The following is a 144,179-nucleotide window of genomic DNA, read 5'->3' on the forward strand; positions in this document are numbered from 1 at the left end:
GTTTCGCAAAGCAAACCGGATGGAGATGAAGCTTCTGACGTAGAGGACGTTTTTACTGATATCAATAATAAGATTGAAATCGATACCGACGGCGACGATAGTAGTGATGAAGATTTTGACGATTTTCAAGAAAGTTCTTCCCAAAGTGATGTTCTGGTTGCAAAAGATAAAACGATTTGGCAACGAAAACCGTTTACTGCAAGTCGAACACTGAAACGTAACCTTTTGCGTGAAAAAACGGGCCCAGTACGTTCTACTAAAACTCTTTCGATTAGAGATACATTCAAATGTGTTTTCAGTGACGTAATGTGTGACATAATTATACGCGAAACCAATCGAAAAGCTAATAGCATTTGTGAAAAGTATAATGTTAAAAACCCCGACAAACCTCGAAATGTTTGGAAGTCACTCACAACAGAAGAATTTGATGCATACTTAGGTATTCTTATTACAACAGGAGTACGGCATTCAAATTTAGAGCACTCGAAAGATTTATGGAAAACAAGTATGGGCATAAATCGCTTTTGGAGCATCAGCAGATTCTTACGGTTTGACAATGACAAAACACGTGCAGAACGTTTGCAAAATGATAAAGCTGGCTGCAGCTTCGTATCCACTTACTGGACAAATTTATACTGGAAAAAATTCGACTGGACGTGAAACTAATCAAGGTGAACGCGTAGTAAAAGATTTGTGTTACCGATACAAAAATTCTAGACGAAACATAACAATGGATAATTTTTTCAAAACTCTTCCACTAGCCCGTCTCCTGTTGTCTTGGAATTTATCATTAGTTGGTACTTTGAAAAGAAACAAACCATATATTCCACAAGAAATGCTGCCTTCGCCAGAGCGTGAGCCTGAATCGTCATTACACGGATTCAGTGCAGATCGTGTTACTATTTGTTCATATGTATCAAAAAAGAAAAAAAGCGTTATCTTGCTGTCAACAATGCATGACAACGATAATGTAAGTGGCCCAAAAAATAATCCTGAAATAATTCAGTTCTATACTACAACTAAAGGAGGCGTAGACAACATGGACAAAATGGTTTCTCATTATTCCACTAAACGCAGAACTTTGCGTTGGCCAGTAGCCTTCTTTTACAATATCCTAGACGTAGCTTGCCTAGCAACCGATATAATTTATACAGAGAATAATCCACAGAGTTCTACTGAAACCAGAAAGCGTAGAATTTTTCTACAAGACTTAGGGAAACAACTAGTGATGCCTGCAATTTCTGCTAGATCTAAAGTACCAAATGTATACTGAAATTTTTCATCAAGGTCAGGAATTGAGTGTATGTTAGGAAAACCTCTACCTACAGATTCAAGTAATACTGCAGAGTCATTACCACTTCGAGATTCCACTGGACGCCTCAAAATTGTTGGAAACTGCTACATTTGTATGTCTTTAGCGAAAAAGCGGCTAAGAAAGACACGAAAATCATGTAATGTTTGTAATCGTCCCCTATGTAACGAACACTCAGTAAATATAAGTAAGTGTGGACAATGTGTTTAAAATGTAACTTTTATTTACGTTTCCATATCACTTTTATTATCAAAAAAACTAGACAGAGCTTCATAATTTACTAAACATTAGTGTTACCCGGGTGCCACGGGTGTGGACGTAATGGTGTAAAAACTTTGACAGGTAATTTTAATATATTTTATGCATTTTTGTCTTTGGTTTTTATTATAAATCTCTTCGTTCTAAATAATTTTAAGAATAACTAGAAGCTCGAATAAAAATATTTATACTATCGTCAATGATTCCGATAAAACAATTACCAAGGATACCCAGGTACCTGGGTATAGACACAAAGGTAAAGAACTGTTTACAACCAAAAAAATTAACAACAAAAAATAACAAGTTAATAATTTAGGAATCTTCTCTGTTAATACAGTCAGCGCAAGTCAAAATTGTTTCTACAATATGCTCTTTACATACGGATTTTAAACATGTATGAAATCGGTGCTGAGTAAATCTGTTTTTTCTCTTCGGGCCAAAGGAAAAACGAAGTTTCGCATTCGCATCATTTAATTCGGCAGCATCAACTGAAATGGCTTTATTTCCTAGAATATTTCTAATCTTTTGCCTTAGTGAAATTGACAGTGATGTAATACTTGATCGACGAACAATATGGGGCTTCGTAAGTTGCTTAGCAAGATGTGTCAGATATATTCATCGTTTGAGCTTTGTGTCTGTGTCTGTATGCCAGCAATATTGAGTAAAAAACAAAACACTCTTGTAATCGAATATTCTACCTTCATCTTGTCCACCACATCAACAGCTCTTTTTGTTAGATTATAGAATGTTATGACTGAGGGTTTCATTGCATCGCCACTTTCTGGATCAATTTCATCATCTTTGTGAAACGTCTCGATTGTTCTTGCGTAATGTGCCAACTAACGTTATGCGGTGGTTGTGTACCAAGTCATTAGCCAAAGATAAAGATGAAAAGTAATTGTCCATAGTTACATTTCGTCCAGTACCACTACAACATCTTAAAAGTCTTATTACAACACTATGGGCATCGATCTTTAGTTCGTATGGATCAGTTGGTTATTTACCTGAATAAATTTCAATGTTATGTGTATAAAACATTCGAGAGTCTACAACAGCGTAGATTTTTATGCCATATTTCGCAGGTTTATTTGCAATATTATGGCGGAACTTGCATCTCCCTCTGAATCCCTCAAGCATCTCATCCACTGTTATTTATCTACCCACCGAGTAATGTTGTAACCTAATAGTTTGTAACAAAGAGTGAAAACGGCGTTCTCACATAGTAGCAGCAAAGTATTCTGGGGCCGTTTCGTCCGTGCTCCAAAATTCTGAAGTATTTAAATATTGGGCTCTTTTTACACCAGCAAGATATAAAAGCCCGACAAATGCACTCATTTCGTCAGAATCTGTAGGACTATAATGTTTTGCGTTTTTGGTGAGTCTAATTTTTTGAAGTTTCTCGTTGGTACAATCTGTAATATATTGAATGATTTCATCCGAGAAAAAAAGTTTCCAACAATCCAATATTGGTTTGGCTTCTTTTTCAACACCTTTTACACCTGGTTTCTGTATAACAATATTTTGAGGGCTGGTTTTTCCAACTTTGCTTTGATTTTGGTGCACTAACCATTTAGTACCATCTTTACCAGTATAATAGCGACCACTTCTTTCAGATCTTTCTAAATTTGATTGTGTAGAGGCAGGGCCTTGTACATTCTCTTTATCTATTTTGTCACTTAAGAAAGTGGCCGCTGAAACATCTGTGTCTGATTGATCGACTTCATCTTGTTTCATATCATCTTCTATAGCCTCCCAAAGGGCTAGTAACCGTTGTTGTTCCCTCTCTTACACCATCACAAACAACAAAAAAGTCCAAATTTAGTCTAGCTCACAAAAATGATCACAATATGATCTTACTTTTTCTTGTTTATCGCTTAAAAATACTATTGAAAATGATAATTTTACTATTGGGACACTCTAAAAGGTGGGCTAAATTTTTTATAAAATAATTTGTAAAAAAAAATTAGAAAATTTCAATTCATTTATTCCTTTTCGTTGCTGTCTTGTTGTTGATATACAACTTGTAAAATTTTGTGATGACTAAAAAAGGTCTGCGATTAAGTTTTTTACCAGAAAAAATCGATTTTAATTTGAATATTACAAAATTGGCAAAAACTATTAAAAAAGTATCAAAAATTAGGGTTTTTTATTAATTTTTGAAGTTATACTTCTATACGAGCGCTCCACGTTGGAAATTTGTATGGGAGTGAATCTGTGAATTCATTACATATGTAAGATAATGAGTAAGAGAGAGACTGAAGATATATTTTCTCTCTCTTCCTCTCTCGAATATAAAAATGTTCCTTTTGTATATATATTTAATATTATATATTATATGTATATATATACATATAATATTATATATATAAAAAAATATTTATTAATATTATTATTTATGTGATATGTTTTGTATTATTTATTAAATGTTCATAATTATTATTAGTCTTTTGTATTTCAAAATAATAATCTCAATAAATCACTATATGACCCAGAACTGTCAATTTTGAAATACGTTTGTGTCATGTCCTCGGTAGTATAGTAGTCAGTATCCCCGCCTGTCACGCGGGAGACCGGGGTTCGATTCCCAGTCAGGGAGGACTGTTTTATTAATATTATTACATGGTAAATTAAACATATGCGTAAGTTCAAAAGGTATGTATATTATTGTCATTTTTAAATACTTATGAATATTGCATTTTAATTTGTATTGTATTATAATATTGAATTATGTTGCAGTGTATTGTATTTTTATATTAATAACAAAATAAACAATGAATTTTACTGCAGAGTATGTGTAAAAAATTTTTTGCATTCAACTCCTTTCATACATATATGAAAATAAAAATATACATTTTCATCAAAATATTGATTCAATCCTTCATTTACTATACTCCTATTACAGGTCAAATGTTGTTTATTAATTGTTAGTAAGTTGTTATTAATTCTGTTTCTCTTTCTGCTATGTCTTACCTATAGCATTACATATGTAATGATTGTGCAGATTGACTCCCAAATAAATTTGTAACGGCGAATGCGTGTATAGAAGTGTAACTTCTACCGGCAGTCCCACTGGACTGCCACACCCATTTTTTTTTCATGCATTTTAAAGCTACGTAGAACCTTCAAAATCGTTTTAATATAAACTTCAACACTAATTAAAATATCAGCACAATCAATCGCGTAGTTTTTGTAAAGTAATTTTGCAATCAATTGCAACAACAAAAAAGTTATAAATTCTTGAACATTTCAAGCATTCAAGCTTTCAAATAAAATTTGAATCATTGAAATTCACTAAATAGGAAAGCTTAGGGAATTTTTTAAACAATTTTTAAGCTAATAAACAAATATAAAGAATAACTTTCTTAATTTTTAAATGACTTTTTTACTAAACTTATATCGAAAGTTCAGCATTAAAATCTACATCAGAAAACACGAAAGCAGGAGTATTCAACACAAATAAAATTATATTAATATTTAATTTTTTTTTGCATTTAAATAGTTTAAAAAATTACTTAATCAGTAATCGATGCGGAATTTATAAAATTAATTTTTTATTGAATGATGATTGAAGTTTATTAGTACAAAATACTAAATACTACTTAATTTTTATTTTTTATTTTTATTATTCACTTTTTTTTTAATTAAAATTAATATTTACATGTGAATATATTTAAATTAATTGATAAAAAATTCAGTCTGTTATCTTTATCATTCAAGTCTATATTCGTTTCATTATATAAACAAATGAGTGATAAAAATTTAAACAATTTTATAACAGTGTTCCATGAAAAAAGATTTCTATTCATTTCCATCTTTTTGTATAAGCCCATAAGAAATTTTCCTTTTTGTAAACAATTTTGATAATTGTAACACATTTTAAATATAAACACGTCATCTAAAATGAATACACTGTAATACCATTTTATGGTTACACTCAATCTTTGGATAGGATCAGGTTTATTCATCCCATAAAAGAGTCAATTTCTCACAATATTTCAACGCGGAAAACTCGCATGGCAGAAAACGACAGACATTTTTGTTATCGAAAATTCGTTTTCTTTGTTAGGTCAACTCTATTTTGTGTATCAACCGTTTGCGGTCTTTACAACGTAGCACTACCGAAATAATTTTATAATCAATAATACATAATTTATAATAATATATAATATATATGTTATAATTTATATACACACAAAAAAATTAGTTGAAAATTATGAACTTCACCAGACAAAGACGACAGATATAAAACTGATAATAATTTTAAGCAGTGAAACCTAAGAAGACTATCAATACCAGAAAACAAGAAGTAGGTAATATGCAGTTGAAGATGGTGAAATTGATTTAATTACTTAAAGGATCTTTCCAAGCCGATGATGTCAACGAATTACAAGACAAATTAGCAAGAAATTCTAAAGAGCTGGATTAAAAAGACAAAATCCTAAGTTTATTGGAAAACGACATTATTTCTCTGAAAATAGAGATAACAAACTTGGCTGAGAAAAATTCCAGTCTGACTGACGTACAAAAGGAGCAAGTGACGTCTCAAATTCAGTCCATTAAAATCGAAGAGCAGTTCGAAGTCTTGCGGATAGAAAATAGTAATTTAAAAGAGAAAATGGTTGCATTTACGATCATCGACGATTTTTCTAAATTTGCATGGTTTTATCCTACAAATTCAACGACGGCGAAAGAAGTCATAGAATCTATGAAGAAGCAACAGAAGGATATCGGAAACCTCCTCCAAATAATATTCGATAGAGGTACCGCATTTACAGCGAACGAGTTCGAAGAGTATTGTCAGAGTGAAAATATTAAGCATATTAAGATTACGATAGGTGTGCCAAGAGGCAATAGACAAGTATAACGTGTCAATAGAACGTTAATCCCAGTATTAACCAAATTGAGTATAGAGAAACCGACAAAGTGGTATAAGCATATTTATGAGTTGCAACAGTTTTTCAATTTAACTTATTAAAGAAGCATCAATGCTACGCCATTCGAAGTGCTTTTTGGGATAAAGATGAAGAATAAAGAAGATCGAAGGCTGAAAAAAATAATAAAGCAGGAAATGATCAGGCAGTATGATAAAGGTAGAAAGATATTATGGAAAGAGAGTAGACGTCAGGTAATCAAAATTCAGGAGTATAACAAGGGCAGGTATGACTTACGAAGAAAAATGCCGAGAATGTATTGAAAGCGAGACTTAGTGGCAGTTAAGAGAACAGAGTTTGGTGGTAAACTCAAGCTGATGAAGAAATATCTAGGACCATATATGTGATAGTAGATGTTGCCAAATAACAGATATGATGTAAAAAAATCAGGATGTCATGAAGGCCCACTGAGCACATCAAAGTGCGCTGAATATATGAAGTTATGGATAGAGAATCAGTCAGAATCCGGGTCGGATTCGTAGCACTTTACAGGAACCTGACATTCTTGTTAACTTTGATGTTGTTTCCTTATTTACAAGAGGTCACCTAAAAGACGTTCTGAATTTAATTAAGGGACTAGTTTCCAAAAATTGGGTGAATACTTAAAAAAGCCAATATAAAGACCATTTTCAAGCAAACAAAAAAAATCAAGGACTGTTTAAGATCGGTGAAGGACAAACGCGACCCGTTAGCAACGGCCGGAGTATACCGAATACCATGCACATGTGGAATGGTATATGTGGGAACGACGAAAAGACACACAAACCCAAGGATAAATGTACATAAAAGCCATTGTCGTTTAGGACATATCCACATATCTGCTTGCCGAACACGCTTTGGGAAGCGGAGAACATCGGATACTGTTTGAAGAAACGCAAATGCTGGATAAAACATCACAGTACTACTCACGTTTATATCGGGAAGCGTTGGAAATATATAAGCATCCAAATAATTTTAATCGGATAGAAGAAGGACTAAAAATTAACAAAACATGGATACCAATTTTAAAATCCACAAACACCCTTCCCGCAAATCACGAAAAAAGAAAAGCTTCAAACGACGACACGCCCCCTCACGCCGAAACCAGTAGAGGGGAGGCAAGTAGAAAATATAAATATCGCTTCCGTATTTGACGTCAGTTTGTCAGACTGACAAAAATGTATCGCATTAGAAATGAGAAGATAAAACGAAGAATGGCAGTAGAATAAGACATACTCAGCTACCTTGAAGAAAAACGTTTAATTTGGTATGGACATGTGAGAAGAACAGATCATACAAGGTGGATAGCAAAGATTTCGGATTGGAGCCCAATAGGAAGGACGAAAAGAGGTAGACCCCGAAGATCATGGAGGGATGAAGTGGACGAGGCCATGGAAAGACGAGACTTTATAGATGGAGAATGGCAGAACAAAAAGGACTGGAGACGTTGGCTGAAAGAAGGAAGGCGGCGACAGCTGTAAAAATCCTTATATAGATAGAGAGAGATAGATAAGTTCACGAGTTGCCAGGTGATGATTTCGATAGAAGTGAAGAGTTTATAGACATATTGATGGAAAAATGTTTGTAAACGATTTTTATGTTATGTTTTGCAATGTGGCCACTTTTTCAGCTTGGAGATTCTTGTCCTAGCAATATCTCCAAAATTATGGCATTTAGGTATAGAGAAGGTTACGTGGAAAATAATCAGTATTTCTTAGGGACTTCAAAAGGTAGAAAGTATGCAGGGTGTTTCATTCGAAATAAGAAAGTTTATTAGATTTCTAGAAAAAGATTCTTATACACTATAAACATAGATAAAAATTGTGCAAGATTTTTCCGAAATAATTGAGTGTTTCCATACATAAAACTTACTCTGTATTGCATTATAGGTTATATATGGTTATGCTCAGTTTGACTCAGCTAAGACTTCGACAGAATTCTTTGCTAAAATTTTTATCAACGTTTTTTATTTGTTTTTATACCTTCCCTAACTATATTATTTTAGGACAAAAATTGTGTAATTAATGTGTTATTTTGTTGTTGTTCTTTTCCTAACGAAAAACTAAGTATATTATAGAAATACAAGTTTTCCGAGCTCAAAGTTTATTTTAAAATTTCTTTGAAAGCAATTTCCAACACTTAAGACCTATCAATTAGTTCTATAAAAAGAAGACATCATACAATCAATAGCTCTAAACGCTATATAATTTCGGTGGCTTGATGGAAATTGTCGAATACTCTAATAATATATAATTGTGTACATTTGGTACGAATGTAGCTGAAGAACAGAAACCTCGATTGTCATGAAACAGCAACTCATTACATAAAGAATCGATCCGGAGATAAGAAAAAGCAACAGTAAAATATTGATTTTAATGAATAATTAAAGTCATTATTCAAGTAATCGATATATTATGCTTTTGGTTCACGAAGTCCGCTGTCACAGTTTCTCGATGAAGAACGAGAAAAATTTGAAAAACTTAAATACGGTCTACCCGAGAGTATTGTTTTGTTAATATACCTACAATATTTTAATATATAATATAAGTAATAAACATATACCATTCAACAACCAACAATTCTTTTTTTCTAATTTTTTCTTGATACAGTTGTCCCTTGATAATCCGACAGGTATTGGACCAAAGGGGTTTCGGATTACCAAAGAAAGCCAGATTACCCTAATTGAATATATATATTTCACATTGATTTGCTAGCAGCAGCCTGCAATATTTTTAAATTTTATGACTCATACTTATGAGTAAAATGCTACCCGGATTAACATGCAAATGAAACACCCATTTCGGCTAACTAAAGTATGTTTATTGAAAGAAATATGAAAGCTAATAAATTTATTGTACATACAGTGTGAAAATAATATCTTACAAATATGATACGTTCTTCTTCTTCTTCAGCCTTAAGTAATCCAACTTTGGACGTAAACTTCCCCCAAATCAATCCAGTGTTTTCTATGTTGCGCCACTTGCTTCCAGTTGTGTCCTCCGATCTTCTTAATATCATCAGCCCATTTCATTTGTGATTTTCCAAACATTCACTTTCACTGCCATGAGAAGCATAACGTGATGCACGGGTAATATGACTTCACAGCCACGAGAATCAAATATCGATTCTCACGCATCACAAATTATAAAAGCTGCGAGAAGCAGCTTTGGTCTCTCATATCAATGTATCGTTAATGTAGTTTAAAAATAGACGGCTGTAAGCAACAGAAACTCTATTTGGCATCTGAAATATGTTAACCAATGTTTAATTCTCACAGCCTGAAAAGTGGGTTACTGATAAAAAGTATATACTCAAGTCAACTATTATTTATTTATTTTTTAACGAAAATTATCATTTTCATACATTGTTATTTTAATAAGAAATTAACAAAATCTTTATTTATTAATAAAAATTGCAAAATTTTAAAAGTTACGTTTATTTTGTACATTTGTGTATTTCAAAAAAACAACTCAAACAATAATGCTTATTACATTGTGTACAAAGATATCTTGACTGAGGCGTTTTCAATTGAGCGTTTTTCGTCCAGTTTTAGCAATATTTTCATAACAAACAACACACCTTCTACGATTACTGGAACCTACGTCTTCCAACAAATGACTGTCGTTAGGATTAGGGTTTTGTTGAATGGACTTTACTAGGCTTACTACAAGGTTCTGTTGTTTGAATTTTGTTATAGTCATTTTCTCATTTGAAATTTCTTGGTGTAATATATACGAATTTACTAACGTAGTACCCACAAGCAGTTCAATTGCTAACTTTCTATACCACTTTACTCCCTTTCTCAATGAGGTGGTGTATGTTTTCATTTGGTCAGACATATAGATGTATATTTTATGTTTATTGTAGTCAGTTACAACTTTTGGCTTTTGGTTGTCTTCTGTGAGTTCGGCAGTGTGATTTGTACTTAGAGTATAAACATCGCGTTTGTCTTTCCATTTTTGAATCACCACTCCTGTATTACTTTCAGCTGCAACTGTTTGTCCTTTTTGCAATTTTGTATCAATTATATGTTTGGGATTTAATTTTCGGTTGATTCTCAGAGTTCCAACTAAATGAGTGTTTCTGTTCTGTAATTTATGGACTAGAGAAATACTGGTGCAATAATTATATGTATAAATTGTACGTCCCTTACCCAGTAGGTTATTAGACAAAGTCAGTACTACATTTTCAGAGGACGATTGATTTGGTAGTTTATCCTTGCCACAATAAATTTGGAAGTTATAGGTGTATCCTTTTTCAATGCATAATTTGTACAGTTTTATACCAAATTTATGTCTTTTATTACTAATATATTGCCGAAAACTCAACCGTCCTCTAAATGGTATTAATGATTCGTCTATACATATATTCTCTTTGGGAACATGTTTTTGAAAATTTTTTATCAACAGGTTTGTCAAAGGAGAAATTTTTTGTAATCTATCATCTGTTACTATTTTGTTGTTATGAAAATGCCATGTCTTGAGTAATAATTGGAAACGGTTGCGAGGCATCAAATTTTTCATTTTATTATCGTACAGACTACTTTTAGACCAATACCTTTCAATTGTAGGAAAACGACATAAGCCCATCCAAATCAAGATCCCAATTAAACATTTTATTTCCTCAACATTTGTATCACGCCATTCAGAAATTCTGGCATGGGGTAATTTTACAGTACTTTTTAGCTGATTTGCATACCTGTTTGTTTTTGTCACCATTAATTCCAATACCTCGTCAGTAAGAAATAACTCATAAAAATTTAAAGGACCTTTATCAAAATATTCACCGTGTAGTTCTGCTTTTACACCAACATCTATTTCAGTGAAATCAAATAATTTCATATACTGTCCACTCACGTCTTTCCACGATAAATTCGCACTATTATCAATGTGTTCACTTTCTTTATCCTCATCTTCACTTTCTTCTAAATTGTTTTCAATAACATTATTTATTGTTTCCATTACACTATCAGATATATTTCTTGATGTGCCAGAAGTACTTGGTTGATTTATTAATTTTACTTTTTTTTTAATTGGTTCATTATCTAAAGAACTATCAGAATTACTAGGGAGAAACTCATCATCAGAATCTTCAAATGGTTGGTTACCTTCATCTGAAAGATATTCCTGCCACAGAGGATTTAATTTTTCTTGTTCTTTTTCGTAATTCATTTTCACAGTATAAAGATTTACACAAAATACTCAGAGAAATCGACTAACACCTACGGGCTAACGCTTGGAAATGAATAATATCCATTTATGCGAAATTTGCGAAATTGCATTTTTGCAAGAAATGACTCATCTTGTGGGAATGGGCATAAAATTGTAATACACGATATCAGATAACGAGACCGCGTGAATTATATGGACTTGTTTTTGTGTGAATCGGCATATGATGCACACGGCTGTAATAAACGATATCAGCCAACAAGGCCGCGTGAATCATATGGTGATTCTCATCTCTAACAAACGCAAAGTAACGTTTTTTTGAAAAGAAACGTGTAAATATATGCTTAGTTTTTAATTGTGTGTGTATATAGAGGGGAAAATATTTACGGCCAGAAGGACCCTCTTTTTCTCACTATGGTGGCAGTGTAAGTGTTTCGCAACTAAGCTATATTAGTTATGGACGTATATAAATACATATGTACTGCGCTCATACTTTGAACAAATCTTTGATTGTCTTTTGCTTTTTCTTGTTTAGACAGTCTGTTATTGCTTGTTCTGGTATCTCCAAACATTGAAATTTTTGGTCGCATCAACACATCGAAGTGTTTGCAGTCAATATAGCATCATCACAGTTGATGGTGAAAGATTTTTCATCCTGTACTTCCTAGGTCACATGTTTATCACATTCTGTTATTTGTTTAATTACTTCTTCTTCTGTTAAGTTAGCATTGAGATTGTCATCTAAAATTCATTCTTGTAAAGCTTCTCTTGATTCTGATGAATTAGTCATATCGCTGCAAATTTCAAGGGCAACATCTAGTACAACTTGCACAGGTTGTGTGTATTCTTTGTTAACTTCTATTGGAATGAGTGGGTTGTTGGGCCAAATATTCTTCCACAATTTAATCAGTATATTAGGCTTGACACAGCATTGGTAATCCCATCTTTGAGATTAAATCGAAAAAAAAAAATAAATTGAAGTAATGTCAGCATTAGGTTAACTTACAATATCCACAAGGAGTTGTTTCTTGTAGTGTGTCTTGAGAGTTTTAACGTTTTGATCCATGGGCTGAATAAATGCAGTAGTATTTTTTGGTAACTACATTACCTCCAAATATCCATCGGCAGTTCCGATTTTTAATTCGTTCTTATCAGGATGTCCTGACGCATTGTCTAACAAGAGGAGGGCTTTCACTATTTCTCAGCGTTTCACTTTTTCATTAACGTTTCTACTTTCTAAAATCATCTTTAACTTGTGGGACAAAGCTGTTCTTGTACCAATCCAGAAAAACTTCTTTTGCCATCCAGGCATGGCTTTGTGACATGTACGTAATTGGTAGCATTTCAATTTTTTACATTTTTGAAGGCATGAGGTTTTCTGGACTTACCCACGATTAGTAATTTTAATTTGTGGGATCCTGATGCATTCGCGCATAGCATAAGAGTGAGACGTTTTTTCTGAAGTTTTCTACCAAAATTTTTTTCGTCTAAAGTGACAAATGTCTTTATTGGAAGTTGCTGCCAGTTTAGAACGGTTTCGTCAGCTTTACAAAGTTTTTCAAGAATCGGGTCTAATTCGGTGATCCTTTTGTTCAAATTCTAAACAAATTCAGAGATCTCAGACTCATTTGAACTCAACTTCTCTCCACCAAACTGCAAAAATCGTATTCCGTACCGTCTTTTTTGAACCAACCTGGACTAGCACGAAAATCAATTAATTCCTGATAAAAAAACTGAGCTTTATTTGTTAAAATGTCACCTGAAATGGAGCTTGTCTGCTTCGTTGTTACTTAAACCAGATGTGCAGAGTTTCTTTAACATCAGGAAATTCACTCATTTAAGGTTATGATTATCGTACTGTTTTCGTTCTTCTCTATCAGCAAGATCGTCATAGTGAAGAGCTCGCAAAAAAAATGAAATCAATTAATTCCCATTGTAAGAAGAAATCACTCTATGCCGGTTCCGTCCTGTGCCCACAGACCTCTCAAATGTAGGTGCGATGACCGTAGGACTTCAGCAAAATATGGAAGCCAATAAGTACTTTAATTTCTTCCATATTTATACTGGTGGCATATCTTTCTCTACTGTAATTTGTCCGAGGCTTTAGAATATATTCGTTTGTGTGTTCAACTATTCCTCTGATGACAGAGTCTGGAAAAAACAATTTCCAAGCATCAAGAATGGTTTTTGCTTCTCTGGCTTTTCCAATTACTCCAGAAGATTGAGTCACTATCTTTCTGCTCCGGGTCTTTTTTTTTAACAGCTACGGGAAATTTATTCCACAACGTCTTCCCACAAAACACAGATGAGTATTTAGATCTTGCTGAGTTTCTTTAAAATCTGTTAGCTTTTCTCCTTCTGATTGCTCTGAAGTTAGAGTCGTGAATACTGTTCTCCAAAACATCAAAAAATACTATCACAAATCACCATACATGTGACTATATTTTCTACTAAAATACTAGACTTAAAAAATATAAAAAGAACCACACACAGGGTTCACTTACCATATTACTAACTTCAAAAAGCACACGAATATCTAAAACTATGAAACTGCAACACAAATATGTACACCCGCACGGTCAAAAGCACATCTCTCAAAGGCCAAATAAAAACGAAAATAATATAACGTCATTCGGTAAAGGAAAAACTGCTTGGAGCATTCCAGGAAGGTCAATACCACCACCACTATACAAGCGGCGTCATTTTAAAAAGGCCACTATACTACTCCCGAAGTTGATCGAAATTCAGCGAGTACGAGAGTGTAGACAAGTACTTCATGTGACTTCACTTCACTTCGTTCTACTTCCGTTCTGTGTTGGTTTTTCGCGTCTGACTCAAAGGGCCCGAAGTTCAAATAGGAAGTGTCACACTACATTACTCGATTTCACGAGTATGTAGAGAGTCACCTTGCCTCGGTTAACTTCACTTCGACACTTCGTCCGAAGAACTTCGTTCGAGAGTGTAGACTGCGTGTTAAATTTACCACGACTCGGTCCTTTCGACCAACACGCGTGTAGTCCCGGTTACGCGACATAAGATTATAGGGAGTTGTACCTCTAGAATTCTGTGATAATGTAATAGAACTCTGTGAGATAGACATAAAAGTGTAACTACAAAAATTGTGTGTATGATACCTCTAAAATGAGAAATAGAGAGTTTCCAAACAGAAACATTTGGTAGTATTTATATAGCAGAAAAGCATCTAACCTTTTATTTTATTTTAAAGCTGCAAAATCCTTGAACTCCAATGAACAATGGATTTACGATTTATCGGATATTGATGTAATTCCGTATTATTATAATGCAGTTTTTCTAAGCTTATAATAATATTATAGTATTAGTTTCTAGTCATTACCATTTTGAAATGACTATTCCACGTAATCTTTAATCTAGGTCAATTTGTTTTTCATTTTGTTCTAATTCACCTATACAATCTAAACCTCAGAGTTTTTTTTCTTTTATTGTATAATGGCTTTGGCATAGCCAATTAGCCAGACTATTTGTGGTAGTTACAATTTTTGATTTTATTACCTATTTATAATATAAATTTACAGGAAGTAATATGTTCGTATACACATTCAATTTTTGACATATTTACAATTTTTAATTTGAATACCTAAAACTACTTATAATTTAAATTTACAGGATGTTATGTATTCGTAGATACATTTTAATATCTGCTTATTATTTGAAAAAATAATTGTATTTAAATTGACAGGCAATGAACAATTTAGCTCAATTAGTTTTTCATACATCATTTTGATACTTTGTTTGTACTGTCCACACTCCAATATAAAGTGCTGCAGATCTCCCACTTTACCACAGGAGCAATATGGGTTATCAATAATACCTATGCTGTGTTTGTATGCAGGAGTGAGTGCGTGGTTTCATCTTATTCTGTTTATTGTTTTTATAAATAACCTATTTATCTCATATTTGAACCATCTCTCATTGGGTATTAGTGGTTGGCAAGAACCTCAGAGTTAATGAATTAATAAAATATTAATATGTCTATTTGCATAACTCACAAAATTATATGATCCTAGAGATATAGAGATATATCACTTTATGCAATTAACGAGCCAAAAATAAAAATAATGCTTAGCAACAGTTTTTTCAAGTTTTGACTATTGAAGAAAAAAAAGACAAGCGGTATAACAAAATTGAAGAATGCGATCAAAAATACGCGGATATTCTATCATTTGGCTACTAGATTTTAAGGTACTGAGGCAATAAAGTGGGAAAATATTATAAAAACATGATTTTTTGGCAATTTCAGAATGTTTAAGTTAAAAATGATTATTTTAACAATGATGATTCATAGATTGTAAGAAAATATATGGAAAAGCAACATCTAACTATTTGATTTTGAGGTAAGGTAAAAAAAAGTGCGAAAGGGATAAAAAACGTGGTATTCTTGAACTTTGTCTTTATGAAAGAGTTAAATGGGGACTTTTACAAAAGAATGTAATAATGTGGAAGAAAAAATGTTGAATTATCAACTGAGTTTTGAAGTTATGTGCAAATAAATAAAAAAAAAACGGTTTTTTTATTTTTCAAAGCTTTCCGCTTAGAAATTGAAAATTCTGCCTTAGCCATTTAAAATCCCAAAAAAATACATAAAAATTACTATTTAAAAGTTAGCCAAAAATTATTAACATAACCTAAAAAATTATTGAATATTTTCAATATAAAAATTTGAAAAAAATGAGGCTATTTTGTATTCAGAAGATACATCTTCATAAATATTTTCAGCTTTTTAAAGCAAAATTGCGTCCAGAAAAAAATAAAGTTAAAAAATATGCTTTATTGAAAGCACAAGTCGCGGTGTTGATCGGTGCGGGGGCACTTTTGACCATCTTATCCCGCTATAGCCTTTATGGAAAGTATTGATAAATTTAACTGGAATGCTACCAGTATAGAATAAGAATTTGCAGAAAAAGTGGCATTTTCCTATCTGTTGTAAATGTTTAAGTGCTATATTGCCTTGCTAAAAACAAAATGGCATTATTAGTCTTTAGGCGCTATATCGTACGAGTATATTTACAGCTATCGTCTCTTTCTAATCCAAAAATTTTGGTGAACCATTTTTTGAAAACAAAAAGCTCTAAAAACGACTTTTCAAAACCGGAAGACAACTAGCAATTATTAATGAGCCAATAAAGCGATAAAACCTTCTACCATGTACTCGTACACAATATATATTATTCTTGTCGAGACTTCGCTGAAAATACACGAAACCATATTTTTCCATCACGCTTGTTATTCCACTGTTCTGCTCTTCTCTTAAATAAATCAAACAGTATTAGGGCCATATTTACAAGGCTTTTAAGCTAGTTAAAAAATTCAAATTTATCGGTGTCTGAAGCCAGATCAAGTGCAGTGATTAAGATGAGTTTTTTTGTGCTTAGTACAGCTTGTTTTTAATAGAAATTCATGTTTGCTTAACGGAGAATGATGTTAGAAATGGATAAAGTATAACTAATGTGTTTACTTTGGCAAATTTTTAAATTTGTCGCCAAATACATTAGAATAAGACGGAATATTATTTGTATAGCTTATTATAGTTAAGTATCAAAATTGTAGGCACAAAATTGTAAAAAATGGAAATGGTAGATGAATGACTTGTTAAAGTATCTTATAAAATATTAAAACACCGATTAATAGAAAAAACTGTGGATAGTCTAAGTTGCAAGTTAAGACCCGTTTACACGGGTAGAGTAATGATGCAAGTACTTGGTAGAGTAGAGTAACTCTATCCGCAAAAACGCTCAGCGCAGTAGAGTAGCAAGTAGAGTGCATAGTACGTGGTAGAGTAGAGTGACTAGCAACATGTGGCAAAGTAACTCTACTCTACTACCACCACCACCGCCAAAATATCCACTCTCCTGCGCACTCTACCCATGGAACGCGGTCAATTCTGGTAGAGTAGAGTAGGTAGGAGAGTGCATAGGGACGCTGTCATTCCGTCTGGAGTTGTGTTTTGTGTAAATAGTGAAAATGAAGTTCACCGAAGATGAACTTCATTTCACTTTCACTTTAAAACTTGTAGAGATGTATGGCGAATACCAGTGTTTATGGAATTTAGGTAGTGTACACTACAGAAATAAAAGTATGAGGCAAGCTGCGGAGGATGAAATCGTCGAAAGAATGGCAAAAGGGGGCTTTGGAGTAAACGAGCTCAAGCAAAAAATTAAGAATATAAGGTGCACTTATAATCAAGAGTGTTTAAAAATACAAAAATCAAAAAAATGGGGTTCAGGTTCAGCCGATGTATACGTTCCGAACGTGAAATGGTTCACTCCTATGGAAGCAATCATGAAAGGTGCAAAAAGAAACAAGAAAACTGAAGGCTCACGGGCAAGTTACAGGTTTTTATTACTTGTTAATAAAAAATACAATAAGAAATAAAAAATGTATTCTTATCAAAGATAAAAAAGCTGAGGCCCCGTGTGTATTCCTTCTTTTAAGCTACTCTCTCATCCACTCTTTTCTTTGTTACAAAGCGACCTCAGTTACAAATGCATTTGCAACAGTAGCTAAACAATTTTGAATCAATTTTCTTTTTCTTGAATTCATTTTGTACTAAACAAACACCTACTTCACAGTATACTAGCATAAGTACTATACTTGTAACTCTCCTCGTGTAAACGGTATCAAGCCATTTTTGGTAAAGTAGCGAGTAGAGTCGACTCTACTCGCTACTCTACTCTCCTCACAACTGTACTCGTGTAAACAAGTCTTTAGGGTGAAATATATCACTGAGTGAACTTTACCTGCACACGCAGTAGCGTATGTATGTACTCGTATTTGAAACATAATTACAGAAATCTTATTTAGCTTCTAAAAATTAGTAACGTACGTAGGAGTTATAGTTGGCTAAGTAATTGAATTTGACTTGAATGTAAACACTAATAACTAACTTAATATATGAGACAATTGTTGCCGAAAAGCGTCGGTTGGAGTTTTTGGTCCCATACCTGGCTCATCGAACTTCTTACGGTCCTGGAAACTGAACCTTAGGCATTTTTAGTGTCCACCGTTTCTCTTCAAACAAATTACGGTACTTGAAGGGGTATTACGACGAGTGTACGAACCTTTCCAGGAAATATCACAAGTCTAGGGATGCTTTAGCTCGGGTGTATGCAAGCAGACATAGCGCAGAAACAGTACAAACAATAAAATGCGCAGGAAAATATCAGCAATAAAATATACAGTCAGAAAATATGGTAAAATAAAAATGCAGAGACTAGGTGGATGACAAGCACCGTACCTAGAGTCTTCAAATACGAGAGAAAGCTTGAAATGGCCGATCAAGCAAGCAAGCAATTTGATTAAACTCAATCTGTGAGAAATGTTCACCCCTGAGAATTACGTTCGGGTGTAACAATTCATTAGAGCGAGGTGTGTTAACTCGAGTAAAAACAGTAGTCACCCCACCGCGCTATAATGCTCCAGACCATAATTTTCCCCCCTATAGCACTCTGATGCGCGATAGGGGCACAACTATCAGCCAAATGCTCTTCATGTGGAGGTCCTGGGTAATAGAACCCCAACATGGTTTCCTAACCGAATGCAAAACTCAGGACAGCGCATTGTGGCTATAATCCTGTAAATGGCCGATCATAGAAAATCCACTTCTTTTATATCCAATATTCCTTTGTTATTGGGCAATGTGACGTAGTAAGATGGATTTTTTTAAAAGTCGAAAAAATAGGAAATTTAAATTGCCGAAATATTTTAAATACCGTAGTTTTCAACCAATGGGCAATTTTTCCTGTGTGTGAAGATGGATCCGGTACGCTGATTGGCTAGTGAATGCCAGCGTCTGGCGTCACAATATTGACAAAGTAGTTCGACATCCAAAAAAGATCAAAACATTAACTATCGTCTGAAGAAAACTTGTCGGATGATAAAAATGTTTGTAAAAACAAAAACTTTCACTTTAGTGTTTATACACTCGCGATCATAAAATCCGGGTCACCTCGAAAATTTCAAGTTTATTGAATATTTTTGCATCTAGTGCACTAATAACCTTTTTTTAGGCTAATGTACTTTTTATTTGTCATAAATGTTTGTTTTGAAAGAAAAAAAACTGGTTTTTTTATTGTTTTTATTGAAAAAGCAGAAAACAAACCAAATTGTTGATAAAACAGACATACGAAAAAAAGAATGAAAAATACAGAACGTGGTAAAACAGTGGAATTTCGATGACTAATATCGTGTATTGCCTCCCCTTGCTCTAATAACCTCTTGCAGATGACGGGGCATACTCTCAATTTTTCTCCGGATTACATGTTGTGGTATGTTATTCCACTCTCTCATTAACAGATCCTTAAGCTCCTGTGCGTTGTTAGGAGGTGGTGTATGGGTTTGAATACATTTTTTCAAATCGTCCCACATATATTTGATGGGATTCAGGTCCGGAGACCTAGCTGGCCAGGGTAACCTCGTAATTCCAAACTCGTCTAAGTATTGCATACTGATCCTGGCAACGTGCGGTCGCGCGTTGTCCTGCATAAAAACGGCGTCTTCTCCAAGCCCTGTCATGGTGGGCATAACATGTTCTTCCAGAATCTCCGTAATGTACCTTCGTGCAGTTAAGGACCCATTTTCGATGCAGGGTAATTCTGTGCGGAAGTCGAAAGATACACCTCCCCACACCATAACCAAATGGCATTCTTGGAGCAATGCAAGCTTGTGAAAATCGTTCACCGGTTCTCCTCCACACTCTTACACGTCCATCGGATCCAGTTAGGCAGAAACGGGATTCACCTTAAAATAACACTTTGCTCCAATCATTAATTCCCCAATGCGCGTATTGTTGAGCAAAAGCTAGTCGTGCAACTCGATGCGCCCGGCGAAGTGGCGGTCCTGTAGCCATTACCCGAGAAGATAGTCCAGAAGAAAGAAGTCTTCTCCTGACTGTTGCAACGCTAACATTGCAATTTCGTACTTCCTGTAGACAATTTCGTTGCATAACCGCAGTTGAGGTCCAGTTTCGTAATGCCTGAAACGTAAGGAAACGGTCATCTCGTGCCGTGGTCGTTCTTCTTCGTCCAGATCCAGGTCGTCTGGTTAGCAAACCCGTCTCCTGAAAGCGTTGAAGCACTCGTTGAACCGTAGAAAGGCTTACGCCAACAGTTCTTGCGATTTGCCGTTGAGTATGACCGTCTTCCACAAGCGCAACAATGCGAGCCGTTTCAACAACATTCAAAGGCATTTTTGGCAAAAAATAAACAATAATAAACACTAATAATGGCACTAATACACACTAATGGTGGCAATAATAAACGTTTGTTTGTTGCGTTTGAACAGAAAGTCGAATCACTAATGAGACATTTAAAACAAGCGGCAGTTACAGGTACCGTTCATTTTGGCAAGTGTATAGTTTTCCGCGAAATCGGCATTATTGGAATTCTTTGTTACAAAGGAAACCAATAAGGCGACAACAATTCTCAGAAACATGCATTAGTTTGTATTTGTGTTATTATCATTTACGATAAAGCTCGTTAAAACTGAAATACCGGTGATTTTCAAGGTGACCCGGATTTTATGATCGCGAGTGTATTCCATAATATCCTGTTTTTTTCTTTTCTAGTATGTATAATGCAATTTTAGCATGGGACTGGGATAACGCTTTCTATATCAATAGCTAGCAGACCTTTAACACCACCTATTTTTTTAAGTTAAGTTTTCCCCTGCTACTTAATTTTCTTTTAGCCCCTATAAGCCGATAGGGTTCATCTCACAATAATAAGGAAGGTGATACAGAACAGGTGGTGTAAGTTTTTTAGCAATTTGTTGTACCATCTCTAGACGTATGTAATACCCTCGTAGGTTCCACCGGATAATTGGAAAAGCCATTATAATATATCTTTTACACTTTCATTATTGGATTCGGAGTTTGATTCTAATTGTATGCTTTTAAGTATTTTGTTTCGAAGTGTAGATTATCTATTTTTTGATTTCCTATTTGACAAATTTTCATGTTGATAACTTAAAAGTTTCAATAATCATATTTAAGTTTTATCTTTGAGACACGACTATTGGAGAAAAGACTAACTTAACTGTTCACACAAATCAACAATTAGTTTCGATAATAAGTTAACAAAACTATATAAAAAGTAACTTCTTACCTTAACTAAATAGTTTATCACTGGAACTGTCACGAGGTCACAAATGAAATGATGGTATTTTGACTCTCACTGTAAAATGACATTTCTGTGATAATGTTAGTTGCAGAATTGAATCTTGGTGGTAAATTTGAAAAATTATTAGATTGTATTATTGTGTACCATGTTTTATTGTGTAGTACTCTCCCCTACAGAAAAGTTCGGTTTCTTGGTTTAAATTTCATAATGTTAAAGAGTCTGGAGTATCTTCACTTCCATTACCATGAAAATAGTACTCCATATCATATTTTCCTTTCTGGTTTGTTAACAAAAAGTAAACTTTAATTAAAAATTTGATTAGATTCATATTGTTTTATAGTAGGAATCTTCCAAAGTGCCATAATCTCAAACGTATTCAACAAAACGTGAGAGAGCGATGAAATCTATGTAATGCTATTGATTTTCTTATACTTGATGTACTGTTTTCTCCCTTTGTCAAAAGATGGCTCTGTATTAGGGAATTTGAGTGAATTGGAGTGATTTAAATTGAAAAAGTATTTACACTCTAAATACCGAGTCTAGTACAGAAATCAACGTGGAAGGAATTTTGTGTGCTGAAGGACACACTGAGCAGTTGAAATAATAGTTTGCTTAACTTTTAAATAAAACAAAAGTCCGGATAGGGACAAACAGCAAAATGATAAAATACGTAAAGCTAATATGCAAAAATTACTACTATAAGACATATTATTATGGCAACCAAGACATAAACAAAAAGTTAAAATTATATAATAACATTGTTTGATAATGAACTTCTAAAACCTGCTATTAGCCAATTACTGGAGGTTTTTTCGTAAGATAAACATTTGGCGAAAGGATTTAACGATTATTACAGTGAAATGCGCTTTATGTTGTTATAACAGATACTCACGTCAGGGATTTTTAAATCAAAACTATATCCATGTAGCATTAGTCAGAAAAAGTTAAAAAAAAATCGGTTGCCTGTAAAGTCGGTTTTACGGGCGAATATTTTACGTGACAACGTCTTTTTCTCGGTAGAATATTTATTGATATGAATATTATTAAATTGCACAATAGGAACAAGGAATTGAATGAAAATAAGAATTGCACAAATTTTAACTATAGAAATATATCTTGTTTACTAAAACATTGTACATGTAAACTGAAACTTAACTAATTTCTATTTGAGTGATTTTGTTGAGGATAGGACGATGATAGGAGAAATATGAAATGAAAGGAAGTGTTTCTGCTGTAATGTGTCTTGAACGCCAAGAACGCTCGAGAAAGACAGAGACACAAGCACGGAAGCACGCACCGATTCAACGCGCCTAATTCTCTAGTGCTGCGCGAGCAGCGGACCGATCATGTTTGAGTGGGAGAGAGACGCAAGGCATTCGCCGGTCAGGCGGGCCTCTCTCTCGTTCGGTGACTCACTGTAACAGACGTGAGCGGGCGTTACACTTTTTCATAAATGTCACGTCAAAATAGTATATGAATTTAAAGACTAATACAAATCAGAAAAGATTATATTAATGGTTGTGCTGACGTACATCCTCAAAAAATCTACCATACTCTTTATAGAGATTTTTTAAAAAAAATTTCCAAATTGTAATCAGGATTTGCAATCGCCTATGTAAACATTTTTATTTTATAACAATACGGCTACTGGCGTTTTGGTTGGAGAGCAAGGTCGTGAATAGGGATTCCTTTTCTTGGGGGTCTAGAAGAACTAACTATGAAAAATACGTACAAAAATGTCCTGGGCAAATACTGTACAAGAAGATCTCTAAACAATTTAAAATAGAACGCCGTTAAAAAAATCCTCTAGAAAAAGTTCGTTACCTTAAGTTTGAACAAAAAAAATTGTCCCACAAACTTCAAACAATCACAATCTGACCCTTGTGAGACACAAAATGAAGGCTGGACAAATCCTGGAAGAAATGAAATGTAATACCAAAATTGGACTTCAAGTTATCCTGGATGATAACTATATGTGATCTTAACAATTCAGCTACTTATTTTCCGCTTAAAGTTGTGTCAGCTTACTTAGTCCTCAGGACGCTGTTATCAAATCCCTTAACACAGGATACAGCTTACAACAAACGGTGATTAACTGACATTACAAAGATTGCCCCACTGCATTTTAAGCTTAAATCACCTTCTTCTCACTATACACATGGAATTAAAGCAAACTTTGCCGGTTTTTTAAAATCCTCATGTAAACGGTCTTTACTCGCCTAGTCCCTCCATTGCTCTGTCTCTTTTCTTTGACAACTAGCTATGCCATTTTCTCGTGTCAAAATCGGACATTGTCGTACCAGATTTAACATCGTGGCCCATACCCCTTTTTGTGCGACGCCTTGGCCAAATTTTAATGGGAACTAAATTAAAACGTAATTAGGCGAGGTCAAATTCTACAATTACGTTGTTAATTTTGGTTGTTAGCAGATTTTTCAAAAATCTCGAGAAGCACATAGCTTTAGGTCACTGTCACACCATCAGCCAGGGGCATGTCAAATAAATTTTTATGTATTTAACATTCGATATTTAAGGGAAAAAAATTTGCTACAACTTGTATTCGTTATGTCTTTTTTCTTTAATGCCAATATTCAAATATGTAGATCATAGCTGGTCTTATGGCAGCTTTGTAGAATTTTACTTTAAGTTTCTTTGGAATCTCTCGTGTATGATTGGAATGACCATAATGCAGCACTTTCTTCTTCCCACTGCTAAACATAGGGCTCTTCCTTGTGTTTCCAATCAAGTCTATTCATCATAATTGTGTAAAGCTATAGTACTTCTTTTATATTTTTTTTTTGTCTATTCCTTATTTTTCCGTTTCTACCCAGAGCATTGAAAGTGGTACACTATTTTATGCCTTTTTCAGATCTATAAAGACTATGTGAGTTAGGGTTATGGTATAATCTTTTCTCGATAATCTGCTTTAAAGAAAATATGCTGTCCATACATGATGTGCCTGCATAAGAAAGTCATTTTTTGTTCTTGTACATCTGTCATCTCCTTTTCACGTCACTAATTTTTGTTGGCCATAGAAAACTCTTTTTTATTTGTGTTTGTCTTGTAGTAGCCCGTCTTTATTTTTCTTATAAATTGTGTGTTTCGTTTCTTATTGCTTATATTCTTCCTACGACTATGCAGTTTTCTATGCTTTGTCACAAAAAATTGTCGAAACAAAACTAAATAATAAACTGTATTTCGTGCTATTGAGTAAATAAAAGACCCGCCTGAAATATTTAAATCTCTCAGTCTATTTTAATTAGGATTTTTCACAATCCCACGATGTATATCCAATTAATTCCAACCATAAGATCTATTACATCAATAAAGCTTTTCCTTTATTTATATTATAATAGTATTACAAACTACTGTAAAAATAAGTAGTTATCTAGTACGTAATATATTTTTAAACAATTTACTTTCTAATTAACTTACTTTTTGTTGTTTTTTTGCTGTTAATTTGCAAACAATAATTGTCGATAGTTTCTTATTATAAACGATAGTATGTAATAACTTTAATGGACTAGGTAGAATCGTATAAATAGAGCCATAATTTATTATCAGAATACTATTGGCATTTTTTCAGGTAAGTTATTCAACAATTTCATATATCGTGGTTTTAGTGCAAAAAATCGTTAAGCCAACAAATTGTTTGAAAAAAATTAACTTGTCAAAAAGGCAAGCTATTTTGTTTTCTGTCATTTAAGTAATAAAAATATTGTATTTAGTGGGCGCCTTCGTGAAAAGACGTTCCGTGAGATCGATTGTCTACCATATTATTTCAGATTTATTCTTCCTCTTTACATCGCTCCGTTGTTATGCGGTGTATATCTCGTCTCTGGGGTCTATTAGTTATAAAACTACTGCGGTCATCTCTTAATGATGGTATTGCCCGCTTTCATTATTTCTGTGGGAAGTATCCGAATTTCCTCCATGTCTTCTGTTCGGTTGTGTGAAATTGTTTCCTAAATTCCTATGAAATTGTCCTTGGGGTCTATCCCAATTGGTTGTTATTTTTGAATCTATTCATGAGTGGTCTTGTCCGATTCCTATCGTGACTACTTCCCTCCTTTCTCTCTTTCCTACGTTTTTTCCGCACTTGCAAGAATTGGCATAGGCTATCTATGTCGTAGTAGTTTTATAGCTTTACATGATCTATTGTTTCATAATGCCGCGCTATTAATTTCACCAACTGTTTTTAGGAGTAATTATCATTATTTTGTTCATTTATTCACTTCCAATTATTTATTCTTTTTGTAAAAACATTTTTTTTTCAAAGTCAAGCCACGAGACTAACGTCCTTTCTTTGCTTTCAAACCAAAGCAATGCTCCATTTGCTAAACATTTTCTTATCGCTTCCTTGAAATCCTCAAAGTTTCCAGTGTGTTTCAATTTGTTTTTAATTGTTTTAAAAAACGGCACTGGATAATGTCTTCTTACATACCAGCCAAAATTGATTTTGATGTCGCTATAATTTTGGATAACCACATCTCGCATTTCTCGTACAACTTTTCCGTTCTCCATTTTTTCCACTCTTTCTTCCACTTACTTTCACTTGTTTTTGTAAATTTTTAATATTCTTTCTTTGACTTTCTAATTTTTTTTTTCATTTTCTCGGCTTGCCATATTTTTATTTTCTTCGCCATTTTATTCTGGCGTTTCTTGTTGTACTTTTAATATTTTTGTTATTTTCTTCTCTGTTTTCTTGCTATTTTTTCATCATTGTTTTGTTTTTTCTTGTTGCACTTGCATATTCATTATTAATTTTTCTAGCATGTCTGTTTATTGTCTCTTTTCAACTACAGTAACATTTTCCTTATTGTCAGAGATTTCTTCCACAAATTGTTCTTCCCTGATGTCATCTTTTGTTTCCTGCATTTTGCTTCGTATTCTTGTTACCGGCATATTTATCAATAACCTCTTAGCAATAATCTCTTTTTATATGCTTCTAAAGTGGTATAAGGTTTAATGCTCGAATAGATGAATTTTAATTAAATAAATGGCAGATATCAAGCACAGTTTTTATTTAATCTTGCCCAAGTACTTTCGCTCCTAGAGCATCTTCAGGATCATTTCGTCAAAATTAGGTATCCAACAATTTGGTAAATATCATAAACATTAACCAATACATTTACACAACATGAGACAAAGGAAAAACAGTTTAAAAATTATTATAAAATTATATAAAAGATACATATTGGGTGGCTGCAGGAGAGAGAATGATTCATTGTTTAAATTTTATCTCAGGGTTTTCTCTAGGTTTTGACATATCTTCACTTTTTAATAATGTTTAAATAGGCAACAGATGTAAAAGGAAAATAAAAGAAATGCTAAATAAATATTATTAAAATATATTGATCAAAAAATGCTTTTCAAAAATTTCTTTACATATACATAAAAAAAAGAATACCGAATATGGAAATCGCTATGCCCCACTCTGGCAAATTAAAAAAAACTGCGCAGTTTCCCAAACATTCCGATAATAATTTTTTGAACTTGTAAATAAGTAAACAAATTTTATACAATTTCATTTACGATAACGTTTCGAAATTTCTCTATGTGAGATTGTTCAACATTACGCCCTATATTCTCATGTAGAACTCGTTCACTAACCGCCTGCCTTAGATCTGCTCTTCTTCTTCTTCAGTGCTACATTATCATGAACCACAGAAGCTCCATCAAAGTGAAAGACATCAGAGTGAAAAGAGGGGCAGAGTGTGGAACAGATCACAAACTTGTGGTGGCATGGGTGGAATTCCCCTATATCTGGACAAAACAAAAACATACATCGATTGTTACAACGGGAACGACAATAAACGAAAAGAGGCTCAAACTACATCTATTGCAGGAAGAATCAATAAAAGATTTATACAAAAGAAGACTAGACCAAAAACTAGAAGAATTCAGATATGACACGTTAGATGAAATGCATGAACACATAAAAACCTGCCTGATTTCAGCGGCCTTAGAGGCTCTTGGAGAAGACGACCAAAGGAACACCCATCAGAATATCAAATTAAGGGAAGACACATTGAAATGCATAAAAGAAAAGAAAAAACTACACATAAAATACCTAAACACCAAAAAACAGGGAGACTTAGACCTATATAGAGCGAAAAACAGAGAGGTAAAGAAAAGAGTAACAAATGAAAAGAACGAACGATGGGAACAAGTATGCACAGAGATAGAACGACATATCGGAGGAACGAGAAATTCAGAATCAGATGGGGAATCAGATCAAATTCAGAATGGGGCATACGACCAGATAGAAATAAGCCTGGCAGAAGTTAAGAGAGCAATCAAGACATTGAAGAACAAAAAAGCCAAAGGACCCGGAGGAATACCAAACGAACTAATTAAAAACGGAACGGAAAAGTTATTCCGCATGCTACATAGAATGTTCGAAAGAGGACTAAATGGAGAAGAAATACCTGCGGAATGGACACAAGCATACATCACATCCATACATAAGAAAGGAAACAGGAAAAAATGTGAAAACTATAGAGGAATTAGTATAATATCGTCGGTAGGTAGACTTTACGGGAAAATTATTAAAGAAAAACTAGAAACTGAAATAATAGGAAAAATTGGAGAAGACCAAGCAGGGTTCACAGTAGGAAAATCATGCCTAGATCATACGTACACATTAGAACAACTGATAGAGAAGAAAATGGCAAAAGGTAGACCGGTCCATCTGGCCTTTGTTGATCTAAAGAAAGCATATGACTCAATACCTAGAGTCAAATTATGGGAAGCAATGAATGATCTCGGAATCCGACAAACACTAATAAAAGCAATTAAAGCACTATACAAAGAAATCAAAGTAGCTATTTAATGTGGAAATAAAGCCTACAATCCATTTAAGACGACAAAAGAACTTCTACAAGGCTGTGCTACGTCCCCTACTCTGTTTAAAATATTCTTGGAAAAGACACTCAAACCATGGAGGAGAAAGTGCGAAGGAATGGCATACCAGTAAGAGACGAATACCTATACATCTTAAGTTTTGCCGACGATCAAGTAGTCATCGCACAAGATGAAAAAGATCTCAGCTTTATGCTCAGAAAACTAGAAGAAGAATATAAAAACAACGGAATGGAAATAAACTTAGAGAAAACCGAATACCTAACAACAGAAAACAAGGATATGAGAAACCTAGAGATAGACGAGGAAAGACAAATAAATGGAACAGATAAATTCAAGTATTTAGGAACCATAATATTGAACCAGGGAACAACAGAAGAAGATATAAACAACAGACTGAGACAAACAAGAAACTGTATAAGACAACTAAACTCAGTGTTGTGGGATAAGAACATTACGATAAAGACAAAAAAGAGAATAAACACAAACTTAACACTTAAAAAAACGGTAAAACCTTTCGATATGTAAACTCTTTCATATATAATGTTATTCGTTTGACGACACAGAGACTGATCCTTTTTCTCTACTTCTAAATAAGCTTCCAACCACAAATTCCCTTTTCTAACATTTCCTGTATTTTCAAAAAACCCAAAATTCGATTTTTGTCTTGTTTCTGAAATATCCCACATATATATTTTTATTTTTTCCTTTAACAATCAAAAAAACCTCTTTGCATAAATTAATTTTTCCTTATTTTTATGTTCAATTCTTTTGAAACGAAGTTCTTCTAATTCTACTTAAATTAACATTCTAACTAATATCTTAAAATATATTTTGATTACAATCTAATATTTTTGTTCTTTGTATATACAAACCATTTTCACCGGAAAGAATATTTTAACATGCACTGATCACTTGCTCACATCTAGAAATACAACCTTTGTCAAAATTTTCTTCTTTCCTGGATTTAAAAAACTTATTATTGCATAATAAATGTTCAAGTACACTTGCATATAAAATGCATATTTATGTTCAAGTACACTTTTAACAGACCTGGAAAGATACAGACCAATCAGTCTCATTTACCATCTTTATAATTTATACACCCGAATAATAACAAACAGATTAGAGACAAAGCTGGATTTTTACCAACCTCGGGAACAAGCCGGTTTCCGCCCTAATTACGGCACAAACGATCGCCTGCAGTGCCTAAAAACCCTGATAGAAAAAACTAACGAATATAACCGTCCCTTGGCATTGATATTTGTAGACTTTAAAAATGCGTTTGATACAGTGGAATTACCGTCCATCTTAAGAGCACTACAAGATTGCAGGGTCGACCACAGATATTGTAATATAGTTAAAAATATATATGAAAATGCCACAACAACCATAAGTCTACATTCAGCAACTAATAAAATAAAGATAAAAAGGGGAGTCAGGCGATACCATGTCACCAAAGCTGTTCATTACCGTTCTTGAGTATGCATTTAAAAGACTAACATGGCAACAGAAAGGAATATCCATCGATGGAGAAAGATTAAACCATCTACGTTTTGCTGACGAAATCGTGCTTCTGTCAGATAATCTGGGAGAGATCAAAGACATGCTCCAAGAACTGAATGAGATACTACAAGAAACTGGGCTGGAGATAAATTTCGAGAAAACCAAAATGATGACCAATATGGTTCCCAGCGAAGAGATACAGATCAATAACAACAAGGTAGAATTAATCGATAAATACACATACTTGGGTCATGAAATCAGAATAACCAGAGACAACCAAACCTGCGAGCTAAATAGACGAATCACGTTGGGATGGGCGGCATATGGAAGGATGAGAGACATTTTTAAAACAAATACCCCAATTCACCTGAAAAGGAAGGCATTTAACCAATGCATCTTACCAGTCTTGACCTACGGAGCAGAGACCCTAACTTTAACGAAAGCTACTGCCGAAAAACTGTGGGTAACACAAAGGCAAATGGAGAGATCAATGCTGGGCCTGACTTTGAAAGATCGCGTGAGAAATGAGGAGATACGCCGACGAACTGGCGTAGACGATATTATACTGCGAATCAATAAACAAAAGTGGAGGTGGGCTGGACATGTTGCTAGACGGAAGATGGACGAAGAGATTATTGGAGTGGAGACCAAGAGCCGACAAGCGAAGTCGAGGCAGACCACCCACCCGATGGACTGACGACCTAAGGAGAATAGAAACAAACTGGATTGCAGCGGCTAGAGATAGAGAGAACTGGAGACGTTTGGAGGAGGCCTATATCCAACAATAGATGTGAAAATGGGGCTGGATGATGTTGATGATGATGACACTTTTAACACTGTTATCTTACCAGGAAATTGGTTTCTTTCCCTTTCAATAATTTCAATCCACATTTCGTTAAAAAGAGAAAGCTCTCTGAGATGTACACTAGTAAGATATTCTATATATACTATATTCTTCTTCGTATATATTCTATAGATACAAAGAAACTTATCTTAAAATAGAAATACTGGTGCGCTCACTTAATGCTCTTATTATCTCACTTAATTATATTATTTACGAAAATAAGGATATTAAAGATGAGAAGATTTTAAATTATCACCATGTACAAAATTTTATTTAAAATTCTAAGTATGTAGATTAATTTTTTTTATTTTTTAGTCGATATTTAAAAATGAAGTATCTATTTTTCATTCTGGCCTCGTTGGTATCAACTGGATTTTGTGCTATACGCAAAGAAGTAAGTTTGTTTATTTTATTTTTTTTTTAATATTTGAAAAGTTCGTTAACAAATTCCATTAACTCCTATTGTCCTCTTTTAAGGACAACTAGAATTTTTATTATATCCAAGAATGTAGCTTTTGCTTACTATCTTGGAATAAAGATGTAGCTACATTAATTGTTTTTGGATTTATTTATTCAGGTTTACGCACTGAATAAAAAACCTTGGTTATTTTGAAATGCAACGACAAAGATTTTAAACACTTTTTACAAATAAAAAATAATATCATTTATACAGTTTTGAGAAAAAATTTATATATTTATTTGATAAAATTTATGTTTGACATTGTCGTCACTAAACAAGGACAACGGAAAAAAAATGTTAACAAAATGTTCTCTTTGGCATAGAAAGTGAAAAACTAATTCCAAATTTTAACACTAACACTATTCTAATTGACTAGTAATATTCGGAACAAACCAAGGCTTGTATACAGAGACTTCCAAACCTTGACAGTTAGTAGCGGCTATATTGTTGAAGCTACATTTGTCAAATTAGAATTCTCTCTTCAGTTTGGTTTTTCAAATAACTGTAAATATATACAGCTATCCGGAAGAAGTGGAATCAACAATTACAAAAATGAAATGCGGTACAGCAGCTGGAATAGATGGTATAACACAGTGAAACTGCTTAAATACGCTAAAAATAAAACCTGGAAAATCTTAGCAGGCATATTTACGAACTGTCTAAGATCGAGATTCATACCAGACCACTGGAATACAACAAACATAATTCTGATTCGTAAGAAAGGCAGCAAAGAGGACATCAAAAACAACAGACCTATAAGTCCACTACCAATAGTATAGAAGATATACACAAAGATTATCAAAAATAAATTAACAAACGCATTAGATGCTGCACAGCCGAGGGAAGAAGTTGGCTTCAGAAGTGGATTCAGTACCATAGATCATATCCATTGATGGAGAATACCTCAGCCATCTAAGATTTGCAGACGGCATCGTTCTGATTGCTAAAAATCTTGCAGAATTACAAAAACTAAATGCAGCTAGCAATGAAGTTGGCCTAAAAATGAACTTGACAAAAACAAAAACCATGTACAACGAGCTAGTGAATATCCAAGATGTAATAATACACAACACTGAACTTGAGACAGTAGACGAGTATATATACCTGAGAAAATTAATACATAAATCTAGCTTCTTACTTCCAGAAATCAACAGAAGAATAAAACTAGCTTGGACATCTTTTGGTAGAAATTCAGTTATATTCAAATCGAAGATGCCAATCCACCTGAAGAAAAAAGCGTTCGATCAGTGTATATTACCAATTATGACATACGGCTGCGAAACTTGGACACTAAAAAACGAGATAATATCGACACTCAATCACTCAAAGGTCAATGGAGTGATGCAAGCTAGGTATGAAAAATTATATGATTAAATCCGTAAAATAGTTTCGAAACACAATTCAGATAACTGCCTTAATCTGAACCTTCTATAAATGCAAGGTATAACAGACGCTGATAAAGATGTTAATAGAGACATGGGGAATCTAAAATTTGCATTCCACGACATGTCTCCTCAGCTAAGCAGAAATCGTTAGCGAATTGGTTTCTTGTACTCATACAGAGTAGATCCGAATAAAAATAAAATTAAAGACAGTCAAGATTTCCTTTCACGCAAAAATAGTCTATGTATCTGTTGATACGTATTTCGCTTTAATAAAGCTCATCAGAACAGTTATTCATAGGCTTTCTCAGCCATTTTATCGTTGCTTCACAAAGACAGGAAAAGATTAATTTTCACGTTGAGAAAGCCTATGAATAACTGTTCTGATGAGCTTTATTAAAGCGAAATACGTATCAACAGATACATAGACTATTTTTGCGTGAAAGGAAATCTTGACTGTCTTTAATTTTATTTTTATTCGGATCTACTCTGTATGAGTACAAGAAACCAATTCGCTAACGATTTCTGCTTAGCTGAGGAGACATGTCGTGGAATGCAAATTTTAGATTCCCCATGTCTCTATTAACATCTTTATCAGCGTCTGTTATACCTTGCATTTATAGAAGGTTCAGATTAAGGCAGTTATCTGAATTGTGTTTCGAAACTATTTTACGGATTTAATATCAGATGTCGCTATTGCGTCCGTTTCGAAGCCATTTTATCGTTGCTTCACAAAGACAGGAAAAGATTAATTTTCACGTTGAGAAAGCCTATGAATAACTGTTCTGATGAGCTTTATTAAAGCGAAATACGTATCAACAGATACATAGACTATTTTTGCGTGAAAGGAAATCTTGACTGTCTTTAATTTTATAATTATATGATTCTTTATAAAGCGTAAAGCTTTTTTCTTTCACACTCCAAACTAAGAAAATTTGATTATTTTGGTGCTACATTTTCAGTGCATAACAGATAAAAGTCACATGGTGTCAAATGGAACGAAGCAGGAGGATTATCTGACATATTTTTGTCAGCACAACTGCTTTCGATTTAAAAGTGAGAATTCTAGCTACCATTTTCTCACACAATTCGTACTGTAAAAAAAAACTAATGACATTGAGTCCTTTTTATTATTTTAAAGAAAGTTTGAAAGCATTTTCTTTAGGGTCCCCTATAAAACTTCTCGCTTTTTTTAATAACGCTAAAATTACAAAAATTTGTATATTTTCTCTTTGTTGTAAAAGTTTTGTAAATGTTTTTGTTAAAATTTTACTTGAAGAACAGATAGATACTCTCACGGTGTCAAATCGTGCGAACCAGGTGGATTATCTAATATATTTTTGTCAGCACAACCGTTTTTGTTTAAAAGTGAAAATTCTAGCTATCATATTCTCATTTAATTCATACTTTGCATTAAAACACCTCTGTGCATATTTATCACCGTTTCCCCTCTATAAACCGAGACGGTTTTTCCTCCGCAGCTCCAAACTAAGAAAATTTGATTATTTTGGTGCTACATTCTCCGTGCATAACAGATAAAAGTCACATAGTGTCAACATGGACGAACCAGGTGGATTATCTGACACCGCAGGTGGCGGTAGGAGAAAACATAATAATTTATTGAATTATTTTAATATAATAAAATCTGTTAAGTTTAGCTATAGTTATCACTTTTGAATAAAAACGTTTTTACTGACAAAACTGTGTCAGATAATCCACCTGGTTCGTCCATGTTGACACTATGTGACTTTCATCTGTTATGCACGGAGAATGAACAACACCAGTATGTTAAACAAACGCAAGACCTTTCGAAACATCTCTACTCTGTCCTTAAGAGTGTGCAGGAGAATTCAGAAGAATGCACGTGAAGTGTGCACCAACGACAAGTGATAAGTAATAGTTTAATTAGAACGGCTCTACGTGCCACAGAGATTATGTCACATTGGACATTGTGCACGAGAGATTTGAGGGCATTACCGTCCCACGTGGTGGTGATGTAAACTGTCCACGGAAATCGTATGATGTAGACTCTTTTTTGTCGCGTTGATATCATTTAATTTTACATTTTTTTTTAATCATAAGGATCTGGGACCTGTTCTCACGTCCAAAATTTCCGAATGGCGGAAAAAATGTCAACTTTTTACCGGAATTTCAGACGAAAAAATCGATCAGATGATTGCAGGAAACTTTCCAGATTGTGATGAGGCAAAGGTAAGATACATAATTTATTTTTTTTGTTGATCGAATATTTACAATAATATGTTACGATTAACTCGAAAATTTTAGTTAATATATATATATATATATATATATATATATATATATATATATATATATATATATATATATATATATATATATATGTATATAAAACTTACAATAACCATATTCTATAAAAAAAAACACCATAAATCAGAAAAACAAAATTGTTTAAGAGCTGTCTATTACCAAAAGAAATTAAGAGATTAAAAATATTTCCGTGAGGTCATAAACCAATTTTGTTACTTACCGGTTCTTGGATCTCGACAAAAAAAAAAAGATTTTATATCCGTGGTTTAATTTCCTTCACTTCCGAGATCAGACAGTATACTTTTCTCCATTCTTTCTTTCCTTTTCTACCATGTTTCCTTCATCCAGCCTAAAACTCATTCGCCTCTCGAAGCCTCCCTTTTCATTTGCTTATCTCTAGCAGTTAAAAATGTGGGCGGGGGCGTCCGTACACAGTCCACAAACGTAGTCTAGTTTCCTGAACTTACAATCCTACCACGTTCTCAGATTGGAGAAATCAGCTCCTTTGTCCACCATGGATCTACGCTATCACTCGCCCATTCTCTCTGCCACTTCTCTATCGTTCTCTCTCTCTTCCTTATCTATCTCTCCATCCATTCTCTTCGCATATACCTACGCTTGGTCTTTACACAACAAGACAATCGGCATCGTCGCTCTAATAATATACAGAGCCTCATTTGAGGCCGTCTTGTAGACGCTAGATACTCTTAAAAGCATTTGCCTTTGCGAAGTCTTTATCAGCTTGGTGTATTTCACAGGGTTCAGTATGCTACACCACACGGAGGTAGCGTAGGTCACCACCGACTTAAAAACTTCATTTAGCACCCTTCTCTGGTTCTACCTGGGCCTCAAATATTCGGCATCAGTCGTACCAACGCCTCCAGACTTCGATTCGCCTTCTCCATCGTCTTTTGGATGTTTACTCCGAACCTCAGTCCTTCCAGACTTAAACATACTTAACCGATTTAACCGGTGCAACCTCCACTCCTTCCACTATAAAGCGAAGAGAGGATTTGTCCGGGTTCCCTTTGAGAACTAAATATTATTTATTATAACAACCTTTCTATGGAATCTCTTTTTGATAAAAATGCTTTAGTTTCAAAATGATGTATCATTAGTAAAAATATACGAATATTTACTTTTTTTATGTATGTTGTTCATTATATATTAATAATGCGTTTATTATTCTAGAGGTACAACTATTGTATCTGGATGATCGAAAATTTTACAGTAAGTATTCATGTCGTTATATACTTATTTTATATATTACAAACTTTTGAATTCATACAATAAAATAAAAATTAAAAAAAAATTTTATTAATATAAATAATATTCGATATTGGGTGAATATTATTGTTTACTATTAAAATACATACAGAAACGCTGTTTAAAAAGATCTGCCTTATATCTTTTTGGGATGATATATTTTTTAGCTTGGTATATTTTCACATTAGCTTATAGTCTGCCTACTTCTCAATATTCCTCCAGTATAAATATTATCATTACTTACTACATATTGTTCGCAAGTCGTCTACTGATCACCGTATAAGAGAATGATCTTTATTTTGTTTAAAAACCATCTGTTATAAAACAGTTATACTGCAGCCAATTAGCTTACTGTACATCTTCGATGATCGGATGATCGAGGATCACTACCTAACTTAAGTGCAAATACAGGACCATCAATCTTAAAAGCTGAAGTGGAAAAAGCCATACACCAAGCCAAAAACAACAAAGCCAGTGGACCAGATCAAATATACAGCGAATGGCTAAAATTACTCTCAAATGACAATATAAAAGAACTCACTGTACTTTTCAATCAAATATATGATACCAGTGAAATTCCATCGGACTGGTTAAAATCGATCTTTATTCCTCTACCTAAGAAACCAAACGTTAAGAAATGTAGCGACTGTAGACTCATTAGTTTAATGAGCCATGCCGTTAAAATACTGTTGCATAAATCGAATTAACAACAAGTGCGAAGAAATAATTAGTCAAGAGCAGTTCGGGTTCCGGAGATGCCTTGAAACTAGAGAAGCACTATTTTCTATGCAAACACTCCTTCAACGATGTTGGGAGGTAAGAAAACCCGTATATATGTGCTTCATTGATTTTGAAAAGGCATTTGATCGCGTTCAGCATACCAGACTAATTACCGCCTTGCAGAGCATCCAACTAGATGAGAAAGACATCAAACTTATTGCCAAACTTTACTGGAACCAAACAGCCATTATTAATACCAACAACAGAGAATCAAAGCCAATCAGTATTGAACGAGGCGTAAGACAAGGCTGTATACTATCTCCCACCCTCTTTAACGTGTATTCTGAGAATCTATTTAGGGAAGCTTTAAAAGATCAAAAAGGAATTATCATAGGAGGAGAAATAATTAACAATATACGGTACGCCGACGATACTGTGATTCTAGCTGAAAACATCGACGATCTGCAGGAGCTAATCAATAGAGTTGACATGGAATGCACAAATTAGGGACTGTCGATAAATATCGATAAAATTAAATACATGGTGACCAGTAAAGTGGATATCGGCGCAACCCAACTGATATTAAACCAACAACCGCTGTAGAGAGTTCAGAGATTCAAATACCTTGGATGTTGGATTACCCAAAATCTAGATCCATCCTTCGAAATTTGATGTAGAATTGAACAGGCAAGAAACTCATTTCAAAAATTCAAGCCTCTATTATCCAATAACTCATTAAATTTGGAAATCCGTGAAAAGTTTACAAGATGTTACGTGTGGTCTGTACTTTTGTATGGATGTGAAACTTGGACTTTAAACGCCGAGATCATGAATAAAATCGAGGCGTTTGAGATGTGGTTGTATCGAAGGATACTAAAAATTCCATGGACTAGCAGAACCAGAAACGAAGAAGTTCTTCGAAGAATGGGACATCAACGAACTCTATTAAATATTATTAAGAGGCATAAACTAGAATATCTTGGACATATAATCAGAGGACCAAGATATGAGTTCCTTCGGCTAATTCTCAACGGTAAAATCGAAGGAAAGAAATGGATAGGACGGAAGAAACTCTCTTGGTTGAGGAATTTGCGGCAGTGGACAGGTTTGACAGCGGACCAATTGCTACACGTAGCGCAAGACCGAGATCAGTATAAAAATATTATAAGCATGGTAGTCGCCGACGTTCCGTAGGGATATGGCACTCTAAGAAGAAGAAGACCCTATAGTTGGAATCGCTCCACCCGCTATCAGAAGACAGGTCACGTCAGAGATAGAACTAAAGAAGCAGGAGACGTATCGAAGACACCTTGTATGACCACCAAGTTCAATTAAGTAGATTAAGATCTCGGAAAAACTTCCTGAAAAAATCACGATCCCTTTCCGAATATCCAAAAAGGCGCCGAATACACCTATGGCAAGCGTCAGGCACAACATATTTTGCTTCCTCAGAGAAAATGGTCCCACATGGAAAGCGCTAAACAGACTAAGAACTGGCGTTTCACGTTGTGCTAGTCATCTGAAGAAATGGGGATACTAGGAGGACGATACTTGCGACTGTGACGCGGTTCAAAATAGTCACCATCTACTATCATGCAAAGAGATGAGGGAGACCTGCACAAAGGAAGACCTATTCTTAGCGAATGACGGCCATCTATGTGACCAATCATTGGAATCACAAAATTTAAAGCTGTTGGTGTTCCGTACACGGAAAGTAAGTAAACTTGAAATACAGAAAAAAGAAATAAAAAAGAAAACATACCACACTTCTAGCATCCTTATTTTTATATTTCTTTATCCGTTTATTCCATAATGCTTGATCAGCTTCGTACAACTCCATGAATCTAACACTCTCCCTTTCAGACCAATTTGTTTTTGTGTTTCCTTCTCGTTTTTGATTTTTCGACACCGACGCGATTTGAATTTTACAGTACCATACTACTTGGATCCAAGGAAATTGACCAACGTCCTACTTAACTTGGATAGAACCTGTTGATACAAGTGTACTGGAATTAACAGGTGACACGATCAAACTAGTTTCGAAGTGTTGCTCGCGCAACGTCCAAGCAGACTTTAACCAAGTTTACTTGGATCATGTCGACCGGCCTTTAACCGAACCACGAAACTGACGAACAGTATAATGCAATGAAGCGTCACTTCGCGATTGACAAAGTATGATCATTTTAAGAGGCCTAGATACTGCTTTGTGATAAACTATTAGATAATATTTATTATTTTTAAAAATTAATAGGATTTATATTTTTAGATTAACAAAAAGAACAAAATGTGCCCTAAGAAAATAGAATACGTTTTGCCGCCAAAATACAAGGCTGATTCACAACATTTTCTTAAATGTAATAAGGAGCATGTCGTAGAAGGTTAGTTCAACTACTAAGATTAGCTTAATACAGTTAAATATAGTTGGCATCTATAAAGAAATTTAAAGAGTATTAGTTTTTAATACCGTATGAAAATAATTGTTTTAAGATTGGTAATATTTTTATTTACTTATGAACTTCCAGTGTGGATATCGTTTTGGTAGTAAAAGTTTTTGACAAATTACAAAAATTAATTATTAATAGGTGTTAATAACCTTATATTTCAGATAATTCAACGACAAGTATAGTTGACAAGTTCTATAATATGCAGATGTGTGTCCAGAAATGCGTTCCTGATTCGGTAAGTTGCCATTATTAAACTTATTTAACTTTTGATGCAAATAAGTAAACTATCAATAATTGACAACGTAAAAAGAGTAGCGAGAAACTGGCTGCAAGCGCACCAGGATAGAGAACATTGGAAAAGACCGACGGAGCTTTATGTTCAGCAGTAGATAAGATTGGCTGAATAATAATGAAGTATAGAGTAAGAATACGTATCCATTTCAATGAAATCAATTAAATTTTTTAACATCTTATAACATGGTAAAAATAGGAAATATAACTGAAACTATAATTAATTACATATTTCCTACTTGTTATAGTAGGATGTTATATGAAATGTTTACCAGATGTCCGGGAAGGTATCTAGTAAAAGTGATTGACTAAAAAATGGATAAAGAACTTTACTTGGCAGGAAAGTACATTTCTCCGAAAACAATTTTGTGATAAAATCTGGACCTCCGGACTTTTCATATTTAAATGGAAAAGTTGGGCATAGATTTCCTGCTGCATGATATGAAATGATGTTATTTTAGGTATTGGTATTGGTATTTTTAAATCTAATTAGTTAATTTTTTGCATCAAATTTCTAGTAAAATACTTTTATCAATAATGTATCACTATAGTTGATGAGGATCATGATCAAACTTTTCTTGACAACCTCAATAACCTTCTTTTTAGTTTGAGACAAATTGTGATTAATAATTACTTGTGTGGGCAATTTTTTTGTAAGCAAGATAGTACGTTTTAATTTATTATCAAACCACAGCTGCAGTGAATGTCACACATTTTCAAACTGCAATAGAGAATCGACCTTAGACATAACAATAATCCGAAATATTTAAGCATCACACTTTATCGTACCATCTTGTATCAAAAATATTTAAAAATAGAGCTACCAGTCTATCTTAGTATTCTCTGTTGCTATATACTGCGCTCCAATTTGGACAAATTGCTGTCACACACAGAGGGGGCTGGTTAAATGAATTTAGAAATAATAATGAAAAAAAATGCAATATTTTGACTGCAAATACATTAGCAAAAAATAGTAACTATTAATTGTGAATAAATTAAGAGAATTAAATAGCTTCACTCATTACTGTTATCTGTACAAAGAATCGACTCACCTTTTGAAATATTGATGTATTCGTAGCCAGTGGATTAGCAAGGGTACCACGTCGCGACGCCCGGTTTCGAGGCTCCAAAGACAACTTAACCGATAACCTGGATGTTTTCAGTACGCTGTCTCGTTATGAAGTGTTTGTCTTGAGATGGTCAGAAACCCTCTGGCCACGCTTCGAGAAGGTCCGTAGGGCGAGAGTATACCAATAAATCACTCTATTGTATTGCGATTTTGAATGGCGATAATTTAAGTTAATTGTCACGGTAATATGATACTTTACATCAGTTTCTGTGTTTGCGACACAAAAATAAGAAAAGAGAAAGTCAAATTCTCTGAACAGACTAAATGTGTTGTTTAACAATAAGATTTTATTAAATAACAGGAAACAATATATTTTAAAGCAAAGTCGTTAGAATATACCATTAAATTAGATCAAATTATAGTACAGTAAAAAAAAGTAAAAAAAATATAAAAATATGAAAATAAATACCACATACTTTCCCAAACATACAATGAGGCTAATTTCTGGTACTTTGAAATTAAGATTCACACTCTGACTACTAATGCTATGTAATATATTACCCCCTGATTTTAGCAGAAATGCGTAAATAACTTCACTATATTACGTGAGTACTAGTCTAAAATCAAGAAAGCCATCCATATGAAAATTACTAAATATCTTTACAACAGTGACTATGACTCTATAGAACAGTATATTTGCAATTGGAACCAATAGACAAATGACCAATTACAGGCCTGGTGTCAAGGCTACACCTGCAATATCACCGACAAAAAATTACACGCAAACAACTTTTCGCATTAAATCAACTGCGCGCTGGCCAAAGCAGGTGTGAAGATTCGCGCCACGGATTTGGAAGAAGGATATCAACGGGATGTAACTATATATACCACTAGAAAGAAGATCTAACACATCTATGAAGAATGTCACTTACGAGCATATACAAGGTTTTGGTCGTTTTATGATACTTTATTTGAAATTTTACTTATTGTATTATACTGCAACTTGTAACATTTGTAAATTTTTTGATATATATTGAAATACCCTCGTATATGTATTAAAACACCGAAGAATATTTTTTTCTATTCCTCTTAGCGTCACCGAGGTCGATAATAGACACATTTTAAAAGTTGTTTATGTTTCACAGATGTTTCACATTCCTTTGATCTTTAAGCCGCTAGATATATGCGTTTTAAATAAACATCCACTTAGATCGCTCAGAAGGTTTTGCCGAAAGAAAATTGCGATAAGAGCGGTTGACTTCAGCATGAGTCCAAATTTTTCGTCGAATTTGAAATGTTTTCTCATTTTTTGTCCCTTTTCATGGAAAATAAGTAGTTTTGTGGCAGTTAATAGTAGTAGTTCAATGTGTAGTTGCAGTCTAATTCTACCTGTTCCAGTTTTTTAAGTAGAAAAGTTTCGAAAGTTTGTATTCCAGTGCCCTTCCAACCTCAATAATTCGCAGTGTCATATACAGTTTTTGTTCGTGTGTCAGAGAGTTTAGGCCCAGTTCTACCCCCACAAATTTCAGTGAAGTCTAGTTTTCACCTCCAGCATTTTTGTGTAAGACCCCAGTGCAATCCAGGTAACTTTTGTGTTTAAATTTTAAAGGGAAAGTAAAAATAAACATTTTTATAAATAATTACTTTCATGGGAGTTGGTTAAGATATATTTTTATTTGCAGTAATTTATTTCTGCCACCGTTTATAGTCCAGTAACAATTTTTTGTAAGTTTTGTAGTATCTCCCACTTGTAAACAGAGTTTGTAAACGGATAGGACATAGAAATTGTTTCTTTGTTATTTTGGTATAAATTTTTGTAACTATTAATATAGTATTTTTGTAGTATCTATTTTTGTAACTGTTTGTGGTAAGACAACAATAAATGTTTAATTTCTTTTTTCTAAACTATTTCTATTTCATTTTCGTTACAATTTTTCCCCAAAACAATTTGTTTCTCACATTTGTTACAATTTGTCACCTCGAAGCGGCGTCCTTATTTTAAATAGCTAGAGGTTCTTCTTGTTGTTCTGTTTGTCCATTTGTTTCAGGTGATTCATGTAACCCTTTGTTTTGTTTTTGTAGTTGCCCCAATCCAACACCCTTGCCATTCACTTATCCACGACCCAGCTACTCCAAATAAACCCTGAGTGTCGTTCGCATAAGTTTCGTTTATTTTGTCTATCTCCACCCCAGTAACTTCTGTCCCCAATTTTCAACCCCTTATAGCAATACCCTAAGTGGTAGGCAAAATATTCGTTACAAACTTGATTTCAAGTTGTAGTATAATAATGTTGCAGTATATAAGTATAAAGAAAAAAAAACATCAAATACAATTAATTTCGTTGGTAACGAAAATTGCAATTTTAGATCACTTAGGAAAAATAGAACGATCTACGGCAATTAAAAAACATTTTAATTTAGACGAATTAACTGCAAGAGCGATTAAGAAGAACGAAGTTGCTATAAGAAAATACATAATTTCTGGTACAAAATTAAGCACCAAATTTTCAGCTTACTTAAGGGATGTATTGTATTGTAATTTTCAGCTAGCAAAAAATGACTAACCGGGTTTATAAAAAGTAATGCATTAACAATAATAAAATTACAGGAGAGAGTGCTACAGCAGATGAAGCAACAGCAAAAATATTTCCACGGCAGCTAGCGAAAATTATCGAAGATAGGGACTATTGTGCATATTATCAAGTATTTGACGTTGATAAAACGGGACTGTATTGGAAAAAAAATGCCTAGCCATACTTAATCGTAAAGGATGAAAAACTGATTAAATTGTTAGAAAAGCAATAGCTACACAGAACGAGAATAAAGTTTGTGAAAATCCATCGTCTTTACAGCAAACATCTATTGCACAAACAGTTTCTTCTAACGATTAAGATGATTTTGAGCCACTTGGAAAACGATACAAACCATTACCAGATAGCCATACCTACTACTTTCTCATAAAATAAAATAAATGAAGTTTTGAATAAATTTTTGTTAATCTTTTGTCTGAATTTCTTTCAGATATTCGAAGTAATTTATTATGCAGCTTATTTCCTTTAATTTTTGCAAACGTTTCTGTTTCTGTGTTAGTTTTATGTAATTTTAAAAGGCTAAAGAACCTATCCCTACTTTTTCAAGGCAAATAATGTTTTTTTATGCAGTTTTTTTGTACGCGGTTTTCTGTCGAACGTATCCAGCGCATAAAACGACAGTATTTAGTTTATTATTTCTTATTAGGTATATTAATATTGCGTAGCCATCAACTAAATAAATAAATAAATTAAAAAAAATAAATCATTTGAAGAGAATCTAAACTATTTTTCAAATTTTTAAAGTTGATAATACATTATACAAAACTCAGCTCTACATGCCGTAGGGGTTCAAGGCTTGGTTGTATGCGAATTCGAAGTATCCTAAATCAAGTTTTTCCAGGAATCTTAAATTCTCATTCTAATTTGTGATGTGAAAGAAAGAAGCAGAAATGTAAATTTTATTTTTCTTTTCGTTGTAAGTGCTTATACAGATCACATTGTTTTATTGACCATACAATACAATGGCAATCGCTGTGACATGTTACACATTTCCACCTCTATATTCATTTCACAGTAGTAAGAATTGTCGTAATTGTCACATTGACATTAAAAATTTCAAACAAAGTACTGAAAGAATAAACAAATGATTAATAAAATACCTATTACGTTATATACCGTCTAAGAAAAAGTGCAACTTGTAACGTGGTACTTTCAGGCTCGTTCGATACGCGAAGTAATTGATTTATTTATTGTTGCCTTCTAAAATAGACCCTCACCAAGTGTTACAACAGTTAAAAATATCATTAAACATTTTTAAACTTCGGGATGTGTAAACAGTTGTAAAAAGTGTCATGAAGGTAATGAACCATATGTTAGACCTGTCGATGAAGAGCGTCAAAACAGGGATACTGCAATAGTGTACAAATTGCTAGGGAAGTTAATGTAAATGCTCGAACTGTCCCGCGAGTTCTCAAAAGGAATGGATATCACTGTTTTAAGATACAACCAACACAAGAACTGTTTCCGGAAGAACTTTAGGCGGATGGAGTTTTGTGAATTTATGTTAGATAAACAGAATGAAAATGTACACTTTTTAAAAAATACTTTATTTTCTGACGAATCTTCATTTTCATTACATAAAAAACACAACCCATCCGTTGCAAGGGTATTATTCTCGGAAAAATAAACACCTCAGTGTTGCAGTACGAACGCAGCATTCGCAAAAGTTAAATGTTTGGACTGGGATGTTAGGCGACCATATCGTCGGTCCATTTTTTATCGATGGAAACCTAAACGGGCCCAAATGTTTACAACTTTTACAAAATGAGAACATTCCGGCAGTTCAACGCCTTCCCGTGAATTTTCAGGAGGTTTATTTCCAACAGGATGGGTGTTCAGCTCACAACTCTAGAGCAACTATTGACTTCCTCAATCAAACGTTTACTGATCAACTGATAAGTACACGTGTTACAATTAAATGGCCCGGTAGATCCTGTGACTTAGCACCTAACGATTTCTTTTTTTTTGGGTTTTCTCAAAGAAAACATTTATAGGCATCAGTTTGAAAGGGCCACAAACCTAGTCGAATTAAGGGCAAAAATACTTAATTTCTCTGCGAGCATTACATCAGACCTACTTCAAAATATGAGGAGAAATCTGTATGACAGATTTGGTTACTGTTTAGTACCAGGAGGTGGAATATTTGAGCCCTTAATTCATTAATATGCTTTCCTAATTTTTATTTTTTATTAGGTACATTTTACGATGTTTGTGGGCTCTTAATTAGGTAGTATTTTTTATGTTTCAGTTTAGAAGAATTTTATTGTTATTTTTTTATTTAAAAGTACAAACGATTCTTGTTTTGATTTTTTTCTGTTTTCTTGTCTTATTGTTATAAGCTTTGTCCATAAAATTTGTACAACTTTCAGTGACAATAAAGGATATTAATTATTTACTTACTTATTTATTTCTACTGCTATTAAGGCTAAAAAATAATCAAAAAATTAGTTTTAGAGCATTATAATAAATATACTCTAGAGATGGGATTGCAATAAATCTTAATTCCTACGGTCAACAAAATAATGTCGTTATCTGTATAACTCAAATGTCCTTAGCAACATCTTTAATATTTTTATATCCGCTTTTTTACACATCTTTAATATTATGTACAGATTTTTTATTAATTCATTTGTATATTTTTAGCACTACATTTATTTTTAAAGATCGATGTCAAAGAATGGATAAGTCAAGAAGAGGATATTATTTATATTTTAAAAAATAAAATGTCTTGTGTACAAATCTTGTTTGATTTTTTAGATTGTAGGGTATGTATCTAAATATGAAAGAAGAAAATAAATACCTCAATTTTATTTTAAAACATGAATTATTTTGCACATTTTAAAAATAATTTTTTTAAAACTTTAAAATTTTCATCTCTTAGTTGGAATTTTATAACTTGGATATGAACCATCTCATTATCTATCACTCATTATTTGTTTTGCCTTTCCCATTACTACCTGAATTTAATTAATATGTGTTTTCCGAGAAAAAGATTATTTTGTTAGAGTAGCAGGTCATAGGTACCTACCTGCTGTTAAGGGTTTAATTATTTTATCAGTACTTTGTTCAGCATTTTGTTTGTCCAGTATTTTGTCCAGCACACATTTGTGTAGAGTAGCAAGTCATAGGTACCTACCTGCTGTTAAGGGTTTAATTATTTTATCAGTACTTTGTTCAGCATTTTGTTTGTCCAGTATTTTGTCCAGCACACATTTGTGTAGAGTAGCAAGTCATAGGTACCTACCTGCTGTTAAGGGTCTAATTATTTTGTCAGTACTTTGTTCAGCATTTTGTTTGTTCAGTATTTTTTCGTTTCTTAATCTCTAAAAAACCCCTTTTACATAATTAGATACAGTTATCAAACAATTTTCAGGCATACATCTGCAAGACCTAGCAATTTTATATGTCGCTAAAGATATTACGTGCTTCAACTAGTTATGAAAGGAAAGATTTAGAGAAGGAGAACTGTAGAAAGGTGAAGAGTCTCATGGCAACTTGCCGAAACGGTATGTATGGTATGTATGGAATGCACGTAAAGAAGAAGAAGATCTGTAATAATACTAGCCATATTTCTTTAAATTTTATTATGATTTTGTTTATTTTTTTTTACTATTTTTTTCTGATTAAACCTTCTTTCTCATCTCATCTTGTTCCGTTTCATAACTTACTTCAATTTCCAGCACCAGCGATATATTTTGCTGGCTTACCGTATCTCTGACTATTAACTTGCAGTCCTAATAAATTTCTTTTTTTTTTTCATCACGAAATAATCTATTTGGAAGTGAATTATCTACTTTTGAGTATGGTAAGTTGACTTTCTCGTTTTAAACAGAATGTGTTAACAATTCCCATAGAAAAAGCTATTGATAATTTGAACATCTCATATCTATTATCATTTCTAGTTCTAGAATTTTGTTCTTCCATATATCGCTTAGTATCATCTCTTGAATTGATTAGTTGTTGTAAAAATTTCTCCTCTTATGACTTTCTCTTCTGAAGTAATAATACTGAACATTTTTTACAAGTTCTATATTGGAAACTTGTGCAAACTATATGAATTTTAGCTATTTTAATTACATTCTTGTGATACTGTAAATTAAAATTTGGCGCAGTCATAAAAAATCTTAGATTGGTACATAAAAAACAAAATTGGCAGTGGTGTAAAAAACCTTTATCTATTTGGGGACAACTGCGCAGGGCAAAATAAAAATAATACTATGATTCGCATGATGATGTACTTGTGTGAGATAAAAAAGTTTAATGAAATCAAACTAATCTTTCTTGTTAGGGGTCACTCTTTTATGCCAAATAACAGAGATGTTGGCATCATCGGAAGAAAATTAAAGCAAGAAGAACGATATTATACTATTATTGAGGTTGAAGAGCTTATAATAAAATCATCAAAAATTTAAGGCAAATTTTCTGTTATTAAAACGACTGCTGATGATTGAATTGACTTCAGTTCATGGTGGCCCCAGTTTTATAAAAAAAACCTGCCTAAGGAATGATTCGTATGTAAAAAATGTCCCAATAAACCAAAAAAGGGCTTTTGCCATATTACAATACAGAGAAATGACTTTTTCATCAAAGAATCCTAACACGGTTCAATGTAAAATGAACATCGGCGGCTTCATAATGAATTAATTCAAACTACGGAATGCAGTACAGCCAATTTAGGCTCCTACTAGAAAAGCATATTCAACTGTATTTCCAATTAACAACAAGAAAATGGAAGACATGAAGAAAACATTGGTATACATCCCGGAAGAAAAAATGAATTTTTGGAATCCGATTTTGTCATGGCCAATTACACCGGCATTTACAGAAGAAAACTAAAAACTTGAACTGAAATTTACTTCAAAGTTTTAGTTTATGATTTAATTGCCTTATTTTATGTATAGAACATTGTTTTATTTCATTAAAATTAATTCTCATAAAACATTCTGTTTGTATATTGATTGTTTTCCTTATAACTTCTTAAAGTTTCTTGTTTACGGCAGAAAGGGAACACAAAAAAATTCTCTACCCTCTCCTCTTAAAATATTTAAATATTTTATTAGAATGTAGTAGTCCAGAATGCCCAATCACATCAACCTTAAATGCAAAAAAATTAATACCAGTAGTGTGTTTGAGTTTACCAAATTTTTTGTCTCTCCTGAAAAATTGGAGAAACTGGACTTGTTACCTTTCTGCAGTAAGCGATTCAAATAGGTTCTGTTTACGTATAAAAATTATGAGTAAAATTTACTGTTTTTGTAGAGTACATATTTATATGTATTTATTTGTTATCAGCAAGAATTAAACAGAATTAAAAAAAAACAAACGTATAGGTTTTATCTTCATTTATTTCAGTTTTTATATATATATATATTATTATCAAATAGCAATGGGATTTTAGCGGGGCCATATCGGTAGAGTTTAAGTAGTCTTTAGGCGAACATGTAATGCTAAAACAGAATTAGAAGTATTAATCAATAGGCAGAAGAAGTTACTTTTTTCTAACTTAAATATAAAAACTCATTACAATACAATACAATGTTTCGACATTTTAGTTTAGGAATATTAATTAACTACCTTACACAATATTGTCATTTGATATGTTAAATTATTATTTGAATTCATTACATGAATAAAATTGCTCTTAATCATACTCACAGCGTCATCGATTCTCTTTTGGTTACATTTTTGCATTTGCCAGATTTTCTCGACCCAGTCATCTCCGGCTAAAATTAATTTTTGTAACATAAAAAAATGTACGACGATTGGTTATGATGGCTTGTGTAGTATTACTTAAAAATTAGTAAAATGTGGTGAACATATATTAGATGAAATACGTATTTTAAAAGATGTAAGACGAAATTATTATTACACATAGCCAGAATGACAGATGGGCGATGGACAAAGAGGTTATTGGAATGGAAACATGAGGAAGAGGCCTATGTTCAGCAGTGGACTCTTGAGGCTGGATGATGATGATGAAGACGAAATTATATAGTTTTGATTTTGATGTTTAAGTTAACTGTAGGAAGTTAACCAAGGTTTCTCCTCTTTTATTTCTAACTCCAGAGCCAAATTGTCCTATATAGTTTTCGATTTTTTCAAGTCGTCCGATCTTAGCGTTGAAGTCTCCTATTATCATCGTATACGTGCTGTGATAATTCGTGCTAGTTTCTGCAATTTTTTCATAAAATTCGTCTATCTCTTCATCGGGATGTCCTGCGGTTGGAGCGTATACTTGAATAATATTCAGGGAGATATTCTCGTTTACATTTAGCCTAGTCATTGCAATTCTTTCAAATATTCCTACAAATTGCTCTACTTTATGTGCATATTTCTAGGAAATTAGAAATCTTAGCTTAGCTTCTCGCACTTTGTAATATAGGACGTCACCGGACTCTGTTGTTATGCACTCTTCCCCTTTTCTTTTTACCTGTACTAGACCAAGTATGTCCCATTTTAAGCCCTTAATGACTTCTTTAAGTTCGAGTGAAATTTGCCATTGCTGTACGGTCTACCCACCTGGGGACCCATTCCTTTTGTTTTAGATATCGTCATATTCCTGTTAGGAGGTTTTTCAGCCTTAAAACGCCACGCTCGCTGGACGGGTTAGTGAGTGATTTTATACAATCCCTAAAATCAAAGAATTGCCACTTCCGCCATCCAAACCATACCGAAGGTATTCTTCTCTGCCGTGGCTGCCGTTGTGGACTTCGTCCGTGACCCTGGATAAGGGACCCTAAGCACAAGCAGGTACTAGTTTCCCGGGTCATGAAACACCTGGAATCTGCGGAGGGCAGGGATTGATTCATTTTCCCTGATAGGACTATCCAAAAGGAGTTCCTACCCGCTACCCAATCGATAGGGTTAAACAAGATAAATTATTAGAAATTCTTACAAACAAAAACGTGATCGCACGAGGTATAACATTATTGTGACAATTCTACTATTATCAACAAGCTACAGTAAAAATTGCGCGCGAAATAAGCAAAGAAGACGAAATTATCACGGAATTAGGACAAGAATATATTGCTACGTTTATTATTTAGCGCTTACTCCGAGTGATAATAAAAATATCTGCAGAACAATACTACTCCCAATGAAACTTACTGGATTTTAATGAATCAGAAGTCGCAGGGATAAAACTAAACAGATATTTAATAAAATTAGATATGCCAATTAAAAGTAAAAGTGGAAGACAGGGAGATTCCCTGAATCTTTTTTTGTTCGACCTGATTAAGGATGAAATAATAAAAAAAGTAAGAACTAAAAAAGGATACCAAATGAAAAAAAAACAACTTAAAAGAATCTGCTATATAGACGACGCAATATTACTCTCTTAAAGTGTAATCGCCAGAAAATTTGATATGTTAATTTCTCCAAAAAAGACAAAATGCATGGTTGCAACAGCAAATTTACTAAGACGTAAATTGGAGCTAGAAGGTCAGATAATAGAACAATTGATGGAGTTTAAATATCTAGGCATCACATTATCTAGCTACGGAAAGCTCGAAACTGAAGTGGAAGATCAAGTGAATAGAGCAAACAGAGCCGCAGGCTGCCTGAATGGAACAATATATAGAAATGAAAATATCGGACAAGAAATGCAAGACAAAATTTACAAAACAGACCAATAATGACATGCGCGGCAGAAACATGATCTGACACAGAGAAGAGAAAAAGGATGTTAGAAACAGCAGAAAGAGTATAATAAAACGATCATATAAGCCGAATGACAATAAAGAGAGTAGCAAAGATGGAAATAGACGGTTACGAGAACGTTATGGAACGAGAACATACTGGAGGTAAATTGAAAAACAAATTCATGTCTACATAAAAAAAAGAAGCAGAAGATATGGTAATCATTGATATCAGCCAATAATGTCCCAAAAGTGAAAAGAAGAAAAAAAGTACTGAGCAGACAAATCAAACAGACAATACTATTTAAGAAACTACGATTTAAAGGTCTTAATGAGATTCTCTGTAACTTTTCTTTAAATATCAATATATAAGAACTCTTAGATGTTACTTCTTTGGTGTCCTCCTTTATGCAGAAGTAATCTGGACTCTTATAGAAGATGCCATAAAATGGTTAGAGGCATTTGAAATGTGGTGCTACCAATGAATGTAAATGGTCTTATATATGTATTCACGATACAACTAACATAACTGTTAGCCAGAGACTAAGAAAAAACAAAGAAATTATTAACGTAAAGCACAGAAAATTGGCTTATTTCGGCCACATTATGCGTAGTAATAGATATCGACTTCTACAGTTCATTTTACAAGGCAAGATTGACGACAAGAAAGGTTCTGGACACAGACAAATATCCTGGCTGACCAAGTTAAGAAATGGACTGGTCTACCGTCAACTAATCTATTTCGAGCTACTGTAAATAAAATAAGATGGGTCAATATGATCAGAAGATACACACCTCTAGAAGAAGAATATATGCTGATTATACTGTAGTAACAGCTAACTCTATAAAAATCTAGAAATCATAATGATAAAATATTAAGGTGCAATGGAGAAAATGTACTCTCCTTCATCGTTAAAAAAACCAAATTCTCAAAAAAATGTATATACTTACGAATGTCCTTTGCTTTTTTGTAGCATAGGGCGTAATTTATATAGTCAGCTTTGTGCATATTTGGTAGATAATGCCATGTTTTCTCAATATCTATGTTAAAGCCTTTTTTAATCTAAAAAAGTACGTTATTTTACAACTTTTTTAAAGAAAGCAAGGTTCTGAATCTGTTCAATGTTTAAATTATATAAAAATTCCCAAGAACAGGGTCTGTCGCACTAGGTCATCGACCGTCGCAGGGTTAACAACGTGGCTCACGAGAATAATAAATCTGTGTTCTTCGTAACCCTTGTCATTTGGCTTCTTAAGAATAACAACAAATGTTGACATACGACAATCCCTAATGATGTGACATACATTTTGCTGAAGTAAGTTCACACAAGATTTTCCTATCCATCAGCTTCAGGACTTTTTTTTTAATTGCTGTAGTGCCAGATTCCAGTAAGTGCCTAAGAAGGTATCCATTGAATTCTGACAGGCAACGGTGGAGGAATATACGTTACGGAACAAGACACTCTGGCATCTTTCGGCCGAGTAGGATACTAGGCCAGAAGACCCCAGGGTAGTGCCATATTAACCGTGTTCCAGCTAAAACCTTAACCACCTTTCTAGAGAGAAGGTCTTGCCACTCAATGAACAACTAAAATAAAAAACCAAAAATTTATAAATAACCATACCTGTTACCGTAAATCAGAAAATATTTCAGACGTTAGGCCATAAACTAATAAATAATATTACCCATAAATTTCGCGATACGATAAATTTCAGATACCTGGCTCAATTTCCTCCTCTTCATCACCCCAGAAATCAGACAGTGTACTTCTCTCCTCTCAACATTATGTTTACAATGTTTCTTTCATGCGGCCCAAAATCCACTCTCCTCTCGAAATCTCCCCTCTCATTTTCCCATCTCTGACAGTTAAAAATGTGGGCGGAAGCGTCCGGTACCCTACAAACAGTACAGTCTGCCGAGGCAGATTTGCCTATTCTATTTGTGAAGGTACTTTGTGAAGATACAAAACTACCATGTCTAGTCAGAAACTGCGTCAGGAAGTAGTCTAGTTTCCTGAACTTACATTCCCACCACGGCCTCAGATCGGGAATAAGCTCCTTCGTCCACCTTGCCTTTCCGCTATCATTCGCCCGTTCTCTCTGCCACTCTACTATCGTTTTTTCTCTCTTATTTTCATCTATATTTACATCCCTCCTCCTCGCAAACACCCTCGCTCGCTCTTTGCACAACAAAACGATCGGCATCACCGCTCCAATGACATATAGAGCCTCATTTGAAACTCTTCTATATGCGCTAGATTAGCGTATTTCGCAGTGTTTAGTATGCTACACCACACGGGGGCAGCGTAGGTTACCACCGACTGGAAAACTCCATTTAGCACCTTTCTTTTGGTGGTACCTGGGCCTCCAATGTTTGGCATCAGCCGTATCAATGCCTCCAGATTTCGGTTCGCCTACTCTACCGTCTTTTGGATAAGTACTCCGAACCTTAGTCCTTCCGACAACCAGACTCCCAGATACTTATACCCCGAGGTTGCACCGAATAACCCGGTGCAACCTTCACACCTTACACTATAAAGCAAAGAGAGGATTTTTCCGGCAGTGCGAGATCATCGGCATAAACTACAAGAGTGCATCCCATGGCATCTATAGCCTCAACACCCCGTCGTATAGGAGATTCCAGAGGATGGGACCTAGTACTGAACCCTGCGGAACACCCTGCGATAAACTGATGCTGGTATCTTTTCTCTTATGGACCTATCAGTAAAGTATCTGTCAATTACATTGACCAAGTACTCACTAACGCCCAATTCTATCAGCCTGGACATGATTTTTTCCCATAATGCCATATTAAAGGCATTCTTGACGTCAAGCAGGATAAGAGCCACTCATCTCTTTGTATCCTGCGTAACTAAATAGGTTACTTCTGTGACCGCATCTATGATAGATCTTTTGGCCCTAAAACCATATTGGCGGTCGCTCAGCGCATGCTTTTCTTCTAGCTTCCGCTCAAGGCGGCCTTTTACAAGCTGTTCGTACAATTTAACTATCAAACTAAGAAGGCAAATTGGCCGAAATCATACCTCTTCCTGTTCACCTCTACCGTTCGGGATAAGGACAACCTTAGCTTCTTTCAAAATTGTTGGAAACTGCCATCCTCGGGCAGGTGTCTTTTTCCCCTTCAATTCGGTACAGACAATCTTGATGCTCTGTCCCCAGATATCCCTTTCGAGATCCTGGAGCGGGTTACTTCACCTTTCTTTCTTAGATCTTCTTATCTCATTCCTGTATTTATTCTGCATTCGCTTTAATTTATTTATTCTCTCTTCCAAATATCCTGCTTATACTCTTCTTAACCTTTTACACTCCCTTCTTACTCTCATGCAATTTGTCTTCAGTTTTTTAGTCTGCTCGTTCCACCAGTATGGTTGTTTTCTTTTATACCTCCCACATATTCTCACATCTCGGACCAATCAAGCCAAAAGCATCTGCAATAACCTCCTCATTTAAACATCTCTTTAGATTGATATCCCCATTTTTACGCTTCAGGACAAAAAAGATTGTGTATAGGATTACCAGTATTCTACGAATGATGTTCAAATATCTATTCAATTTTTTTTAATATGACGGGCATTTGATAAAGTTATGCACAAAGGATTAATACATAAACTGCTCCCTTTCAGAACTTTAGATACTTTAGAGTAAAGTAGGAGAAAAAAAACTGGATTAGAGAAAAAGTAGATTAGATCTGGATAGTCTTACAGAACAAATGGCCTAGTGCAAGTACAAGTTTTGTATTCATTTTACAAAAAAAATCTTAATTTAATGCAAAATAAATCTGAAATGAAATCGACTAATACATGATAATTTAAAATACTTACACCAAATACAATATCCCACAAACAGTAAGTATATCGCTAAAATCAAACAGAAGTATTAATTAAAATATAATTATTAGTAAATAATAAAATATCTGTTACCTTAATGGCAATATTTTCTGGAAAACGTCCATTAATCATTGCCGTAATATCTTCCTCTGTAGTTCCAGTCATTCTTTTACATTTGTTATGCCATTCGTTAAGATTTTCCAAAGTTTGTGGAGGAAATTTCTGAAATAAAAAAATATATTACTATGCTTTAAATATTTGTTAACATCTAAAAATTATTTATAATATACAACAGAAATAATAATTATGATCAAACTCCAACAGTTTCATAAAACTTGGCTAAAAGTATATGATAAACCCATGCAGATAGCGGACATTTTGAATATTTTAATTCAAGAAATATATAGTTTTATAAATGTAAATAGTAAATGTTCCCTCTGTAACTAATTTTGTGCTTTATTCATAGCAATTATCTTAACTATATTCTTTGTCAAAAGGCGTCTTCCTCATTAGATGTTTGGCAACAATTTCAGCGAATTGTGAGCGATTTTGTGCTAATCTCAGGAGTGTATATGAATTAAGTACTGTTCAATCCCGGAATTTCAACTCAAAACACTTTGAGGCTCTATATTTTTCCTTCTATGATTAGTTTTGGAAGCTTATATTTTCGGTGTCGAAATATACATGCTAGGTAAGCGGTCTATTTCATCTTAATTATTATAAACAGTTCTCTGTGAAGTTGCCACCTAATAATTAGACATACTCCACCAAAGACATATTAACCATACGCAGGCATATCCATAATTAGAAGGCCACTGTACTGACTTTCATGGAAAAAGCATCTACTTCATATAATAAGACAGAGAAACACTTCCGCCGCTCAGCGGCCAACATACTAAACTTTTAAGCCAAAACATATGAGTTCTATTCTCGGTACCAACAACGATATTTTTATTTCTAAAAATGATAAAGACACTTTCAGTGCTTCGGAGGCCACGTCAATGAAAAGTCGGTCCTCCTGGGCTAGTGTGCATTTACACTGGTTACGTGAAATAGAATAAAAATGCAATTTATAATATTTTTATTTATTATATACTGTTCTATTACTTTTGTGAGAAATACAAACGTTAGAGAGTAGTGCAGGATATTTTAAGATGGGAAAGGCAGCGTAAAAGGATGTGATACAGTCATGTAAGACGAAGGGATGAGAATAGACTCCCAAAAATTGCCCTAGAAAACAACCCGCCTGGTTCAAGACCTCCCGGAAGACCACCTAAAAGATGGAGGGACAGTTGGCAATCTACCTCCCAGGAAATTAACCAGAGGTAGCTTCAGAATTAAATAGATCGAAAGATCTCCAAGAAGTAGAAAAAGAAGAAGAAGACTATTACTTTTACATATATTTCTCCTGTCGATCTCGAACGGGTGCAGTTTTCCTCTAGTAGAAAAGTAGGTTAGTCTGTCTAAGACTCAAGGTGGAGCCCGCGTAATTTTTAATTATCCAGACCCTTAGTGTTCTGACAGACTCACTCGACAGTACAATAGTGGTGCAGGGCCGCTACTTTGGTTAGAATTCGTCCCGTAGCAAGCTCGTTCTCTATTTGACAGCAATCGAACCTGATTCTGTTCCAGAACCACTGGTGGTTATCGTGTTCTCGAACAAACCTCATATGAAACGCCGATGAACGATGCTCTAGATTTCGGTACTTTCAGGACTCGTCTTGAAACACGAACCAAGGAGTCTAGCATGAGCGCGAGTTATTGGGATATAACTAAATCTAAAGGCGTAATGAAAGTAAAGGTTTACCTTGCTGTGACCGTAAAAGGATAAGCGAATTACCCTTAAAAGAGGTTACTTCGCACTCCCTGAGTGTCTCATTCTCATTACAATAAGGGGTGCATCAAGAGCTTACACGCTGGGACCTGAAAGATAGTGAACTATACCTGGTCAGAACAAAGTTAGGAAATGCCCTGATGGAGGTCCGTAGTGATTCTAACGTGCAAATCGATCGTTGGGAATGGGCAAAAGATTAATCGAACCATCTAGTAGCTGTATGCCTGCAAAGTTTTCCTCTGGATAGCTGGAGATCGGTTAGTATGAGTTTCATCTTATATATGCGAGATAGTGAAAAGGTTTTCTTTATTTGAATTTTCGCATACTTAAATTACGAATTAGTAGTATTATCATATATGTTGATAGTTGATCATTTATTGTTATTCAAACTGTTACAGCGCCTTCTACAATTTTCATACTTTGTTCATATTTTCGGTATTGTCTTCAGATACATTCACTATTTTAACACCGTTCAACAGAGTTTATTAATTTTGAATTTCTATATTTGTAGATCTACTTGGTATATCTGTATTTTATAGTAATTTCAAAACAGTTACACCAAAGTATTACAATTTGTGTTTGTATGTTTGTAAATAAATCTGCATGAGAATGAAATAAAATCCGTTTATAAAGACATATTTAAAAATTATCACAATCATGAGCAGATACAGAGACTTTAAAGTAGAAAAAAGCAAAGAAAAAAAAAACTATCTTTCTATCAAAGTATATACTTACACTCCTGTCCAATTTTCCAAATGACGCAGCTACTAAACATCCCAAAATGACTGCTACCAACACAGCTCTCATTTTCTTTATTAATAGTTATATCTGGAATAAGTAAAAATTATAAGCGTCACCAACGACAATTTGCGACTGAATGCTCTTCTATCTATTGTAAGTTGCGGCGGTTTATGTTACGCGACTAATCTCAGTAATCTTACAAATATACCGCAGTTGCATATTATGCATGTTTATTTAACGTTTGAACCTTCGACAGGCTTTGTAATTTCGACAGGTTGCATGTCACGTTTTGTTCTCATGTTGTCACTATAAAATCAGAAAAGAACTTAAGAAAAAAATTTTTTGAAGTTATAAATTTTGTAAGACATAAAAATGCAACATGGTGCATTCACTGTACAAAGCTACTGCGGAATGTTTTCAAAAACGAGATATGAAGTCCCGTAATGCATAATGATTGTTCTCTTTAATCTCTTTTCAATTAAAGCAAAACATAGAGTCAACTTTCCTTAGAAAATTTGCATTTTGATCACTGTCAGCTTCAAGAAAGGAAGTGTTTATTAAACAATAAATAAATTTTATTATAAAAGATCTTCGTCCAAAATCAAGAAAGAATACGGTCTCACATACGTCAATTTTTATATTTACGTATGGATTACATATGTTCATGAGCAAGACTCAATTTAGGAGTATGACTGAGACTAAGTAACAGTGAGAGCATGAACGGAAATGGAAAATCACCTACGCACCCATCCCTAGTATTAAGCAGACGAAAAATGTAACCACGATAAAATAGATAAAAATGTAGGAAACACAATAAAGCTGATGGTAATGATTTAAGTTTATGAAGAACTATTACAAATTATTAAAAATCTTCGACGAAGGAGAAAAATGGCATAAAAAAAAATTTAACAAAATGGAGTCTGTTGTGAATGTGTCTTTTCCTCGATATAAGACGACAACCAAACAAACTAAGTGGTTGATTATAAAGGATATAACGATTAATTAATCTTCGTCGAAGCAAAGTACCATTGGATGTTAAAGAAATATTGTAGACTGTGAATTTAGGTATTCTTATTTTACTTGAGCACAGTTAATTTTGAAAATACTTTCATTTTACAATTTGTTTTGAAAATAACTAACTTTAAATAACCACTTTGCTATATCGCGTATGTACATTTAATACGTAGTGAAATCAAAATATGCATTAAGGCGAGATACTTCAGACTAAAAAATATGTGATTCTGAGATTGCAAGATTCTTTGTTTGTAGAAATGTGTAGAAGAAAACCAGCCTTTCATAGTAATTATAATCGAGGGGAGACTTTTTGTAATATTTTATTGGCGTATAATTTGTTAAGTCAAAAGCATTAAAATATTTTTTATCACTGACTAATAAGAAACCTTTTAGTAAAAACAGAACAATAAAAAATACAGCTGTGTATGAAAAATACAGTTGTTTTCTATAACAACAAAATAAAACTTCATCCAGATTACTGACATGTCATATTAGCACTTTGGATATTGTTTAAATAAAAAAATAAAAAAAGGACTAATCTATGCAGATGTGAAGAAAAAGATCGGTTTTAATTGTTTGTTTTATACGGAAAATGCGGAAAATTCACACATTAGATAATGTGTAAATTATCGTTGTTAGAATATAGAATTACCCTTGTTAAAATGTTGAGAATTCCATGGACTGCCAGGGTCACCAATGAGGAAGTGCTGAGAAGGATAAGTCGTGACAAAAAAATTGTTGAGAACAATAAAAGTACGCAAGACTGCATACCTTGGACACATACTGAGGAATGATAAATAAAGTCTTCTGCAGCTCATCATGCAGGGCAGAGTCGTTGGCAAAAAGGGAATATATACAAAGAGAAAGTCATGGTTGCGAAATATTTGAGACTGGACAAACATGACTATAGACGAATTATTCCACGTTGCAAAAACAAGGAAACTTTTAGAAATGTGGTCGCCAACCTCCGTTAATGGGGACGGCATAGGAAGAAGAAAAAGAATGTACGAAAGCAAGGTAATACAAATTTTATAGATTTATGAGGAAATAAAAGACGTTAAAAAAGACATTTAACAAAAACTCGTTATTTTTGTGGTAAACATATTGCAAAGAAATATAGTACACTAGCGGACCAAACCGACATCGAGTTTTTTAAATGAAATTTTTCATTTAAAAAAGAAATTTAAGAGATCAATACAAACAATATAAGCAAGAATATACATAACATTCATCAATAATAATGCAAGTAAAAAAAAGTGATTATGGAAGTCGACCTCAAAACTGGAATGCAATTTTTAGTTCATCAAATGTCGACATGGATATCATTTAGCAGTTAATTTTGCATGCTGATCACGAATCCGGTGTCAGATTTGCTCTATCTTGACGTTTTATGCGCGTTTCGGGTCACTTCCGGTGTCGGATCGCAACCGGAAGTACATATTTAGATTCGTCTCGACGAGACCTTTCGATCCATATATACATTGTGGGGTCTAAAACTTAAAGTAAATTTTAACTTCCGGTCATGACAAAACCGGAGGTGAATTTTTGTACCAAAAGTATATCTTGACAATCTCATACGTAATACTAATAATATTCCGAAAAAATATTTTAATTATCTAATATGGTTTTTGAGTAAAGTGGTGGACAAGAAAAGGGCTTAGCGTTTTAGTATATAAGATAGGCTTACTCTATATTATTAATAAAGAAATATTATAGGGCCGTATAAAAATATGTTATGGGGCCAAATTATAAACTATTTTAGTTAAGATATAGAAACATTTGCCTGGAAGTAAAAATAGGTATATAAAGTAAAAAAAATAATCATGAAACTAAGAAGCTGACAAGCTAAACCTTTGTAAATGAAAATGAAGTAGATACCACTAAGTTAAATACCAAAATAAGAGAAGGGAAACAGTTTGAATCAGGAAAAAGAACATTAAATAAATGAATGTGGAAAACAAAATATAAATAAACAACAAAAAATAGATAGGATTATTTTGATTACAAAAAGCACTTTCACATTTAAATTTTTTATTTAAAATTTGTTGGGATTCGGTATAAAAATTATTCAACAGAACTGAGAGGATATCCACAAAAAAAAACAAATTCTTAGAACATTACTATGATCCAAAAGGTAATGATTGGAACAAAATTAAAAATTATTAAAGGATTGACGAAGATGTATTGGACTATATTATCTCACCCTTTATAAAATATAAAAATTTTATCAAATAATAATTTAGCGTTATATATTTTACCGCTAAATTTAAAACTAGAACTCAGCCTGCAAAAATATAAAAAGTCATAAAGTCTACAAAATATTTACAACTAGAAAAAACTTTTTCTAGTTTTTTCAAAAAATTTTTCAAAATCAGTAATATATTTATCAAACTCTGTAACTTACTTGGTTTGCTAAATGTGAAGAACGTTGAGCCACTGTAGAAGAATTAAAAATTGTCTTTCTTTTATAGTCAAACAAAACACAATCGTAATTGTTAGTCCTGCATATACATCTTTATATTAGGCAGTAATGTACAATGTTTAATTAATTTGGACATTGATGGACGTATTTCAGTCATTAGTGGAACAAAGTATTTGACATCTTTATCTACGTTTTTAATAGGCGTTTATGGACATAAAATGACATTATTATATCAGTATCTTCATACGTTTTTTGAAACATTAATTTAAAATAATAAATTTTCAGTGGATTATTATTCTTACTATTTTTTATTGCCATTATAATATTTTTTCTGTTACTTTTAGCATCTTAACATCAACGTTTATATTTTTGTTTATGCAAAATCATATTTTTCATTAATTTATTTACCGCATGGCGTACATGGACAATATAAGTAATTCAGGGTGATATGGTGAATCAGGTGAAATGGTGAAATGCTCTATTTTTTTTCCGGTACACAGATGTCTCTGTTAATTTAAATGCCGATAGTTTATTATGCTTATTGCAGCGAGCACTTCGTGAAAGCCAGCCCCGTTTTAAAAACCGTAAATAATGTGTACAAGACTGTTTCCGGTGCTCAATAATTTTTATACAATGCATGAATTTGTAGACGTTGCTTCAGGTAGCTTAGTCTACGAGGTATTTTACGATATATTTTGCCTTCTTAGATTGTTTATATACAACATAACTTAGAAATCATTGCCTCCAATATTGTAAACTTCTTGCCGTGTTATTCACCATTTCATCCACGATAAATTAAAGAAATGATGAACTCGGGCAAGGCCAATATGATGAAGTTCTTTTTCAGCACGCAAATTCGGTCAATTCCAATTTTTCTTTGATTGGTTTGTTCCGATTTGCATTTGTTTGTCAAGTGACATTGTAAAACCATATCGTATAATATTTTAATAATTAGTTCATTTACCTACAACTAAATAAATTGCCGAATAATATATTTTCTAATTGAACTTCCTAAGTGTCGCAATTAAGGCGTAGATTAAATTGTGTTGTAAGCAAAGTGTGTTGGTATGGTATGATAGGAAGCAATAACCTCTGTGCTGAGGTATGAATTATTTGTGAGATTATAAATTGGGGATTTGAGCTCATGTGAGCGCATTCTACTACAGTCAATCATAAGTAGTTACCTAACGAACATCATATTGTGTAATTACCAGTAGCTGTCAATAAATCAACACTTTTACTCCACAACTTCAACATTTTATTATACCTATCATCGTCGATCGACAAGAAGCGGACAAAGGGGCACTTACAAACCGATTCGAACCTCAAATCTACGTTCGAAAATTTCCAATTACTTCTATCATTATTGTTTTAGGCAAAGATGTATATGTAAATGGAATGAGTCATAATAAAGCATTAAAGAAATTTCGCTTTTCATGGTCAACGCTGAAGAGAAGAATGGCAAAGGGATAATTTACAAAAAAAAGCCTGTAGGTGGGCCGCCTATGAAATGAACGTAGTTCAAATGTTTATTTTAGCGGCAGTGTTTTTTAGATATTTTTTGCATTATAATATATAATATTGATATATGATATAATATAGCATTATATCTATTGTAATGCCCAGATATTTCGGCTATGGGTTAAAACGTACCAGGTTGTTATTAAAATATACTTCAGGGTCGTATTTACTTACTTGTTATTAAGATGGAAGCAGACAACTTTTGTTTTATTTGTATTTCGAATAAGCTTCCAGTTACTGAAGTATTAATGAGAACTAAGTGAGTATGTTGCTTGTGTCTTGTTTCGTTTTAGGGCGGGCAGACTAAGGAGGATTAAGGCAAGCACCGATTCTTGAGGAAGTCTATTTTGCAGTTTTCTTATCCTACTATTACTGCCTCCAGGTATTATTTGGAAGACCTATCGCACAGCATAATATTTAGTGGAGTAGCAGAGTAGCAGAATAGTATTAAAAAATTTAAAGATAAGTCCGTTCTCCATAAGATGTCGTAAGCAGCAGCTAGATCAATGTAAGCTACCGTAGTTTTTATATGTCGTTAAAAACCAGACTCTTTATGTGTGGTAGATGAGTACTTGATCTGTGCAGCTGCGATGGGAGCAGAAACTAGCCCGTTCTATTAGTATGCTCTCCAGAATTGCAGTGATTAGTCTATTCACGAGTAGCGTCATAAGTAATTTGTAATATGAGCTTAGCAGCGCAATCAGGTGGTGGCTGTTACCACATTTTTTTATCATCCTATTGTAAGGGTATTAAAAATGTAAAACGAAGTTTTACAATAAATGTTTGTAGAAAAAAGACATAACCGAATCCAACCCAACATCAACTAGTCACCGACTTACTTCATAAGAACTATCAACTGACTTGATTACAACGGTATATGTTAAAGACACTATATTCTTGCAAAATAGTAAAAATAGAATATGTTCTGATAAGAAACCAGTAATTTTTGGGTTAAAAATTTCCTCTTCACGTTGACTGTCATATTAAAATTAGTAATGGATTCAAAAGTTACTTGATGGAAATTAATTTTATCTAACAACAAAATACTGAAAACTTTTGTTTTTAATACTTTCAAAAAATTTATTATAATATATTTTTACTACATCTGTTTCGGCCAGAGTGCCTTTCTCAAGTGATCTATTTTTGGTACGTGTTTACACTTTATAGTCTTTAACTGAATAAGTTGAATAGGATAGAACTGTTTGCCTTAAGTTAGTCATTCAGAATTATGTGTTTATTTTTTAATTTGTTGATTTCCATACATTCTAATAGGGATAGATTTTTAAATGTGAAGAATTTGTAAATTCGTCATTAAAAGAATGATTATTATCTAGAGGTGGGTGTAGTGTAGCGTACGTAGAGTCTGTTTTTCCATTATTGAAAGCCCTTTTGTGCTCTGCTATACGTTTGATAAAAGTTCTACCAGTTTGACCGATGTCAGGTTTTGGACAGTCGCCACATTTAAGTTTGTATACACCGCTGTGTAATTGCTTTTTTTTGGTGTAACGAGTCCGTCACTTCAATAATTCTCTAATCACTTTTAAATAAAATTTTAAATCAATTAATATTTCTTAATTTGTAATTTCTAAGTTGGTATTAAACAGCGACTCTAAGCGGCACTTTTGGCAGACATGCTTATTCGGCTAGGAATTAGCACTTACTCTGGTTTGAATTTTTGGGAAGATAATTTCTCTTAACTAAAAATATAGGCGGCGGGTTAAATTTGTTTTAAAGAACATTAATTTTTGTGGTGAAGAAGAAGATGGAAAGGTTTTAGTTTGTTTTGTAGTGTATACCGTTTGATTTATAGCCACTCATAGCCGGTAAGTGGATCCAATGATCATTAAAAAGTATAAAAACGATTAGCCATTTTGATTTATAAAATATTGTCATTTTTCCTTTGATAGTGGATATATCTATCTATCATTTCTCACATTATTTAATTAAGAAATATTCTGGATTTAGATATAATAATGATATAAAATCATATCAATTTTCTATTTTATTTCTCAGCCTTAAAAACATATAATTATCTATCTTTAAAACTATCTATTATCTATTAAGACTATCTGTAAAAATATTCTGTCTCATACCGGTCTTTTATATTCTAAAATAAATCCAGAGCATACTTTTCGTTAAAATTATGTATTTAATCAGTCCATTTTACATAAAATATTCTCAAACCATGCGAAGGTCACGTTATTTACAAAATCATTAAAGCTTTTTGCTTTCATACAAGCTTCCCAGTAACTTTTTGTAATATCTTTCAAGGTTAATAAACCTTGTGTTTTTCCCTACTTTTTATTAAGAGTAAGGAACTCTAACACAAATGTTCTTTTTAGCCTACTTAAAAAATTAAAATCCAGAGTCAAGGATTCCTTATTTTTATTTTTTTTTTTTGGTTCATTAGAAGCAAAAAAGAATTAAGTTTTGGATTTGCACCTTTTCCCGTCACCCTTAGCTGTTCCTTCAGAGGTCCAGATCTTTGTAAGACTATTTCCGAACAACTTCATGAAACCAGCTGGAAAGACCTCCCTCATTTAGAGGGTGGAACATTGTTCATTTTTATTAAGCTGTATTCATTAATTTTAATACTTTCTTTTTTATAATATTTTTTTTAACTTAAATAATACTATTTTATTTAATAATAAAGACCCGTCATTTTTTTAAATAATACTAAATAATACTTAAGGACTAAGTGTCAACTACAGGTTGAGGTTTTAAATCCTCCCTATCAACTCTGTTATACGGTGTTATGTGTATATACACATTTAATCAGAGAGTTCTTTACTAATATTTTATTATTATATATTTAAACCTTTGGGCATCTATCCCTTCAGGATAGTGTCCTTATTACTTGATTAGAACATTTAATTGAAAGCCGAAGTACAGAGTTACATCTCTAGTAGGCAAGTAAATTACCGCTTTTGGGTATAGTCATTAAATTTTTTCTTAGAATTTATTATTTGTAAATTCAGATCATCAAGGATCAATTTTGTATAACCAGAGAGTGTTTTTAACATATAAGTAACTAGGTTAACTGTACATAAATGGTGGTGGGTAGCATAAAGTATTACACTGTATATTTTAATAATATATCCATATTCAAATATTTCCATTAATATGTTTTCCTTTATTTCAGCAAACAGCTTTACAAGATACCTTGTAAAGTATATGTTAATACTTTCCTGGCACCCAATCACATCTTAGAGCAACTTCCATAGTTTATCACTTTCATTTACTCATCCGTAACTCATCCGTAAAAAACGCCTTAAGACCCTGCAGGAGAATGCGTTCCCCAGAGACCTCACCACCAAGCCCAATTACGTTTCACTTCCATACTATCATGAAAGTCTTTCTGGAGATATCCGAAATCTCATCCAACGGTCGGTTGAAAACATCCATGTGTCATTTAAAGTACCCAACAATTTGGGTCAACACATATCTAATTCCAAAGATCCCATCAATTATATGGATCGGAGTGGAGTGTATAGATTAAAATGTTCAGATTGTAACGCCTCTTACATAGGTAGAACATGCAGATCACTATCCTCACGTTCTCTAGAACACACTAAAAGAGAAAATACTTCCACTTTCTCTCAACATCTTAAAGAACACAAACACACCCTAAATATCCCAGAAGACGTTTCACTTATTCACAACATCCCCCAAAAAAATTTCCTTAAATTAGACTTATACGAAGACCTTGAAATTCTCAAAGAAAAACAAAAAAGCCCAAATTGCGTCAATCGTCATGTATCCTTCAATCGAGACTTCCTCCCTCTCCATCGCCAACTATTTTCATAATCTTCACCCCCTACTCACTTTTACAACAAAAATCTACATTTATCACTATTTGTCCGCCAAATACTCATCTTCTTTAAACCACTCCAAAAAACTTTTCTGTTTACACATCACACTCCCAATCAGTCCTTATCACTCTCTAGTAAATCCAAACTTCTAGTCCGACCCACTATACCTTTGTTGTCCATACTTCTTGTCGGCACCTCCAAACCTTATACTATTCTTCATCTCTTTCAAACTAACCTCTCAGTCTTCATTTCACTCTTCCACACAACCCTCCTAGGGTTTGTTTGCAGCTCTCTGGGGATCTCAGCCTTCTGTATTCTTTCCGTATCCTACATTTTTTCAAAAACACTATAAATTTCTTATTTTTCACTCAATTTCATCAGAGCCACCTTAGAACCATTTCATTTTCATAATTGAGGTTTATATACACCTATAACATCACCAACTTATAACTTATCTCTCTATATTTCTCATGTACCTAGTGTTGCTTTATGACAGATAGGGCCTTTCTTAAGTTATAAGTTGAGTAGTATACTTACAACATACTTCTAAACCATGTTCCAGCCATCAAATTCTGTTTATTTTAGACATTAGTTTAATGAACACCTTAAGACCTTCATATCCATTAAGAATTAAAAACAAATCACAGAACTTAATTACCATTAAAGCTGATCCCATAATTTTTGCTTTACTTAATTCTAACAGAGCCAACCCACAACCATTCCATTTTCACATTTTGGACAATTATACACCTGCAAATCATACAACTTGTAACTTATCCTTTTATAGTTCCCAGGTACCTAGTGTTGCTTATGACAGATAGGACCTTTCTTAAGTTATAAGTTGAGTACTATTCTATTAACTTATTAAAAAAACCATGTCCCAACCATCAATTTCTATTCATTCCACATAATAGTTAAAAAATAAAACTTCCATACCACTTAGTCTGTTAACACCCTATCAGATATTTACTTTCATGTACTTACAACTTAATTATTTTTACATTTACCAGGTACCAAATGTTGTTTTTTGACATACAGGGCCTTTTATAATCAAGTTATAAGTTAAATTTCACATGACCATTATACTACAAAAGTTGTATCTCATTCATATAAGAACACTGTCATATTTTAAATATATTCATTCATTTTCCACCAATATTAAACAAAATTTCTATAACTCAACCTTCTACATGTGTCTATTTTCTATTTTCCAAGTACCAAATGTTGAATAAACATAAAGGGCCTAAATATAAAAATCTCTTTTTCATTATACTACCACACACATGCATAGTTGGTTGCCTAACTATAACCACATTATCTACTCTCCACATTTCACCTCATACACATAAAAATCAATTTTTTAAAAAAACAACAACATTGATGGTTGATACTGTTATATTATTTAATATCAAAAAATCTATTACTTTAACAATTTAATTAACGTTGGCTTTTGTCTTAAGTAGACACATACAGTTATATTGACTACTCTGTTACTTGTTCCGTCCTAACTTGTCAACATTGTCATTTCAATCAGTTGCTTCCATTAAGTCCTCGTAGACACACCGTCTCAGGACTTGCAACTTCAACGTGGAGTCATATGTCGCCATGTTACCTAATCCAACGGTAACTTTAGCATCCTAGCAATTTATATAATATAATGTAAAACAAATGTAACTAAATTTTTGTCAACGGGTTTTTACCCATGTATTTAGTGGCTACACTCATGTGCACCTAGTAAGTATTAACCACACTTTTCATTAACCTTAGTCAAAATTTTAACTTCACGTTCTCTTTAATTAAGTGGTTATATATTTTATAGGACACTGATGATGGAATAATGGATTCCGAAAACGTTTTGTCTATAACAACCCATTTGGGTTTTTAAAAATTATATACCTTTTACAAAGGATTTTTAATAAAATTTTTTAATATATGGTATACAGCCAAATACAGGAACGTAGATTCCTTGTGGATTTCATTTACATTATTTTTATATATTTTTTATTACCTCATTTTACGGGCATGCAAATTGGCCGAATCCTCTTTTTGAGTGTCAAGTAGTCACTCTCCGGCACATTCTGCTAGCCAGCTTTAATTTATTTGTATTTTGTTACATTGGCGCTTTGTTGCAACTTGTAACATTATCCCAAAGACTTTTGTGACATTACACATACCCATTTTTGTTACATTATATATATTACACATACCCATATACACACTTTTGTTACATTGGCTTTTGTTGTTTTTAATATATTTGTCCAAGTTGTTGTTTGTTCTAAAAGCTGGTGTTATTCCTTTTTGTTGATATCTTGTCTGTATATCTAATCGAGCAAAAGGTACTGGGTTTTTTTCTGTTGGTGGAAATACTAATTTTAGGGCTTTCTTATGTAGTTTTTGAATCAAAATTTTATTTATTTTGTGTTCGTTGTACCCATTGTTTACTGCTATTTGCTTAATGATATTCAGTTCTATCTCGAAGTTATTTTATGACATGAGAATTTCTATTATTCTATGTAACATGCTGTGGTAGGCAGCCAATTTATGTTGTGTAGGATGGGATGATAAATTGTGGATAGTCATGTCATTATGGGTAGATTTATGAAATACGTAGAACTCATGTTTGTTTTTAAGTCTGATAGTTTTAAATCTAGAAAATTTATGGATTGATTTTGTTCTGTTTCTATTGTGAATTCAATAGGACTATGGAGTAAATTAATGTATAATAAGAATTGGTCCAGTTAGTTCCTGTAAAACATACCAGTCAATCGTCTACTTATATCCAACAATACAAAAACTGTTTGAATATGGGATGTGTTGAAATCTTTGTTTCTAGAGAGTCCATAAAAATATCTGATAGCACTGAGCTTAGAGTATTACCAATATTATAAGTCCTGCACTGTTATTTGTATATATTTGATTATTAAATTCAAAGTAGTCCTGGTTTATGCAAATTTTAAGAAGATGTAAAATTTCAGACGTCATGATTGGATTTGTAATATTATGGTCTAAAAGGACTTTTACTAGAGCAACAATTTCTAAAATAATTTCTAACAGTTTTTTTGAGTTTATGTGATGGAGCTGTATAAAAAGAAACTACAGGTCTTATTGGGTGATTAGGTTTATGTAGTTTAATAAAAGAGTATAATTTAGGAGGCTGTGGATTCATCATGTTGAGGTACTTCTATATATATATATATATATATATATATATATATATATATATATATAAATATATATTCAGGAATTCTACAGTATTCACTGCCTTTCCTTGCTCAATCGTTTTCATCCCTCCCTGTTGTTCCATTCTTCATCGTTTAGGCCTCTCTTACTCATGGCGTCGTCTATTTTGTTCCACCAGGATTTTCGGGGTCGTCCTCTTTTCCCCTTCCTATGGAGCTCCATTCGGTTATTCTCTTTATCCTTCTGCTGTCGCTAGTTCTTTTTACATGTCCATACCACTTTAGTCTTTTTTGTTCTATATATGTTAATATTGTCTGTTTCTATTGAAGTTCTTTGCTTTATTTCGTCATTACTTCTCCTATCCATTTTTGTTACTATGTAGCATCTTCGCAGACATTCCATCTCTGTTGCTACTATCTTACTGCTGTTTTTCTTGTTTATGATCCAATTTTTAGCCCCATATGTCATAATATTTCGCATTAATATTTTATAAATCTGTGTTTTTGTCTTCATGTTTATGTGTATATCTCACCATACTGAGTTAAGTTGTCGGATTGCTATTCTTTGTTGTCCTAATCTTTGTGTAATTTCTTAATCTGTTGTTGTCTTTGTCATGATTATAAACTCCAAGTATTTGAATTTATCCTTTCCTTTTATTGTTACGTTGTCATCAATCTGTAGATCTTCTATATTTTCTTCACTTGTAGATAGGTACTCTGTGTTCGCGAGGTTAATATCTAGGCGAGCTTTGGTATATTCTTCTTGTAGTTTCTTCATCATGTAGCTGAGGTCGTCTTGGTCTTGTGCAATCACTACTTGATCGTCTACAAAGCTTAACGTAATAGGTATTCGTTCCGCACCGGTACTCCCATGCCTTCGCATTTTCTTTTCCATGTAGTCAAGGCTTTCTCTAAGTATATTTTGAATAGGATTGGAGATGTGGAACAACACTGCAGGAGCCCTTTTGTTGGGATGAAGTCTCCTATGATTCTTGTTCCCATTTTAATGGAAACTTATTTTCTTTATACAGAGCTTTATAGTAGCTTCTATGAGTTCCGTCTGTATTTCTAATTTATACATTGCCTCTCATAGTTCTGACCTTAGTACAGAGTCATACGCCTTTCTCAGGTCCACAAATGCCAAATGTATATCTCTATTTTTTGCTTTTTTTCCAACAGTTGTTCCACTGTGTATATGTGGTCTATGCATGATCTTCCTGCCGTGAAGCCTGCCTGATCCTCCCCGATTTTGCCTTTTATGCTTGCTCTATCTTTTCTTGCAGTATCTTCCCATATAATCTTCCTATTGATGATATTACGCTTATTCCTCTGTAGTTTTCGCATGGTTTTCTATCTCCTTTCTTAAATATAGATGTCATATATGCTTCCGTCCATTTCTTTGGGAGCTGTTCTCTATTTATGGTTTTCTGAAATATCCATTGTATCATTCGGTGTAATTTTTTTGATCCGAATTTTATAAGCTCAGGTGAGATGCCTCCAGGTCCCGGTGCTTTCTTATTTTTGATTACTTTTATGGCCGTTCTCATTTCTCTATCTGTTATTTCTATTTCTTGTTGTGGGATCTGCTTCGTCTTCGCCTGTTTTCTTTTCCAATGAATTGTGGTCTTTGTTCTGTTAATAGTTCCTTGTAATAGTCCTTCCATTCTTTGTCCTGTATATTTCCCAGTTTAATTTTTTCTTTTGAGTTTTTTTTCAATCCTCTCAGTACTTTCCATGACTCCGAAGTTCTTGTACCTCCTATGTATGTTTCAATATTTAAGCAGGTTCTTTCCCATTCTTCATTATTTTGTTGTGTTATTTGTTTTTTCACTTCTCTATCTTTTTCTCTATATTCTTTATAAACTTCATCGTTGTTTGTGGTCAGCCATTTTCTGTATAGTTGCTTTTTTTTTCAATTATTCTTTTTGTTGGTTCATTTATTTTATAATAGTGCTGTTTATTTGTTATATGTTCTTTTTCTCCAAGGGCTTCGAATGCTGCTTGTTTTATACTCGCCTTTATATGCTCGTATATTTATTCGATGTTGCCGTATCTAAATTCTATTAATTTTTGGTCTAGACGTTGTTGATATAGTTCTCTTTTTGATTGTTCTTGAAGTAGTTCTATATTGTATTGTTTTTCTCTTATAGTATTCAACGATTCTTCTGTAGAGGGGGTCTTGTTATGTTTCCAATTAATGCCCATTTTTGCTGTCAGTAGTCAGCTGAGGTATTTCTGTTCTATTGAATTTAATATTGATTTTGTATTTGGTTTTGATAGTTTTTCGTTGGATCTTTGTTTACTGTTTCAATATTTTAATTATTTAAAAATTCTATTGTTTTGTTATTATATTCTATTTGATCTATAACAATAGTAGTGTTACTTTTGTCTGCAGTTGTAAACACTATGTTCTTTTCTATTGATTTATTTTTAATTGAGAGACCTGGTTATTTTTAAAGAAATGGATTTTATTTGTTTGTAGCTTTTCTTCCATTGTTTTTGATATTACGCTAATATTGTTGCTATTCTAATAACAGCAGAAAACCAAATTCACATATAGCACTAATAACTTACTATTAATAATTAAACTCAACACGATATCAAAACTTTTTAATCATTAACAGATTGATACACTTTACATTTATATTTCGGTGTTGAAACTGTGAAAATGGCAAATTAAATTAAAAATAAGAAAATATGCAATTTTTTGTCTAGTACTTGTGTATATGGTATGCACTAAAACATATAAACAATGTTGTTTTATATGGTATAATTATATACAGAATAAGGGGGAAAGGTTGGAAAGAGGGAAAAAGAAAATTATAGACAATAAAACAAGTTGTAATCATTTTGAATTATTTTTTTATTAGTGCTTTTAAATCTCCCATTGCTATGAAATTGTTAACCTTGTTTTCTTAAGAATAATTTTAGAACCATACGTAATGCTAAAAATAATATAAAAAAAATTAAATTGGTCACTTGGTGTTATAATTTTCTACGTAATACAAATTATGTTATACCTAAATTAGTATCCCATATAAGTGATAGTCTATTGGCGGGATAGGACAGCAATACATTGGATTACAGTCCTAGACAGTCGGAATATGGACCTGTATTGCACTTTCATTGCATTTAGTGGGGAAATCATTATGTTTAAGAAATGGTATTCAGGCAGAATATTTATGTATTTATTACATTATTTGACACGAGAAAGCTTCTCAAAACAGATGGAACACGTAGAAGTCGTGGAACAGAAAAAGAAATATGGAGAATCATCAAAAGACAAAAAAAAAAGAGCTGGACGAACGAATAAAATCTAAACACATTTAGAAGGAAACATGAGCAGACTACTTTCGATCCCTATTTGCTAAAGGTGCCGATAATGAACCACCAACACCAGAGGTGACGACAAACGAAGAAATAAATATTGAGTAGGAAGAGGTAAAGGAAGCATTAAAGAAATTATAAAATAGAAAATCACTAGGAGAATACAACATTAGAATACAACAAACCCCCATATCTATGCTTCGTGGACCTCAAGAAGGCATTTGAACGTGTCAAATTAAAGGATGTTATCGACTTATTGTACGCAAGAGAAATACCTATGGGAATAATCAAAACGATTGAAAACATTTACCAAAACAACACAATGAAAGTAAAAGTGGAAGAACTAACCGACCCTATTGAGGCTAGCAAAGACAGGGAGATTTCCTGAGTTTTCTATTTTTCAACCTAATTATGCATACAATAATAAAAGAAGTAAGAACTAAAAAATGGTACCAAATAGGAGAAAAACAACTTAAAATAATCTGCACTTTTACACAAACTCTCAAAAAGTGGAGACGATTTTCAACGTATGCTGCACAAATTTAATATAAATATAACCGCCAGAAAATTTAACATGTTAATTTCCCCAAAAAAGACAAAATGCATGGTTACAACAGCAAATTTACTAAGATGTAAATTGGAGCTGGAAGGTCAGATAATAGAACAAGTGATGGAGGTTAAATATCTAGGCATGACATTATCTAGCTACCGAAAGCTCGAAACTGAAGTGGAAGATCAAGTGCTTAGAGCAAACAGACGTTTAAACTTTCAACTTAATTTTTAAGTCTTTTGAATAACCCATTATACAACGCTAGACCCAGAAACACCAGAAATTGTCACAAATGAAGAATTTAATTATAAATGTGCAGGAAGTTCGTAAAATTCTTGAAAAGCTGAAGAACAGAAAAACAGCAGGTAAAGACGGACTACCAAACGAATCACTGAAATATTGCGGAGCAACAATGGTAGAAAAATTATTAACAATAATTAATAAAATTATAAAATACAATTAAAATATCGTAAGAAGGGAGAACGAGCGAAGTAATTCTATTATTCAAAAACGGTGATAAAAAATAGACGGAAACCTACAGAAGGATAAACTTGTTAAATACTGTTTATTTTTTTAAAATTTGTGACTTTACTTAGAGACAAGGAATGAATTTTATTTAGAACTGTTATACTAACCTTTTCATCAATAGTTCTCTGGACGCATTTTTGCATATTCCAGATTTTCAAAACAAGATCATCACCAGCTGAAATTGAATAAATAATATAAATATTTCCTAAACAGCGCTAGGTATTTACATTACATTAATGAGAATCGAGAAACAATTGTATACAGTCGATATTGGGTTCATAGTAAAGTAAAGAAGAATATTTGAGAGAATAAGTCTAAATCTTAATCCGATCGACAAATCTCTTATACCCAAAACATTTTTCATTTTGGAAAATGCGTATCTGTCACGATCTGTTCTTGATTTAATTTTTTTAGTATAGTTGTTGTTAAACTTTACATGTATTTAGATCCAGAATTTCCTTATCTTCCTGGACCATCTCTTCCAGCTATTTTGCTAATTACAAGCCATTATATGTGCCTTTCTAAAAGTCATCCACAACCGAGTTTATCTAAAGATGGATTCAGATATTAGTGATACACAGATGGGGTTTAGAAAGAGACTAGGTACTCTAGAAGCTCTCTTTGGTTTGAATGTTCTTACACAAAGATGCCTAGATGTTGGTCAGGAAGTACATGCATCTTTTATCGATTTTCAAAAAGCGTTTGACAGATTACGCCATGATAAGCTAAGAGAGATTCTTGAAAGAAAGGACACTGTACGAGTTGGAAGAACAGTAGAAGAATTACAACGATTACTTACAAATATAAATATTGCCTGCAACAATTATGGCATAAGTATCAATATCAAAAAAAACAAGTATATGGTCTTCAGTAAGAACAAGACACAACCAGCACATATTAGTATAAACGGCATTCCAATTTAAACATCAGAGATTGGACCCACACAAAAGGAAATGAATTAATTCATCAATCCCAGAACAGAGAGAAATTTGCCATATTCATCACCGATCTCAACAGAGAAGGCACTTAGGAGGAGGAGGCATTCAAATTGAAAAAGTATCAAGTTACAAATACTTGGGGACTTCAATAAAGGAAACTGGAGACCAAAACAATGAAATAAAAAGACGTATCGAAATTGCAAAGGCCACCTTCATAAAGATGAGGAAATTCTTCTGCAACAGAGATATAAGTATCCCTCTACAATTAAAAATGCTAAGGGGCTACGTATTTAACACGCTATTATATGGTGTAGAGGCCTGGACTCTCAAACAAAACAAAATAAAAAATATTGAGTTTCGAGATGTGGTACTACCGTCGAATGCTGAAGATAAGTTGGGTTGAAAGAGTCACAAACTTTGAAGTAACGCAAACGATAGGAAAAGACCCAAAAATTTTGTCAACGATCAAATGAAGAAAACTTGAATATTTGGGTCACCTGATGAGAGGTGACCCAAATACGCATTACTTCAAAACAAAATGCAAGGAAAAATAGAAGGAAAACGGAATCCAGGCCGTAGAAGAATGTCATGGATGCGTAATTTGAGAGAGTGGTTTGGCTGTACCACTAATGAACTCTTTAGGTCAGCTGTAAACAAGGTAAGGATAGCCTTGATGATTTCCAATCTCCGATAGGAGTGGCAAAATAAGAAGAAGATATGTGCCTTTATCAACAAGGTTTATTCATTTTACTATTAATTAATTCAGCTTCTATTGACAACTAACTATATTATTGATATATATTTTGATTTTTCACCTTTTTCACCTATATTGTTATTTTATATCACACACTAGCAATCGAATTAATAAATTTTGTCGTTATTAATTTGTTTTTAACGTTTATTCATTCACTTAGTTCGGATACCTGTATCCATATAATTTATTTACGGCCTGTGATGGTCAATAGTATTTCCTTTGTAAAATTCTGATCTTTTTGTATTGTTGTCCCTTTGTATAATCATCTTTTAAACCATATTTGATTTAAAGAAATATTTTTTCCCTAAGATCACAACACCCAATAGTCAATAAGGTACACGCTCACTGTCATCAGCTGTTAACTTCGGGCACCTCAGTCTCCATAATCTGGGTTCCTTCGCACGTAGGTGTTATTGGTAACGAGAAAGCGGACCAAGCGGCGAAAGAAGCTAATTGCCCTGATCATCCAGTCGAAAGGATACAGCTCCATCAGGACCTAAAATATCTCTTCAGGCAATCAGTCTTGGAAAATTGGCAAGATCAATGGAGTAGAAGCACATCCAAATAACATCAAATACAACCAATAATTCGACCACTGCAAATTCCCATACAAAAAAGAAGAGACAAAACCATAATCAGACGAATAAGAATAGGACACACTCGTCTCACGCATGGTTACCTCATGAGTTCTGGAAATCCACCAGTCTGCGAACGCTGCAACAACACGCGGCTTTCCATACAGCATATCCTACTTGAATGCAGTACTTTCAGCTCCACCCGACGACGGCATAACATTAGTGGTACCCTTAGTGATATACTTAGTTCACCTGGTTCAATGAACTCTTTGATTATTTTTTTAAGAGACTCTAAATTATATAATTTAATATAAAATATTTACGAATTTTGTAAAAGTACCAAAACTGTAGCTTAATCATATATTGTAAATACCGATTTTGTCTGTTCCCGTGTCAATGACCATAGTTGTCGAGACACGTAAATTTAAATAAAAAAAAAAAAAAAATATTTTTTGTTCATAGAATTACGTTGCATCTTTTACGTTGTAGATCATAATGAATTAGAAATGTCTATATGATATTCTCCACATTTATTTCTTGTTTTATAGATATATTTTACCATAGTTTACTTCCTTTTTTCCTTTATATATCGTAATATACATACTCTATTCGAAGAGGAGAAACCAGTGTGTTCTAGACTGAGCATATATATCCAGACTCCCTTTCTAATGTCCTCATATGCTATATAGAGGCCATGATATGTTCAGAAAGCAACAAACTCAACTGAGTTTTTGTCAATTTCTTATGTACTTTTTCCATCTCTTTTCCACATTTTTTCTTGAAATAGTATTTTATTAATTTAGATTTACAATCAAAATCATTTGATTCTGAGTAAGTCTTATCTGACTGAGTCAGATCCTGATTGAGTCTTATCTGAGTAAGTTATCTTTACTTAAGCTAAAATGGACTCACAAATGCTACATATTCAAGATCAGTATTTTATCATTCTTATCTCGCTTACATCGTTTGTTTTTTCTGCCTATTTTTAGTTCTTTCTATATATCTATGTACTTTCTGCCCTGGTATCCGTTTGTGATTTAGATTTTGCTGCTACTACTTTTATTCCTTTTCGGCACTACATAGTTTCGAGTATCTGTGTCCGACCTACTTTCTTGCTATTGTTTATAAAATGTACTCTCATCTTTTAGTTTTTCTTAATCTGCGTTGGACCAATACCAACGATTTTCCAAGTATCTTATTAGCAGTATATATACTATTGAAAAACTTAGAAAAACATATCTTTAGTATATCTAATAACCATTGTATTTTTAGCTAGAAAATGATCTTTGACCCTGTAATATTTTAGTATGCTTCCAAATAATTTAAGATGTGTCAAATATCATTAATATTAGTAATTCTTCATAACTGATTAAACTAACAAGAATAATATACACATTATAATAATTTTAAACTTACGTAATTTTCTTGCCTCTTCATTACATTTCATATAGTGAACTGCATCTTCCTTATGCATATCAGGTATGTAATAAAACATTTTTCTTGAATCCAAAACAAGATCTTCATGTAACTGAAATATAAATTATTTGCATTATGTAAAATTCAAAGTAATATATGTATATATATATATATATATATATATATATATATATATATATATATATATATATATATATATATATATAATAAAAATTATACTCACTCCCATAATAACCATCCAAAGGCAGTAAGTATATCTCTGAAACATAAACATAAATACTGATTTTAAAATAATATAACTAAAAAAATGTAGTAATTGGTACTTAGATAGGATTGAATACGAAAGAAGGGTATGTTTTTATATTAACGTGGACTACCAAAAAAATATTCTTTTAATAGTTTCTTCTTCTTGTAGTGCCTATCTTAGGATGTTGGCGACCATCATAGTAATCTGTATTTTGCAAACTGCGGCTCTGAAAAGATTTGTGGTTGTTGTGTTGAACCACGTACCATTTTATAGCCAGAAAATCCTTCGCCTTCCTGGTCCTCGTTTTCCTTTTACTTTTCCTTGTAGAATTAATTGCAGCAACCCATATCTTTCGCTGTTCCTCATGATGTGACCGAGGTGTTTTGGCCGTTTATATTGTGGTTAACAGCTCTTTTTCTCTTTGTATTCTTAATAAAACGTCCTGATTAGTAACGTGGTCGGTATAGGATACCTTCAGGATTCGACGATAAAGCCACATTTCGAAAGCATCAATTTTCTTGCAGGTAGAGAGTCCACGACTCAACTCCGTATAACATTATAGGAAAGATATAACATCGTAGTAACCTGGTTTTTATGGGAACTCATAAATCATGGCAGTTCAATAGGTTAGCCATTTTTTTAAATGCAGATCTTGCTTTGTCTATCCTACAATTTATTTCTAAAAATTGGTCCCAATTTTCATTGCATTGATTGCGTTTCTTTCAATTTGCTGTTCCTTCTTAGAGATAATTATACATTTTATTTTCTTAATGTTCAGTGAAAGTCCATATCTCTGACTCACTTCTGTGATTCTATTCGTTAACTCCTGGAGGGCTTAACCAGTGTCAGCGAATACCACCGTGTCATCCGCGTATGTGATGTTATTAATACATTCTTCGTTAATTAAAATTCCGGCTTTAACATCTACTGCTTCTTGAAAGATTTCCTTTAAGTATATGTTAAACAGCAAGGGTGATACTATACATCTCTGTCGGACCCCACGTTTGATTTTAATATCATCGGATTATCCTGCATCTGTACAGATAAACAATGTTTAATTCCAGTGAAAATTTCTAATAATTCTTAGATCACACGTGTTTATTTTAATATTTGTTAATATCTTCATCAGCTTGTCGTGTTTTACTGTATCGATCGCTATATGGTAATCAATGAAGCATGTATAAATATTGCAATTTACATCTCTACATATAGCACTTGAAATAGCACTTGTATGCTAAGGAGAGCCTCTCTCGTACCCACGGTTCCGAAAACCAAACTGTGTACGGCTGATTTTGTCTATATATCCTTTGATGCATGATTTTTAGAAATAACTTTTAAAATGTGGCTCATTAAGCTGATGATCCGAAAATTATTGCAGGATACGGATTTTATGTTCTTTTGTAGAACAGTAAGAGCAATAAACGTTGACAATAAAGTATGGCGTTTAATTAATGGTATAACTATGACAATTCCGAATGTATGTCAATAACTTTTATAATACCAACAGTCTATCGCATAATATTAGATGCAGACAATACTTAGAAAGCCATAGCAATATATGGATTATTACCAGCAAAAAAATATAGTCGCATATTCACAACTGCAAGATGAAGAACTTACTATTTGGAAAATATCTAGGATTACAACTTAATTAATGCTTTTTACAATGAAACGTGAACTCATTTAGACGTACATCTTGACAGACGCTATGAAAACGAAAACACAAAAACTTAGAATGTCAATATAAGCAAAATTCTCAAAATTTAGTGGCTTAATGATTTATATATACGAAAAGAACAAGGAATAAAAAAGATCTCATTGGAGGTTCGTTGATTAAAAGTGTATAAGATAGCAGATCTACACTTGAGTGCAAAATAATCGACTCAACATTATTTTGCAAAAGTATGTCTCCTATTTCAATCTAAGAAGTGTAAATTTAAAAATATTTAGTGTACAATTATTAACCTCATTATTGAGTTTTAAAAAAGTTTTGTTTTTGATAAATCTAATGACTATTACAAATAAATATTGCAACACGTAGAGGGGGATCAGAATTTGGACGCACCGGATGGAGCAAAACCAAAATACTTTGAGAATTTTTGATTGCCTTGTTATGACTTAAAAACTTATTGTCAGCTTTATTTTAGGACTCTAGCAACAAGATAAAGGCAAATTGTTTTATTTGGATCTATACTTTACCAATAAGACAACGAATCTATTCAAAAGTTTTCGATTCATTAAATATGCCCCACACAATAGTGTGCTAATTTGGATTTTAGAGATATCGTCTATTTTTAAACCAAAAAAGATCATTTTTTAGAAATATTTGTTTGGTTCTAAGGTACTCAAAATAGCTTTATAAAAAATTGATTGATTGACCTATATTTCTTAAAATTTTTTAAAGATTTTTCATATTTTCTGTTTATTCGATATACCGACCTTTATAGCGATATCTTCAGGAAAGCGGCCGTTTTTCATTTCTTCGATAAGAGCTTCACTAGCTCCAGTAATTCTTTGGCACCTGTTATGAGATTCATCCATCACTTCTTGCAAATGTGGTCCAAAGTCCTTAAAAAAAGGTATTATTGTTTTTTTCCTATGTCTTATAAAAGTGACACCATTATATTATATAGTAATACGGTACGCTTTATTAAAATATCTGTACAATATGAAAATAGTAAAATATTAGAATGTCAAAAAGCAAGAAAGAATATCTTTACAGTTTATTATTTACAGAATTTCACACAAAGTCAATAGAGCTAACGGATGCAGCAACAAGAATGATTCCCAAAATAACAAACGAGGAATTTACTCAAGTTCTTTAAAAAATTAAGACGGGTAAACTATTTAGGCCAGATGATATTCCTGGAGAAGTATGCATAGTTTTAAACCAACTTTAGAGGAACAGGTTGTCTTACAGATTTGTTTAATAGAACTAAAGAAGATGCCAAACCAAGCGGGATTTGTACCTAGCAGTGACACTAAAGAACATTTTTTAAACATAAGACAAATTGTAGAAAAAGCCAGGGAATTTAACATACTATTTATAATATATTGACTACACCAAAGCGTTCGACTGTGTGCGTTGGCAGCAATTATGGAGCATTCTCGAACCAATGGATGTACCACATCATTTGATCTACTTAATAAAAAAAAATTACTACAATAACAGCATCCAGCTCATGGTGATAAGTGAATTTAACGATTGTTTTGTGTCAACAAGGGTGTAAAACAGGGGTGTGTACAATGCCTCATGTTCTTTAACATATACAGCTACTGGATTATGAGACATTCTTTGGAAAACTGAAAAAGAGGAATCGCCATCAATGGCACCAAAATTAATAACCTTTGGTGCGCTGATTATACCACCCTCATCACTCTATCTAAAGAAGAATAATTATAAAAACTTATACAATGAGTTGAGAAAAAAAGTTAAAAGTCGGTATCCAGATTAACAAATAAAACCAAAATATTGATAATAGATAGCCAAATAATTTAAATATAAGGATCATGGAAATGGTTAACAATTTCACTTATCTCAGCTCCATAATAACAAACCAAGGGGATGCAGTGAAGAATATAGCAAAAGAATTGCACTGGCAAAGTTAGCTATGACAAAACTTACAAAGAATTTGGAAAAGTTATCGTTTAATACTTAGCATCAAAGTAAGAACAGTTGAAAGTCTAGTATTCCTTACATTTTTCTACGCATCTGACTATTGAACAGTAAAACAAATAGACAAAAAGAAAATATATGTCTCTGGTATTGCTGGCGCAGAATGCTAAAGTGTTTGGGACTAAAAAAAAGAGTTAATTTATCCACCCTCCAACAGATCTAAATAAAGAAGAGAGAAACGTTATTAGCAGACATGATTTAGAAATACTTAAAGTGGGGGCTTGATTTATGCGAAAAGAAGTCGAGGGTCAAAACCTCTATCACAATCAATAAAAATAGCGGACGATCAAGACAAATGAAAACTGATAGTACAAAAGATTTCGCAAAATCAAGATGCTTGAAAACAAGCTACCCACTAGAAAGAAGGAGGAATAAAATATCAAGAATGCTCGAAATCAGGACAAGGAACTTTAGGAAGAAGACAAATGTAAATGAATCAAAAAATGGTACTGTAAATTGTATATACGCTTAAATTTTTTTAAGATAACTGTAGTTTTTTATTGCTATACATTTCTATATATCTTCAAGTTTTTTATTGCTATACATTTCATTAATTTGTTATACAATTTACTTACTTTTTTGTCCAGTTTGCAGTTTATCATTACAATGAAATAAACAAACCATATAATTGATGCTACAAACTTCATTATGGTGTTTTATCTGAAAACTAAAAAAAAATTTTAAAATAATCATCAGTAAGCTATAATAGTAATAATAAGAATATGTCGGCAATACAGCGTTGAATTATTGGTTGACTTCAGGAAAGATGTTTTTCAAGTCTAAGGGTTTTCTACTTGCTATTCAAGATCAGGTTATTCCAACTAAAAATTCACTAAAATATATTGTTAAAGATCCTTAAGTCCAAAATGACAAATGCCAATCTGGATCCAGGCCCAAGAAACCATCCAACATTTTATTGGGAGCTGCCAGGCGTTTGTCGGAACTAATTATAAGGAACGCCCTGACTCAGTAGGAAAAATTATCGACCAAAAACTAGCTGACACAGTGGGGGATCCTGGGATCTTGGGAAACCTGGGACTCCAAACCGACCATCTTCCTTTATATCATTGTGTACCCGACAGAATACTTAGAAATGACAACTACAAACTATACTGGGACCGCACTATGTTCACAGACTAACCAGTAGCATATAATAGACCGGAACTCATCATCATCATCATCATCAGTAGCTCCTTAAACCTTTCTGCATCCTGGCTTGTTCCAAGATTTTCCGCCATTTTGTTCTGTTCCTTGCTTTGTTTTTCCAGTTGGTAATCTTAAGTGTTTTCAGATCTTGTTCCACTTATTCCATGTATCTAAGTTTGGGTCTTCCCTTTGACCTTCTCCCTACTGGTGTTTGCCTCATTATATGTTTTGGTGTTTCAGTCTCCAACATCCGTTCAACATGGCCCATCCAGCGCAGATGTCCGATCTTTATGGATGTTACGACCTCAGGTTTATTGTATGCTGTGTATAGTTCAAAATTATATCTTCTACGCCATATGTCCGGATCTCATACTAGTTAATAAACTTACTAGGCAAACAACACTTATTAATGTGGCGATATCAACACCAAGAATTTGCGTGTTAAAAATAATAAAAAGATCGCCAAGTACAGAGATCTAGAATACAAATTGGTAGACAATGGGGAATGGAAAGTACCCAGACAGTACCTTTTATTTTATCTACTACTGGTGCTATTCCCAAAAACCTCCTCGAGAACATGTAGCTAAATGAACATCTATATCTATATCTATATCTATATCTATAAGGCCACAAACAAAGCTGTACTCCTCGCGACGCCCAGATACGTACGAAAATTTTTGGGATATACTCCAGCATACCAAGTCACTTCATCATTCAATCTTCGCTTATCCACTGCTGGACATGGATCTCCCTCATAATTTTCCATCTATTTTGATCTTGTGCCTCTTGCATCCAATTCCTATGACAACGTTTTAGATCGTCAGTCCAACGTGTTGGTGGACGACCTCTACTTCGGTAGGCATCATCTCTTGGTCTCCATTCCAGTATCCGCTTTGTCCATCTATTGTCTGTCATTCGAGCCACGTGACCTGCCCAGTTCCACTTCAGTGTTGCTACTCTCTCTACTGCATCAGCCAAGTCACTTAGGGCTCGATAAAAAGAAAAGAGTCCCACCAAAGCTTAATCCTTTTGATCCTTTAGGTATCTGGTACGAGTGAATTTTCCCCCTAGAGGGAATGTGAGCCATATGGCCAAATCTGCATAAATTAGCACTTTGAGCCAAGCAGGCTCATAGTATGGTTTACAATCTTCCTCCATTCCTGTTTTGTCTTCACTTTTTTTCGATTTGCTCTATCTGATCATGACTCTATCTGATCCTAGGTCTTTTTTATCTTTTTACCAACTATTGTAGTGATTACAAAATCTTTGGCATTCTAACTTAAGTCATTCCTTGCACATGTCCTATCCATCTAAGTATTTGTGGTCTTACTACTGCAGTTACATTAGGCTCCTTAAATAATTTTCCGATCGCCCATAGAAGAAAAACATAAAGAAGGAGATTAAGTTAACTACATAAAAAAATAAAAATAATACAAACCACTTATAAGAGGCATTTTATGAATACTTCATAAATAGAGAAATGAGCGACAAAATCATAAAAAGATGAAACATAGTTTTTCTGTTGTTTAAACCATGGTATATAATATTGGTAAATTATAAGACCTTACAGCACACTAAATACAGTAAAAATCAAAGTAATAATAAAAAGACTTATAAATTTGTTAAAAAAAACACCATATTAAAAAAATAGCACCACAGTTTATTTAAAAAATTTGATATTACTTACAAGAAACTCCAATTCAAAATATTCTTACAGACTGACTGTAAATATACTATCCTGCTCTTTTTATAGTCAATGGTAACAATGTTTTATAGGCTTATAATTAACTAACCTACAGTTTAATTGGTTGTACAGCGATATCTTTAAATGAAGACATTGATGGACATATTGTCTGATATTAAACTTTTAGTTATTTTTTATTAATAATTATAATATTTGTTCCAGGAGAGAGATAAGAAAAGATCAGACCGAAGCAAAACTGTCATTATTAAAATTTCATATTTATTATTAAAATTTTTTGTTATTATGTTCCCAGTTGCCATTAGTGTTGCCATTGCCCAGAAATATCAAAGGGGTTCATGTGATCTAAGTCTACCAACAAATCGACCTTGTTATCGCAACTTTGTATACACGAAAATCACCTTAAGAGAAACACCAAAGTAGAATAGTAAGGAAACAGTTAGAAACTAGTTCATTTCTCACTTTTTCCATTAGTGTAAATCTGCAGCTTCTTTTCCAAAACATCATTTCTATTGTATTTACCTCGTTTTGCATTTTTTACTTGTCACTCATGTCTCTGAGCCATACAGTGAGCAGATTCCCACTACTGTGTAAAAAATTTGATGTTTAGTTTTGCTTATAATATCGTCGCTTTATATAATCGAGTGTAATTATCGTGTTGTGATATTTCCTTTCTTTATTTTATTTATTTTATCCATTTTATCTTATACTGTATTTGTTAAAGTTACCACCAAGTATTTCTATGTATTTGTTTGTTGTTTTATTGAGCGGTAATTTATTTTTAGGTTTCTGCGATGTTTCCAATGATTATGTATTGCGTTTTACCATAACTTGTTTTCAAACCTCAGCTTCAATATTCTTCCTTCTGCTATTTTATCATGTACACGGTGTCATCTTTGTCTTTTACTAAACAATGCTGACGAAAACCGCTATGTGCTTCTACAGTTCCCAGCTGTTCCCCCATATTTTCTTTAATGATTTTTTTTATACAACCTACTCACAGAAGGTATGGCGCATATTTTCCTAATATTAGGGTTTTTTGTTTTATTTATAGAGCTTTAATAGCACATTTTTTATTCATTCGTTATTTTTCTTTCTTATAAAAAGGTTGAAGGGACGTGTTATAGCAGTTCTGCAGGTATGTCTTCAAGGCCAGTTCCTCGGTTATTTTTTATTCTTTTTAGCGCATTTCTTATTTCATTTTTAGATTTATCGGCAACTTGTGTTTGTGTATCTCTTATTTCGTAAGTTGAAAAAATATAGATACCTTTTTTCTTGTAATAACTCTAAGTAATATTTTAACCATTCATTCATTGGTAATGGTTATATCTTTTATAGGTATTCTGTATGAAGTTCCTCAACATTATAAATTTCTCCCTTTTTTTGAGCTTCCCAATAAAGCTATCTATATAGTCCACACGGGATCTGTTTTGAATTGGATATTTTTTATAGGAGTCTATGTTTTTGCTAAAAGCACTTTAGGATGTACCTTATATCAATAATTACGATATGCGTTATTTGAAAAACTTGTGCTAAATTTTTTATTTAACAAATTCTGAAAAAAATTAAAAATTTTAACTTTATGTGCCCATATTTTTGCCTATACTCGAGAGATATTGCTCGTACAAAAAAAATATATTTTATAACAATTTTTCTGCAATTATTATTATATGATGTATGTCTGTCATTTTTCCTTCCAATTTCTTTTTATCTTCATCTGTTTGATCTTCATTTGTTTTCCTTGTTTATATTTCGTTTTTGATACTAGTCGCAATCTAAAAGAAAATAGAAAAATTTACCCTCGTTACAGTTTATGTTTATTAAACTGCTATTTCGTACGTATATCTTTGTTCTCTCTAAATATTGGTCTAATCCACAGGTGGCTGTAAAAGCTTGTTCAGCTTTGCTTAACAAGCTTTTATAAAAAGTACAGATTTATAACAAATTAAAAAATACAGACTTAATTCTAAATGACCAACTTGAGTTAAATAGCTCTCCCCTCTTAAATTTATTCAGTTAATAATTCTAAAGTGTAGACTCCTAGTAAAAATAGATCACTTGTTAGGACAAGTTAGTCTTTGATTATTGTATAGTAGACCATTTTAAAGGTAATTACTTTTTCTTCCTATTTAATGTAACAAAAATTACCCAAAACTAGTGTGAGTGATACTGTGGATTCTAAAGACTACTACTAAATGTCATTTTGAAGTGGAGGGATAAAAGTCTTTTTTTTTTTGTAAAACAACGCCTATATCTGTACCTCCGTGGAAGAAAGTTCTGAGGCAAAATAAAATCGTTTTTGTTTTTTTGCTTTGTTTTTTGAATTTATTTTGTATTGAAAATATTATTTTTAACTTTAGAAAATGATATTTTGATAGAAAATGTAATTTTAAACAACTTTTCTGTAAATTTATATGTATTGTAGTTTCTTCCTAAAGTACATAGTCAGTAGCCTAACGGTAATAATGGATACCTTAAGCCTTAGCCTTTTTAATTACCTCAGTCACCTTCTTATTAAGTTGTTTTTAGTTGGCCCCAAATTAACTCTATATGATTAAAACACAAAAATAATAAAGGTCTCAATACAGTGTGTCCATACTTTTATAAGCCATAAGCCTTTTATAGTCCATAGCTATGGTAAGATGTAAAGGAAAACTATCGCAACCTATCAAATATGAAACAGGCATTAGACAAGGAGATTCGCTGAGCCCATTAATATTTAATCTGATAATGGATGAAATCATAAAGAAAGTTAAAAAAAGAAGAGGATATAGAATGGGAGAAAAGGAAATAAGGATAATATGCTACGCCGACGACGCCATAATAACAGCCGAAAATGAAGATAACCTACAAAGATTAATTAAAGAATTCGAAGATACGGAGCTCATATACAACATGGAGATCTCAACAGAGAAAACTAAAACGATAGTGATATCAGCGAAACCGAGACAATGTAAACTAGTCGTAAATAACAAAATAATAGAACAAGTGACGGAAACTGAATACTTGGGAATAAAACTGTCAAGCTACGGAAAAGTGGAAGAAGTACAAAAACAAGTGAACATGGCAAACAGAGGAGCAGGATGTCTCAACAACACAAGCTGGAGAAACAAATACCTCACAACGGAAACGAAAACCAGGATATATAAATCAACAATAAGACCGATAAAGACGTACACAGCGGAAACAGGAGCAGATACGGCGAAAACACAAACACTACTGGAAACAACAGAAATGAAAGTCTTACGAAAAATAACAAACCAACCTCTAACAGACAGAGTAAGAAGTGAGGAAATACGAGCGAGATGTGGTATAGAGGACATAAACGCGTGGACCAAAAGAAGAAAAGTGAAATGGAACCAACACATCGAAAGAAGAACAGAAAATAGAATAGTACGAATAGCAAATCGCCAAATGGAAGAAGATCATTGGGACGACCGAGGAAAAGATGGCCAGACAACGTCAATTGAGGCTAAAAACCGAAGTAAAACAGGCATTAAGCATATTTATAAAGTAGGAAGAAGAAGAAGAAGTAATTTATGCCAAACCTTATCAAGAGCTTGACTTATATGTAGTGGTACTATTGAGCAATATTTCTTTTCTTCTAATGCGGAGTTGATTCTATGGGCTATTCGGTGGCTTTGCTGTATAGTTAGTGTTCGCTTCGAAATCTAAACTGATAATTTGGTATTCACTTTGCATTTGTAAAGTCTGGATCTATTCCTTTTATTAAAAGTTTTTCTAGTAATTTGGAGGTTAGTAACAGACTGATAAGTCGATAGGATAAGACTTCCCTGGTTTTATACTTTCCTTGGTATTATTTTAAATATAATATATTATGTATTACCATATTACTATGCCCTTTTCGAATAATTCTTTGCTGGACCTAATTCCAGGTGACTTTTTGATATTTAGTCTTAAGATTTCCTTGTTAAATTCTTTTGCCGTTGTTGGTCTTATTGGCTTTACTGATAAATGTTTTGTTATAATTAAGAATTTCTTGATCTTCTTCATTGTTGTCTGGTTGAAATACTGTTGCTAAATGGTCGGCAAATGTTTTGTTTTCTCTTTTTCAATTTTTTGTGTACATTGGTTCTGTGTGTATGTGATTTTTCGGGCTAGTGGGATATTGTTTTAGGTTTTAAGAATAATACAATTGGGTTCCACATCAAATTGTCGCATTAGTGGTTTTTCGCAATTTTTAGTTGTTTTTAATTCATAAGTTAAGCGATTATAAAACGTTTTATCCAATACTTCGCTTAGTGTAAAGAATATGAGGTAAAAAGAAAAACACATTAAGCATTGATGTAACAGTTTATTAAGAACCATTAACGGGTAATACAATTTTTTTTTAACATTTTTTAACATATCAAGTCCAGTTATCCAGTCCGCGTCTTCTAGAAGAATATGTAGTGCTAAAAATAAAACAATCATTATATTTTAAACTCTGCTATAATATTTTTAATTAAAGAGTGAACTTTGAAGGAAACTGTCCAACAAGAAATAAATTTAACCTTTAGTTAACTGGAACTTTAAAAAAATAAAGTTTCTTTTAATTATAGTTTAAAATGTTTTTAAACTACTTATAAAATAATATTTTAAATAACAAATTTTACTTACTTCATTATCCACTGACTTTTGAATGCATTTTTGCATCTCCCACACCTTCTGAACATGATTTTTGTTAGCTAAAATACAAAAGTTTAGTAGGGATTAAAAGAACACAAATCATTACTAGTTATTCTGATTCTTTTTTCCCACATTTGGCTTAAGACAAAAATTTAGTGCAGAGAAGATAGATACATATGTCCTATATCGGATATTGTGCAGTCCCGGACAGAGTTTGCTTCCAAAAAACTGTGTTATATGGCAGTTTATAAATGATTTCCATGAGAGCTCGTTGTTAATCAAAGCCACTGTACCTGATCTCAGCCGTTTCCCGCCAGTTTTGCCTGATTCGCAAGGGAGTAGCGAGTTCTTGCCACGTCAGCTTCAGCAACTAGGCGTCCTAAATTTTTACCTTCCAGTTTTTTAGATATTTGGTGAGGAGAATGTTTTTAATTAATTTTTTTTGTGGATACTACTTATATTTTCAATCTTCTTCTTTAAATTCCATCTTCTATCGAAGGTAGGAAATCATCATGGCTATGCTGACTCTGTTGACTGCCGCTCTAAAAAGTTCTGCACTACTGCATTCAAACCATTCCCTTAAGTTCTTAAGCCAGGATATTCTTCGTCTTCCCACATTTCGCTTTCCTTGGATTTTGCCTTGCATAATAAGTTGTAATAATGCTTATTTTTGCCCTCTCATCACAATGTCCTAAGTACTCAAGTTTTCGTCTTTTGATAGTTAATATTATTTCCGCCTGATTTCCTATCCTTCTAGTTACTTCCACGTTTGACATTCTTTGAATCCATGATATTCGTGTCGGATTCTTCTGTAACACCAAAATTCAAAGAAGAGTAGAGAACACGTAACATTGAAGCATTCTCAGGCATTTTCATTGTCAATAGATAGATGTAATTAAATTTTGATTTAAACGTTACAATAATATAATAAATTGAAATTTACATTAAAGATAACATAGCTTCCTGGTCCTCCATCCTCCAGGCATAACGAGTTTGATTGTTGCAGTTGCAAAAAAGATTCTAGCAGTTGATATGGGTGCAGAAAAAGAATAGCTTCTTAGTCTGCTATTTGAAACACAAAAATTGTACTGGATAGAATTGCACGAATGTTGAAGAATATACAGGACAATCTGTCACCCATCTGCTGTAGAAAAAAAAGACGAAGGAGAAAATTTAAATGATTGAAATATAAGATCCTTTGTTGTAAATGATGTAATACTTAAGATACTTTCAGCGTTTGTACCAACTTTTATAAGTAGAGGATATTTCGGAGTCCGTCAGTGAATATTCGTATTCAGCGACCAAAAAACTTAATGAGTAATGATTTTCGACTGCTTTAAAAATAAAAATAACATAAAACTCCAGGTTACGAGGTCCATAATGGGCTACAGGTACTTCAAGGGACATCGCTGTCATGATATTCGTGTTCAGCGACCTCTAAAACCTCGAGTAATAACTTTAGACTGTTTTTTAATGAAAATAACTTAAAACTTTGAGAGATAAGGTATACCCTGGGTAACAGATACTTCGAGGAAGATCGTAGTCATGGCATTCATTTTCAGCGACATAGAAAAGCTGAAGTAATAATTTTCGATTAATTTTGCAGTCTTTGAAACTGCAGTTTCCTTGTGGACAAAATGTAATTCTCATCTACTTAATATCAGCTTTGTTCGCAAACTTTCTTGACACTCATTCGAATTGAATTAAAAAAAAAAGAGCATCGTAATTCATCGTACGGAAAATTCCTACGTTTACGACTTCATCATTGCCCTTCTTAAAAATATTATAAGCGAATAAAAATATTTTTGTTTTTAAAGTCGATTTTTGCATGGTCGTTTTCAATATGTCAAAATATAATATAAATACTTACGCAGATTTCTAGCGTCAGCGTTACATTTCATATAGTGGACAAAATCAGCTTTGTGCATGTCAGGTATATAAACCCACAATTGATTTTGATCCATTTTCATATCAAGGTCCATCTAAAAAGAACTTATTAATATAACTAACTAATTAGACAAAATAATTTGAATTTCTACCTGACCACCGAGATTCCATATGCAGTAGGTGTACCTCTAAAACACAAGTACAATTGAGTTACACATTCATTTTAAAATAATGAATAAATATGACTATAACAAAATTTAAAATACTCCAATTAGTCCATGTACAAATCGTCATCAACATGAATATCAACCTATACGCGTTTACTACTGGACATGGATCTCCTCAGCTCTTTTTATCTGTCTTTGTCTTGTGCGGCTTGCATTTAGTTACTGCCAACACGCTTTAGGTCGTCAGTTCACCTGGTTGGTGGGCGTCCTCTGTTCCGTAAGCTTCTTGTCTTGGTCTCCACTGGAAAATACGATTTCTTAGTCTTTTAGGGAGACACCCAACATCTGTCTCTTTACAGCCCTCTAATTCACCAAATATTATTCGTAACGATTGTCAAAATTGAAAACTCATCTTCTTCTTAGAGTGCCATATCCCTACGGAACGTCGGCGACTACCATGCTTATAATATTGTTATACTGATCTCGGTCTTGCGCTACGTGTAGCAATTGGTCCGCTGTCAAACCTGTCCACTGCCGCAAATTCCTCAACCAAGAGAGTTTCTTCCGTCCTATCCATTTCTTTCCTTCGATTTTACCGTTGAGAATTAGCCGAAGGAACTCATATCTTGGTCCTCTGATTATATGTCCAAGATATTCTAGTTTACGCCTCTTAATAATATTTAATAGAGTTCGTTGATGTCCCAGTCTTCGAAGAACTTCTTTGTTTCTGGTTCTGCTAGTCCATGGAATTTTTAGTATCCTTCGATACAACCACATCTTAAACGCCTCGATTTTATTCATGATATCGGCGTTTAAAGTCCAAGTTTCACATCCATACAAAAGTACAGACCACACGTAACATCTTGTAAACTTTTCACGGATTTCCAAATTTAATGAGTTATTGGATAATAGAGGCTTGAATTTTTGAAATGAGTTTCTTGCCTGTTCAATTCTACATCGAATTTCGAAGGATGGATCCAGATTTTGGGTAATCCAACATACCAACAATCCAGGTATTTGAATCTCTGAACTCTCTGCAGCGGTTGTTGGTTTAATATCAGTTGGGTTGCGCCGATATCCACTTTACTAGTTACCATGTATTTAGTTTTATCGATATTTATCGACAGTCCCCAATTTGTGCATTCCATGTCAACTCTATTGATTAGCTCCTGCAGATCGTCGATGTTTTCAGCTAGAATTACAGTATCGTCGGCGAAAACTCATAATCCCATTAATAACAAAATTGAATCTTCTGTATAAATTTTAATGATATTTCTCGTTTAAAAAAATGTCAAGTTGCTTACCTGTAAAGCATCATCCCCTTCGGGAAAGGTTCCATTGTAGACCTTATCTATTTGAGCTTCTGACGCACCTGTTATCCTCCTGCAAATCGTATGCCATCTGTCTACGTGTTTAAGAAGATTCGGGCCGAAGTCCTTTAATAAATATAATGAACATACAACATTTAATTACTAAAATTACATTTAAGCATCAAATATCAGTCATAGCTAAATGGTTGCAAACAACCTGGCACAGTGGAAGTTATCGACATGTTCACTGTGGTAAAGCTATGACTTATGTACACTGATGTACATTGAAGTTCAGTTTAATAATTAAATAAAACTGTATTTTTTTCCAAAGTTTTTTTGGTTTTACTTAAAAATTTTTTTTCGAATGCGAATTAGGTGCACTGACCCTTGAAAACACTCTGTTTTGTACTCTTTACGTAAAGAAAGGAGGTTGAAATGAAAGTAGACGATTGCATTTCTTTTCAATTCGAGTTTCGCCATTGTTACACACGTATTTCGAGGTTTCACCTCTCATCTGGAATACTTGTGGTAACTTAAACTAAAATGAAATGCTCTTCATCTATATAGCTGTTATAGTAACATAACATGCCGAGTACGTTAGTAGATGTTATTCCTAACACCGTGCAATAACTTCCAGTAAAAACCTAATTGTTCATCGAAGAGAAATCTCCTAGTTTTTTTCTGCTTTATATAAAATACGAAGTATAACAATGACCTACATATTAGATTAGTAAATTTGGAGTAGGATTTATAATAAATAAAGCTATAAGTAAGCATGTCCAAATTTTTAAAGGTATATCAGATCGTGTCGCCTATGTCGTAATTAAAATAAGAAGAACATCAATTAAAATTATCCGGGTATATATCCCCACGACAGCTTATGATGACAAAGATATCGAACTATTTTATGAAGATATATCAAAGGCTATGGAAGAACATAAAAACCGTCTTACACTAGTTCTTGGTGATTTCAATGCCAAACTGGTTAGGAAACTAAACAAAGAAGAAACTAAAATAGGAGATTTCGGGTATAGTCGGAGAAATGATAGGGGTGCTACTTTAATTGCTACTTTAAACTAAGCTACATTCTTAAAAACAAAAGATATCCACAGCATCTTAAGACCAAAGTATACAATCAATGCGTACTCCCTGTTCTCACTTATGGTTCCTAAACGTGGACATTTACAAAAGCAAACATGGACAAAATCATAAAAATCCAAAGAGCAATGGAAAGACAAATGTTGCACATAAGACTAATGGATAAAAAGAGAAACTAGTGAATAAGAGAGAAAACAAAAGAGAAGGATGTTAGACAAGAAGTTGCCGGAGACAATATAAGACAAAAAGAAGACTAATGGAACAAAATTCTTATAAGCTGAAGACCGTGGGAATATAAACGAAGCAGAGGAAGGCCACAAATGAGATAGGTAGATGATATCAAGAAGCATGTGGGTTCTAGGTCTATAGCGACAGACAGAGAAGAATGAAAAAGCATTGGGGAGGCCTATATCCAAATATGGACTGAAGAAGGCTAATTAGATAGATAGACATATTAGATATAAAATCGAAATGTGCATAAGAAGCAAGGTCAATATTTATATTTGCTCTGCATCCACCAACAGACATCCTTTTCTAACTATTGAATAATAAACATAGCAGTTTATAATAAAAGCATTCAAATAGGTTTGTCAACGACGAAATTAAGGAGATCTGCAGCGCTATGTCTAAATAAATCTAGCATCATCTTCACACTATGACTTGAGGCTATCAGATACCTGTAATCTGAGTTAATAAGATTATCGACTCGCATGGATCTACTTACCTTTTTCTCCAATCTGGATACAGTTGAGTCAAACCAGCAAATCAAAAGAATTGCTACCAAAACTGCTTTCATTATTAATTTTTTTTTATTCCTTGAACCTACAAAACGTTATTTGTCTTAAATTTATTATTTGACTAAGCAAAACAAATATCATAACATTATTTTCTATAGAACCTAGCGAAATGTACTCACTGGAAATTATTGTAAAAATAAACTATACAAAAAAGGGATTCCCGCCCAAGAGAGCAGCGCCCAAACAAACAAAAATCAAAGTCGAAGGACTAAATACTGAATCCACGGAATACTTATACAGGAAAATAATATTAAAAAAGATCGCTGGGAATGAAATATTCTTCTTCTTCAGGTTCCTTCTCCTATCGGAGGTTGGAAATCATCATCGCTATCTTAATTTTATTGCCCGCGCTTCTGAATAATTCTAATGAGCTGCAACCGAACCACTCTCTCAAATTTCTTAGCCAGGATATTTTGCGTCATCCTAGGTTTCTCTGCCCTTGTATCTTCCCTTGCATAATTAATCTAAGTAATACGTACTTAGTAAGTAATGAAATATTAGAAAACGATAACATCGATGAAAGCTGGAAAAAACTCAAAAAAAACATAATTAACGCAGCAACAGTACAGCAGCAGTAACGAACACTAACATATCAAAAAAGAAAACACCATGGTTTGGAGAAGAAGTGCAGACAAAATGTGAAGAAATCAAGAAAGCCTTTTAAGGAAGCCCAGGCACAACCACTATAAACGAATCAGAAATGAAACGAATACTTTAGACAAATGAAAAAGAAACACTAGCAGAGTTTCTCAAAACAGATGGAACACGATTTCTACGGAACACAAAAAGAAATATGGAGAATGATCAGACGACAAAGAAAAGAGATGAACGAATTACATTCAGAAGGAAACATGGGTAGACTATTTTCGATCCCTATTCGCTAAAGCTGACTATAATGAACCAGCAACACCAGAGGTGACGACAAACGAAGAAATAAATATTGAAGAGAAAGAGGTAAAGGAAGCAATAAGGAAATTAAAAAACAGAAAATCACCAGAAGAGGACAGAATACCGAACAAACTTCTAATCTAAAACTAATCCAAAAAATAATAGAACAAAACAAAATTCCTTAAGAATGAAGATCAAGCATCCTAATACCTCTCCTCAAAAAGGGAGACAGATTGGACCTGGAAAAATACAGAGGAATTAATTTATTAAACACAACACTAAAATTAACAACCAAAGTGAAACCAAATAAATTGAATAAAATTATAACACTGGCAGAAGAACAACAAGGTTTTAGTTCGGGAAGATCATGCACCGACGCTATATTTCTAATGAGGCAAGTGCAAAAGAAATCATTAGAATACAACAAACCGGCATATCTATGTTTCGTGAACCTTACAAAGGCATTTCTTCTTCTTCTTCAGTGCCTTATCCGGTCCGGATGTTGGCGATCATCAAGGCTATCATGGTTTTGTTGACTGCTCTGCGAAACAGCTCCGCTGAGGTCATCCCAAACCATTGTCGGAGATTTTTCAACCACGAGATACGACGGCGTCCCGGTCCTCTTCTGCCAAATACTTTACCCTGCATAACAAGTTGAAGAATTCGATATTTTTCTTCGTTCCGCATCACGTGGCCGAGGTACTCAAGCTTACGTTGTTTAATTAAATTAAGCACTTCTTTTTCTTTTGTCATGCGCTGTAGGACCTCAACGTTGGTGACATGGTCCACATAAGATATTTGACAAAGGCATTTGACCAGGTCAAATTAAAAGATGTTATCCACTTACTGTTAGCAAGAGATATACCTCTAGGAATAATCAAAACGATCGAAAATGTCTAGCAAAACAACACAATAAAAGTAAAAGTAGTAGAAGAGCTAACCAACCCTATTGAAGCTGGCAATGGAATAAGACAGGGATATTTCCAGAGTCCTTTATTGTTTAACCTGATTATGGACGAATTAATAAAATAAGTAAGAACTAAAAAAGGATACCAAATGGGAGAAAAACAACTTAAAATAATCTGCAATGTAGACGACGCAATACTATTATCTCAAAGTGAAGATGATTTACAACGTATGCTGCACCAATTTAATATAAATGCCAGAAAATTTAACATGTTAATTTCCCCAAAAAAGACAAAATGCATCGTTAAACAGCAAATTTACTAAGATGTAAATTGTAGTTAAAAGGTCAGATAACAGAACAAGTGATGGAGTTTAAATACCTAGGCATCACATTATCTAGCTACGAAAAGCTCGAAACCGAAGTGGAAGATCAAGTGAATAGAGAAAACAGAACCGCAGGCTGCCTAAATGAGACAATATGGAGAAATAAAAATATCGCGAAAGAAACGAAAGGCAGAATTTACAAAACAGTCATCAGACTAATAATGACATACGCGGCAGAAACAAGACCTGACACAAAGCGAACAAAAAGGATGTTAGAAACAGCAGAGATGAAAAATGGATGGTAAGACACTATGGGACAGAGCTAGAAGTACAAATATACGACGTAGATACAAGGTGGAGAACATCAAGAACTGGGTAAGAAATAGAAGAGTAGAATGGAACAATCATATAAGCCGAATGACAACAAATAGAGTAGTAAAGATGGCAAGAGACGGTTCCCCATTAGGAAGACGATCAGTAGGACGACCACGAAAACGACGGAACGACAAATTACTGAAGGCACATTGAAAAACGGACATGTTTATATAAAAAGATGAAGAAGAAGAAAAAAGGGATGAACTACTATAAATATATTTAAAAAAAATCGTTATCTAATATGCCATTTATTGCAAAAGCGATTTAAAAACTAAGAATGGCACAGCAGAAAGCTTTTAATCAATTTTAAAACCGGTTTTATTAAAATATTATCGTAGAAAAAATTTCTAAAAAATAATTAAAACAACTGTGGCTTTAGAAAACAAGCATACCAAATTAACAATATAATATTTGTTTATGTAGCAAGTCGGTAACATAAGTCTTCATTAAACCAGACTTGTATTACGAGCAAAGCAAGCGAAGCAAGAGAGACGAAAAAACACTTTTTTAATTTTTCCTACTTTTTAACTATTTTAACAGTCCTACTAAAGTTCTAGTTCCACTAGTTCTACTAAAAAAGAAAACATGAAAGTAATTTAACACTCAAACAAATATCTATATATTTTTTGGATTGGCTTTTAAGACAGTTTTTTTTAAACAAATTTTAAAAATTTCAAAGCGTTCAGAAATTTGAATTTTTCTCCAAAAAAGTAAAAAATAACATGATGTAGACAATAAAATATCCTACAAACAGAAAAAAAGAAGGGTTTTCACCATGATTAGGAACGAAAGATATCGTAAAAAAAAAACGTTTTGATTTTTGTTGAGATTATGTTTGGGTTTAGGGTTCTAAAGCTAGACCCTTAATTAACAGCAGGCATGTTCGTAGTGTACGAAAAGAATACTTACAAATTAAAAAAAAAACCTCAAAATTTATCAATAAGATAATCAAGAAGGACGAATATATATGCAAAATTGACAAATAATTTTGATTTAACAAATGAAATTATAATAAATTCACAATATGTTTTTAACAATAACAACTATGTAACACTATTTTCTAAAAAACGAAAATAAAAAGAAAGTTTTTATACCACACAAAAGTAATACTAAACAATGACACCCCTCTAAATTGTGGATGGTTAAATACCGAAAATTATAATGAGCTTTCTCATTACAAAAAATATAAATATATAATTTGTATAAAACCTAGAATAATATATCAGAAATAAATTCTAATATTGATAATCGGGTCATTATTTGAGTCGTCTTTGATATTCTATTCATGTGGGTAATTGATACCTATCGGCGATGTATGTTACATATTTTTATCAAGGTACAAAAAACACTTTAATTAAACCTTTAATGAGAAATCCTTTTATCTTTTGTAGAAATATGTAATAATCGTTACGTTAAAAGTTTTCGACGATAGAGACAAATCATTAAAACTGATTAATGCGTTTTTAACGTTTAGACTTTGAACACAAAAGTTTTATAATTCTGTATTTCATTCTACGAGTAATTATTTGTACAATATATTCCACAACTAATACTAAACCCCGTTGTACTACTTCTTCTTCACGCGCAGTATCGGAATTATCCGACATTGGCCATCAAAATTGTGAAGGTTTCTCGATCTTCTGCCACAAGGAATAATTATTGTCCCGGATTTGATATCTAAATCCATTCACGAATCAAGAAACCTTTCTTCTTCATAAACCTCTACGACCTTCTATTTTGCGTTTCAAGATCAGTTACAGTATTCTTCTTCTTTTTTTTTTCTTTTTATAAGCAATTCTGCCTGTTCATTGGCGAATAAATACCTCTATGGAAGGTTGTAACTCCATCTTTTTGGGTAGTCGTCCGATACTTTTTACTGATTGGTGACTTGCTATTTTGACGTCACGGGTCTCCTCAATTTTGCTTATGTAGGTATTTACACTGTACATTAAATTTTCTTCTAATGTATTCACTTTTCTTTAGATCCCTCAGCGTATTTCCTATAATTCTTCTCAGTACTCTTATCTCTCCCGTTTCCAATAGCTTTTGCGTTGTGGCTGTGTCGGGTCTTGTTTCTGAGGTATATGTCATTATTGGTCTTACAGGGGTTTTATAAATTCTTGACTTATTACAGCGTAAATGTGTGTTTTGCCATATAGTGGTATTAAGGCATCCTATCAGTCTATTTGCTATTTGTACTTGATCTCTCACATCTTTGTCCAAGCCTCAAAGTCCCAACGAAAATGGATATGGATCAGCCCTAATGGATCCACAAAAAATTAGATCGACTACATACTGTCCACGGAACGATATATCATTAAAGATGTAACAGTTCTTAACAGATTCACAATAGGTAGCGATCACACGATGTTCAGAGCAAAAATTAGTATTAACGGTAACTATAAAATTAAAATAAAAATAATTAGAAACTGGGATCTAGTAGATAGAAAAAAACTAGGGCAATATAAAGAGATATACACAGACCTATTAAAAGAACAACTTAGAAAATTAGACAGTGATGATAAAGATATAGACGAAATACACAACAGACTTACAGCAACGATGATTACATCAGGAAAAGAAATAGTAAAAAAGGATCTAAAAAAGAACAAATATATATCAACAGAAACAAAGAAGCTTATGGATAAAAGAAGGAAGCTGAACGAAGAAAGCAAAAGAAAATCTATAGAATATGTAGAAATCAATAAAAGCAGAATGATAAAATAAATAAGAGAAAAGAACCAGAAATAAAAATAGAAGAAGTAATACAGAACAACAAAAATATGAAATGCTTAAGACCGAAATTAAGTAAGTGTGAAATAAACAAAATAAAAGATATAAACGGAGTAGAAACAAACATTAAAGATGACAATATAAATATAATTCACCATTTCTACTCAGAATTATACAAAACAAAAAAGAAACCACCAGAAGAAATTAAAAACAAACTTAAGGCTAATATAAAAATGTTAACTCAGAGCTACAGCCAGAAAAAAGCAAATCAGAAATAAAGAAGGCATTGAAAGAAATGAAAAACAACAAATAGCCTGGAAAAGATGAAATAACTGCAGAGATGCTGAAATGTGGTGGAACAGTGGTAATTAATACTCTACATTCCCTTTTTAACAAGATAATAAAAGAAAAAAGAATCCCAAACAACTCGAAGGAATCCGTAACCATTATCCTACACAAGAAAGGGGATAAAGCAGATATAAAAAACTACCGGCCTATAACACGCCTCAATGTATAAACTACTAACAAAAATTTTAACCAATAGATTGATAACAAAATTCGACAGATACCAGTCGAACGAACCAGCTGGTTTTAGAAAGGGTTTCAGCACAAGTGACCCTTTACTTAGTATGAAAATACTTATAGAATGAGCACATGAATACCGCATTCCTCTATATATAGTGTTCATAGATTTCGTAAAGGCTTTCGACAGTGTCGAACATTGGGCAGTGAAAAGCTCTTTGATTAACAGCAGAATTGACCACAAATATACGGAACTAATAGCCAATATACAAAAGAAAGTCAAAACAACAATTAGAATATATAAAGGAACAAAATCAATACAAATAAATAGAGGCGTGAGACAGGGTGACACAATATTACCGAAACTTTTCAATCAGGCTCTGGAAGATATTTTTAAAAGATTAGAATGGGAAGAAAAAGGTATAAAAATTTGTGGATAACGCTTTAACCATCTAAGGTACGCTGATGACATCGCATTGATAACCGATAAAAAAGAAGAATTATTTTATAATGATGAAAGAACTGGACGTAGAAGCTGGCAAGATATGCCTTAATATGAATTACAGCAAGACCGGGGTCTTGCTGTAATTCATATTAAGGCTGGGATCTGGGTCAAACTATAAAACTTAACAAAGAAAACTAAATAGCAGAGACAAAAAGACGAGTTAGACTGGCATGGGCGGCATTTGGCAAACTAAGCTACATTCTTAAAAACATAAGATATCCAGAGCATCTTAAGACCAAAGTATACAATCAATCCGTACTCCCTGTTCTCACTTATGGTTCCCAAACGTGGACATTTACAAAAGCAAACATGGACAAAGACAAATGTTGCCCATAAAACTAATGGATAAAAAGAGAAACGAGTGGATAACAGAGAAAACAAAAGTGAGGGATGTTAGACAAGAAGTGGCAAAATTGAAATATAGATTTGCCGTATACAATATAAGACAAAAAGAAGACAGATGGAACAAAACTTATAAGTTGGAGAATGTGGGAATATAAACGAAGCAGAGGAAGGCCTCAAATGAGATGGGCAGATGATATCAAGAAGCACGTGGGCTCTAGGTGGATGACTGTAGCGACAGACAGAGAAGAATGGAAAAGGATTGGGGAGGCCTGTGTCCAAAGATGGACCGAAGAAGGCTAATTAGATAGATAGATCCTCTTACTTTGTTAACGCTTTTGATGATTTAATCCATAAGTAAATTGAAGAGCATTAGGCTTAATGAGTTCCGTTATCTTATTCCGATGTCTATTTCTATAAGTTCTGTAAGTTGTCCATCTATTCTAACTTCCATTTTGTTTTAGTAGATAGTTTTTTTTAATATTTAGGGGAACTTCTTAATTATACAGAAGATGGATTACATCTTTAAGTCTTACTATGTTAAACGCTTTCTTTAGGTCAATCAGACATAGACATAAAAATGCTGGTCTATTATTCTACAGGAAAATCAAAGATTAACTGTTCCTTCAATCATTTTTCGTAATTTGCTGCATCCATGTGGTCATGATAATTTTCGCACCTGATTAAAAATCAAAAAGATATTTAGTAGGAAACCCATTTGTCTACGAACGTGTATGATCTTCTTTTTAGGGTGCCTGTCCGTTCCTAACGTTGGCGATCATCCTGGCTATGATGACTTTGTTGGTTGCTATACGAAATAGCTGTATTGAGGTCTTTCTGTACCATGCTCTCAAGTTAGTAAGCCAGGATATTCTTCTTCGTCCTGGGGCCGTCTTTCCTTCAATTTTACCTTGCAAAATGCATTGAAGTAGCTCATATCTGCCTCGATTTCTCATTATATGTCCCAAGTACTGCAGCTTACGGCTCTTCACGGTGTTGACCAAATCCGCAGTTATATTCATTCTCCGCAGTACTTCTTTATTGGTGACTTTGTATGTCCCTGGTATCTTCAGGATCCTTCTGTATGACCATAGCTCAAAAGCCTGAAGTGTTGATAGAGTTTCCGCAGTCAATATCCACATTTCTACTCCGTACGTGTATGATAAACAACGTTTTTCATTTTAAAATGTTTTTAACAAATTCTGTACTACAATCATCCGACCAGCTGTTGGGTAAAGTGTGTGTCTTTAACACATATTACACAATTGGCTTATCTTCTCTTCTGTAGTATTTAATATTGTCTAAATACAGATATAGAGCACGATATATCAATCCATGTAATTAATAAATGGCAATTAGTTTTCGTTTACTCGTCTTAATGTGTCTAATATACGTCTCACCGTCTCCATTTTATAAAATAGATTCGTTTAAATCGAGTATTTAAACTTTTTCTAATTTAAATTTCAACAGTTTATAGAATATCTCTAATGACTATTATTGTGCTAAAAAAACAATCTTCGTACAATCAAATTTAATTTATTGTTTAAAAAAGTATAAGTGTGTGAAGAGAGAGAGAGAGAGAGAGAGAGAGAGAGAGAGAAGAGAGAGAGAGAGAGAGAGAGAGAGAGAGAGAGAGAGAGAGAGAGAGAGAGAGAGAGATGGCACTCGACAATGAATCTTTTTGCCACAGAAAAGTGTTAAGGTGGGTACACATATGCGAGCCAAACGGTATACGTACAGTAGGCGTACAGATCCTTGAAAAATATTCTACATCGTACTGATAGCATACTTATCTCGATCCATGGAAAGCGACAAACCAACAACGAACACACATGTGTGATTTATGTTTCAGTTTTTGCTTGTTTAACAAAAATAAAAATATGTACAATAATCAGTTTACTATTTTCTCAGGTCTTTCTAGGAAGGAACACGTCATTCACACAATGTCGATTTGATGAGACAATAAAAATGTTCGCTGCGTCTAGTAAGCGCCATCCAAACTGAAAGACGAGCTTCCTTTGAAGTCGTGGAATAAACCGCAACAATTAGGTTCGCGATGAGTCACGATGAAACAGTACGCAAGCGGTTTTTTCTGCCGTACACATTAACGAATATAGCGTTCGCATACCGTATGCATACCGTTTGGCTCGTATATGTGTACCGATCTAGGTTAGAATCGTTTATAGATTTGTCAGAATGAGATAACAGATTGCTGATGTTTACTGGTAGGCTAATATTGAGATCGAATAAACCAAAAAAAAGGCTCCGAGTCTGTTCCCTATATAATAGTTAAAATTGTGATGGAAATATTTTTTGGTAAGCATGGATGAATAGAAAAGTAATGGTTTCTTGAAGTCCTCTGAACCTCTTTATATTTTTGACATCCACATTTTCCTGCCAATGCTCCTGATAATAGAAAAACAACATTCAGGAATTCGATATCTCTCAACATAATTATTGTTTAAAACAAAAAATACGAAACCACCACTTTCAATAGTTTTTGATTGATCTGTATAAATTATTGTTAAGTCTTCAACTAATTTGTTTAGTATGAATTTAAATATCAGATTGGTTAAAATTGGCAAGTCTGAATAAGAGTTTAAATAAGTAATATAATATTTTGTGGTTCTAAATAGGTGCATTATACTCGCAACTAAAAAATATTTGACACAAACTGTAGTTTGTGTTTTAGCTTAGAATTGTTTTCGGTTAATATTGAACTCAGATATTCAAAACTTGTCACTCTCTTGTACCTGATAATGTTGAGTTCTTGATCTTGTGCTTCTGTAACATGAATCTGTTTTTTGTCTCGAAACTCAGTTCTGCATTGCCCAATGGCAACTCCAGAGTCTTCCAAGTGTTGTAATGACTTATTTCATCTGCATAAGTTAGGTTTTGGGTTATTCTGGTAAATAGAGATGTACCTGGCTTACATGGTAACCTTTGCATGATTTCTTTAATAATTAAGTACAATGACACAGATATAGATAATAAATATCCTTGCATTAAACCGTTTAATATTTATAAAGGTGTTGAGCGTTCTTCCCTTATTTCAACTCTATTGCATGCTAATTCAAATGTCATTTAGACTAGTCATAATTAACTTATTGTTCTATATAGTGATTTATTCTTCTTATTTTGGCATCATAACGCTGGATGGGTCTTTCTTTGCTGTCTGGTTATGTCCTTCCATTCAGATCTCTCTTGGGTCCTTCTTCTCCATTGTCTTATATTCATGGTTTACAGTTTGTCTTTTACGTCATCTAAGCATCTTGTCCTGGGCCTTCCTTTTTTCCGCCTTTTTACCTTCTGTAATGTAACATCTTCTTTGTCGTTTTCGTGTCTTCTTATCGCTGAACATGTCCCAGCCATGAGAGTCTTTAACTTTTCACAAATCTTACAATGTCATATTCTTCATTTCAGGTCATTAACTTCGTCGTTTCTCCTGATTCTCCATGTGCCGTCTTCATCTTGCACCGGGCCATATACTTTTTTTAGTATCTTTCTCTCGAATGTGCTGAGTTGATCTTCCTCTTTTTTCGTCGTTACCCAGGTTTTACAACCATAGGTTACTACGGGTCTGATTAAAGTTCTGTAGATAGACATTTTGGTTCTTTTGTTTAATAATTTCGATGTCATTAATATTTTATTAGCATAGTATATACGATTTCCACTGGAAATACGTGCATTAATTTAGCTACTTCCGGAATTCTACTGATTAATTTCTGTGCCCAGATATATGAAGGCATCCATACGTTCAATAGTATAGTTGTTTATTGCTATAATGTTTTCATTCTCAGGTGTTCTTTTGATGGTCATGTACTTAGTTTTTGTTTCGTTTATTTTAAGCCCTCTCTTTTGTGCTTCAGGATAAATTTCCTTAAACATTGCCATTAGGTCGTGTTTTGCTTCTCCTAATAATGGCTACATCGTCTGCATATGCAGTAATTTGTAATGTTTTGGTGTTTATATGGCCGGTTACATTGATTTTTCTGATGACTGCTTCAAGAACTAGGTTAAACAGCATGGTTGAAAGTGCGTCTCCCTGTCACCCCTATGTTGATGTCAAACATGGGAGACAGTTCTCCATCTACTCTAACTGCGGCTTTTGAACCCTGCAACGTCAGTTTTATGAGGCTGATATTTTTTTTGTCTCTTTTTACACTATCAAAAGCTTGTTTAAAGTCTATATACCTATTATATAGTTATATGTCGTATTCATAAGCTTTTTCTTGTATTGATCCAACTATGAATATGTTGTCTGTAGTGGCTCTATTTGGTCTAAATCCATTTTGATAATCACTAATTATATTTTCGGAGCATTGTGACAATTTAGTGTAGATTCTAGTGGAATTCCCTCTTATCTCCTTTTCTATATATTTGCTGTATAAGGCCAACTGCCCATTCCTCCGGCAGTATCTTCCTCTCTAATTTTGTTGAGTTTTATTTGTAAAGTATTCTTGTATCTTTCTTGTACTCTTAATTCCTTAACATTCCATTTTTTAATTTGACTATTTTCCCTTTTGCCACTGTCGCGATTTTCTGCCGCAATGTTGCCCCCACAAGATAGTGATCTGAGTCGGAGTTCGATTCGCGATACGTTCTGACATTAGTTATGTCTGTTGCCCATTTTTTTAAGATGAGGATGTGGTCAATTTCATTGGCTTGATTGGTTTCTGGTATTTTCCATGTTCCTTTATGAATATCTTTTTTCTGGAAGTTAGTGCTCACAACTACATAATTATTTGCTAAGCCCATTTTGACTGATTTCATTATGTAAACTATGTTTGCCAAATATGTTTACGAAAGTTTCTTCTTTCCCAGCTTAGCATTAAAGTCACCCAATATTATAACAGCATGGTCTCTTTGGATTTCATCACACACTTCCTGAAGTTCTCCATATAATCTTTCAACCTCGTCGTTATCAGCCTCTTCCGTCGGTGCATACACATTAACCATTGTCATGTTATGTAGTTTACCTTTGAGTCTTATATAAGCGAGGTGTCTACAGCCTCTGCCGCTTCTCGCATTTCGACCGCCATCGTTTTCTGTCCATCCATTCGTCTTCTTTGGTGGCTCTATCTCTCATTATGTGCCGTACATTTTCTTCCCAGGCAACTGAAGACCTTCCCCTTCTTCTTTGTTGTGGTATGTAATTTAAAGCTTTCTTTGGCCATCTATCTTCATTCATTCTACACTGGAATATACAGTATTTGTCCTCCTTCTAATATCTTCATTCTTGATATGAGTTTTTTTGGATACACCACACACACTCTTCAGAAAATCCATTTCTACTACTTCTATTCTTTTTCTATTTTTTTTTCTTTAAACTTCTACCCCATAAGTTATAATATAGGCTCTACAAAGGTTCAATAGATTGTCAATTTCGTTTCTTGTCTAATATCTTTAGACCATTTGTGGCCAGTCGTACATTCTGATCCACGGTATACCCTTACGTCAGTTGTTTTCGGCTGGGAAGTTTGACGTTGGATTACATAGTCGATTATCGAGCGCAGATTCCTAGTACGTTGTATCCATGTAAATTTGTGGATGTCTTTACGTTGAAAAAAGCCATTCATAATTTTGAAAGACATTGTTTCGCAAAAATATCTAAGACGCATTCCGTTGTCATTGGTTATTTCTTACCCATATCTTCCTACGACTCTGTTATTTTCTTCTTTCCCTACTCTGCCGTTTAAATCTCCTAGTATAAAGATTTCATAGTTTTCTTTAACTTCACAGAGTATTTCATTCAACTTGTTGTAGAAATCATCTTTACTTTGTGGATTTGCATCTTTATTTGGGGCATGCACTCCGACAATTACGATGTTGTGTCTATTCTTTTTCATTTAAAGTATTAGCAGTTGTTCATTTACTTCAGTCCACGATTTAATATTGTTTTTAAGATATTTTCGAATGGCAATAGAGACTCCTCTCTTATCTCTTAGCTCTGTTATCTTTACTCACTTCACTGTAGATATGTATATATTCTCCTATCTCTTCATTTTCTTTTCCCCTTTTCTTGGTCTCGATGAGAATACATATATCTATCTTTTCTTTCCGCTAATTCTTTGAATACTTTACAATTAACAATATCAATAAAGAAAAAACTGGCATATGAGCAGTTTTTCTTAAAATCTGATAATATATCTCGAGATTCTTGGAAAGTCATCAATTATCATAGGAATAAAACTCAAAATAAAAAAGTAACTTCATGTAATATTTCATCAAACGAGTTTAATAATTACTTTACTTCGGTAGCGGGAAATATATTGAACTCGTTAGATGAGACAGATGAAAATGATGCCATGAATTTTTTGGAGGGAATATACTCCCCTTGCCACTCGTTGTTTTTAACACCTGTTAGTGATACTGAAGTTAGGAATACATTATACAGCTTGAAAAACTCAAAATGCACTGATTTTTACTTCTTAAACAAACAATTAGTGATAGAAACTCTGGATATTATTATTGATAAACTGGTCATACTTTATAATCTTTGCCTTATCGAAGGAATTTTTCCCGATGTATTAAAAGTAACAAAAGTGTTACCGCTACTCAAAAAAGGATCTCCAGAAGAAATTGAAAATTATCGCCCTATTTCTATTATTCCCATTCTTGGTAAAATTTTTGAAAGTATTTTGAATAACCGCTTAATAGAGTACATAGAAAAGTACAAAATACTTCATTGTAATCAATATGGTTTCAGAAAAAAATGCAGCACTACTCAAGCAATTCAGGAAATTGTAAGGGAAGTAGTTGATGGCCTAGAGAGAGGTCACTTCGTGTCTTTAACATTGTGTGACTTATCTAAGGCTTTTGATTGTGTCTCACACACTTTACTTTTAGACAAAATGCACAAATATGGCATAAGAGGAAATGCTCTTAATTTATTTCGATCGTATTTAATAAACAGAAAACAGGCCGTTTTTTTAAATAATAACTACTCCAATTTTCACAATGTTGAACATGGAGTTCCCCAAGGGTCTATATTAGGACCTACATTTTTTCTTCTATATCTCAACGATATATTTCATTATACCCACCCCTTAAGGTGTATATGTTTTGCAGATGATACAACCGTTATTAGTACCGACCAGAATCAATATAATTTAAATAACAAAATAGGAAACGATGTGCTTAAAATTAAAAACTGGTTTACACATAATAAACTAAAACTAAACGAGGATAAAAATCAAAATATAGTTTTCAGTTCAGATCGAAGACACATTTTTGGATATAGCATCAAATTGTTAGGGATTTTTATGGATGACAACTTAGATTGGGGCATCCATATAGACAACTTAAGTTCTAAACTCGCCAGTACAATATTTGTAATGCGTAACCTGGTTTATTTGGTACCTAAAAGTACCCTTAAAATGTGTTACTTTTCATTGTTTCATAGTCATATACAATATGGAATAGCTGTTTGGGGCAACTCTGGTCATGCCGACAGAATATTTAAATTACAAAAGAAGGTGGTGAGGATACTTGCTGGAGCGGATTTAAGGGATCACTGTAAACCATTATTTTTGAACATGGGTATTATGCCTCTACCTTCGCTTTATATGTATGCAACACTGTTGGAAATTCACGATAATAAAAATAAGTTTACTATAAACTCCCAATTACATGATCATCTAACAAGATCGAGGGATTTAATTAGGTCACAACGATTCAAAATATCAAAGAGCACAAAGAATTCAATTGATATTCACTTGTATAACTATCTGCCTAACGAAATAAAAATTCTGTCTCCACCACTGTTTAAAAATAGGATCAAAAAGCATTTTTTAACATATTGTTTTTACTCAAAGACAGAATACCTCAATACACCTTTATAACGTGTACCCAGTTTGGTCAGAATACTGCCGATTTACTATCTACATATCACATTGTATTATTGCTATTAAAATGTACTAAGTTTTATGTATTAGTTTATTTAGTCATCGATTCGGGAATATTCTTAATTATTTGCACATTTTTGTTACTTCCATATTTCAAAGATTTTTTATGTGACAGTTTAGGTTTGTTTTTTTTTTGTTAGAGATTTTTTATCTTAAATTTTTAATTTTAATTCTTCTGCTAATACTTACATATGTATATTACTTTAGCCAATATGGTTAAGTTAATTTTAAGTTTGCATTATTATATCTTTTATTGTATTTTTTATACGGACTTCAAACTTTATGTAAAGTGGTCAATAAACGTTCTATCTATCTATCTATCTATCTTTACATTTGAGTCTTATGGTGCAAATTCTGTCTGGTATTGGTATAAATACGATAATGGCTTTTCGCAGTCTTTTGGTTACTATAAACCCTACTCCTCTTTCACCTTGTCTAATTGCATTTCCGGAGTAGTATAGTGCTTTATTACTACTTCTATATTAGTTCTATATTAGTGCTCTATTGTAGGCTCTTCTAAAGCAAATGCAGAGTTGGTACACATCTCCACTACGCTTGTAGCCCTTTTCTAGTATTTGTCTCATTATAAAAATTTGGTCAATGGTAAAGTGGTTAGTTCGGAAACCATATTGACAGTCATCAAGTGGTGTCTCTAATAATAACAATTAGAGTACATCATAGAGAATTTTGTAAAAATTCAAGTTTTACGAAATTCTGTATTATTTTTCTTTAACACAAGCAATTTTTAGTACAAACGTAAATTAATACTAACTATTACCTCTTCCTTTTTTGTCCTGAAATAACCTACATGAGAATGTTTTAGGTTTTCAAGTTTTTAAGGAAATCTTAGATAGGTTAGATAAAAAGTAAATACTGTTGTTAAAACTTTATATTTCAAAATACTGCTGAATAACATATAAGTGATATGTCGTCATATACTGTCGTAGGGGATTCCAAAAAATGATGCAATTATTTAGAAGAATATGTAGTGCTGAAAGTAAAAAAAATAAATTAAACGTATATATTTTAAGATAATAAATAATATTGCATTTTCAGATTTTAAGTAACTAAAAAATATAATGTAAAATGTTACTTATACAAAAAACTTACTTGATCATCTACAGTTTTTTGAATGCATTTTTGCATCTCCCATATTCTTCTTACGTGATCAACCTCTAAAACATACAATTATATATTTGTGCTCTAGTCTAAAGTTATCAATTAAATGTTTTTATTAAAATAAATATGAACTTAAATACTGCTACATTATCAAACGTATTACTAATATTTGACTTGATATGTTTTAATACCAATAAAACTAGAATATAATTATACAAAAGTGGTTCTCCCTGTTCAGTAAATAATTATTTTAAAAAAATAAATCCTTTGAAAATTTGAAAAAAAAACTTTCTCAATCGTAACTTCCAAAAAACAGATCTTCCTTCGACTTCTATTCGGGGCTGTTTTCATGGAATCAGGAATGTGTTGTAACTAGCTTTCTGTACTTGACTATCAATCGAGTGGGAAGCGACCATGAGAAGCTTCTGGAATCTTCAACGTTTCCTGAAATTATAGGTCTCCCAAAATTATCATTAATTTTTCTTGCAATATGTCAGAAAAACATTAAAAATGCCTGCAGGACAGCCGTTTCTTCGTATTTCTTATTTATCTTAAGCCGCTCTTATCTAGTTTTCATTTAGCATTCTTAAATTTAGCCTTCTCTTGTCTTAGTCTTGTCTTCTATTAGTCTCCATTCCAATAACTTTTTTGTCCATTGTCCATCTGTAAGTCTAGCTATGTATCCTGCCCATGTCTCCAGCTCATTCTAGCATGTTAGTCACCTTGATTCTTCCCCTAATCTTTTCGTTCTTTATTCAGTTTCTTCTAATTATTCCTAACATGGTTTGCTCCATTCTTCTCTGTGTGACTCTTAGTTTGGTATTCAAGATTTTTGTTGAGTGTTTCTGCTCCTTATGTCAACACTGGGAAAACGCATTGATTAAATAATTTTCCCTTCAGTCATCGGGACAGCTCACTTTTAAAGGTTTCTCTCAGTTTTTCACCGATTCTTCTCTTCAATTCATGGGTCTGATTATCCCTGCGAATCATAATTTCATGTCCTAGGTATCTATGTAAGGATGATAGAAACAGCAGAGATAAAAACACAAAAAAAATTGATGGTAAGACACTATGGGACAAAGCTTGAAGTACAGATATACGACGTAGATGCAAGGTGGAAAATATCAAGAACTTGGTAAGAAATTGGAACAATCATATAAGTCGAATAACAACAAATAGAGTAGTAACCAGCACCATATTAAAAAGTTTAGGGGACATTGGGCCTCCTTGTCTGACCCCCGGTCTCTTTTTATGTGTTTACTATTAGTATGTAATTTGACATTGGTTTGCGCCTAAAGGCGTATATTTGATTATAATTTTGTATATTTATAATCTAGCCTGCATTCTTTAAGCGCCTGTAGTATTTTGTTTAGCTTATCTGTGTCAAAGACTTTACAAAAATCGATAAATATTAGCACTAGAAGTTTATTGTATTCCACTACTTTCTCTTTTAGAGTTTTTAAGCTTTATAGATGGTCATTCGTTTATTCAAGTCATATTATTTCCGCTTTTTCTAAATAATCAAAGAAAACTGATGTTTACAGACCCAGTTTGCCCTGTGTAACAATTATTACATTGGGCAGACTGGGCGTTTACTTATGGGTAGACTAACTTCACATCGTAGTGATATTATCCTACCGTTTTTGAGCCCTAGAAAAACATTCTGTCACATCTAAACAAAGGGTTAACTTTGAAGAGGTTAAAATTCTTTTTAATGAAACGAATTCCACTAAAAGACTAAAAGTTTTAGGAAATGTGTGATATAGTTAGGAGAAAAACTGGTGTTACTGACGCAGTTCATAGGATTACAACATTGAAATGGAACTGGGCGTGGCATGTTGCCAGATTAAAAGATGGAAGGTGGACGAAGACAATTCTGGAATGGAGACCTAGACATGATGCTTATCGTAATCGAGGACGTCCTCCAACAATGTGGTCAGATGATATCAAACGCATTCAGCACAACTGGATTCAAGGTGCTCAAGATAGAATGCATTTGAATTATTTACGGAAAGCCTATGTCCAGCAGTGGACTTAAAACGGCTATGCTGTTATATACTTAAACATTCGACTGAACTCTATACGTTTCATATACATAACTTTTACACAATTTACTACACTACTTTTTAGACTAATAATCGTTTTCACAATTTTTTATATACTTCTGTTCTTTACAACTTTTATATAAACTGACTTCTATTGCGTATAGAACTAAGTTCTATTAAACAACTACTCCTCGTATGGATACAAGCTTTTGCTTTACTTTTAGACAAACTAATGATGTATGGATATATAGATTTCAATACGAAAAAATAATTTCTCTACGTCTTTAGTAAAAGATGAAGTAGTAGGATCCTTTTGTTTTCTTCTCCAATTTTGTAATAAACTTGAAATTTCCAGGGAAGCTATATGTATTTTCTATAATTTTTCGGGTATTACTCCGAATCTCATTAAAGTTACAGTCCCAATAATACCTAGGTTACAGAATATGTCACAATCATAAAAATATTCTTCTTCTTGGGGTAGGACGATCATTCTGGCTATGATAACTCTCAGGTTAGCAAGCCAGGATAATCTTCTTCGTCCTGGGGCGCTTTTTCCTTTAATTTTACCTTGCAAAAAATGCATTGGAGTAGCTCATATCTGCCTTGATTTCTCTTATATAATTCTTTATTGATGACTTTTCCTGTCCACGGTATGTTCAGGATCCTTTTGTATAATTATAGCTCAAAAGCCTTAAGTTTTGATAGAATTTCCGCCTTCAATGTCCACGTTTCTACTCCGTACAGAAGCACTGAGTACACGTAATATTTAAGGAGCCTTATTTTTGTTTCTATGGTGAGTTCATGGCTTTAAAACACTGGGTATTCTCCCACGACTCATTGATTATAGTTCTTAAGTAGTTGTACTGGGAACAACCAAAGAAAAAGATAAAATCTATAATCGACTATCTCATCCAACCAGAAAACAAAAGGCTCCAAACAAATGACGTAAGGGTGTATCGTGGTGCCGAATGCGGATCTGACCACTATATGGTGGTCGCAAAAATAACCATACACTACAGGAAAGTAAACAAGAACAAAATTGAACAGGAGAAGGTAGCAGCTTCCACAAAGATAAGATATAATATTGATAGCCTCAAACAAGAATCAGTACAATTCCTCTACAAACTTAGACTAGCCTCAAAACTAACTCACTTAACTCGAAGAGAAACAGCCGAAAAAGAATATCAAGATATAAAAAATTGCATTCATCAGGCGGCCAAAGAGGCATTGGGGTACGAAGAAGCTGACAAAAGAAAAAATCCTGAGTGGTGGAACGAAGAAGTAGGAAAATTAATTAAAGACAAAAAAAAAGCTTATCAAACATGGCTATCCACGAAAGACTCAGAAGACCGCAGAATTTACAGCAGACTCAACAGGGAAGCAAAGAAGGAAGTCACTAAAAGAAAAAACGAAATGTGGGAAGAGAAATGCGAAGAGATGGAACGATGCTTAGGAGGAACCAAAGTGACACAAGCTTGGAAATTCATAAAAAGTATTAGAAAAGAAAGAAAAGATGAGGGAAATATAAACCTGATTCAAAATAAAAAGTGGGAAAAATATTACGAAACGCTATTAACAGAAAGTAGGCACGAATTTATGGAAAGACCTGACCATATCTCAAGGACAGAAAACTCAGAGGTGCATAAGATAAACAAAGAAGAACTGAAAAAAGAATTGAAACAAATGAAAAATGGAAAAGCACCCTGGAGACATTCCCATCGAGTTGGTGAAACATGGACCGGATGCTCTTTTGGAAAGCATAGTGAATATTTTTAATAAATGCTTAATTGAAGGCCAAACGATTCCAGACGATTGGAATTTGGCCCACATTAGCCCCATTTATAAAAAGGGAGACAGAAAAGAATGCGGAAATTATAGAGGCATTAGCATAACTAGCTCGCTGGGAAGGTTATATGGTCGTATATTGAAAAGAAGAATAGAAGAGGAGTATAAAGAAATTGAAGAACAAAGCAGCTTCAGAGCAGGAAGATCGTGCGTGGACAACACATTTACCCTTCAACAAGTAATTGAAAAACGAACAGCTCGAAACCTCCCTACGCATCTGGTATTTATAGATCTGGAGAAGGCTTATGATACAGTTCCTTTAAAACTCTTATTTAGTGTCTTGACAAAAACGGACCTTAGTACAACATATCTAAAAGCAATACTGAACATCTATAAATGTCCTCAAAGCACTGTAAAAACAGGAAATACTTTATCAAGGGTATTTACAGTAACAAAAGGCTTGAGACAAGGATGTTGTCTTTCCCCCACCCTATTCAAAATATATATCCAAGAAGCACTGCACCAGTGGAGACAAAAATGTGCGGGAATGGGGTTGAAGCTTAACAACCATTATCTGACAACGCTGTTCTTTGCAGATGATCAAGTACTAATTGCAAGCTGTGAAGAAGATGCAGATTATATGCTTAGAAAGCTCAAAGATGAATACGAAAAATGGGGAATGAGTATGAATATGTCTAAAACAGAATATATGCGAATAGGCAATGAAGACGAAGACCCGGATTTGGAAATTAGACAAATGAAAAGGTGCTACGAATACAAATATTTGGGAAGTATTATCTGCAGTAAAGGAACAACGGAACGAGATATAGACTATAGAGTGCAACAAGGCAGGAAGAGTGTTCAAATTCTGAATTCGATACTTTGGTCCAACAAAGCTACTATGAGAACTAAAATGACTATCTACAAAGTAATTGTAGAGCCCATTCTTACATATGGAGCAGAATGTTGGCAAATGACAGTAAAAGGAAAGAAAAAAGTTGACACGGTTGAAATGGACTACCTAAGAAGAGCTTGCCGTATATCAAGAGTAGAACGTATACCTAATTCTGAAATTAGAAGAAAAACAGATAGAGTACATACAACTTCTGAAAGAATAGAAACTAGACAGTTAATATGGTATGGACACGTACAGAGGATGGACGACAACAGATGGCCAAAAAGAGCTATGGAATACAATCCAAGTAATAGAAGGAAACGAGGAAGACCAGCCAAGTCTTGGATACAAGGTGTTATGGAAACCATGAAAGATAGAGCCATTGATGAAGACACCTGGAGAGATAGAAAAAGATGGCGATCGAAATGCGGGAAGCGGCAGAAGCTGTAGGATCCCCGCTTATATATATATATATATATATATATATATATATATATATATATATATATATATATATATATATATATATATATAAGTAGTTGTACTGTGAGACAGATTCAATTCTCATTTGGTTCACATACAGATTTGCTTTAGTTATGTTTTTCTTGCTGATGATCATTAGCTTGGTTTTGCTGGTGTTTATATCCAGTCCATATGTTCTACTTGTTTCCGTTATTTTGTTTTGCAGCCCTTCTATGGTATTGAAATACACTATTGTATCATCTGCATACCGTAGATTATTGAGCTTAACTCTATTTATTGAGATGCTTTCATCAATATTTTTTAGAGCCTCTTTAAAAATGTGCTCCGAGTACAGATTAAATATAAGTGGTAAAATTATGCACCCATGTCTCACTTCCTTAAGATTTTGACCTGATCTGTATCACTTATTGGATCAATAGTTTATATCTCTACCATGAGGTCGTTGTTGAAAAAATTGTATACTATCCGCAATACTCGCTCTTGTTACATATAGAACAAGCCCAGTAGAAAGTTCATACGTTTCTTTTAATAATTTTTCTAAAGAATTTGGTAGGAGTTCTAATATTTAGTTTATTCCTAGTTTTAACACATCATATCCAGTGATATTTCTAGTTCCAAATCCAAGTTGTTTATATAGTGCTTTAAATCATTTTTGGATTGAAATTCATGAACATTAAACGAAAAAAATATTTAGATAAAATCTCTTTAATATTTATTATACTTACGCTTTTCTCTGGCTTCGGCGTTACATTTCAAATAATGAACAGCATCAGCTTTATGCATGTCAGGTAAATAGTACCTTAGCATTTTTTCGTCCAATTTCATTTTATCTCCCATCTAAAAATTGTTTTGTTTTGTTAAATTATTATATAGAAGGCACAATAGACATAAAGTTCTCAAAGAGTTAATTCAGGCAAAGTCCTAGGTTATATATCAATTTCCAATTCGTAATTTATATTGCGAGAAAAGATAGAGCAAGCGATAAAATGCAAAATCGGGTAGGATCAGGCAGGCTTCACGGCAGGAAGATCATGCATAGAATACAGATACGCAGTAGAATAACTGTTGGATAAGAAAAATGTAAAAAATAGAGATATTATTATACATTTGGCATTTGTAAACCTGAGAAAGGCGTATGAGTCTGTACCAAGGTCAGAACTGTGAGAGGCAATGTACAAATTAGAAATACAGGCTGAAATCGTAGAAGCTAAAAAAGCTCTGTGTAAAGAAAATAAAGTGTCCATTAAAATGTGAACAAGAATCATAGTAGACTTTACCACAACAAAAGGGTTGTTCCACATCTCCAACTTTATTCAAAATATACTTAGAGAAAGCCTTGACAACATGGAAAAGAAAATGCGAAGGCATGGGAGTACCGGTACGAAACGAATACCTATATACGTTAAGCTTTGCAGACGATTAAGTAGTGATTGTACAAGACCAAGAACACATCAGTTACATGATGAAGAAACTCCAAGAAAAATATACCAAGGCTGGCCTAGATATTAACCTCGCGAAAACAGAGTACCTATCTACAAGTGAAGCAATAGAAGATCTACAGATTGACGATATCGTAACAATTAAAGGAAAGGGTAAATTCAAATACTTGGGGTTTATGATCACAAAAAGGCAACAACGCCATACAACAGTATGGTGAGATAGACACCTAAATATGAAGACAAAAACACAGATTTATAAAACATTAGTACGAAGTATTATGACATATCGGGCTGAAAATTGGAATATAAACAAGAAAAACAGCAGTAAGATAGAAGCAACACAGATGGAATGCTGCGAAGATGCTGCAGAGTAACAAGAATGGATAGGAGAAGTAATGACGAAATAAAGCAAAGAACATCAATAGAAATAGACATACTAACATATACAGAAGAAAAAAGACCAAAGTGTTATGGGCATGTAAGAAACTAGTAGAATAGGACAACAGAGAGAGATGGAAACGGTTGAGCGAGTGCTCAGTGCCAGGCAGTGAATACTGTAAAATTCCTGAATGTATATTATTTATATTGGCCATAAACGAAACACGATTGTTTAGGATTACTGACGAGGCAGGGTTTATGTTAAAATAAAGTTATAAGATCCTAATGATACCGATTCATACACGGAACGTTTTACGAATTGTACTCTTGTGCCATATATATGGCTTTTCAATTCATCTAAGTGACAGAAAAACTTCTGCTGAAATATAAACTTTGCAATTTTCGAACAGCTAAAAAAGATAGAAAACGATGTTATTAAATCGTGTTTTATTTATGACCATCAAAAGAAATGGTACCTTTTTTAGCTATCCACTACAAGTGGGAAATAGAATATTAATAATAGCAGAAACATTCACTAACCGTCCGTGTGTAAATTTGTATCTTTCCCGGAAGATCTGGCGAGGCATGGTTTATGCTGAAATAACGTTATAAGATTCTAATAATACCAATTCATACAAAGAACGTATAAATACTTGTTTAATTCCAGTTGATAAATATTATAAAATAACTTTTTACTTACGGGAAGGCCAATATTCCAGAGGCAATAGGTATATCGCTAAAAACATAATATTTTATAAAAATAAGTAAGTTAAAGTAATCGTACATTTTTAGACTTTATTAGTTTCTTTTTGCAATTTTACAGCATATTGACTAACATTTATTTTTTTGGTTTTTGTTGTATTATTCTTAACAGCACAAACCCAAATGTTTACTACATAATTTAGATAGGTAATTTACAGTGTAATGGTTAGGGATTCCGAAAAAAATGACAATTTTGCAGTGTAACGGACAATGAAACTAAAATATCTCGAGAAAACTTTTCGGTTTAGTAATCGTTAATTTTTATTACCTTGACAATTTCTTAGAAGATAGATTTTCTTGAGTTGCTAGCTTTCTAATTTGTAAAAATATACCAAAACTTTGTTGAAGACAGGGGGGGAATAGAAAATGTCTGGCGGGTAGAAAATTGAAGAACAGAATTGGCTAGGAATTATGTCCGGAGGAGAAAATAGAAAAGATAAAATAAAGGAACCAAGAAATGGGATAGACAGCGGTTTGCAGATTCAAATCTGTCTTTTATACCGCTGTCTATTCGCACTGGGTAAGCTCATAAAATTAAAAAATCTTACAAGAAGTTCAAAGATAAAAATTTATAAATCCATCGTCAGACCTGTAATAACATACGGATGCGAAACGCAGATCATGACCAAAGCAAACGAAGAAAATTTAGACGCTTTGAACGAAAAATAATTAGAAAAATTTTCGGACCTCACCATGACATCACCTCAAACCAGTATAAGATCAGAACCAATATCGAATTAAAAGCACTCTACAATGACGCCGATATTGTCCAAGAAATTAAATCACAGCGACTAAGATGGGCAAGCCACGTGCACAGACTGCATAACGAGAGACTTGTAAAACTGGTATGGGAGGAGATTCCCACAGGCAAAAGACCACTTGGACGTCCCAGAATGCGATGGAGACATAACATCCAAGCAGATCTCCGGAAAATGAACATTTCATTTGACCCTAGGTTGATGGAAGACCGAACAAATTGAAAAAAAGTTGTACAGTCAGCCAAGACCCACCCAGAGTTGTAGTGGTGATGATGATGAAGAAATGGGATAATCTTAGAATGAATGTTTGAAGAAATCTAAACGAGTGTGGATTTGGTTCTGGTATATTTCGAACAAATGTTAGAAACATTTTTTTTTTATCCGAGGCCAAAAATGGACTGCTTCATCGGGAAGTTTGTTTTTATTTTAGATTAAAAGGAATTCTTCATATTCAATTACTAGAGTTTTAGGTTGGATAGAAAGTCAGTTTTCCGTGTCAAAATATACATTTTTTAAAGGATATTTGAATTTTTTTATTATTATTCAAAGGATATTTAAAGAATTGTCAATAAGTAGTAAATTATACACCCGAATAATAACGAACAGATTAGAGACAAAGCTGGATTTTTACCAACCTCGGGAACAAGCCGGTTTCCGCCCTAATTACGGCACAAATGATCACCTGCAGTGCCTAAAAACCCTGATAGAAAAAACTAACGAATATAACCGTCCCTTGGCATTGATATTTGTAGACTTTAAAAAGGCGTTTGATACAGTGGAATTACCTTCCATCTTAAGAGCACTACAAGATTGCAGGGTCGACCACAGATATTGTAATATAGTTAAACATATATATGAAAATGCCACAACAACCATAAGTCTACATTCAGCAACTAATAAGATAAAGATAAAAAGGGGAGTCAGGCAAGGTGATACCATGTCACCAAAGCTGTTCATTACCGTTCTTGAGTATGCATTTAAAAGACTAACATGGCAACAGAAAGGAATATCCATCGATGGAGAAAGATTAAACCATCTACGTTTTGCGGACGATATCGTGCTTCTGTCAGATAATCTGGGAGAGATCAAAGACATGCTCCAAGAACTGAATTACATACTACAAGAAACTGGGCTGGAGATAAATTTCGAGAAAACCAAAATGATGACCAATATGGTTCCCAGCGAAGAGATACAGATCAATAACAACAAGGTAGAATTAATCGATAAATACACATACTTGGGTCATGAAATCAGAATAACCAGAAACAACCAAACCTGCGAGCTAAATAGACGAATCACGTTGGGATGGGCGGCATATGGAAGGATGAGAGACATTTTTAAAACAAATACTCCAATTCACCTGAAAAGGAAGGCATTTAACCAATGCATCCTACCAGTCTTGACCTACGGAGCAGAGACCCTAACTTTAACGAAAGCTACTGCCGAAAAACTGAGGGTAACACAAAGGCGAATGGAGAGATCAATGCTGGGTCTGACCTTGAAAGATCGCGTGAGAAATGAGGAGATACGCCGACGAACTGGCGTTGACGATATTATACTGCGAATCAATAAACAAAAGTGGAGGTGGGCTGGACATGTTGCTAGAATGGAAGACGGAAAATGGACGAAGAGATTATTGGAGTGGAGACCAAGAGCCGACAAGCGAAGTCGAGGCAGACCACCCACCCGATGGACCGACGACCTAAGGAGAATAGAAACAAACTGGATTGCAGCAGCTAGAGATAGAGAGAACTGGAGACGTTTGGAGGAGGCCTATATCCAACAATGGATGTGAAAACGGGGCTGGATGATGATGATGAATAAGTAGTCTTTGATCTGATCAGATAATTCTAGGAATATTTTTTTCTTTGTCTTTGGCAAAGAACATTATTTTATTCAGCGTGAATTTTTGCTTCGTGTCTGTTCCATATTTCGTTTTTTCATGACAATATTTTTATTTATATTTGTGCTTTTTATTTCCAATTAGCTTCTATGAGCCTAAATGCAATATAGAAATAAGATATGAAGCACAAAGAGCCTTAAGAGATTAAGTTATCAAATTTATTAATTCCAAACAAACAAACCTGCAAAGCATCATCTTCAGGAAACTGTCCTTCTTTCATCTTCTCTATCAGTTCATCCTTAACCTCTGTAAGTCGCTGACAAATGTTGTGCCATGTGTCAACTTTTTCCAGAAGATGGGGCCCAAAGTCCTGCACATATAACAAACATATTTAGACGTATCTTGTCCAATACACTAAGTTATAGTGTGATATGTTATTAAGATACTGAGTCTCCTATCACTACGTGAACTTTTACTACAGTTTTACTGTTTACATTATAATTTTTTTTTGTTTTTTATTTAAAATTAACGTGTCTCGACAGCTTATGGTCATTGACACGGGTACAATAATTTACAACATTATACATATTTTATATGGGTATAGGTACAAGAATTTAATATGAACATTTTTTTTTTTTTATAAAAAGTTTAGAACAATAAAGCTTATCACTATGCACTGTTTATATTAGCTGAAATAAACTTGTTTCTTTTAAAAATCTAAGAACACTGTCAAAACGGTTTGGAACACTGAGAATGTCTTTTAGATTTTCTTTTAGGCTGTGCTTGTTTCTGGAAGAGTCATACTGGCAGCAGTCCACTATCACGTGTTTGATGGTCAGGACGTTATTACAGTAGTGGCATACTGGAGGGTTTTCTGATGCCATAAGGTATCCATGTGTGAGACGTGTATGCCCTATTCGTAGTCGGTGAATAACTGATTTTTCTTTCCTGTTCATAGAGGAGATATTGACGCGAGATAAGCTGGGCTGAACTTCATGCAGCTTAGTTTTTGTTTTACTCCACAGGTCCGCCCATGAGCTGAGGATTTTTTGTTTTACCAATATTTTAAGATCCGTATGGATTTGGACCTCTTGGAAGGCTATGTCAGAAGAACATGCTGCTTTAGCGGCTTGGTCTGCTTTTTCGTTTCCCAATATACCAACATGAGATGGAGTCCAGATCATTATGACTTTTATGTTAGCAGAATATAGTTGGTTACAGATAGTGTGGATTTTCTGGACTAGTGGGTTTTTCGAGAAAATGCATCTTATTGAATAAATCGAGGAAAGAGAATCAGTGCAAATGGCGATTTTTATGCTTTCATTTGAAGTAGGATGGATTGAAGTCTTTAATGCTTGGAGTATTCCATATAATTCTGCGGTATAGATACTACAACTTTTAGGCAATCGCGCAGAGCTTATTGTCGTCGTCAGTATGGACACAGCGGAGCCACAACAGTCTTCATTCTTGGACGCATCGGTGTATAAAATTTCATCAAATTGTGTTAAGTTAAGGATGTTTTGGAAGGATTTTCTAAGGATTAAGTTTGGGGTTTCTGTTTTGTCGAATCTGCATAAATCAGTATTGAAAATTGGAAGATTGTGCATCCATGGAGCTGTCTTGGGGGTATAAATAGAAGTAGTATTGGAGAGGTTGATGGATTCTAATAAAGGAGATAATATTTGTGGTAATGTGAGAGACTGATTGGAAGCGTTACTGGGGGAGGTTCTATGGGATTGATTAGATTTATTACCGGGTTACTTGGGTTTGCTGATATTCTTACAAAGTATGAAAGTAGAAGCTGCTGCCTTCTTAGATGGAGTGGTGGCTCTGAAGATTCAACGCACAGACTTTCAGCGGGGCTTGATTTGAAAACACCGAGGCATAGTCGTAGAGATGTATTTTGAATCGTGTTTAGAGACTTTAGTAGGGAGCTACTAGATGTCATATAAAGAATACTGCCATAATCTAGCTTAGAGCGAATTAACGCTCTATATATTTTAAGAAGAGATTCTTCGTCAGCTCCCCAAGAGAAGCTAGCAAGAGATTTAAGTAAATTGATTTTTTGGGTACAGTTTCCTTTAAGTTTCTGAATATGCTGTCTCCAGATAAGCTTTTTATCAAAGGTGATACCAAGAAGTGTCAAATAATTAACTGTTTGTAAACGAAGTCCGTTTAGAGTTATAGAAGGTGGATTAGGTCTATGCTTTTTGGTAAAGTGAATTACTTTGGATTTAGGAGCTGAAAACACAAATCCAGCACGCGTAGACCAGGTGTCTATTTTGTTTATTGTGTTTTGTAGCAAAGTGCACATTATAATTTAAAATACGTTTATTTTGCATTTAGTTTTCCACTTCGGAAGTCGTTCTCAAAATACGTGGAAGTTAAAACGCTTTAACGTAAATGTTTTTAAATAAAAATCAATTTTAATTACCAATAAATTTTACAAATTACCAATTTTTAAAAGAAGATATTTATTTTAGAAGTATTTCGTCCTTCTACGTACCATCTCTATTAAGATTTTCGACAACTATGGCAAATGCTAGTATAATATGGACTTAATGTATAAGAACGTTTCCTTTACTTCGGGTCCACTTCTTATGTCCCTGTGCCAATTTTTTCTGAATAAGTAGTTGTAAAAATTCGCACTCTTTGTTGGGCATTGTGGCGTTATCCTAATTGTGACGATCTTCAACCAATGTGAACGAGTAGTCATCGTTGATAACACTTCTACGTTGGTTGTTCTTGAGGTCTAACTTATTCGCAACATTTTTATGTACAGTCTCATGTTAATAGCGTTTAACTTGTCGTTGTCGCCTTATTTGAGAGTCCATGTTTTACAACCACACAGAATTACTGGACATATATAATAGACTACAAGCCCATAGCACATTTTTAATGGGTCATTTGACAGAACAAAATAGTTGTTTATTTGATTGTGAGGATTTAATACATATATCTAATATTTAGACTGCAAAACTTTCTTACCTTTTTCTCTAATTTTCCTATTGCTAAATGAATTAGACAAACCAATAGAATTTGGACAAAAATTGCTTTCATCATTGAAAAGGATCTCAGGTCTAAAAAAAATTTTTCTTATAATTTATTCATTAATATTTATAGCGATCATTGATATAAATAAACCATTTTACTGTCTAGAATGCAGTAGACACAATAATAAACGTCTAATAAAACAATTATTAAAAAAGTTAAGGATATAGTATCGAACTTTGAAGAAGCAACACTAAGCGTAGGCCTGAAAATAAACGAAGAAAAAACTAAATACATGGTCGTATCAAAAAAGGAACGACAGCGAATAAGACAAAACATTACCATAAACGATCATAATTTTGAGGTGGTCAAAGAATTCAAATACCTAGGAGCAACGATTACCAGTGAAAACACAGGAGAACGGGAGGTTGAAATACGAATACTGGCGGGGAATAAATCATTCTTTGGCATTCAACATCTAATGAGGTCAAAGCTTCTCTCAAGGCGTGCCAAAATCCAAATGTACAAAACCATAATACGACCAGCAGTGACATATGGAAGTGAAACATGGACATTGGGAAAGAAAGAAATCAATAAGCTATTAGTATGGGAACGCAAAATCCTGCGAATTATATATGGTCCTTGCAGGGACAGCGTGACAAATGAATGGAGGAGCAGATACAACAATGAAATAGAGACTCTCCTCGGGAAAGGAAACATCGTAAGATACATAAAAGACAATAGATTAAGATGGGCAGGCCACGTGGTACGGAGTCATGACGACAGACTGATTAGCAATGTGTTTTGGGAAAGACCAGATGGTAGAAGATCGACAGGAAGGCCTAGAAAAAGGTGGAAAGACGCAGTCAGGGAAGACCTGGAGAAGATGGAAGTAAGGCCATGGAAAATAATAGCACAGGATCGGAATCAATGGAAGGCAATAGTAAACGCGGCAAAAATTCACGAAGAGTTGTAAAAGCCAATGATGATGATGATGATGATGAATAAAACAATTGAAATAAGTGTAATCTTAGTACAACTTAAATTAAGACAAACACAAAAAAATGTCTCGAGACAAAAATCATTACAGACAGTTATTGAACATCATAGAAAAAGTGGACAGCAGAACTGTAAGTGAAAAATCGACAAAGAAACAAAAAAAAAACAAAAGTTGCCAAGGATATCGCGATAAAACGAGAAATAACTTAAAAATCATAAAAAACTAAGAATTTATATAAATTTAAGCGATAGAAACAGGGTGAACAGAGTGACTAAAACAAATGACAAAGTTATAAATTACTAACTAAACTTAAAATTAAATAAAGTCATAGAAGTAAATAAAGTGATCTACCCGGCTATTTCGACTGATAAATCTAATGTTCCAGATGTTAAAATTATTTTTGAAAATAATTCACAACAAACTTAACAGAAAGTGCGAAGAGAATACAGACGCACAACAACTTTGTTTCAGGATCGGTATGTTTCCATGCAAAAATATCGGGATCAACACAAAGATTTATATTTGTGTTTCGTAGATTCTGCAAAGGACTTTGGTAATGTCAAATACAAAAAATTAATAGACTGTTTAACAAAACAATCATTGAGTCCAATGATTGTTGATAAACGAGCTCTTCAAGAGTCATATAAAAGTATTTCATGTCAAAAAGCTTGTAAATAACATACAATATGCCGACGATACAGAATTAATTGCCAAAAGCCAACAAGATCTGCTGAACAAGGTAGTGCAAAAGATTTAAAAATATGGCCTTGAAATTAATGGAAGGGAAACAAAAACAGTAGTAATCCTTTGTTATTATTATTCCAAAAAATAATACTCCAAACATAAACATATAAATTACAAACTAGAACAAATTTAAAAGATTAAATATCTAGGGAGCTGGATACATCAGTCCATAACTCAGAACAAAAAGTTAAATCTAGAATAGAACAAGCCAGAAACGCATTTCTAAAAATGAGTCAATTTTTTATCACCCGAGATCTTGTTCTAGCTGTACGATACCGTATGATTAAAGGTATATACACAGTTTTCAATTACATGACATTCAAGCCTGGACATTTACAATAATGAAGTCGTTGAGGCGCGTATAAAATTATGAGATGTGGATATTTTGACGCATTCTAAAAATGCCATGGAATAATCATGTTAGGAATAAAGAAGAAAATTGAAGATGTATGAACAGACATCGTGAACTTGTAGAAAATGAAAAATATCTTATTTTTGACAAATATTAAGACACGAGGGAAATAACTTTCTTTAAATAATAAAGGAAGGACAAATAGAAGTAGATCGCGATCTTGGTAGACGACAAATAGCATGGTTACGTACTCTTAAGAAATCGGCAGGACTAGACTTCCAAACCTTAATAAGAAAAGCCCAAAATAGAGACAAATTTACAGAAATCATCACCAACCTCCATTAGAGACGGCAAAGTAGAAAATATCTACACCAAAAACGAGTTTCCGTCGCCTGATTATAGGGATCATATTAAAATGATTAGCGTTTATGCTCCAGCGATGGGTAAAACAGAAGAAAGACAACATCTGCATGAATGACTTTAAAAATACTTAGCGAATTTGATGGCAAAACAGCAAGAAGTGCCTAAACTCTGAATTGATTAAGAAACAGGTGTTTGTTCTAAAAAAGAATATAAAAAACTGAATACACTAACAATATCAAGATACTTAAGAATCAACTTCTTCTTTAAGTGCCGTCTCCCAATCGGAGGCTGCATATCATCATCACTACCTTTACTTTATCTACCGCTGCTCTGAAGAGTTCTATTGATCTGCGTTTAAACCAGTTCCTTAAATTTGTCAACCATAACACTCACCTTCTTTCTATACTCCTTCCCCGTCTTATCTTTCCCTGTATTATCAATCTTTGTATTCAGGGATCAACATAAAACTATAAATGAAACTAAAAAAGTCAATCATACTTTCCTTAGAACGGGTGGCCAATAAAATCAGATCCAGAAATAAGTAAGTTTACAGAAATGAATTCAAAATTCGGCCTTCTGTTGACAGAAATCTAATCAACAAATACAATCACTATACACAGAATATCTAAGTAATCACATACTAAACCTATTATTAGTTCTAATAAAAATTTTTAAACAAAATACAAAATTTTACAACAAAAATAACATATTACCTTTTGTGTTTAACTCTTAACGTAAAAACCTTCAAATGATTACCATTAAACGAAAAGTCGTTATTTATATACCTAAAATAATAATAAGTACTCCTATTATTAAAAAAAAAGCTTTTTAAATGCTAATGAAGGAGTAAGTAGCTGACTATATGAAAAATAAATTGGGTCATTTGATCGTGTAGTCATTGAAAACTCATTACTGTATTCCGTACTTCTACTGACACAACTCATTTATAAAAATCAACAATAATTGAAGTCGTCAGTTTCCTATTATTGGCTGAATTATACTTCTAATTACTTTCGTCCTATGGTTTCTAGTTATGTAATGATTATATTCGTTTTTTAGTTTAGTGTTTAGTGTAGATGCCAGCAATGCTCTTTCGATTTTTTAGCCTATTTGCCGTATTTCTTTCTCAATAGATTGAGTCTTGACTGATTACTATTGTTTTGGTTTTCTGAGCTGAGATAAATTTATTTTGCTATTGTGTTGAATCGCGATTGAAAAATGCGATGATAAAACAGCTAAATCAATATGTGGAACCACAAGAAATAACAACAGAGGGAAACGAACATCTTGGTGGAACGATGAAGTGAAAAGAGAAATAAAAGAAAAGAAGAAATTATGGAAAGAATACATCCAAGACAAAACACAACAAAAATATGAAAATTATAAGAGACAAAAAACAAAAGTTAAAGAGATAGTTAAGAAAGAGAAAAAGAAAAGTTGGGAAAACTTCGGGGAAAAAATGGAAGAAAACAGCAAAGAAAACGTAAAATTATTTTACAGAACACTGAAAAACCTAAGAAACAACAAAGAAACGAAACTGAAACAAATAATGAACAAGGAAGGAACAATAATAAACGACGATAAGACAATAATGGAAAGATGGAGGGAACATTTTCAGCTAATACTGAATGGAAATCAAGCGAATACAATGGAGAAGGAAAGCCACAACAGGAGAGTATCCATGAGAAACACGGAAAATCCAGAAACTATAGAAAAAGAAGAACTGGAAGAAGCAATAAGAAAAATAAAGATTGGAAAAGCACCAGGAAGCGATGAAGTAGCACCAGAAATGATGAAATATATAGGAGTAAAAGCAAAAGAAAAATTGTTATACATATATAACCTAAAATGGAAGAGAAAAGTAATACCCAGAGAATGGACAAATGCAGTAATTATACCTATATACAAGAAAGGAAACACAAGAGACTGTAGGAACTATAGAGGTATATCACTACTATGTGTAGCAGCAAAAGTATACGAAACCATAATAGAAAGGAAAATTAGAAAAGAAATAGAACATAAATTAGAGGATGTACAAAGTGGATTCAGGAAAGGACACAACACACAAGACCATATATTCAGCATGCAACAAGTAATAGAAAAAGCCTGAAAGAAAAATAAAGAAATGCATCTGAGCTTTATAGACATGGAAAAAGCATTCGACTCAGTCAAAAGAAAAGATATATGGGAAAGCCTAAAGAAGAAACAAGTAAGTGAAGAACTGATAGAAGCAACAAAGAGTATATACATGAAAACAACAAATACAGTAAGAATGTTAAATATACAGTCAGAACCATTTGAAACAACCCAAGGAGTTAGATAAGGGGGAAGTCTCAGCCCAGTACTATTCATAAATGTAATAGATGAGATAGTGAAAGAATGTAAGAAAACATTCAAGAAATACTGCATCGGTTGGAACAAAATGCAAATGATAAATGCTGAGATGTGTATATTTGCAGACGACATAGTATTAATTGCGGAAACTGCAGAAAAACTGAAATAAAACTTAGAGAAATGGAACCTAGAAGCAAGCAAATACAACTTAAACGTAAACAAAGAGAAGACTCAAATAATGAAAATATCAAGGAAACAAGGGACGGAAGATCAAATAGAAGTAATGATAGACCAACAAAAAATAATACAGACAAATTCATACAAATACTTAGGAACAGTAATCAACAACAAAGGAGACATCGAGGATGATCTTAACAACAGAATGGAAAACACAGGAAAACTATTCCAAGCACTAAATAGAGGATTCCTTAATAACAAAGAAATATCAATAAAGACCAAGATGACAATATACAAAACAATATATAGACCTTCAGTGACATATGGAGCAGAAAATTGGATATTAAACAAAAGACATCAGAGCAGAATTCAGGCAGCAGAGATGAAATATCTCAGAAGAACGATAGGAGTAAAAAGAACTGATAGAATCAGAAATGAAGAAATAAGAGAAAGACTCAAAATCAAACCGATACTCGAGTCAATCAAAGAGAAAAAATTGGCATGGTTCGGACATCTAACCCGGATGGACAATAATAGACAAGTAAAAAGAGTGTGGGACGCCAAACCAATAGGGAATAACAGAAGAGGAAGACCCATTAAAGAATGGAACAGTGACATCTCGCAGATACTGCAGAGTAAGGGTAAGACTTGGCAGGAAGCAACACAGATGGCATCCAATAGGAAGGAATGGAGAAAGTTCGTTAAGAGCTAGGACACCTCAGAAGACTGTCAAATATTGTAATTTAATCAATTGTATTGTAAACGGCCCAACACCGAAAGGTACAAATGGGTTCTACTGATTAAGTAAAGTAAAGTGTTGAATCGACGGACTAATTTTTGTAGACTATCTTCATCTTATACTTAAGTGATGCATTATTTTCGTCTGCGTAAGAGAATATTTTGACTTCTTTATTTCTCAATATGTATCCTTTTTACAGTAGAAAGTAGACAGTTAAAACTTATCATATAACCATTCATCATTTACAGATTCTAAGCCAAAACAGGTTAACTTTGCTTAACACATAAAAGTGAAGTGATTTTTCACGAATTTTTTAGTCAGACGGTAATCCATAGAGTTCATATTTCTTTTGAAATTAAGTCTACTTCTGAAATACTGATAGTTTTATTGGCCTCAATTTATGAAAGATTAAGTTTTTTAAATTAAATTTTTCTTTTTATTCTTTATTCAAGGAAAACCAAGATTGTACTTGATTGAACGTAATTGTTCGGTAATATAGCAATCAAAATGTTTCAGATTGAATACTCTTTTTTAAAGAACAGTTTAGTGCAATCTTTCGTCCCACTATAGCATAAAGAAGACCTTGAAGTACATTTAAGTCATCATCTTCTTCTTACGGTGCCAAATCCGTTTCGGATGTTGGCGATCAGCATAGCTTGTCTAACTTTACTTGCAGCTCTTTGTCAGTAAATAACTATCTACTAAAACATATACATATCTGATTGTATAATGAGTTTTCTGTAAATTTTTTACACTAAATTCCAAGCTGTGTAGAGCTTGTTTAAAGATTGCTCCAAAGCCATTTTCTTGAGGCATCTTATTGCTATTTACTATTTTTATGGGTAATAAGCCAAAGATTAAAATAAGTTTATTTGACATTTTGACTTCCACTTCTGAAATCTTTCTCAAAATATAAAACATTAATAAATTAATCAAATTTTGTTTTTGTTACTTGGTAAAAATTTTTTCTGATAATTTAATTTTATTTGATTTGACAATTCAGACATATACAATACATTTAAAGTATATGTCTTTAAAATGATATTTCCAATATTTTTAAGTTGCGTTCCTGGGACGACTTTATTGCGAGATAGTTCATTCGATTACATATATCAACTTTAACTTAAAATATCCGTTAGAAAAATCATAGCGTGTAATTTGTCAAAGACAATCACATGCAGTGATGACAGTAAAATTCCCATAGTATCCCATAGTAAATCATGAGAAGAAAACCAGAAAAGAACCTCATGATGGTAAGTATTTGGTCTAACATTTAGTTTACTTTCAGTATTAATACTAAACTCTAATTATATGTGTATATTATTGTACAACATAAATAATATATCCTCGTAATGTTATTGATTTATTAATAGTGGTATTTTCTTTCTATTGATTTCCTCTTTGAATATGGATAACCAGATTCTGCTTCTTTGATTTTTCCCTTTTTACCATCTCTTTCTTTTAGAACTATACTTGAATATTTCCAACTCTATTACCATTATCATTTTCCCGTGTGTGTATACAGGCGGGCGAAAAAACAACTTTTTTTTAAGTTGTAATAGCGTGGAAAAGTTGTGAATTATACGGACAAACAAAAAGAAAAAAGATTATCAAAATCGGTTAAAAAAGATCGCGTAATCTTCCGATTACGCATAGGCCCTAAATTTTGAGAACATAAATAAATATTTTTTGTAATAATGAAGATATACGATGTTGTAGGCAAAAAATATCCTATAAACTAAAAAAAAATAAGTTTCTACGATGATTAGATAAAGATAAAAATCGAAATAATAAGTTTTAATTTTTTTTGAGGTTATCTCTAGGTCTAGAGGTCTAATAATTTTTTTGGTCTAGTATTGTTTGATGTAGATCAACATGGTATATATTTTTTTTCAATTTTGTTTTTCTATATAATTCGTATAATAAATAACTTCTCCGCGCTATATATAAATAACTTCGAAATAAAAAGAGTGTTTTATCAGCTCACTCTAGTACACATATTTGCAACCATAAAATTCTATATTTTTGATATAAAAATGATGTTCACTTATTCTAAAATTTAATGGTCATGACGTTTCACCTAAATGAAAATTTTCGCATTCACAATGTATTTTACAAATACATTCTTTTTTTGTTCTTGAATCTTGTTCATTGTTACGTTTATTTTTTGATATAAAAAAATATCTAAAATGATAAATTTAATTCTTATGGTTTTTAATTTCTCCAATAATCCTTTTCTGATACACATGAATGTTGAGAATATTGTGAATTCTTATGAATGTTATAGAAACTCGTTCTAAGTCGTTCTGTTTCACTCGGTCTTTTCTTAAAATTTTCCGTATTTATAAACCACGAAGGATAATCATTTTTTAATGAAACAGATGTTAACAAATATTTCTTCTCTAAGAACAAATTTTTTTTAGAATATGTAAATTTGGATCTATCGATCTATCGTATAAGTATATGATGATTTCCTTTTTAATATTGATGTTGTGATTTGATTTGTAATTTAGATTTCTGTTGATGTGTGTAGGTTTTTTATACTCCTAAATCTTATATGGTCTTCTTCTTCTTTATCAACCATTTTCCATCCACTCCTGAATGTAGGTCTCTCCCAATTGCTTCCATCTTTCTCTATCTTGCGCCAATCTAATCCACTGTTTGCTTGCCACTGTTCTTATGTCATCTACCCATCTTTTTTGAGGTCTTCCCATGCTTCTTGTCGTCCTTGGTCTACATTCTAGAATTCTCCATATCCACCTGTTGTCATTATATCGGGCTACGTGACCTGCCCAGCGTCATTTCATTTTTGTAATTTCTTCCACAATATCCCTAATCTTCGTTCTACGTCTTATCTCGGTGTTTCTAATCTTGTCTCTTAGTGATATTCCAAGCATGATTCGTTCCATTGCTCTTTGCGTTGTTTCTAATTTTCTAGCAGATTTTTTGGTGAGGGCTACTGTCTCCAAGCCGTAAGTACAAACTGGTAGTATGCATGTGTTATACACCTTTTTCTTTAAGTTTACTGGAATGGAGGTGTTTTTCAAGATATATGCTAATTTGCCGAAAGCGCCCCATGCCAGTTGTGTTCTTCTTTTAATTTCAGCATCTTGATTTGGTTTTCCTAGTTTAATATCATAATCTAGATATACATAATGTTCAACATTTTCTATGGTATGATTTTGTATTGTTATATTTGTCTGGTCTCGGCTCAGTATTTTTGTTTTGCTGTAGTTCATTTTTAAGCCTACCGCTCCTGAAACTGCATTTAATTGTTGTAACATATCATTTAGTTCTTGGATATTATCGGCTATTAAAACTATATCATCTGCGAATCGCAAGTGGTTTAAGTATGATCCATCGACGTTGATACCCTTATTGTTCCATTCTAGTTTCTTAAAAATGTCTTCTAGAGCAAGGGTAAATACTTTGGGAGAGATGGTGTCTCCTTGTCTTATTCCCCGTTATAGTCTTATGGGATTAGTTTTTGTGCTTTCGTCCAGCTTTATCTGCATGGTGGTATTTTCATATATGTTTTTAATTATGTTAGTGTATCTTGAATCTATACGTGCATTTTCTAGAGATTCAAGTACTGCCCATATTTCGATGGAATCGAATGCTTTATGGAAATCGACGAACGCCATATGAATTGGAACATTATACTCGGTGCATTTTTCTATCAGTGTTTTTACGGTGTGCAAGTGGTCTATGGTACTAAAATGTTTTCTGAATCCAGCCTGCTCGATAGGTTGATAGAAATCGAGCTTATGTGTTAGGCGGTTGGTTACGATTTTAGTTAGTAATTTATACAGATGTTTGCTTTGTCTCCTTTCTTGAATAGTAAAATGACTTCGGAGTTGTACCATTCTTGAGGAATCTTTCCTTCATCAATTACTTTATTAAATAAAATATTTAATACCTGTTCTATTTTTCTTCCACCAATTTTCAACATTTCGACTATAATTTTATCCTCTCCCGGACATTTATTCGTTTTTAGTTGATTTAGGGCCATTCTTATTTCATACTCGGTTATGTCCGGTATTTCTTCTGAGCCGGTGTTAATTATTTTTCGTTCAGTACGTCGTTGTTGTGGTTGTGTATTTGCCGAGTATAATTTAGTGTAGAATTTTTCAGTGGCCTCGCTTATTTCCTTTCTGTCTCGGACGGTGACGTTTTTTTTATTTTTTATTTCTATGATAGCACTTATATGGTAGCACGTTAAATTTCTTTTAATTTTTTTGAATTTAAAACTTTTGACGAAACTGTGTTTTCATTTAACTCTGTCTAGAGATTATTAATTTTATAGCTTTGAATACGTCAAGGGTATGTACATAAAAGCCCCCTTTTCTTAATAAATTAATTGTGGGTGCAAGAGCTCCACTTTAAATAAAATCTCGCCTAAGACCTAAAAAATATATTTCTTATAGAAAAAGAAAAAAACAGTAGTATGACTCGATTACAGCCAGTTGTCAGTTATTATTTATATATCAATATGCATTCAGACGTTGATATTTACGTGTTTAAAGTTTTGTTTACTCCCATAATATAATGTGATAAGTTGATATACATTTCTTATTCATAGACATTGACGTCCTGGAAACTATAGAATGCAAAAGGCTGAAATGGTAGGCCATGTAGAAAGGATGAATGATCAACGATGGCCAAAGAGAATGTTACAGTGGATCCCCACCAACCGAAGGAAAAAGGGAAGACCAAGAAGATCGTGGAGACAAGAAGTAAAAGGTGCAATGAAAGATAGGGGTCTACAAGTAGATGACTGGAACGATCGCAAGCGTTGGAATCTAGGTTGCGAGAAACGGCGGCAGCTGTAATAAACTCGTTATATATATATATATATATATATATATATATATATATATATATATATATATATATATATATATATATATATATATACTTTTTGGGTTAACATCGATATATCTGTAGTAACACATTCAGTGGAAATGGTGCTTATAGAGTTCTCAACCCATTTCTAATATAAAACTTTTTTTATCTTGATATTATTCACTTTTACTCTACTATGACGGTTAATAGAAATTGTCCAGTAGTCGCAAAATCTTGTTTTAAACGATCGTGCAATTTTATCATTCATATATTAATCAAGTTTAAAAACATAAATCTTGTTTACATGCGAAATAAAGATAAATATTATAAGACATATTAATAAATATTTATTGTCAATATAGGTTAATGTTTTTTATGTCTTCCGCATTTTTCGCGCGATTAGAATGTACAATCTGTTGATTATTTAGGAAAGCTGTTTATATTGTGACCTTTTGTGTAGACAAGAGAATCAAAACAATTGATAAAATTAGTGTGTCAAGAATACAAAAGGAAGCAAATTAGATATTGAAGTTATATGTTATAGGCGTTTTGCCCAGTAGTAGTCTTCATAATATATGATAAGTAAATTCTTAAGCTCTATTGAAGTAGTCGAAAAATTTTAGATATTATAATTAGACAACATGAAAGCTGCTCTTGTAGTACTTCTTTTTGTATTTAGTTCCGTAAATTGCAACTTGGAATTAAGGGTAAGTATGACTTTTGGTGGTAATATTTTAATATAAATTTAAAAATATTAATCAAAGTATATATAATAATAAATAACCGTGTATAATTCAAACATTGTAAAACTATATCGAGTAATATTTTAATAATTAAAGTCCATTCACCTGCAAACCTGCACTTAATAAATTGTTGAATAATATATTTTTCCAATTGAACTTTCTAAGTGTTGCAATAATGGCCTAGAATAAATTGTAGTGTAAGCTCATAGTTTAAATTGTGTGAGTAATATAGAAGCATTAACCTCTGTGCTGAGGTATACATTATTTGTGAAATTATAAATTGGGGATTTGAGCTCATTTGAGGGCAGTCTATTGTAGAAAGTTACCTAGCCAACAACTAGAGTGTAATTATCAGTAGCTGTCAATAAAACTATAATTTTTACTCCACGATTTCAACATTTTATTGTATTAGCATCGTCGATCGAGAAGAATCGGACAAAGGGGCAATACAAAACAATTCGATTCTCATAACTATAATCGAATCTGTCCAGGAACTCTATAAATGTTATCTGAAATTATGACCGGTTCAAGAAAAGGCGTGCAACTTCTTCAAACAAATCAAATGTTTACCGTTATAATTGATGGATTCGACCGTTACTTGATGGAAATTCATTTTATGTAACAATAAAACACTGAAAACTTTGTTTTCAAACTTCCACAAAATTTATTTTAAATTCTTATCACTACAGCTGTTTCGGCTGATTGCCTTTCTCAAGTGATCTGTTTTTGGTATGGGTTTACACTTTATAGTCTCTAATGAAATAGGTTGAGGAGGGGAGAACTGTTTGTCTCAAGCTGGTCATTCAGAATTATAATATCTGTGTTTTTTAATTTGTTGATTTCCATAGATTCTAACAAAGATAGCTTGAGGCCTTTAGTTTAAATAAGGAGAATTTTAAATTTGTCATTAAAAGAATGATTATGATCTAGAAGGTGAAGTGCGTATGTAGAATCTGTTTTTCTATTATTCATAGCCCTTTTATGTTCTGCTATTCGTTTATTAAAATTTCTACCTGTTTGACCAATGTAAGTTTTTGGGCAGTCGCCACATTTAAGTCGCCAGCTTTCAGAACAAATAACAACCTAGGCAAATATATTAAAAACAACAAGAGCCAACATAAAAAACACTTTCACAGTGGTGTGTACAAACTTAAATGTGGCGACTGCCCAAAAACTTACATTGGTCAAACAGGTTGAAATTTTAATAAACGAATAGCAGAACATAAAAGGGCTTTCAATAATAGAAAAACAGATTCTACATACGCACTTCACCTTTTAGATCATAATCATTCTTTTAATGACGAATTTAAAATTCTCCACATTCAAAATAAAGGCCTTAAGCTATCTTTGTTAGAATCTATGGAAATCAACAAATTAAAAAACACAGATATAATTCTGAATGACCAGCTTGAGACAAACAGTTCTCCCCTCCTCAACCTATTTCATTAGAGACTATAAAGTGTAAACCCATACCAAAAACAGATCACTTGAGAAAGGCAATCAGCCGAAACAGCTGTAGTGATAAGAATTTAAAATAAATTTTGTGGAAGTTTGAAAACAAAGTTTTCAGTGTTTTATTGTTTACCGTTATATTTTGTGTTGCCCTAAACTGTCTAGAATAGTCTTTTAAGGAGTATATCATTAACGTTCAAGTATATTTTTTGTTGTTTTCTGTTTAACATCAGTTCTTTTTTAAACTATATATTCAAAACTTACGGATTCAACACCTTCAAATAGAACATAAAGATCACGTAGCCTTTCCTAGATAATAATGGAAAAGAAATATTAAGAAACTAAGAGTTAACTCTGGACTACCTTATATTACAGAAGGCAACAAAGAAAAACGTGGGAAGACTTTAAAACCTGCATGTGGAGAAAAATATCGTACAAAATGCAGCCAAAAATTCAGCAATGCTGATAGATATGATATACATTCACGTTTCTGGAATTTGAAAGACAACGATCTTCAAAGACAATTTGTTGCTTCCCATTTGGAAAATTGGTTACTAAATACAGAAGAACGGTTAAGGGCAGTAACTGCGGTATGAATATAGCATATTTTTTAACAATACACGGTGTAAAAGTCTGCAATAAGTTTTTCATGAATACCTTCGACATTTGCGACAAATTTATTAGAACAACTTGGAGAAAATCAGATGGTAAAGGATCTGTGTTCACTTACTTTAGCACAAATGTATCGCTACTACAAACTACAGGAAGAGAGTAAAGGAAAGCCTGTGGCTAAAAAATGCACTTTTCAAAACTGAGTTTAACATAACTTTCTTTCAGCCGAAAAAAGATCAGTGCGCGGTTTGTGAATCATATAAAAATTCTTCTGCTGAGCAGCAAGCCACTCTTGATCAAACTTGTAATAAACATATCTATAATAAAATTAATAGCAGAGAAGAAAAAGCACAAGATGTAGCAAGAGCAAAAGATGATTCTCAAGTATTGGTAGCTTGTTTTAATTTGCATCCTTCCTACACCTTGTGGAGATGTTTCAAGCTTCTATTATAAATGCCGCCTGAACTGCTTCAACTTTACAATTTTTCAGATGGTACCAAAGGGGTGGTTACTGTTACTTTTGGCACGAGGCTATCGCTAACCGCGGCTCAAACGAAATAGCTACGTGTCTGTTTGATTACCTTTCAACTCATTGTAATGATAAAGACTTTATATTTTATAGCGAAAATTATGTTGGGCAAAATAAAAATAAATTTATAGTTACCATGTATCTCTTTGCAATTGCAAAAATTAATATTAAATCAATCACACATAAATTTTTAACAGTGGGACATACCCAAAATGAAGGGGACGCCATGCACGCTACTATTTAGAGGCAAAAAAAAATACTTTTCCCCATTTATGTTCCTGCACAATGGCCTGTCATCATAAGGTTTGCAAAAAAAGAGGGAAATCCTTAAAAAGTAAAGGAAATGTCAACAGAAGACTTTTATGACTTTAAAGATCTCAATTCAAAAATTGGAGGAAATTTTACAAAGAATACAAAGGTGAAAAGGTAGTCTGAAATGATATCCAAGTTATTAAAGGTGTCAAAAGCAATTCTGGATCTTTCTTCTATAAAACGGATAAAAATGCCGATGAGTTCTAAGAGGTCCATTTTAAAGCATTGACAAGGGGGCGCTCAGCAACTGTGGAAGCAGTAATCGATTTAAAAAAGGCTTACATAAAGCCACCATCGATATCCGCAAAAACCAAGCAACACCTTTTGGAACTGTGCAATAAAAACTTAATAATACCTGTTCATCACAATTTTTATAAGCACTTGGTTAATAGTAATTAAAAAAATGTTTGTACATACTTGTAATGATAATAAAAATTTTTTTTTCAAGAACTAGTTGATTTTTTATTATGTTGCCATTATTATTTCGTAAGTGAAAAAAGTATTAAAGTAACTGTGAAGATATTTACAAATCTGTTATTTCGGAATTTAATCTTTTTTTATAATTTATTTAATTTATATGAAACGCAACTATATATATGTACATAGTGGAAATACAATACATATTATATTATGTAGACATTTTTATTGCCATTAACTGTATTTTTATTTTCTCTAGTACCTAGATCGAATCTTCAGACAAAAAATTATTTATTATGTGTTTACCATTTCAGTTCTATGCACATGACATGCTCAAAGGAATACACGATTGGCATAGACTCTGTAAATTGTATTCAGGAACAACTACAGAGCTCATTGAAGGTGTTAAAAAGGGACAGTTTCCCGATGATGAATCATCAATACAGGTAATAAATTTTCACAAAATAGAATCATAAATGAGTTATTGAGGTAAATGTTTTTCTGTAACGCAAGTAATTTATATAATTACTTGTTTGGTTCTTTTCTTAAATGTGCGAATTAAATAACAAATGGTAAGGTCTATCTATAAGGAGTATCAAAAATCGTAAATCCCTGTCACCTTAGATTGTGTACTTTAATATTTGTTTTTTCAGGATTCGCACTCATTGCTCTCATCTTTTTATTCATATTTCCCTTTATAGTCCCATTTAATCTATTCTATCTATCTATTTTGTCTTTCTTAGGTGACCTGTTTTTATTAGTTCTTTTCTGGGTTTCTATTATCCTCTCATATGAAGTGAAAGGAATCAGCATTTTTTCTAAACACCTACAGTACTGTACGAATTAATGGAATCACAAGCTGTTATAATGAAAAAACAGTTTATTTAGAAAAAACAATTATTTTGACAAAACTATAAAGGTAATCTTACATCATTTAGCAGAAAATATGTCCCGCTTTGGCAGCAATTACAGCTTTTATCCGTTTTGGCATAGATTCTACGAGCTTCTGACAGTGTCCAAATATCCTTTCAGCTCGAAACCAACCCTGAATGACCGGTTTCATCGTTTTTATTTTTGTAATAAAGTCGATTTTGTGCAGTCTATCTTTGCAAATGGCCCATACATTTTCAATGGGGTTTAGGTCTGGCGAATTACCCGGCCAATCTAAAACATTGATCATCTTCTTTTTGAAATGTTCTATCATTTGCTTTGACATTTGACAGGGAGGACAATCCTGTTGAAGAATTGCTCCTCCTTGGGGCTGACATTTTTGGAGTTCAAACGCTGTTCCAACATGGATTTGTATTTTTGGCTGTTCATTATGCCTTCGATTGGTACCAAAGATCCAACTCCCATGTATGAAAAACATCCCCAAAACATTTTTTTAACTGGATGTTTTATGGTTTTATCAATATTAAATGGTGTAAGGTTTTCATTGCCTATTGTATATTGTTTCATTGTATAAAGTGAGTTTCATCTGTAAATAAGACTTTTTTCCAGTCGTCTATAGTCAAATTAGCGTAGTTTTTGGCCCACAATAGCCTTTGTTTATTCATTCGTTTAGTTAAAAGCTGTTTTTTCTGTGGACGAAGGATTGCCCTTCTACCATTTTCCAAAAGTATTTTCCGAACAGTTGAGTCATGAATCATTACACCCGATGCTGCTAGATCTGGTTGGAGCTCTTGGCTTGTTTTTCTTGGGTCCAATTTGCTTCTCTTCCGTTCACTGACATAATATGACAACATCTGATCTTTGCGATCAATCCCTGATATGTAATTGTTATACTGCACAATAGCATTCGGCTTTTTGATCATCTGTCTTCTCTTGTTCTGTAGACTAATCATTTCACCGCTAAATTCTGTAGAAATAAAATATATTTCTCTGTTGTCACGCCACTTTCTCCCCCTCTAGCCAATTTTATGTTTATTACTTTTGTCGTGTTTCCTTTTCCGTTTAATCTTAACGTACCAGTTACGTAAGTTTTTTTATCAAAAGTTCTTTACTTTTGTAATATTTGTCCATAAATAATGGACAATTAAAATAATTTCCCATCAATGAAAATACTACATGAGCGACATGCCCCATGTCTTCCTGCATATCTTTCTCTGCTGCACTGTATATTCTTAATTTTAATGTATGTCCATCTGGTTCAGTTATATTATACAGTTTTATTTCAAATTTATGTAGCTTGTTTTTGATATATTGTCTAAATGCTAAGCGCCCTCGCCAAAGAACCATTAACTTGTCTAAGAAAGGCTTTTTTTGGATTTGGATAATAAATTTGGTCAATTCGTTCGTTAAAAAAATCCTGTAGCTGCCTAATCTTATTCAGGTGATCGTTATAACCTGGCAGGCGTACCAACCAGGTTGTAGTGTTGGCGAAAATGCAAACATCTTAAGATTGTAAGAAAATGATTTCTACTCATAGACTGTCTAAAACATGAAAGATTGTATAAGTTATCAATTTTCCAATAATCTTAAATACTATTTAATTGAACCACATATTGCCTACGTGAAATCATAAACCCAAACATACTTTTAGTGATGAAACGGTTAACGGTTTCCCGGTAGTTATTCTGGAGTGTTCTTTTAATTTTTCGCCCAAAAACAATTTTCAGCGTACATATTGGTTGTGGCAACTATATGTTCAAGAATGTCATCAGTAAAGAATAATTGGAAAAAAGCATACGGGTTACCTATAAGTAAACTTGTCTTTAGCCCAAGATTACCAGAAAATTGAAAATTATTAAAATTTGGTAAATCACTCCACAATAGCAGATTATTTATGTTACTTATATTTTTATTTAAACGAGCATGTGAATCGTTAAAATTTTGTAAATTAGATTCATCTACGGCTACTGCATCGTAGGAACTTATGAGGAGCTCATCGTTGCAGTTGTTCGGAGCAGTTGTTCGGATAACTTACATAGATTTATAGGTTTTTTATAGTCCTTTCGAGCACGTTTAGGTCTAGATGGTCCTGCAGTTTCACTGTCCATATTGAATACACTTTACAAACTATTAGAAAACCAGAACTGTAAATATCATTTAAAAATATCTAGCAATAGGCCGAAATAAACTAAACAACACTTCTTAAAGGCTTAAGCTATACTGAATCAATTATGTTATATGGTGCACTTGACCCAAGAGTTGAGTCATCGAGTCAAGGTCGTTATTTTCTTTTCATGAGTAGAACGATAATTGTTCTAATTATTCTCATTTGCACCTTCTTGTATGGTTGGTCCAATGACCAGTTTCTTGAATCATTGTAGGTACAAACCAAAAACAATTAGCAAATATCTTCGGAACATCTACATTTTTCTGCAAAAAATTCGGAATATTTACATTTTTTTTTAGTGTTCATTTGACTTGGACTTCGGCTTCTTTATCGTCCGAAGTGTCACTTAGCGTATGATCGATTACTCTATGATCATCTTGGTAGTCCAGATAATCGTCTGAATCATCTACCGGTCCATTTGGTCAATTTCTAAATCTTCCTCTTCAAACTCATTCAGGCATTGTAATTTTTTTTTCAAATTTGGGATTATCTACGTGGTCTTTTTGGTTCGGAAGAATCTTTCGAGTAGTCGTAAAATGTCTTGTCAGTTTGATGGAAATATGTGCCTGCGATAAACTGTAATTTTTATACGTAATTCGAAATACGTGTATAAATACCACATATTTATTATTATGTCTTATTTCCAACGAAGTACAAGAACCAACTGAAGAAAATAGCGTTACTGTTGAAATTAGTCTTTAAGAGGAAGATAGCTCGAGGGCAGGAAGTCTATTTTAATTAATAAGATGGTGAGGGCAACACGAATATTTGTATGTGTCCAAGAGACACATAAGACCTTAAGATTAAGCGTTAGTATGCAATACAATAAAGTACCTTTTTTACTATTAATTACCAATACTCTTTTCCAGCGATATAATTTCTGCCTTTGGAGTGAAGCAGGGGAGGTAAAAAAACTAATATATTCACAAATAAAAAGATACTTATTTTATTTTTTTACTCGTAGTTGGACTCAGATTATAGGATAATCGTACCAAAAATGATGACCTACTTAACTGATGTTACAAAACAGGATGCTGTGCACTATATTAAATGTAATGAAATGGCTCTCGGTTTGGGTAAGTATCCACAAATATATTTTATTTATATTTTACAAAGAAAAGGGTAAACAAGTTCATTGTTTTTTTTTGTAAATTGCCTCTTCTTATTCTTATGTATACATGACTATATCTGTTCATCAATTTGCTTTCAGTAAGTTGTCGTTCTATCGTTTCCGCGGACTTCCTATTGATCGTCTTCCTATTGGGGAACCATCTTTTGCCGTCTTTACTACTTTATTTGTTGTTATATTAGTTGTGATATTAGGCTTATATGAATGTTTCCATTCTACTCTTCTACTTAATTTCCAGTTTTGGATGTTCTCTACTATATCATCTTTGTCGTATATCTGTACTTCTACTTTGTCACGTAGTGGCATATCAATTTTTCTGTTTCAATATCAGCTGTTTTTAACATTTTATTTTAATCTCGCTGTGTCGAGTCATGTTACCAATATTTTTATTCCTCGTCTTCTTCTTCTTCTTCTTTTGGCATCATAACCCTGGATGGGTCTTTGCCTGTCTGGCTATGTCCTTCCATTCAGATCTCTCTTGTGTCCTTCTTCCTCTTGTACCGGGCCATATACTTTCCTCAGTATTTTTCTCTCGAATGTCCTGAGTTGGGCTTCATCTTTTTTCGTCATTACCCAAGTTTCACATCCATAGGTTACTACGGGTCTAATCAGTGTTCTGTAGATAGTCATTTTTGTTCTTTTGTCTAATAATTTCGATGTCGTCAATCTTTTATTAGCATAGTATGTACGATTCCCGCTGGAAATACGTGCATTAATTTCGCTACTTACGGAGTTCTTCTGATTGATTTCTGTGCCGAGATATGTAAAGGCATCCACTCGTTCGATAGTATAGTTGTCTTTTGTAATATTATTTTCATTGTCAGTTATTCTTTTGACTGTCATATACTTCGTTTTTGCTTCGTTTATTTTGAGACCTCTTTTTCTTGCTTCAGGATCAATTTGTTTAAACACTTCCATTAGTCGTGGCTTATTCCTACTAATGATGGCTACATCGTCTGAATTTTTATTCCTCTATTCCTCAATATTGTTTCACTCTTTTTCGAGATTTCGCTAAAGATGACGAAAATAAACAACCATCAGATGTGACGACAAACGAAGAAATAAATATTGAAAAGGAAGAGGTTAAGGAAATATTAAGTAAGTTAAAAATAGAAAATCACCAAGAAAAGAAAAAATACCGAGTGAACTCCCAAAGTATGGAGGACTAGATCTGACCAAACAACTATTAAAACTGATCCAAAAACTAATAGAACAAAACAGAATATCACAAGAATAAAGATAAAGCATCATAATACAACTCTTTAAAATGAGGGCAAATCGCACCCGGAGGACTACAGAAGAATAAACATATCTTCAATCACAATATTAAGATTTACAATTTAAAAATAAAAATTTACAAAATGTAGTGTTTTTCCAAAATTACAAAAACAAAATTATGAATTTTATAGTTTACTTTTAAAATAAATTGTTACAGGTGATTCAATGAAACGGCACGATTTGGCAACACTGCTGACGAAAAATTATTTAGAAGCTGCGGGATTGCGACGTAAACGCTGTGAAGCTAGAGTAGAGAGTGGGAAGTTTAGTTATGATGGAGAAGTGGTCGGGTAAACAACGCGCATTTGCTGTAAAATGGCGTTTCGTTTACATTACCATTTGGCGCCCGCACTCCAGTTCCGTCTAACAAATCTATTCAGACCTGGATTAGAAACTTTAAAAGTAGTGGTTCAACATCACAAAAAAGAGGTAGCAGTATTAGAACTGCTTGTTAACCACAGAATATTTAAGTGGTACAAAACTAATTACTCGCGAATCCTAGAAGATCCAATCTTCTATGATCCAGATCTTTCTATGCGCCAGGGCATCGAAAGAGTAGTACTTGAGTTGCTGGCAAAACGATAAATGACATCCTAATAAAGTTAACATTTGAATCGAAATAGCCAGAAGTAAATACTTCACAATGAAAGCGGTATTCTGTAATAGAGATCTGAGTGTTACTACTCCATGACATTGAGGAAACTTTGGATGAAGATTAGGAATCGGTCGAAAGAAGTTCTCTTGGTTGCCAAACTTACGCCATTGGCTCAGGGCTCAGTATCAGGGATACC

The 144,179-nt window shown here is 33.2% G+C and overlaps 6 protein-coding genes across 6 annotated transcripts in view; 2 read left to right on the top strand and 4 right to left on the bottom strand.

The window, feature by feature from the left end:
- Positions 1-25,327: 25,327 nt before the first annotated feature.
- LOC140433160 (uncharacterized) lies at positions 25,328-46,349 on the top strand. Its single transcript, XM_072521206.1, has 7 exons — positions 25,328-25,388; positions 31,332-31,410; positions 34,941-35,069; positions 36,339-36,377; positions 39,400-39,511; positions 39,739-39,812; positions 46,172-46,349. The coding sequence occupies exons 2-7, from the start codon at positions 31,345-31,347 to the stop codon at positions 46,187-46,189; spliced, it is 438 nt and encodes a 145-aa protein (XP_072377307.1). The 5' UTR covers positions 25,328-25,388; positions 31,332-31,344; the 3' UTR covers positions 46,190-46,349.
- Positions 46,350-48,892: 2,543 nt separating this feature from the next.
- Positions 48,893-61,046, bottom strand: LOC140433161 (uncharacterized). The gene is made up of 7 exons (XM_072521207.1): positions 61,007-61,046; positions 57,583-57,675; positions 55,107-55,235; positions 55,008-55,043; positions 52,117-52,228; positions 49,184-49,251; positions 48,893-48,975 (listed from the first exon to the last, which is right to left on the bottom strand). Exons 2-7 carry the CDS (start codon positions 57,652-57,654, stop codon positions 48,958-48,960), a joined length of 435 nt encoding a protein of 144 aa, XP_072377308.1. The 5' UTR covers positions 57,655-57,675; positions 61,007-61,046; the 3' UTR covers positions 48,893-48,957.
- An 11,329-nt stretch (positions 61,047-72,375) lies between these two features.
- LOC140433162 (general odorant-binding protein 83a-like) lies at positions 72,376-84,465 on the bottom strand. Its single transcript, XM_072521208.1, has 7 exons — positions 84,402-84,465; positions 82,144-82,235; positions 80,332-80,460; positions 77,869-77,904; positions 77,625-77,736; positions 74,049-74,116; positions 72,376-72,481 (listed from the first exon to the last, which is right to left on the bottom strand). Exons 2-7 carry the CDS (start codon positions 82,213-82,215, stop codon positions 72,464-72,466), a joined length of 435 nt encoding a protein of 144 aa, XP_072377309.1. The 5' UTR covers positions 82,216-82,235; positions 84,402-84,465; the 3' UTR covers positions 72,376-72,463.
- A 4,251-nt stretch (positions 84,466-88,716) lies between these two features.
- On the bottom strand, positions 88,717-97,910 carry LOC140433163 (uncharacterized). The gene is made up of 7 exons (XM_072521209.1): positions 97,892-97,910; positions 94,232-94,329; positions 92,404-92,535; positions 91,085-91,120; positions 90,916-91,027; positions 89,037-89,104; positions 88,717-88,831 (listed from the first exon to the last, which is right to left on the bottom strand). The coding sequence occupies exons 2-7, from the start codon at positions 94,301-94,303 to the stop codon at positions 88,814-88,816; spliced, it is 438 nt and encodes a 145-aa protein (XP_072377310.1). The 5' UTR covers positions 94,304-94,329; positions 97,892-97,910; the 3' UTR covers positions 88,717-88,813.
- Positions 97,911-109,676: 11,766 nt separating this feature from the next.
- On the bottom strand, positions 109,677-126,521 carry LOC140433164 (uncharacterized). The gene is made up of 7 exons (XM_072521210.1): positions 126,477-126,521; positions 123,302-123,393; positions 120,555-120,683; positions 117,651-117,686; positions 115,859-115,970; positions 109,917-109,981; positions 109,677-109,797 (listed from the first exon to the last, which is right to left on the bottom strand). Exons 2-7 carry the CDS (start codon positions 123,374-123,376, stop codon positions 109,780-109,782), a joined length of 435 nt encoding a protein of 144 aa, XP_072377311.1. The 5' UTR covers positions 123,377-123,393; positions 126,477-126,521; the 3' UTR covers positions 109,677-109,779.
- Positions 126,522-134,381: 7,860 nt separating this feature from the next.
- Positions 134,382-144,179, top strand: part of LOC140434138 (uncharacterized) — a 10,370-nt gene continuing 572 nt past the window's right edge. Inside the window, exons 1-4 of the mRNA XM_072522191.1 lie at positions 134,382-134,565; positions 138,238-138,369; positions 141,851-141,886; positions 141,946-142,057. Of these exons, the coding sequence (XP_072378292.1) occupies positions 134,500-134,565; positions 138,238-138,369; positions 141,851-141,886; positions 141,946-142,057 (346 nt within the window). The 5' untranslated portion in view covers positions 134,382-134,499. The remainder of the gene's footprint in view (positions 134,566-138,237; positions 138,370-141,850; positions 141,887-141,945; positions 142,058-144,179) is intronic.

The sequence above is a fragment of the Diabrotica undecimpunctata genome, chromosome 2 (assembly GCF_040954645.1).
Source record: "Diabrotica undecimpunctata isolate CICGRU chromosome 2, icDiaUnde3, whole genome shotgun sequence".
NCBI lineage: Eukaryota > Metazoa > Arthropoda > Insecta > Coleoptera > Chrysomelidae > Diabrotica > Diabrotica undecimpunctata.

Excerpts from the sequence above, each read along its gene's own strand:
- LOC140433160 (XM_072521206.1), top strand. The coding sequence starts at position 31,345 with ATGAAGTATCTATTTTTCATTCTGGCCTCGTTGGTATCAACTGGATTT. Across the intron at positions 35,070-36,338 it reads CAGATTGTGATGAGGCAAAG|AGGTACAACTATTGTATCTG; the intron begins GTAAGATACATA and ends TTATTATTCTAG. Across the intron at positions 39,512-39,738 it reads TAAGGAGCATGTCGTAGAAG|ATAATTCAACGACAAGTATA; the intron begins GTTAGTTCAACT and ends CTTATATTTCAG.
- LOC140433161 (XM_072521207.1), bottom strand. The coding sequence starts at position 57,654 with ATGAGAGCTGTGTTGGTAGCAGTCATTTTGGGATGTTTAGTAGCTGCG. Across the intron at positions 55,044-55,106 it reads CAGAAAATATTGCCATTAAG|CGATATACTTACTGTTTGTG; the intron begins GTAACAGATATT and ends GTTTGATTTTAG. Across the intron at positions 52,229-55,007 it reads TGTGGGATATTGTATTTGGT|ATTAAAAAAGGCTTTAACAT; the intron begins GTAAGTATTTTA and ends GTACTTTTTTAG.
- LOC140433162 (XM_072521208.1), bottom strand. The coding sequence starts at position 82,215 with ATGAAGTTTGTAGCATCAATTATATGGTTTGTTTATTTCATTGTAATG. Across the intron at positions 77,905-80,331 it reads CTGAAGATATCGCTATAAAG|AGATATACTTACTGCCTTTG; the intron begins GTCGGTATATCG and ends TTTATGTTTCAG. Across the intron at positions 77,737-77,868 it reads TTTGGATGGTTATTATGGGA|TTACATGAAGATCTTGTTTT; the intron begins GTGAGTATAATT and ends TTTATATTTCAG.
- LOC140433163 (XM_072521209.1), bottom strand. The coding sequence starts at position 94,303 with ATGAAAGCAGTTTTGGTAGCAATTCTTTTGATTTGCTGGTTTGACTCA. Across the intron at positions 92,536-94,231 it reads TATCCAGATTGGAGAAAAAG|GACTTCGGCCCGAATCTTCT; the intron begins GTAAGTAGATCC and ends TATTTATTAAAG. Across the intron at positions 91,121-92,403 it reads AAGGGGATGATGCTTTACAG|AGGTACACCTACTGCATATG; the intron begins GTAAGCAACTTG and ends CTTGTGTTTTAG.
- LOC140433164 (XM_072521210.1), bottom strand. The coding sequence starts at position 123,376 with ATGATGAAAGCAATTTTTGTCCAAATTCTATTGGTTTGTCTAATTCAT. Across the intron at positions 117,687-120,554 it reads CTGAAGATGATGCTTTGCAG|CGATATACCTATTGCCTCTG; the intron begins GTTTGTTTGTTT and ends TTATGTTTTTAG. Across the intron at positions 115,971-117,650 it reads TCTGGAATATTGGCCTTCCC|ATGGGAGATAAAATGAAATT; the intron begins GTAAGTAAAAAG and ends AACAATTTTTAG.